Here is a 132,337-nt window from a genome sequence, read left to right on the forward strand (position 1 = left end):
CTCTTTGATGTTCCACTATTTCGGGGTTGGCTCACGGGCACTCAGGGGCAGGACCCAAATGCAGACCACTCTGGCTTTTTGCAGACAAAAAACCTCCCCAAAAATTTAACTATAAACAAAAACCAAACTAAAGGCGTCAATAAAGGTCAAAAATGAACAAAACTAATCAGGAGAATTAAACAGACAAAGACAAGGTTGGCACAAAAGAAAGTCATAACGAGGAAGTAAGAGAACGCATGAACAACAGACAACAGACCTTTCTGCTGTTACCACTGCATGAAAACGAGATCCTTAAACTCGTCGTCTGAGTGATGCAGCTGCCTTCCGAGGGAAGCCAGTTTCTCACATTTCCCTTCCAGGGTTCACCCAGGAGTCAGTCTTCACACAGCGCCTTCCGTGTTTGGTGGCCACTAAGTGCGGAAGAGTTGCAGGGGACCCTGGCAGTGCAGCTGCAGTCAACTCAGCACAGAAGGAAATAGCACATTAAAATTTAACGGTCTGCCAGGGATACTTTGTGCTCGGAGAACCCCTAAAGAGGCGGCCAAACATTTAGCACTCGCAGAGTGCCATGTCGGTAGTAGCGTATACCCTCATGTAATGAATAACACATCAGTTTGTAACATCATTTTGTCACTTAACGAGGCGTGTTTTCTGTGGCACCATTGATAACACTGGGTTACAAAAAAAATATTTTTGGAACGTTGTCTATGTTTTTTCAACTGAACCTGGACCATTTTGCACAGCTGAATCCAAAAATGACATCCATTTTTCTCAGTCAGGTCTGGTTTATATATATGTATATATATATATATATATATATATACATATATATATATATATATATATATATATATATATATATATATATACATATATATATATATATATGTATATGTACATATATATGTATATATATATATATATATATATATATATATATATATATATATATATGTATATATATATATATATATATGTACATATATACATATATATATGTGTACATATATACATATATATATATGTGTACATATATATATATATATATATATATATATATTTATATATATATATATATATATATATATGTATATATATATATATATATATGTATATGTACATATATATATACATATATGTATATATATATACATAAGTACATATATATATGTATATATATACATATATATATATATATATACATATGTACATATATATATATGTATATGTATATATATATATATGTACATATGTACATATATATATGTATATATATATATATATGTACATATATATATACATATGTATACACACATATATATAAAACAATTAGTCATATGTTGGCACATGCAAAATGTTCAGAATTCACTTATTGCAAGAAATATCAAAGAAGTTTGCATCATATGACATGAAAATACCAGCAAATTCAGCAAATCAAAATTATCCTAAATCACTTAAAAAAAAAAACAAAAACAAAAAAACTTAAACAATCAATTTGGTGTTGACCTGTGTAATTTCTGCAGATGTTCCAAGTTGCTGTTGCGGGAATAAAAAGGGAACCACCACAAAAATATACCTGCAAGGTGGCAAAAGTCCTGCTGTGTATTTCACTTTCTTCCCTATAATTTTTATCTTTGCACCTACATTTTTATCAGTGCAGGAGCCACTGTGCAAAAATAATAAAACCCATTTATTATTTCATCCCATTTCATTCTCATTATCCAAGGATTCTGCACAATAGGGTGAAATAATGTCTGTCAGTATCTTTGATCACATTACTTAATTTTGTTTTGAAATGAATTTACAAACCGTGTGACAATAACCTCTGTGGCTACCTGAGGAATAAGTAAAGTTCTGTCAGAATTCTGCCAATCCCGCCATCTAGTGGTGAGATTTTAGATGGCAGTGCGAACGACGGTGGTCTGAGCACACAAACCCATGGATACCTCACCCACCTTCTTCTTCGTTAGTTTATGAGGACGTGAGCGTTCAATCTCAACACAAAATGCACTCAGGCAGCTGGATTGTCCACACCAGGCTTCATTTAAATTATGGCGGTGCAAGATGGCATCTAACTTATGTATGAATAAGAGCCGTTTTAAGGGTGGGAAAACCAAACTACTTCTATTGCACTGCGAGTATACACTTTTATTTCTACATTTATGGGCAGTATATTAAGCTTTTACCAATATAAAAATCGTAAATCAGACCAAGTTTTACACACTGGACCTTTAAATATCATTAGATTGAACAGAATGCTGCTCAAACTATAATCACAAGTGTCACATATCAGTGGAACCCATGCTGAACTATACCACAGACTTTCCGCATCGATCCTTGACACGGGCGTCAAACGGCATCAACATAAAACAGAAGCCATAAAAAGTCATAAAAGAATTTGTTTATCTTTCATAAACCGCTATTGTCTGCTGGCTCGCTTATCTTGCCGAGCTACCGAGGGGATGCGGCAGAGGCGCTTCCACACCTGTGCCACCCCCCCTCAATGATTCCTTCTGAAACAATTCGCGTGGAACCCCAGGGGGTCTTTTTTGCGCCCGCATTCACGTTTTTGTCACAACGAGCCGAAGCTCACAACCTCTCGGAGTTTCTCGCCACGCTCGCGCATTTTCCAGATGTTGGGTGCACGACGCATAAGATCTCTGGCAAATAACTGAAACAGTGGGGTTATAAAAGCTCTGTGTCTCACACAAAAGGTGCATGACCACTTCAGCTGCATAGCCAAACAATCTACCTGAGGCCCGTTGCTGACAGCGCAAATCAAGGCTATTTGTCAAATGACCGGGTTTGTTCTGTCCTCACTGCAAACAAGACACCTTAGGGTTGGAATGGAATCAAGCCGGTACTGCTCGCCATCAGGCAAAAATAATGTATATCCACATCAGGAAAAGAGAAACTTGCAGAATATGGATATGTAAGGAGGCCAAAATGTAACTGGTACTAATCTCGTGACGTCTGAATAAATTTGGTATTGCAATGTTTGGACAAGTGTGTTTACACTGATGTGTGTATACCTTATTTTGGCGGACTTTGTATGTCCAAACATCCTGTTCCTAAATGGGAACCACAGCATCATTTTTAAGCAAATGTACAAAAGGAGGACAGATTCCAAGCTTCCCTTTCAGAAGTCCTCCATACTGCCCTGCAGTGCTGCTATCAGGGCTCTGCCATCACCAAGCTCGCTATTAAGCTATCAAAGTCACACTTTCTGCCGCCCATGCTGCTTCTCGCTTTTCCCCTTTGCCTGCCCTCAGCTCTAGAATTGGCTCGAAGTCTGACAATGAGCGCAAATTTTTGGGCTTACATGCACACACACACACACACACACACACACATAGCCCATGATGTTTTCCAAGGCTAGCTTAAGAAAAGAGCTTCAAGTTTCCAAAGAGCATTGTAAACAAATGCAACTATGAGTTTGCTGGTCTGCTAACTGTTCAAGATTCAGTCGAACAGTCGGATCACGGTGAAACTCATGTGATGGTCTGCTGCCATGCTGAATCAAGATGTGGTCAACTTTGAATAGCTGATGGAGGCATGACCTTGCTCTTCAGGTTCAGCCGTCAGTCCATGGTCCGTGCGGCTTGATCACAGTGGGACAGTGGAGTCGGACACACTGATTTAGAGCACGCAAAACAAACAAACAAAAACGCAAAGAAAATCACATCAGTTATTTTTAACATTATTATGGCCTTGCTGTTTAGGGTTGTACAATTTTTGTTTCATTTATTTTTGTCAATGGAATAAAATCTGACCCCATCTGTGTTCACTTGGTCATGCTATTTTTGGCTAATTTTAGAGTTTGGTGGGCGATCTCAAAAGAAAACTCAAGAAAAAAAAATATGTTTAGCGTGCCATAAAAAAATGCAGTTTCTTTTTTGTTTGTTTTTTTAAATCAAAAATTCCCCTCTTGTGCACTGCTGCTGTACAGACAGACTGTCTTTGCCTTGACTTGTTGGGCTTGTTTTGCGTTAACACCCTCTGGTCTCTTTATCAATGTCAGAAAGAAAATGCTGGTCAGGCAAAAATGATCATTCAATGAGTAAATGTGATTGGATTTGCACCCCGTTAGAAGCTTGAGACTTGGGTCTATTTAAATATCACACTCTTGTATGTCACAATGGAAAATACAAGCATCGATCAACATTGGCTGAACCAAATAAAGAAATGAATACAACTTGATGGCATATTGAAAGGATCTAAATTTGCACGCAAACAGCATCATGGACCATCATGCTTATTATCAGACTATCAGGCTGAACTTTCTCAACCTTTTGTGCTCTATCATACCTCAATCAGTTACACAATGTGCTTGCCAGGAACAGGCAGATGTGAGACGCAACCGGTTTCTTGAGTTCTACATTGGCCCCTATAGACTCGAATGACATGTTGTGGTTTGCCGTCTGCTGCAGCTGTGGTTGCGCCCGCTAAAGGCGGTGTGTTCCTGTGCAGTGTGTGCTTTTTTTCCCTCACGCACGGCACTCTGCGCAACAAAAAGACGCACAAATGCCTGAGCCGCTCGAGCTCGACAGTGGAGACTGTCAGTGGGTAACAGTGGAGACCCTCAGTGGGCAACAGTGGGTAACAGTGGTGACCGTCAGTGGGTAACAGTGGGTAACAGTGGAGACCGTCAGTGGGTAACAGTGGGTAACAGTGGTGACCGTCAGTGGGTAACAGTGGAGACCGTCAGTGGGTAACAGTGGGTAACAGTGGTGACCGTCAGTGGGTAACAGTGGGTAACAGTGGAGACCGTCAGTGGGTAACAGTGGGTAACAGTGGTGACTGTCAGTGGGTAACAGTGGGTAACAGTGGAGACCGTCAGTGGGTAACAGTGGAGACCGTCAGTGGGTAACAGTGGTGACCGTCAATGGGTAACAGTGGGTAACAGTGGAGACCGTCAGTGGGTAACAGTGGGTAACAGTGGTGACCGTCAGTGGGTAACAGTGGGTAACAGTGGAGACCGTCAGTGGGTAACAGTGCGCAACAGTGGAGACCGTCAGTGGGTAACAGTGGGTAACAGTGGTGACTGTCAGTGGGTAACAGTGGGTAACAGTGGAGACCGTCAGTGGGTAACAGTGGTGACCGTCAATGGGTAACAGTGGGTAACAGTGGAGACCGTCAGTGGGTAACAGTGGGTAACAGTGGTGACCGTCAGTGGGTAACAGCGGCGAGAGACGAGAACTTGCTCTCACCCTCTGGCTCAGCTAAAATATGTCAAGTATGCTGCAGAAGAATGCAGGTTATCTCTTGTGCGTGTGTTTGAGTGTGTTTGAGTGTGTGTGAGTGTGTATCCTTGTGACCGCTTTCCACTTCTGTTCAGATTCCACTCTTTTGTACAGCCATGTATAAGCCTAATCTTAAATTCAACAACAATAAGCCTTATTGTAATTTCAAGTTACCTCTACCCAAGGGTTAAAAGTAACAAAGTACAAATACTTTGTCACTGTAAGTAGATTTTTCAGGTATGTGTACTTTACTTGAGTATTTCTTCTTTTGATGACTGTTCACTTTTACTTCCCATATTTGTACACAGATATCTGTACTTTCTACTCCTTACATTGGAAAAACACACTTGTTACTTTTGTCTTTAAAAGTGTTTAAAATATACAAAGTCGGTTCAAAGTAATTCACTCATGATTAGTCTGGTTGCTGCCTGAAGTGGAGCTTTTTTTTAACGATGCTGTTGTGTAGTTAAATATAAAATTTGTTGATTATTTTAGAGTAGTCGGCTTTGGGGTCACACAGAGCAAAATAAAAATGTAGAAAACAACAATGGTTATTATTATTGAACGTGTAAACATATATGCAACAATGAATGTATTTTTTACGTACATTAGTACATTTCAGAACCTGTATTTTCTTACTTTCGCTTGATTAAAGGAGTTAAATCAGTATGTTAACTTTAACGAGAGTATTCTTTTACGCTTTAAGTTTCTGTACTTTTACTTATACAGGTGGTGAATACTTTTGACTTCTATACCTCTACCTACGACTTCACCCTAATCTTTAGGTTGTAAGGAAAACGTCGGGTCGACGGAAGTGACTTGAAAGAAGCACTATGACTGTGACTTCTGGGTAAAACTGTTTTCCATTACTCACAAAGCAAACACAGACATTCACGCCTTCCTCTGCGTGCACAGTGTCATGAGCCCATATACGAGACTATATAAGGGCGAGTGCAGGCATGAACAAACTACCGCCCGGGGTGAGATGTGCAGCCTGTTAAGCTTTTTAATCTGGCCTGCCGAACTTGAAGAAATTATATGAATAGTAAGTAAGTCATAAAATGATTGTATTTCATCCATTTTTTTCAGTGTTTTTAGAGTCACTTCAACAAAGAGCGAAATACCGTGGGGCTTTAAAGACACTGATTTTGTTCTCATGCTTTTGTTCATTGTCAATTGGCATTAAAACCCATGTTTTCTACCTATCCCAAGATACATTTTTCCTCCTATGAGGTGGGTCACCAAAACACTCCATCCATCTGCTGCTGCTCCGGCCCCCTCTGTCAAATTTTAGAACCCATTGTGGCCCCAGCAGTCAAAAAGTTTGCCCACCCCTGGTCTAGTGAAACAGACATTGAAGTAAATGTGCAGCAAAGTTACTGTTAGGAGCCCCCTGGTTGACAAACAGGCATTAACCTATATGTATAAGTGGTTGCGGGTGACAGGTTTTAATTGTTGTATAATAAACACCATCCACTGTTATAGGTACAAACATCCACGCCTCCTGGCCGCCACTCCCGTAAAAATACAAACTGCCTGCCCACTAGCAGTCATCCAGCAAAGAAGTCAACGCAACTGAAGGTAAGGAAATCGACCTGCGAAGAGCAATCTGCGCCATCAGCTGCGACAGGAGTCTTGACGACTTGCGATCAACAGGCACTTAAAGCCTTTAGTAAATACAGCTCTGCAGCTTCAGCAAATAGACGTTCAACAAGGATCAAGGTCAAGTGCAAAGTTATGCAACATTCGCAGCTTGTCTTGAGAGTGACACGGAAATTGAGCAACAACAAAAAAATTAAAATAAAAAATATATATATATATTTCCAGGGCGATCGCCTTCTGTTCCTCAACAGGGCATCAGATTTTTGTTTCATTGTCTCTGACAACATTTTCGTGGAGAATTTTCCAAGCAAATTTTTTGTTTAATTTGAAATGAAAATAAGTGTGTGTTCAGTGTGCATGTTCAGTTTCCTATCTGTTCAAGGATGCAGCTTCGAGCACAAACAGTAGATCAGTAGATAGTGTCCAAGTCCAAGTTTTATTGACACTTTTGCCTATTTGGTGAGCCAGACGGTGGAGTCAATGTGCGGTTCCAGGGAGTGAATGCAAGAAAGAGGCAAGGGGTTGAGATTCTCTTTGAAAGTGAATACAAACTGGATGGATTTTTTTCTGGTAGGCTGACAGTCTGTCTGACAGATGCTAGTTAAAGAGTGAGATTAGGCAAATTATTGCACTTTGCGCACAATACATTTTTTTTTTGTATTTTTAGAATATTAATTTAATCATTAAATACTGTTTTCTTTGGCTTTTTGCTTGTTTTTCATTCAGGACGCTCTCTCCGTAATTTAAATGCTCTGTTGAGTCCCCGCTGTAATAAATCCTTAATTTTAATAATTTAATCCACAGCAGGTTTATGGAACACAGATTTTGAGGCATAATGCTCTCTCTTGGTCTCGGAGTCAGTCAGGGGTTTTCACTCGTCTCTAATCCTTTTGCTGATTTTCGTGGATAGGATTTCACGACACACCCCGGGTTAGAAGTGCGCACGGCTTCGCTCTTGCTGGTAATCTGCTTCTATGGGCCTCATCAGCAGATGACCTTCAGCGTCGGCCCCCAGGATTTTGGAGCGTGTTAAACAAATGTAAGACGCCTGGGGTGAGGATTAGTCAGTTTACTTCTGAGGCCACGGATCTCCTCCGAAAAAATGTGGATCGCTCACTCCGGCTGAGGTGGCGAGGGAGGGCATTGCAGCCTGGAAGCAGAGAAGTCCAATGCTGTGTCTCAATTCAGGGTCTGCATCCTTGACGTACGCATTTTGAAAGGAAGTTGCGTCATAGCGCTGCGCGAGGGCTTGTCCCAATTCCCAAGGGTCCTTAGGACGCTCAAAATGCGTACACAGAATGCGCCCTCGTTTTAGCCGATTCCAAGGATGCACCGCTACTATCCTTTGCGTACTTATGTATCCCATGATGCTTTGCGTGCTGCTGCAAAGCCTCGTGAGATCTTGGGAAGTCAGCCAAAATTAGCGGCATCTAGTGGTAAAGACACGACATATAAATTTAAGCATTGAAATTTCACATAAAATATGCAGTTTTAACATCGGGTTTTTATTTATTTGAATATCGAACGACATTGTTAGATGGCGAACCAATGGTTAGCTTGATGCTATAAAAACATCACTTCCGGGGTTGGCCAGCAGGAGGGAACGGCGGTGACGCCACGAGGAAATACGCCGAAGGCTAGACCGTCTCGTGTGGTTACGGGGAGGCGGGGTTCGGTCCGTCTTTCTAGGCTGGGTCCTCGAAGAACGCTTCCTTCAGACGGAGGACACTCGGTTTGAAGGGTGCAGACCCTGAATTGAGACACAGCACCAAGTATCTTGTGCTGTTGTTCAGTGGCGACGGTTTAGTAGGACAGCAAATGAACACACACTGGTCTGGACTAGTTTGGCCGAGGAGACGGCACATCCTCTCATAGAACAGGAAGTAAGCACCGAGGTAGATTTATAACGAAAGAAATGACTTATCTCATGTGTCCTTGGAATCTGAAGATCCTGTCCCTTAAAAAAGTGGAAAATAAGATCCACGGATTGATGGATTGAGAGAAAAGAAGATGTGCCAAAGAATGCAACACCAGTTAAGCAAGCGGGTGGTGAAAGGCAACAGGTAGGAAGATTTCAAGTGTGACGTCTGCGTTTGGAGGCAAATATTCACGTTAACTGACTCCCCAATTGGGGGTTTAAGGCAAGTCTAGAATATGCAAAGTCAAGGTTGCTGAGCTGTAAACTGGAAAAATATACAGCAGTTTTAATTCAGGTATATTTATTCAGTTAAAACAATAACTGGTAAATATAAGGTAGCATGCACCATAAATGACAAGATGCTGGAAATAAAATTTAGCTATTCAATAACTCTGGTTTACCATGGAATCTTTCATAGATTTTGTACTAGCATTAGCTGTTCATGTTAGCTGAACACATTTATGTATGCATTTATTGGGGCGAGAGGGTAGCATTCCTCACCCCAGTGTGCATCTGAACAGCCACTGTCTTGGACTGTTTGAGTTCGTTGCATTTTGTCTGATGCAGTCACACTATTTGAACCACACAAAAACGATTTTTCTGCCACATCTCACGATCGTGTTTTAGACCGTTTACAATTTAGAAAAAATGTCCCAAAACTTTTCTTTTTTTCCCCCTGCACTAAACTTCTTTAGCATGATTATTATTATTATTATTATTATTATTATTATTATTATTATTATTATTATTATTATTATTATTATTATTATTCGTATGTTTGTTCCTAACACTATAGGCTCGTTCCTGTTAAAACAAAAGAAGAAGAAGAAGAAGAAGAAGAAGAAGAAGAAGAAGAAGATGGGGGTGGGGGGGAGACTTGGGACTTTGCAAAAGGGCGAGGCTTTTTTGTTTTGTTTTGTTTTTTCTTGCTCGGTTCCTGTCTGCGCCTCCACTGACTCTCCGACTCCCCCTCCCCACACTGCGATCACACGGCCCACTCTGAATGTCACTTCTGTTCGTGTGTCGCCTTTCTAAAAGGTCCGACCGCGGCTCAATGTCGGAGTTTATTTCGCGTCCGGAGTCTTGCAACCTCGTAACGCTGCTGCTGCCGCTGCTGCCGCTGCTCGCCCCTGGCACAGTGATCTGATCAGCCCACGGAGCCCGACACACACACACACACACACACACACACACACACACACACACACACACACACACACACACACACACACACACACACACACACACACAAACGCGCGCGCGCGCGCGCGTTGCGTTCGCCTGAATTGCACCCGGGCGGGTCATTTCAGGTTAGATCGCGGTGCTGCGTCCCGGTGTGTGTAGCCCGACGGAGATCGACAACTGGTTCCGCTTGAGGAGGAATGCACAAGCGCCGGGACTCCAAATCACATTAGGACAACCAGCTTCGTCTCGCATATGCGGTATGTTGCCATGTTTGTGTTTGATATTTTGTTTTTGTATTTTATTTCCGAGACACTTTAGCACAATTTACACGACTGCCTCTCCAATAAGAAGGAGGAGGAGGAGGAGGAAAAAACTGTGCCATGACAGTTGTGTTCGGCTGTCAGGTGTCCGTGAACGCCACGCTTGCCGGCGCTTAAACGTCATGTTTAATGCGAACGCGGTTCGGGCACACGAGAAGCGCCGTGTGTTTGTATGTACGTCCCTGCGCGGGAGGGAGTGCACTCCGCCGAATTACTGCTCAAAGATTCCGCAATTCTGCGCCGTTCGCCTGCTCGGCGGAGGAGTCGCACCTGGGCGAACATGACGGAGACGTTTTCAGAATCACACGGCGGTCGCTGGCGATACGTAGCGCGATTTGTTTTTTTGGGGGGGTGGTTTGTACAAGGGCAACTTACACATAAAGTTGATGCTTTTTGCATGCATTAAAAAAAAAAACCGTACCAGTCAACTTATACGCCGACTGTTTCTGCTCTATCACTCCGACAACAATTTCCTCGACATGTTTAAGCACGAACAAGGGTATTATTTAAAAAAAAAATAATAATAATAATACATGCAGCTATATGGGAAAAGTTGAATTCTATGTGACGTTGCGGCTGATTTTTTTTTTTTTTTTTTTTTTTGCTCCCCATGAGCCGCTTTCAATGTCGCCTGGTGGTCGCATTTAAAGGTCATTTATTTTTATTTCATTTTTTATTAGGGAATATTGATAATGAAGTGAGATAGAGAGAGGCTGAGATTAGCACATATTTTTGGGGGGTCTGTTTTGTGTACTTTCGGGGCCCCGGTTCGTTGTTCTTTCCCTCCAGCAGCCAGCAGTTTACGACGACACACTCCTTCGGTTTGGGAGAGGGTTGGGTTTTCCTCTGCGGCCTCAAGTGTGTGTGTGTGTGTGTGTGTGTGTGTGTGTGTGTGTGTGTGTGTGTGTGTAAGAGAGAGAGAGAGAGAGAGAGAGAGAGAGAGAGAGAGAGACACACACACACACACACACACACACACACACACACACACACACACACACACACACACACACACTTTGAGTACACTTTGTCCCCGCGTCATGTTTGCTTTCGGTTTTGGCCACTTCACTCTCACTTTGGCGCCGGGTCAACATCTGGCATGCTGAAAGGTGGGGACGCTTTCTCCCTGATTTGGTGGATGTTTACATTGCATTTTGAACAAGTTAGCAGCACAAATCAGTTTGCCGATGTGGTGAAAAGGTTTTGAAATTGGGAGGGGGGGGGGGGCAGAGAGAAGAAACTGTTTTGGGGGGGAAATGTCGGACGAAAAATGTTCATGTTGTATTAAGTGAAGTTACTTGCACCCCTCCTCAAAAATTCCTCCATTTTTTGCTAAGCAAATCTATATAATACATATAATCGCTAAGCTGTATCGTTTGTCGGAATGTAGTTTGACGTGTGGCAGGTGACATTGATTAAGCGTGAAGCGATGCCTTCAGGGGCGGTAGGGTGAAAGCTGAACTCGCAGACGATGACGGGGGGGGGGGGATTGGGACTGTATGACCACCTGGTTTTATTGTTGACTTTGACATGTGCGTGGGGGAGGTTTGAAAGCAAATATGTCCTCCCATCGCGACCGGGAATTATTGCGCAATTGAAATGTAAAACGCAGCACCCGAGGAAAGCACTGCCAGCTTTATATCGCTGTTAAAACTTATGAGTAGCCGTAATACCCATTTACAGCCCAAAGCACATCATAGATAAGATAATACGGTTATATAATGTAATAATTTTGTAACACATTTTGATTTGATAGTTTATACGTTCTACAAGTCCGCAGTATAGTGCATAACTCTTGTTAATTATTGAAATGGCAAAGTGAAGCATTTTTCCACTGCGAACAATTTTTTACTCCCCTTCTTCCAACACCAGAAATGCTCACAATGCATGACATCATGCAATTGGGTGATTTCCAAGCAGTCACTGAAAGCAGCATCTCTTCTCCAGTTTGTGAGATTTTAGTGAACGTCTGTTCATTTCAAGGGATATCATACATAAAATATTACGAGAATAATGATGTTTTGTTTTTTAAATAACACATTTTAATTAGAATATTAATCCGTTCCACTATTAAAGTTGTTCTTGTGTAGCACAGAAGTAACTATAACAATGAGGGGGAATGGGGGGGGGATAGCAAGAGTTTGTAGATGTATTTGCATGTCCATATCAAAGCTTTTTTTCACCGGAAGGACTCAAATGCATGGCAATTAACTCTGATTACATCATGCAGTTGGGTGGTTTACCAGCAGTCACTGAAGGCAGCATGAGTTCATCGCTGTGTAGGGTTGTTTTTTGCGCCTTTTTTCACTGCACTTTTGAACACCTTCAACTAGCAGCACGGTCTTGTTATTCGGACTGACAACAGACTTTGATTGTTTTTGCGTTTGATGGGACGCGTTCCTAAGGTGGAAACACCTGGAGACGTATCAGGATTGAGCCTTAAGATATGTTTTCTGCAACTTGAGTGGCTTTCAGATCCTTGTTTGATAGTCTCCCAGTTCTTGAGGTGGCAGATGTCTGATTAAAAGCTAATTTTAGTCAGGCGCTGGAGACCAAATGAAAGAGGCATGCGTTTTATGGTTGGTTGCGGGGCTTCATTTCAAAAGCAGTTTTCTCTGTTCATTTGCGGAGACCAGCTTTTGCTTCGTTAACAGTTGAAGACGCATTTGTCAAAACACACACAGGATGTAAATTTTAATTTATTATTTATCTATCACCTATTTTTTTTATGCACCTTTTTTTCTGTCAGACTCGGCTCAGTTTGATAAGAGCTTTTAAATGTACAGTACTACCGTCAATAAATAAAGTTATTTTAATTGTGGCTTGCACATGTAAATGTTGGGCACTTGGCTGGAATAAATCCCTTTTATGATCAGTTTTCCTTTTTTCTCTGAAACTTGCAAAAAAAACAACAAAAAAAAAACAAGCTTTGCCTGTTAGCATCCATGACCAAATGTGCTTACTGCATTTAAATTATTTATCCTTGACTAACCCTGTGATGTATTTGAAAGATAAGATGCAATAGCCCTTATCCTTATAAGGTAATGTGTGTTGCTCGTGGATAGCAACACACATTATAGACACTGTCAAAGGTCATAATGTCAATAGTTGTGTTCTTGTCGATGAGACGAATTGCGTTGCTCCGGCTTCTGCTTTGTTTGTTATGGCCCGTCTGATTGCAGGATATGTGTTGTAACATTTCATTGGCTAAAACATTAAGAATCTGACTAGATAAACACATGAATCGTGGAAATAATAGTGGCTGGTATGATCAGTTAAACAGTTGATGTTTTGACCTGAATCATATGAAACAGAATGCATTAGATGCTGTTGGTGTTGATTTTAAGTGCGTTTTTGAGTGTCTGTGTGACTTTGAGACATTTTTCAGTTGTAACGCAAGCAGCTGTTGAAAGCTCAACTCAGTTCCCCAGTTTGCCCTTTTCTATTTTTAGATAAACAAATTATATCATCATCGTCAGTTATTTCAGTGTTGCTCGCTTTTAAAGCTGGATATTGTAATTGAAACATCTGCGGACAGAAAAAAATGCAATCCGGATTCCAGTTACTCAATTTAAGATAATGCTGTGAAACAGTTAAGCACAATTAATTAACTCAGTGCAAGTAAGCTCACGAAGTGGCTCTACTCTCTTTTCTTTCTTTTTTTTAAGTCAGATAATTGTGTTAACTTTTGTATATTTAAAAAAGGCAACAAATTCCAGGGAAGAAAAATTTCATTAAAGACACAAATATTTCAGATTAAAAATAAATCTTGTATTGACTTTTTGATGAAAGCCGACAGAATTGGTCTGTTTTGGGTGTGAGTCATAAAGGTCATCCAACTCCTTTCCATGCAAATTGACCTCCCCTTTCCATCCACTGTTAACGGGCCGTTGACATGCCCACTAAATTAATTCACTGTGTCCAAGTATTATGTGACTATTGCAGTACAGTACGTTCAAAGTAGTTATTATATAATTGCACACACATTTCAGCCAGTGAAAACCCACACGGTCCTAAATTGTGGCGCTATCAAAAGCAATAAGATTAATTAATCTTTCACTTTGCAGTGTTCAGTAATGGTTGTGTGAGTCAATGTTTCTGTTCGTCCCCAGCAGGACAGCGTGTAAGCAGATTCTTCTCTTCCCACTGCTCAGACAAAAAAGCTTTGAGTGACGAGCAGATTTATTATTCATTTGGAATAAGATTATTGGATTTATTGTTTGAATCAGATCCCGCTGGTTGTCAGTAACTCATAACGCACAAAAGGCTGTCAACACTTATGATGTACTGAACAAAAGCTGTTAATTTGGGAGCAGATGAGGAAGATGCAGACTTGTGTACCAAATCAGGAAAGGAGGCATCAAGAGTTAATCAGCAGCTAAACGAGCCGGCGTGCAGAATGCGTGGTTGTTCGCTCAGACCTCTTAAATAATCGCTCGCTGATTTGATATCTTTTGATTTTAAAGGTCAGACAAAATAGCACTTGGGCTTCAAACACAACAACTGCCAATGTCCCCAGTTGAACCTTTCTAAAGGTCCTTGATGATGCCCGTCTCAGATCACCCGTTAAGGGCACACAGAGGGACACGTAATAGCTCACAGAATGTTTGGGATAGGAAGCTTTCTTGGCTAATCATGTTTTGAATTGCATTTTGACATCACCAGCAGAAGATTAACTTCCAGCGACTTCTATTTGTAGTTCGCCCAAGGGTATTTTAAAATACGGCCACACGGCTCCTCATGTTTTACGACTCCGTATTAACAGTGCATATGAAAGGTGACGGTGAATAATGTCCTTCTTGAAAAGTCGCCGTCGAATTCACCGCAAACGAATATGGCTTTCGTGTCTTTCTTTGAAGACCGACGTTAATGAATGTATTTCTCTTTGCTCAGACGTTGAACACTGAGGCGTGTTAAACAAAGTCACCCTTTGAAGGCGGCTGGGTCCTACTGCGCAGGCTGATTAGTGAGCTCGGGAGTCGTTCCCGGAGTCTCTGGGTTTAAGTTTTGGTCGTGCGCTTGTATGAATATCGGGCTCACGTGGTCGCCAACGACCTGCCTGCATGCGGTGGAAGTGGAAGTGCCAGCACGCTTCATTTACACAAATGGCTGAGACACATATGTATGTATATGTGTATGTATGGAAAACTTGTGCCGCTGATGAGCCTTCATTGCTGGAGGCTTTAGTCACCAACATTCTGATGATGTCAACAGTGTTCGCTGCGGGATTTTCATGTGTATTTTAAGTAGAGACGCATCAGTATCAGGTATCGGTACTGATACCAGGGTTTAGGACTTTTCTCATTCTCGTGAAATACATGTCAATAGCACAATACCGAGCCAGTTGTATATTAGGGCTGCGACTAACGATCATTTTTGTTGTTGACTGATCTATTGATTATTTTTTTCGATTAGTCACAATTATGTTCTTTATTTTCACCACCTATTTTGAACTCCTGTTTAACCTAACTTGCTTAAATCTTCACACCTGGGTTATGCTGTTGTACTATGACGGCATATGATTTTAAACAAATTTATCAAGAATAATAACGCACAAACCATTTGTCTGTGACATAGTTATATTTTTCAACGTAAAATATCATATGTATATTAATTCACAATTTAAAGGTCATATGCAATGTTTATAGTTTACAACTTACAGTTAAATCCTTAAACTTTTTTTTTTTTTACAATTTAAATATCAAATTAATCTTCCCTAAATAACACAGTTGATCAGTGAAAGAGTGTTACAATTTAGTATAAACGCTGGTATTGACAGGGGCTGTAATTCACTCATTACTGCCATAAAGTAGCGTTTGCCGAAGTGAACTATTGGTCGCTAAGCAGCTTGTTGCATGATTTTCCCACGCGGGAAAAATTTGTTTTGTAACATTCTTGAAATGTGTCCCAGCTTGTGTTTCACCATTTATTGGTGTCTGTGTTGAGGTCCCTTTAAGAGGGTGTGTGTGTGTTCCTGGGAAAAGTGTGTGAGCACGGGATTGTGGGAGTTCTTGAAAATGATGAGGACACATGTCTAGTCTGCGGTTCTGGCTGAGGGGGTTGACAGGGAAAAGGCCTGCATTCAAGGTTGTCGGAAGCAATAATATAAAGCCGTATGCATATCGGCGTAGTGCTACCGTAGAATGCTTGGTGAGCTTCACAGATTTTGAAGCTGACGTGTTTCGCTGCTTCATTTAGAAACTTTGGGTCAGAGATTGCAAGCCTTTTAAGAGACGAAGCCGTTCTTCTTCTTTGTTTTTTTGCAGGATGTAAACAACGAGCGACACTGCCACCCTCAGCGCTCGGTACTGCATTGCAGGCACAAATTAGCATGTAGCGGCCGGAGTGTGATTTTATCATTCAGCAATTTACAATAACAGTAACACGATGCGTCAACCCAGACTAATCATTGCAGCCGTATTGTATATATATGTATATTCCAATTTTTGTTAAATTGTTTTTTGTACTGCAGTGTAACTTGTGAAAGTCACCCCAAGTCCTAGAAAATCATGAGGAATGTTGTTCAAATAACAGAACAAAAATCAAAGTAATTCTATGATATATTATGGCCATATTAAGTACTCGGTATCGGTGAGTGCTGAAATGCAAGGACTTGTACTCTACTAAAAAAGTGGTATCGGTACGTCCCTAATTTTAAGAACGCTCAGGAATCGCTCCTGCTCCGGTCTTGATAAGTGTCTTCATTGAAAATGAGGCGCTGGCCCTTTTGATCTGCCATAGATGTGAGGACGAAGCGACGGGTACATGACAGCTCGTCAAACTTCATTGGAAATGTCTACGGCTGTCACAGCTGACTGGCACCTGTCGTAAGCTGGGACCATGGGAAAAGGACTTTTCTACTTTTTTGTTGTGGGTTTCTCTTGTCCCCTTCTCTAAAAGATCTGCAAGAAGAGGGAAGAGGGGCCAAGATGAGGGACAGAGCTGCGAGGAAAACATTGATCCAGCAAAAACCAAAAAATTAAAAAAAAATAAGAGCACAGTGAAGGGAGTTGTCTTCTTAACTCGGGAGGCTGTTGTTATGCAATGGATGCCTGTGGGTTTAAATGTACCTTTGTTCTTTGCTTCACCCTCTCTAATTTAGCTATCGTCTCTTCGAGCAAATCCACTTCCTGAACGCCACTCTCCGTTGCAAGACTGTGACGAGACTGTTTACTAAGTGAAACACAACGGCAAACACGGTCTGAGCGAGTCAACATCTCAGCCAGAAAACATGTCAGTGGCCCACAGTAGCGAGACGCAGCTTCCTAACATTTGCTGCGCTGCTTTCTAAAGAATCTCCCTGACAGCTTTTTCCCCACCCTGAGTCTTGGATCGGACCTAAAAACGCCTCAGGAAATTATATTATCGAGACGTATTATATTAAAATACGTGTGGTCTCGTTGGGTCTCTCCTGATGCACAAAGTGCAAGGACAAATCTTTAGCAGGCTAGGGAATCCTGGAAGGAAGGGGGCGGAATCCTGCTAACAAACCGCGAGTGTGATGATGAAAGAGAGCTCTCGACAAACCGTAGCGGGAGGTGCGAGGCTTAACCGACCGCAGCTGTCAAAGAAAAACAACTGCTCGTGTTTAAGGAATACGAGCGCTGAGTGATATTGTTAGCATTCCAACAAGTGCCCTTGTGCCGATGTGCCGTCGTCAGCCGTGGTGTGAAATGTGAATGGCGCGGTTCGCATAATGCAAACTTGTGAGTAGATGGGAGTTGACCTGGAGTGCACGTTGTGTTGGGATCATTTCACATCAAGGCTGCCGTTAGTGGAAATGTCAGTCAGGCATCACAGAGCATCGGTGTGTGCATTCGGTCCTCATAACATGTTGACTGACAATATATGCAATAGAGCTGTTTTTCTCATTTATTTTCAAATGCGAAACCTGCAGCTCTGTTTATTTTGGGTTTCCACCTCGCGCCGCTGGACACTGCTCGTTGCATCTAGTCTTGGACTTTGGCTCTACCTTGAAATTAAAAAGCTGTGAGGGTTTGCATTTGATAAGCAGCAACTGCAAAAAAAAGATCCAACTTTTAATGAAACTGAGCACACATCAGTGGTCGCAGACAAAATGTTGGCTAAGACGGTCACCAGTCAGCCAGTCAGACAGTCAATTACATAAGTCAGAGCTGCAGTGGAGATGGCTTTTACGGTTGCTCTTGGCAGATGAACAGAAACATCCAACTGAAACCGCTTGATTAGTTTCTAATTTTTGTTTTTCTTTAATTGGACCATAAGCTTATTTGTTGGGAACTATTTTGAACCCTGGCCTTATGTAACCTTATTTCGACACCGTGCTGTCATTTAAAGATTATGTGTGTAATATTTGGACATCTTTAAGAAGAAACGGCGACATCAAGTGGTTACATTTTGGATTGTGGCGCTCTTTCGCTCAGCTGTCCCCCTCCCGAACTTGCCAGTGAGCGACGGTGGCCTGCGCACACAAACCTAGATACCTCGCCCACCTTCATCTTTGTTAGTTTATTTGAGGACGAGAGCGTTCACCCTAAATACATAACCCGCCGTCAGGTGACCTTAGAAATATGGCAGCTAGCTAGAAACAAGATCCTTGCTAAGTATATTTTTATATATTAGAAACCGTTCTGAGGGTTCATAGTTGTATTTATGGGTATTATATTAAGATTTGTATATGTAGACCAGTATAGAAGTCATAAATCAGCAGTTGTACTCAGACCACATAGACCAAACAGCCTGGCCTGCATCCAGTACAATGACTGGCCTTGATATGCACACAGTTCATTTTGGTTAAGAACAGAAACCAACCTCCATCTGTCCTGAATTCTCAGTTGAACCTGATGAAAGGTGGGTGGTTGGAGGTTCTTCTCTCTGAGGTACTTTGATTCATGAAGACTTCTGCAATTCAGCCCAACCACCAGAAGACTTTTATCAACCCTGAGGTTGTTCTGACACTTCCTGTCAGACTGTGACAAAATAAGCTGGGGCGCACAGGAAAGAACAACAGTGCGCAGCAATTACAATCCAGATGTTTTGACCATCAGTGTTGATCCACATGGCCAAATGGTGCAGTAATGTGCTTAAAACCCACGCAGCTGGTGCTATTCGCACAACCTTTGCGGAAAACGTGCCAAATGTATTCATGTCCTTGATGATGTTTCACCTCAGAGCTTCGAAGTTCCTATCCCTGGGATAGTTCCAGGACAATAAACTCAACTTGCTCTCTGTTATGTAGCAGGAAGTCAACTCTTGTGTGTTCAAGCCAGCTGGCCAATCAAATCACTTGGCTTTGAAGAAGCCTCTTTAACACACGAACTCCAGACAATGTCAGGAAATTAGTTCCGAGTAGTGTTCTGAGTGAGCACATTGGTGAGGCGAATGCAGCTGACCTGTGGAAGGGGTCCACGTGTGACCTGATCACCCACCGTACAAACAGTCGCACAACAGAACCCAAAGCTTTCCAGTTGTTGTTCTTTTTAAATATGCATTCTCTTGTTCAATCTTCAGATTCAGTCTCTGTCACGTCCATTATGTTTATTCAATGCAATCCAGCAACACTTTCCATGTGCCACATCGACATTTGCACATATCTTTATCCGAACTCTGATATTCAATTTTTTTATGTGGCATTTGTGAGTCCCGCTGCATGTTCACTTGATTACGACTCTTTAACGACGCAATAAAAAACAGACGACAACGCGTCTTTATCAGTCAGACTTCACCCAATTTCATAACCAGTCTGGCTGATTAAATGATAAGATGCACTAATGGCACTTTTACAAGGAGTGGATTGCATTTGCACAAAACAATGACAAGCAAGCGAAGGCTTTCGTTAATGGGCAGTTTGCTGTTTTTTGGCTGTTCTCCCAACTCATCATTGCAAGAGTGTAGCTACTTGACGCACTGCTTAAAGTGACAGCAAAAATCAAATTGGTCTGGTTAAATGTCCCGGAAGAAAAATATATTTTGAATCTAATAGATTTGGATTATTTATTTTTTTAGGCGTTAATATCTTTGCTCTTCAGCTAAATGGGCTTTTATTTCTTTTGAGTCAAAAAGTAGTCAGAAGCTGCTGTCTTTGCTTGTTGCATCGCTGGAAAAGACCAATGAAATTCAACCCGAATAAATTTTCTGATTACTTCTGTTTTTTCAGGCAGCTTCTTGTTAATTCGGCCACTGTGAAAGGGGACTACTTACAAACATATTTTTTTCTTTTTGGCCAGTAATAAATCTCATCATCTCCAAGAAAAGCAATAAATCATCAGAGCCTCTTTTTTTTTTTTTTTTTAAACTGAAAACACAAAGCGGCCTGTGTTTTCATACGCTTCCCATCAATTCGATCTGATTGTTCGCCCGAGAAGCCGAGGTTTTGGCTGACCTGATGGGGTTTAATGGTTAACCTGTACCATAAGCTCATTCTGCTCCCTCGACAGTTTGTTTCTCGAGTCAAGTCCAATCTCTGTTCGAGGTCACACCAGGACACTGGGAGTTGAAGCAGCTCCAGCAGCTCCTTGGCCGGCTGCCTCGGCCCGCTAACACTCTTCCCCTCTGCGGTCGCATGCGCTCTCCTCCAGGCTTTCTTCCAGGGTTTTTCTTTCCTCCTGACCAATCTCCAAACCAGTACCCATGCTACTCCAAACATTGCAAGAGAAGGTGGGTTTTTTTTCCAGTTGTTCGCAGATGTTGTAGTTCCTTAATTGTCCGATGTGTTACCTAACTGGCGGGGTATTTTTTTTTGTCCTCGTCTCCAAGTTTCCCCAAAGATTATATAGCTTACGGAAGAGTGAGACTTCCAACTATTGAGATGTGGATTGAAAGTTTTTCCATGCCCCGCCCCCAACTCCAAAGAGGTCTTTAACTGAACAGAAAGAGGTTAAAACTGCGCCCAGTGTGGTTTCTTTTCAAGAAATATTTAGAAACATGAAAGGGAAAAGCACTTTTGTATTAGGCCAGTGGAGGGCCAGCAAGGCTGAAAATTAAAAAGATTAAAGTCCATGAAAGTCCAAAATTTACTTTCCCATAGACCACGTTTCATGCGTTTATTTTTGTATTGCAGTCGATGTGCACTGGGGCAGTTTGCAGCCTAGTGTGAAGCAGCTGGGATGAGAATCAGCACCTCCAAGTCCGAGGCCATGATTCTCCACCGGAAAAAAGTGGCTTGCCCTCTCCGGGTCGGTGGAGAGACCCTGTGTTACAACCAGCTTGTGAGGGGAAAAGGAAGTAACATAAAACCAGATGTAACGTGGTTAAACAAAAGTAAATGGTGCATACAAACAAAGGTTGAGTTGGACAAAGAACTTAATGGGTGCTGGTCAAAACAGGTGGAGGAGAAAGAACAAAAAGAGGCTTCTTAGAAGTTTTAAAGTAGCTTACCTAGCTAGTCTAAGAAAAAGGAAACCAAAAACCTAATTGTCTACCCTACCTAACCTAAAAGGAGATACAGAACAAAACAGCACCCATCACTAGTGAGGCTAACAAAAGATCTAAGGTGAGTGAATGAGAAGATGTGCAGTTAATCTAATCTCTTCCTTTTTTGTGCTCAGCCAAAACCAAACTAGTGCCTCAATAAAACTACAAGTTTTAGCATTCAACGCGTCACAAGGTTCAGAGGCACACGAGCTCGGCCGCCTACAGCCAGCTCCCTAATGCAGGTCGGCCAGCATCTTTATTTCCTCCCTCCTTTCCGGCGCCTCGTTGTGATTGGCTGGGAGGATACTTGGGGCAGGTTCAGCCCTCGGCAGCACAGGTGCACGGCATCTGGATAACATACTCACAGGCACACCCACACCCACACTCCCACACCCACACACACACACACAGAGCTAGAGAGAGGCACACACAGTTCCGAGCAAACGGCAGCGGCCGTAACACCCTGCCTCAGGTGGAGGAGTTTGAATATCGCGGGGTCTTGTTCACGAGTGAGGGGAGGATGGAGCGTGAAGACCGACAGGCGGATTGTTGCGGCATCTGCAGTGAGGCGGTCGTTGTACCGGTCATGGTGAAGAAGGAGCTAAGCCGAAAGGCGAAGCTCTCGATTTACCGGTCGATCTACGTTCCCACCCTCACCTACGGTCACGAGCTTTGGGTAGTGACAGAAAGGACAAGATCGCGAATACAAGCCGCCGAAATGAGTTTCCTCCGCAGGGTGGCTGGGCGCACCCTTAGGGACAGGGTGAGGAGCTCAGTCACCCGGGAGGAGCTTTGAGTAGAGCCGCTGCTCCTCCGCATCGAGGGGGGCCAGCTGAGGTGGCTCGGGCATCTGTTTCAGATGTCTCCTGGACGCCTCCCTGGGGACGTGTTCCGGGCATGTGCCACCAGGAGGAGGCCTCGATGAAGACCCAGGACACGCTGGAGGGACTACGTCTCTAGGTTGGCCTGGGAACGCCTTGGGGTCCTGCCGGATGAGCTTGAGGAGGTGACTGGGGCCAGGCCTGGGTGTCTCTGCTGAGGCTGCTGCCCCAGCGACCCGACCCCGGATAATGCGGCAGAAGAAGACGCAGTCAATGGGGAGAAAAAAAAAAAAGAATTCCGTTGATCGCAGTACCTCAAGTGGCCACTAAAAAAACAATTGCAGCACGGCATTATTGGCAGGCTGAGATAAAATACATCAATGTGCTGGACTGTGTCCGCTGTAAGTGACCGAACCACAGTCGGTTGTCAGTCAGATCTCAAGCACCCTTAACTTCACATGTACGGTCCCCGTGATTGGCATGGGACTCGCGAGAGCCTGAAAGACCCGGAAATCCGCCAGCTACCACAATGAAAACATTCCCCTTCAGGACAATTTCATTCTGCTTGTGAAAGGCTGTAATCTCTCTTGTTGGGGCTTAACATTCCTGTTCAGGTGCGTCTCAGCAAAGAAACAGATGCCGACTTTCAAAAGGAATCCTTTCAAATAAAGGGATGAAAAGAAGGACTTTGAATTTAAAAGGGATCGTATGTATGATTTCGTTTTGTGCTGCAGGTGCTCATCCTCAGTGGCCTCCAACCGCGCAGCGAGCACTGAGCGCGTCCATGCCCCCAAATGAAATTAAAAATTGAGGATACTATTAAAAAAAAAAAAAAAAAAAAAAAAGGAACACAACCATCACCATTTTAATTTTTTTATGTGAACGAGCAAGTTCACGAACGAGCTCAATAAACCTGATTTTAAAATCAAAAAACCTGCATAAGAGTGTAGATTCCGTTTAAGCCCATTTTTAAAAAACAAAAAAAAACAAAAAGGAAATATTCAAGATCTCAAGGAGATTTTTGTGTTGTTTTGTGAGCAGTGTCAACAAACCAGCGCGTGCGTGCAATGGATTGCCCCTATGAGAGAACAGTTGTTTCATTTCTCTTTATTTCTGTTCATTTGGCGGGAGGATGTCGTCCCGACCGCTGAGGACAAAGGAAGCAAGTCACGACACCAAAGGGCTCGTTTCATATCAAGGTTGTGTTTGTGCGTGCGGTCGGACGGGGACTGGGGTTCCCTTGCAGTGCGTTGTTTGGGTATTACTTGCAACTACTGCAGTGGGACTAAAGAGTGCGTGCAGTTTGGATGTAACTCTCTCCAGAGTTTTAGCAAAGTCTGTGGTTGAATTAAAGACGGCTGCGTCGCTTTCAGTTTGCCCGTTTCCCCTTTTTCTTCGGGTTTGTGGTGCAATTTTGGTATGAGTTAAACATTCGGTACCGACAACCGCTTGTGTCTGCGTATTTGAATATGTTTTTGTTTTTTTGCATGCCCCGCCCCCCTGTTTTTCCTTGTGGCCCACTGCAACAACCTCCTCTTTGTTGCTGCTGGACCTCCTGATTTGCCAACTGAGTGCCGGCAGGCGACCCCTTCCCGAACAGACAGCCGTCGACATGCTGTTTGTACGCGTCGGGTTTTGTGTTTGCAAAAAAAAAAAAAAGCCAAGTTGTTAGCCAACATGCACGTATAATAAAAGCTGCCCACAGTTTCCGAGTCACACTTCCCTTCTCCTCTCGGCTTATCACAGAGCCAGACACTCGGACAGAAGGAAGTCGAGCAGTTCCACTTGCAGAAAAGAAAGCTGTGGAACTTCTCCGTGCCGGGCCGGCTCGCCGCTTTTAACTGTTATCATGTCACCAATTGTTCCCGTGGCGACACGCGCGTTGCACTTTACTCCTTTTTACTCTGCTTTCTCTTCTCTCTTTTTTTTTCTTCCTTTGTGCTCGTTCTGCCTTCCTGTGCGTCAAGGACTCCTACTACGCTCTTGTGGCTGTCTGCTCACGTTAAAATGATCCGAAGGGCGAAAGGGGGGGGGGGTCTTGTGCAACGCTAAATCCTGACCGAGTTGTTATTTTTGCAGACTCTTGCGATACTTTTGCGGAAGCCGGTGTGGCTGAAAGGCTGCCGCGGGCCTGTTTGTTGTGGCAGCAGCTTTGTGCGAGCAAGTACGCGTATCATTCTGTCATCTGTTTTTCAAAATAAAACCAAAAACAAAATAATGACTCATTTTCTCAATATCCGATTCTACCAAAAGGAAAAAACGGATAGCAAATCGTTTTCATTAGCTGCGATTTTGCGCTCAATTGGCAAAATGGTTAACGGGCGATTGTCCTATTTGGATACTTCGATTTGAGCCAAGTTGTGTGTGACCCGTGTGTGATTTTTTTATTTTTTTTTTTTAACTTTTTTCTTTTCTTTTACCTTCTCTGAAAAACACAAACATGTTTGCATTTTTGTGATGCCTGCTGCCAATTTTACCATTCGCAAGAAAAAAAAAATCCCATGTGGTAAAAATACTTCTTGGTCAAGTATCCAAATTGGACAATCGAAGTAACCAAATTGGACAGTTGGCCTGTTCGTTATGTCCATTTTCTAATTGAACGCAAATTTAAATTATCCGTGTTTACCATTTTGGTTCTTAAAACAGATATGGAAAAAATGAGTCATTATGTCAGGGGTTTTTTTGGATTTGGATTTACTTGAAAAAAATGAAGAAACCAATGACACACGGACTGCGAGCACACATATCCTGCCTTGATTTGAATTCCCACCGTTGTTTGTCTGTCACAGGGTGAAACATGACCGCGCTAGCATGGTGAATAATATTACAAAAAAAACTAAACAAAAGAGTTGTATTTTTAACATTTTCAGTGGGATTTTCGGCAAAGACACATTAGGCTAATTGGATCCTCTGATGTAATCAGATGATTCACCCTGATTTGAAGGGAAATAGGGCTTAGAAGTAAACAAGAGGCTTTGGCGCCACCACTGCGGCCCCTCCAACTGGTCTTAATGCTGGATTGAGACCAAAGCTGATTTCTTTTTCTTTTCTTTTTTTTTTTTTACCTTAAGCATATTGATCACATATGTCAACTAAGGCCCCGCTCTGCTTTTGAAACTGAAAAACCAGAGCCTGAACGAACAATCTGTTGGGTTTGAATTTCAATGTCAGTGTGTCGGCTTTGATCTTGGCTCGTTTTCTCGTTGTTTTCTTTCAGTTTTTCCTTTTTCTTTTAACACACCTGACATCTTATAACTTACTCAATATCCCGGTTTTGCATTTTGGTGCCCGACCTAGTAATTTTTGAAACTGTTTTGACAGCATTGTAATTTCCATTTGAAACTAACTTTTGTTGCGGACCGCCAACTCCTTGCAGGCTCGCCAGCCACAATAATTGCACGCGATTAAACAATTTCATGCGGTGCTTTGTTGCATTTTATCAGAAGTACCCCTGTTTGTGAGCCTGTCTGGCTCCTCTTTGAAAGCTTTCTAATGACATAACTTGCGTAACGCACTTGTGCTCTACGCGCACAATGGAGGGAAAGGAGGTCCGGTAGTTCTCTGAGTCTAACGCTCGTGATGAGGACCGTGCTTGGTGCGAGCGCTCTGCGTTTGTCAGAGGGAGGAATGCATTTTTGGAGCCGTCAGACAAGGAGGGAAGCATGCTAATCCCATCATCCCGGAAAAAAAGGCAGCGTTTGGTCTCAACAGGGGTGGAGAGCGCGCCGCTTTATTCCTTGAGGGTGGCGGGCGAGTCGAGGGGGGGGATGAAAAATGAGTTTGGGTTGGAAATCTCTGCTTGTGTGGTGGCGCCGGTGGTGGTGGTGCGAGTCTGTGTGCGCAACAGCAACAGATGGAACCGCGACTGGACGCGACACTTCACTTGAGATTTGTCGCGTTAGCAGTTTTACAAATTGCTTTACATGATGTTTTGATAAGAAGAAGAGGAAGAAGCTTTTATTAATCCAACATTGGGGACATCTGCATAATTGCAGCAACAATACAGTAGAAAAGAATGGAGATTATATTGATTAAAAAGGAATGAAATGAAATATTTATAGACCAGAAGGAACAAAAAAGATATTCACATTCTATTCAGGGCAACATTTGAATTGCAACACCACTGGGAGTTGCACTTTTCCGAACCTTATTCACCCCGTAACCTTCGGAACCCGTCAAACAGCACATGAGTCGTCATTATTATTTCAAATGAAGTGTACCCATAAAGATTTCCAGGTCACGGTTGTGTGACACAAATGCTAAACAGGCCGAATACCTGAACCCTCCGGTGATGAAGCGTTCACCTCGCTCCCTGTAATCAGGTCTTGCGTATAGCTCATTAATAATGCTGTTCTGGTAGCTGTGCTGTTTGTTAGCCTGGCCGTGTCTGTTGGGTCTTTGAATGCAACAGTAGCTACGTTTTTCGCAAAATTAAAGCGATTTTTCTAAAACATTTCCACAAAGTACAATGCTGTTTTTTGGGGGTTTTCTGAAAGGTGTGAAGCGCATACTGTGAGTCGTAATTCTCGTCAAATCTCGTGAATCACGTTTACTTTTGTTTGTTTACGTTTGTTTGCTGTCCAGAATGGTTGTTATATTTTTCTCTTTGATTACTTTTAAAAATATTTAGTTTCCTCTTCCGTCCAATTATAAGGCCCCATTATCACTTGATGTGAACTGTTCATGTGACCCCATACGTAATAAATGCCAAAAAAGTGTTTCCGTGACACTTTTGCGATAGACCTCTGTATGGATAGGTGTAAAAAAAAAAAACATCTCATGAGAGCGTCAAAACCTCTTAGCCATATTTGAGAGGATTTTCCAAGTTTAGCCGTTTCCATCACCAGTTTTTTATTGCCATATTTAGGTTTTTCGTAGAAACGCAGCTACTGTGTCTTAAAATAGTCCAGTGCTCCGATACAGAAGTGCTAAAACCATGTGATTCTGTTTTCTTCAACTGATTTAGCATGTTTTTTTTGTTTTTTTTACATCTGGCTCCTATAATGGAAAGAAAAAAAAACAATAGAGCCTGAAATCAACACAGAGATTAATAACTTGTGGCTGAACTTGATATGTTCGCTGCCCTCGAGGCTCACTGACTTTAATCACCACTTTGAGGGAAAAAAGCAACCTGGAGCAATCGTGTGTGTGTGTGTGTGTGTGTGTGTGTGTGTGTGTGTGTGTGTGTGTGTGTGTGTGTGTGTGTGTGTGTGTGTGTGTGTGTGTGTGTGTGTGTGTGTGTGTGTGTGTTCTGGCCGAGAAGGAGGGGAAAATAAAAAAGAAATAAAGTTCTTTGACTTTTCCCTAAGACGGACCCCCTGCAGTTTGGAAAAACAGAGTTGTTGATCACAGGGGTTGCAGCGCTGTGCAGATTACAAATTTAAAGTTCAGCCAATTGAGCGAGAGCTGTGCCACACAAACAAGAGACCAACACAAACATGCTCACACACACACACACAGCGCGTCAGTCACAAGTGTTTTTTCTAATGGGGGAAAGCGAGCAGGATGTGGGTGAATTGAGGAGGAAAGCCGGCCCTGTGTTTGTCTTGACCTTTTGTTTTTGTTGCAAAGTCGGTGAGTGACTCTCTTCCTCATAGAACGTGTAGTTCGGTCACTCTACGTGTTAACCAAAGCCTTTTGTTCCAAAGGTCAACTCCTTACCGAGTCCTACCTTCCAAATCTGAAAAATGTCTTGGGCACTCTGGGCAGAAATTTAAATTAGACGCGCGGAGGGGCGGCGTAAACTGTGGCAGAAGTGCTTTATGGGAGTGAAATGTTCCCACTGTGACGTGATGACTGGACATTGATGAGCTTATTTCATTACACATTAAGTAGCTTTGCGCTACTGCTAATCTTCCTTTTGTGGCTTAATCCTCTTCTTGCTCAGTCGCGGGACCACTGTTGGTTTTTAATGTCACACTTTACTCCGCTTAATCCCCACACATTGCATTATCTCTTGGACTTGACAGTGCCAATGATAAAAAAAAATAAAAATCAGGTCAAAGTCATCAATTTTTAGGACATCATGATGAGAAACTACTAGAAAACAATGACAATCCAAACTTAAATCCACTGCCTATATATTCCATATAATAAACCTGTTGCTTGTACTGTGGCATTTGAGTGACTTCAAGGTCCAGTGTGTGAAATTTGGCTTAATTTATGATTTTTACATTGGTAAAAGCTTAACATACGGCCCATAAATAAATAGATTAAAGTGTATAGTCATGGTACAATAAAAGTAATTTGGTTTTCCTACACTTAGAATGGTTCTTATGTGTATATAAGAATATACATAGATCAAGGGTTCCCAATTAGCTGCCATCTTGCACCGCCATATTTCTAAGGAAGCCTGCTGTGGACAATCCAACTGCCCGACAGCGCGTTTCGAATTTAGGGTGAACGCTCTCGTCTTCAAATAAACCCTCGCAGGCCAACGTAGTTCACTGGCAAGCTCGAGAGAGGGAAGGTACAGGGTTCCTAAGCAGACTTAGGTGAAAGAGCAATGCAATCTAAAATGTAACCACTTAATGTCACTGTTTGTTCTTAAAAGTATTACACATTTAACCTTTAACAGCTGCTGGTAAAGAGGAAACTCAGATTAAGCAGAAATATTACAGCTGTGAAATGGCCGTCGGTTGCTGTTTGCCAAACTCTTCACCCTTCTAGAGACACTGTAGAATTGTATGTGGTCTTTAAAACACAGTGCGGGAAACTTGCAGAAACATTCCACATCCGCTTTCTACAAAGCCACACAGAAACCCTACAAGGTTTGGCCTTCAAGCATGTTGGCAGGTTAACCAATCCTGACTGCTGAACTGCTCTGTCTGCACCCAAGTGCAAGTACAAGTACACGTGATCCAGTCAGGAGGTCACGGCCAAATATGCGAATATTTACATTTCCTCCCATAATTTGTTTCATCATGACCTTGGAGAAAAGCAACTCAAACAATGTCACATTGTAATGAGTGTTTTTAGGATTCTGTCTGCAAATAAAGATCTATGGGCCTTGTTCGTGCCAGCAGCTGTTCAACCAACAAGATCCTAATCTGGATATTTGTCAGTGTTTAGCCTAGTTTGCCTTTGAATGTTTGTTTGCTTTTTTCTTTCTTTCAGTATTTTTTTCGTGCAGAAAGAAAACCCCATCGGAATAAATCACGGCGCAGTGTGGAACTACTAAAAACACACCGATGACATTTATGATCCACCTCAGGGGGTTTAGACAAAGTGCTTAGCTTGACCCTGCGCAGCTTTTCTTTATTTCTTTATTTTTCTTTACTGCTCGCGCAGTGTTCCTTTACTACCCCCAGCAACATTTCACCAGGGATATGTCATCCATTCCCCTGTGTGGTTAGCCTTTACCCAGATGCGCAGCATGTTAGAGATGAAATGTGAGCGCCAGACCCGCTCCAACAGGACCAGCGCAGAACATTCAGCAGCACAGCTGCCTACTGTGTACAGCAAAGCAATAGTGGTCTTGACTGATTTGATCTCCTTTCTTCTTCTTCTTCTTCTATGTGACTGGATCGTGATGGCCGACCTCTGATTGCTGCTACAGGTGAGTTCTGGTCATTTTTTTTTTGTTCCGCTCAATGCTTGAACTGTTGGCCGGGTGGTTGCTTGGGATCTCCTGCATTCAGCAGAAGCCCGGTAGTAAGGCGTGCGCATTTTGCTGTTTCCCCTGCAGTCAGTTTATTGTCAGTTTATTGCAAGGACGCATAGAAAGGCATTCAGACGCACCCGAGCGCGACTCAGAGTCTCTGGTTGGCCTTACGTGCATGGTTTTAGTACTGTAGGAAGAAGCCGGAGTAGAACCCAGAAAGGCCCCGCGGGGATCGAACCCACAACCTTTCACTGAGTGCTAACCTCTGCACCACCATGTGGCTCAACTTCTCTCTTCATTTTTTCTTTTAAGAACAAGATTTTCTTTAAATACACAGCTAATTTCTCGAAGAGAAACAACAGTAGCAAACTTCTCTGTTGGTCAGAGGTGGGAAGTACTTTGTTACTGTACATACGTTTCAGGTATTTGTACTTGACTTGAGCATTTCTTTTTCTGACAGCGTTTTACTTTTACACCCTACATTTGTACACGTATATCTGTACTTTCTAATTTTTACATTGGAAAACAGGCTTGCTACCTTTGTGCTTAAAAGATACAAATTCTGTTTAAAGCAATTTGTTGTTGTGGCTTGAAGTGGAGATATTTGAACTATGCTGTTGTCGTATTTCGATATAAAAGTGGATGATATTTCAGAGGCAGATTATTTTAGAGTTCTTCAGCTTTGCGGTCACTCTGTTCACTTCAGTCCACATTGCTGTGTCACAACTTTTTTTTCCTTATCTTGGTTTATTAATGGCAAACAAATATGAAGAAAATTGTTCTTTCTTAATTTAACTTGAGTAAAGGACTTGAATCTGTAGTTTTACGTTTTTACTTGAGTATTTTTTTACACAAGTATCCATACTTTTACTCAAGTATAGAAAGTGAACGCTTTTGCCACCTCTGCTGCTGTTGCAACACTTTTCAAATCACAACCTTTAACTTTTAATGAATACTTTAATCATATATTTTTTTTTAATGTTTAGAGGTAATCCACAGTCGCTGTGACTCAAGCGGAGGGAAAACTATGTACTGAGGCGGCACACGAACGTCCTTGCTGTGACGCCGGCTCCTCTTTAACTTACTCTACTCAAGCTAATTGTTACTGATTCATTCAATATTGCTTTTGGCCAGCGTCCAGGGTGCAGGGCAGCGGAATCTGTGTCACAATCTGCCACAGCGGTTGCAAAATACCCTTTTGTTGAACTCTTTCAACACAGTGAGGGGGCTGAATGATGCGGTCTCCTAGTAGGGGTGATCCGATCGATCAACTGCTGTATGTCATGAGCTAATATTCAGTGATCCAGTCGTGCATTCAGAAAAGGCAGATAACCAGCAGTGCTGATGCAGAAGTTGTCAGTTGAATTTATTATTGAGTGCCCTGACAGACGGCGTCTGTGTCCTCTCGTTCCTGCTGAGGCCTCTGGTGCAGTTTCGCCTTTTCAACAGCAGGCGTTTGCGGCAAGTTCTGGCGCTGCGACAAAAGCTGACAGGAGGGGGCAGTGGGGGTCTAATGTACATAATATAACTTACATAGGGATGTGCAGTGTGACGTGATTCAGGTGGACTGAGGGGGTTCTCATGGAAACCCTGTGTGTTCCACCAGCACAGTGTCACTTAAGCTGTGTGCAGTGATGCCTTTTTTTTTTTTTTTTAATTATTATTCTAACTGGAGATTAAAGTATAGTTTGTTAAAATTAAATCATGTTTTGATTCACATTTTATACATCTTACAAATTTGTCATTATTCACGAAGAACAAAAGCTCCATTTATGTACATGTACATACACTACCAGTCAAAAGTTTGGACACACCTTCTCATGCATTTTTTTTCACTGCAGATAGATACTGATGACATCAAATACATGAGCAAGATATATGTAATTACGATAAAAACATGTCCAATAACTCTAAATATGCTTTCTATGAAAGTTGACTATTTTGAAGAATTTAAATATAAAATTTGTTAAGTTATTTTGCACTTTTATTGTTTCCTCCATAATTCCATGTGTGTTCATGCGTAGTTTTGATGCCTTCAGTGAGAAACTGTAACGTCAATAGTCATGAGACTGAAAGAAAAGACATTCAATTCATGGTGTGTCCATAGCACCTACACTTGTGTGGCCTGGTATGATCCTGTCATAATCGTGCCCGAATTTATGTTTGGTATGAGACGCTTATGAACCCCCTGGCAGTTGGAGTGGAGCTCTGCTGCGTTTTTCATGCTTCAGGGAAAGTTAAAAAAAATGCTCTCAGGCTGGCAAAGCAGCTTGAATTATTCATGGCGATTGAAGGAGAGGAGCTGTAAAAGCCTTCATTTTTACTTTTCTGCCCCCCGGCTGTTTTGCTCCTTGGTTGACACCCAGTGATGGGACGAGTCGGGGGCCTGGAAGGGATGTGACTGTCTGATGGGAATGATGACACCTGGACTGCTGCTGGTCACACCGTCAGGTGAAGCACCTGGACTTCAGGTTGCTGCTGTGTTTGGATCCGTGTCTGCTTTTTGAGGGTTGATGTCGGATCGCCACTTAAAAGCCGGAACCCGGAGAGTCGAACTTTGCGACTTGCTGTGGAGATGTTGCTGGCGATTTCTAGCTTAGAGTTAACAGGAAAAGAAAGAAAGTTGGAGAAAAAAAAATTATAAAAAAACGAAATGATGGACACTCTCTAACTGTGAAACTTCCCTCGTCAAACGCATGGAGAGACGCTGCCGTTCGAAAGTTTGGGGTCACTGACGAGTTTCTGCTTTGATCTCAATTCTAACCAGTTTTATGAAATAATGACCTTGAAAGCTGTGCAACCATTATAAGTGCAAGAAAATCAGTCAAGATGTGCTGAATAAGTACGGGAACATTTTAGTGTCGAATGAAAACCACTTCCAATGTCTAATTAGTAAGTTTAGCAGAGTGTGATTATAATACAGAGCTTGGTTTTCGAAATGTTCACAGTTTTTTACCGATTTTAAAGCATTTCAACTTCTGCAATGACGGCTGCAATATTGCAAACTTGATATTCATTCTCTAAAATCACATTCAAACAGACTTTCGGGGCAACAACTGTCGAAGCCACATAATGTGTTCAGCACATCCTGGCTGATTTTCATTCACAAGTCATATTATCACAGCATTCCAGTAGATTATTTCATGAAGCTGCTTTATAATGGAGTTCAATTCAGAAATGAGTCAGCGACCCAAAACTCAACGGTCGTGTAGATTTGCAAAAGTTTAATTAATTAAGTCCTCTTCTGTTTTTTTGTTTTTTTTTAACTTACAATTAAAAGATCCATAATTTGTCTGTGGATTAATTTTGCATGTTGCCCCGCAGCCTGCCTCCCTCTGGAGGCTCTGGGTTAATACACGTGATTTGCTTGAGTCATAGTAGATGAGTCTTTCCATCTCGACTGGAGTTGCACGCACACAGTGACACACTGGATCTTGAGGTCAAGTTGTATCCAGTGTGTCACCGTGTCGTTGTTGTCATCCGCGATGAGCCTCTGCAAGGCTGCGTTCAACACTGCACAACTACCGCTGTGTTTTGAGCCCCCGTACAGGCATGCGCAAACTACGGCCTGGGGGCCATTTGCGGCCCGTTAAGCTTTTAAATTCGTCTCGCAGAACATGGAGAAATTATATTAATAGTAAGTAAGTCATAAAATAGCTGAATTTCATCTATTTTTTTCAGTGTTTTGAGAGTCATTTCAATAAAGAGCCAAACACCGTGGGACTTCAAAGACACTGATTTGGTCGAAACTTTGCTTTGGTTCATTTTCAATTGTCATTAAAGCAACATGTTTTCTGCATATCCCATGATATATTTTTACCTCCTATGAGGTGGCTCACCAAGACACTCCATCCATCTGCTGCTGCTCCGGCCCCTCTGGCACATTTTACAACCTGCTGTGGCCACACCAGTCGAACAGTTTGCCCACCCCTGGTCTAGTAGCGCCTCTTAAACTCACTCGTTGTGAGTTGCCGTATGTGCACACAAAACACGACACTCGCTTAAAAACAAGTGGAAGGTACAACAATAATATACAACTCTAGTAATTTTTCCAGATTAAAACATCATTTCAGACTCATCATCAAAAAAAACGCAAAAAATAGTTATTAGTTAATAGTTATTTTCTGGTGCAGCCGGATTTGGAGTGAAGGAACGCTGTTGAATTGGACTTTTCAACCCGGTAACTGGAGACCGTAGATTGGTTCACAAGGATTAGTTGGCTCATTTGATCTTGGAAATGTGCTTGATTTCAGTCTAGTCGAGCTTCCTCAATAGGCCCTGAGAAATTATTATCCATAAACTGGTGTTGTTAGTGTCGGACGTAAAGTAAATACAGTACTGTACACATACTGGGAGGATATGAGGAAATTTGCCTGAGTAATGTTCACCATTTACTATTAACTATTTCATTTTATTATTCTAACATTGCGTATCTTTATTTACTCTTTATTTTCTCTCTGCGAGAGACGACGACTAAGTTTCACGGTTTTACCATGAATGACAATGAAGGACTTGTGCTTGAATGTATTAATCAGTGCATGTTTACATAAATACGAGGTGATGTTCAAACAATCACATTAGCTGTGTGTCCGTGACAGTTTTTCACAAAATCAAAGCGATATTTCTAAAATTTCGGCAGAGTGCAATTGCGATTTGCAGGTGTTTTCCATTGAATGGGTCCCGCAAGATTACGTTTGCGTTTGTTAGTTTATGTTTGTTTGCTGTCAAGAATGGTTGTTATATTTTTCTCTTTGATTGCTCGTGAAAAAAATATTCTGTCTCCTTCTTCGTCCAATCATAACGCGCCATTTTCACTTGTCAGTGAACCTGGTCACGTGACCCCGTACGTCACGTCCGCTGATGTGCAAAAAAAGTGTTTCCATGACACTTCTGCGATATACCTCCATATGGATACGTGTGAAAAACCACCTCATGAGAGCGTCAAAACCTTTTAGCCATATTTGAGAGGTTTTTCCAACGTTTTCTATTGCCAGGTTTTTATTGCCATATTTTGGTTTTGCACAATTCCTAGGGTCAAGGAAACACATTATAACCTTCTCCTTCTTTCTCCTTTTTGACTTCCTATTGCAAATTTTCCAACAAAAATAAAACATTTTTGGCACTTTTCTTTTTTTTTTTTCAAGCCTGCATTTGTCCTCGTCCTGCAAGTGCTTCCACCTTGTTGGTTGTGGTTGCAGACCTGTTATGTAACGCTCATCGCAGCGCTGTCCCGCCGAACAACCAGCCCATGGGCTCTCCTCGCCCCACCCCCATCCCCCGCCCCCCCGCCCCCTCGCCCCTCCGCTCCGTCGACAAGGACCCTCTGAACTTTGAAGAGCGTTAACGCCGCGCAGCAGCAGTTTGCCCAAATTTGTTTCGTCCTTCGCTCTCTCTCCCCTTCACGCCGACCATCTGTCACTCCCGCTGATAGCCTCTCTCCTCCTCCTCGCTCGGCCAGCTCCTGTTTTTGCTGACTCACCCCCCACTCTCCCCTCCTCCCCTCCTCCCCTTCCCCCCCTCCCTGGAATTACAATATGAACCAAAATAGCTGACCCTCTCTTCCTCTCTTCCACTCGGTCTTTATTGCGCCATTTTGTTACAATGTCTGTCTGAGCTTCTCCTCTGCGAGTGCCGCTCCACTGCTGAGGCGGCTCTAACAAGCCGTGACTGACAAATATGACTGGGAGGGCGGAGGGTGGGGTTGTGAAATTCCTCCCACTGCAAATTTGATTTTGGTTTCTGTCGAAATACGTCGAGCGGGAAGTCGGCCGTGGTTTATCTTGACCCACGAGTTTGATGTCAATCATAAACACGATAGTACATGAAGGATTTTTTTTTACCTTGCTGTGCGAATTTGATTTTTTTTTCCAAAAGAGCCGGTGGGAGATTTCCGTAGATATTTTGCTCTTTACATAGCAGGAAGCAGTTTATCAGTGTGGTTATCAGGCTCCTCCCGCTCTTCTACGTTTGTATGAATTTTGTGATCTCCAGGGGGTGGAAGACGAATTTCATTTTGGTTTTTGTTGCCCTTTATATTGTGATTTAAGGAATACTCTTTTTAAATCAATTCGGTTAAAGTCCTGATTTATTCTGGACTGTTTATTTCTATTTATTATGACAGCGAGATTCTGTGCTGGTTGTTTGAAAATTATGTTTTTGCTTTGGCTGAATTTATAGAAAAAGGCCTGTAAGGTGTCGTGTTTTGCATCCTATCTGACAAAGCATTTTTGTCCCTGTTTTTATAGGTTGTGTTGTGTTTTACTTTGTTGTGTAGTCATGTGGCTATCTTGGAATGTGGGAATATTATTTGACAAATGTATTGATCAGTGTCCCATGATGGCTGGGCACCAATCGGGATGTTTGACGCATATAGCAAGTGTATCACATAACGTTAGATGTAACATTGAGCGTGTCTAATGGGCAGCCTCTCATTGCCGAGCGCACATCCTGTCTGATCGGGCTCGAAATGAGTCTGTCTTTCCGAACCTGCTGACTAATGCCAAGTGGGTGGATGAACAGGAGCGTCGCACAAAAGGCATGGCGAGAAAGCAGCAGGGCCTCTGCCGGGTGCTCTCACATGGCACGTTGGAGCTTTCCAATCAGGTCAGCGTCCCTCTTCTCAGGGTTCGTCTCCAGTCGTGTCAGGAAAGACTGCGGGAAAGACTTTTCTGTGTGTGTGTGTGTGTGTGTGTGTGTGTGTGTGTGTGTGTGTGTGTGTGTGTGTGTGTGTGTGTGTGTGTGTGTGTGTGTGTGTGTGTTCGCCCATCGCTGCTTGTTTCTCTGAGCCGTGACTGTGAGGAGTAAACAGTCTCTAAGGGCCCTTCGTCTGACGCCTTCTCTCTCCGTCTCCAGCGATAATGGGGTTGCGTTAGCGGCTACGGTTGCGTCGCCGATCCGCGCTGCAGCTTGCCGGTTTGTGAGTTGTTTGTTTGTTCGCCTTTGTTGCTTTTGAGTGTCCTCTTTGACACAGGTGGGTAATGAGCAGAATAAACATGCCACAGCAGACATGAGCAAACGGTTCGCTACTGCTGGTACAGGTGTTCAAAGTGAATGGACTGTGATGAATGTGGGCTGTGAGCACTTTCTTATAAGGTCTCTTGCATCATTGATTATCACTCCAATCATAAGGCATTATAACGCATTCATTCAACTAGGGCTGTACCGATGTGGAATCCTTCGCCGATAACTGATGAAAATATCGCTGTCATGGCTGATGACTGATATTTGCCAACAACGTCATGATCTGCATATAAGGTTCAAAATGTTTCTAAAATCTGATGACCACGAGATTTCAAAAAAAAGTGCGTTAAGTTGAATATGGGCGACAGTCTGAACAAGTACCCATTGAAAATGTTAGCAAACCATAACCTTTGTTGGGAGGGAGAATCATAGCATGGAACTTTGTAGCATGTGAATAACGGCTGCTTTCATTTGTTCGTTCATTCGCTGTGTGTTGAGCGAACAGGGGGGCATTCTTCGTTCAGTAGAGGCTTTTCTATTTTGCACTCCTTTCTGCACAGTTGAATACGCCGCAAGCATTTCCCACTCGACCTCATTTAAAAAATGTAAATATCGGAGGATAGTAAGAAAGTTACATTTGCAGGAAGCGAACATTCGGGGAGGAGCAACACTCCTTAATGTAATGGCAACTTGTTGTCAGTTTCACCAGGTTGGTCTATGTGAGGTGAATATGGCATCTTCCGATGTGTCAGAGCTGTTCTTCTTGTTATTTTATGACATGATAATGACACAAGTCAGCAACTTGGATTGCGTCATAAAGCACTGTCGTCTAATAAATGTGAACGTGATAAATGATACTTGCTTGTTTTTGTGTCTTTGCTTGAAAAAAAAAAACTCACATTGTAGCCAAGTATTCAATTCGCTTTCAGTCAATATTCCAAGGAAAGACACCTGTATTTGAACAGTTCAAATGGGTTATGGCCACACCCACACACCTTGTGAGCCAGCAAAAATTTTTTTTTTTATTGAATAGCACATTTTAATTGAGACATTTTGAGGAGAAAAATAAAGAAACAAAATTAGCATCTGCCAGAAGCAAACTCCTTACGCACACTTAGGATGTAATGTAATGTTTACCACCATGGTAGCTGGTGGGCTACCGTATTTGTTTAGCGTTGTTTCGTACATTTAGATCATAGATTTTTAGTCAAAATGTCTCATGTGGGCAGGATTACCCTGAGCAAGGACTTGTTTGTCTCATAAGCTGTGCAGGATGCGATGGCCTAAGACATGCAGGAATATGTCACTGTGTAATCACTGTCCGGTCCGCTTCAGTCAAAGTGGCTGCGAGCAATTTGGTCGGAGCTATGGCGACTGTTATGTGAGCAGCAGACGCACTCGGCGTAACCCTTAATGACCCGAGTCTGCCTCGATTACAGCTGCACCACAGGGAGCGAAGCCAAGCTCCGCCAGTCGGAATCACAGCAGGAAATTAAACTGTGGGTACAAGCACCACCTCGAGACGAGCTAAAAGTGAAATGATCAGCTGGGGATTCGATCTGGAGTCGAGGCAGAGCGACGATTTAGGGGATGACAACAGTGCGAAGGAAAGAGTAACGATGAAGTGGTTAACGACACGCTAGCTTCAGTAGATCACATCTGTCTTAGTTATGCTGTCGACACTGTTTAGTTTCAGCCGACAATAATTAGAACCAGTATTTAGTCAGCTTGTTTAACCCTGTGGTGGATTCAGAACCTTTCCATGGGGCAACGTATTACTGTTGCCTGTTTGCATTAGGTTTGCACTCAAACCTAAAGACAGTGTGGTTGAAAGTTGGCAGAATGCATCACAAAACATTTCCATGAAACCTTTTATTGTTTATTACCAAGAATGTCGGCAAAATTCAAAACAGATTCCCAGAAACTCAGAAACAGAAGTCTGTTTTGAATGCGGTACACTGCACAAAGCCTTGTTAATTTACATCAGATCGCTGAATGCGAATGTGCAACTGGTGTTAGTTTTTTATTTTCTCAACATTTCATTGATAAGGGCTAACCGTTTTTCCTAAAATGTCACCGTTTTTGATTATATCGATCAACAGTGTTTCCCATCGCAGCTGCAAACATTTTATTTAACGGCAATACACAGGTTCTCAATCCTGTTTTTCTCTAAAACCGCAAGCTTATATCTAAAAAAAAAAAAAAAAAAGAAAAAGTGACTGGGGAATGCTGGTCATCTCAGAGGAATGCAAGTGTCAGCTGCAGCTGACGGCAGACTAAAGATGAAGGATCGATCCCTCGTCAGTTCTCCTACGTGTACGTAGTGCCAACACGTGCTCTGGCTGAGACGAATCGACGCCGTGGGCAGACTCAGTAAGGCAGGAAGGCACTACGCAGTGCCTCGGCGGGTATAGAGGAATGGCCCCCGGCCAATGATGAATCCAAAATGAGAGAATCAGGAGGCCAACAAGGAGAGGAAGTTTGGTCTTGGAAAAGCGGCAGCGGAGACCAGTGTGCTGGGCTTTAAACATCCGACATGCATTTTTTATTTAAACCTTTCCTACACACTGACCACTTTCTGCTCCTCCACGCTGCAGGGCTGCGTCCTTGTACAAAGGGCCTCTTCTGGCTTCACAGCTGTGCAAGACGATTCAGCTGGACTCGCTGGCCTACTTTGGCTGTGCACACACACACACACACACACACACACACACACACACACACACACACTTCAAGTGCAATACTTCCGAGGGCTGAGATTGACATAACGCGTTTTACAAGACCTAACTGGAACCCGACACTTGTAGAACAAATCAATACAACCGCACCCGACCCGCTAGCAAAAATGTCTGAGTAAAAAATACTCTTATTTTTTTTTTATCTTATTTTTTTAATCAGTTCGTTACAGTCAATTGGTCTGATTAATCACGATTAATCACAATTTTCAAAAACTATCCTTCAAGAAGTTTGACAAATTGTCATGTTATTGGTGCAAAAATGATGATTGCGTGAAACCGGTTAGTTCAAACAGATTCTATTCTGTCCACCGCAGAGTACAAACCTCTGAGAGAGTATTTAACTGAGTGTCGACACATTTGGCCCAAACTTATGAAAAACGCTGTCTTTGACAAATGCCGCAGCTTCATCAAAGTGGCAACGTGCGATTTCCGCCTCAAAGAGCCAAAACAGTGGGACGCACGCAAGATAACAGCATATGGTTTTATATGGAGGACTGAAAGTGCCAAAATTAAATAAATAAATACGTAATTAAATAATTATTTATATGTGTCTTTAATTAATTAAAATTTGAATTCAATACAAAAATGTGTTATTAAATGTGTCATTAATTCATTAAAATATCAATCCATTTTATGGAAATATATATATATATATAATTATTTCACAGTTTAATTAATTATTCCATGGTCCTTTGTTGCAGTGCCTCATGAATTTATTGTATCTGTCAAACCCACCCATCAAAATCGGTGGGCGGGGCTAACTCAAATGTAGTCTAATCCACCGCTTTGGTCTGAAGTCTTTGTAAACATGGCGGCTTTGTTGGTGGAGGATCTCCATGAACGTTGGAGGGAGTTGGTGAGAGATATTTTAGAACTTGCAGACAATATGTGGAATCAGGACCTGCTGACCCCGAACATGTAGCGTGTAAAGCAGAGGAATTTAATGAAATTGTCGGAGTTATTTCTGCACTCTCCGACCAATTATACGGAATCGATTTGCCTTGACTTGATGTGCTGGGTAACCAATCAGGTGTTAGGATCCGCCCACCGACTTTGATGGGCGAGTTTGACAGATAAAATAAATATAAATATAAATATATAAATATATATAGATATATATATTTCCATAAAATGAATTGGTATTTTAACGAATTAATTACACATTTAAATAATTATTTTGTGATGTATTTATTTATTTAATTTTGGCACTTTTGGTCCTCCATAGTTTTAGACCCCCATTACAAATGAATAAAAACGACTCCTGTATGTCTGCCTCAGATATCCTAGAACGACTCCTGTGGCTTAAAGTATCCCTTTGTCAATACTGGCTGACTTCGTGGTGTCTGTTGGCGCTTAAAGGTTTTGCAGCGCCACTAACAAGAGGTTGTTGGTTGTTCTTTTTTTTCACGCCAACATTTGGTCCGATAGAAAGAAAAGTCATTCAGCAAATCAAACCTTGTTTATGTGGAACCATTCCGAGAAGACTTCTCGTGAAACCGAATAGGTCCGGAACAAGGTCTGTTTTATTAAGTGCGAACCGTTCATACGCACTCTGTTAAAAAATACCATCCATGACACAACTATTGCAACACAATCATGGGAGTTTCTCCACCAGACTTCAGTTTAAAACTGAAGCCTAGCCAAGGATGCACCTCAATCAGAAACTTGTAGGACATTAATGTTTCATGCTGGTCCGCGGTTTCCATCTTGCAACCACATAGTCATTGTGACACTACACTGGTCACATCATCAAAGTTGTACAACAACGTTTATGTGTTGAGACAAAGTATCTTAAAGCTGTTCCCACAGCTGCCATATTTTTTCTTGTGCGGGGGCGGAGATTGGTATTTCCTGTGTACAACTTTAAAGGATTGAACAATGATGGTGAGCCAGACTCTCTTTTTTTCTCTTATTACATAACTTTTTGGTTTTAATGTGCGCCATCAGAAGACACTGAAACCCCTCCAGGGTTGTATGTGAGTGATGAGGACAGCTGTGTGGTCAGATTGGTTGACCTGTTCCAAAGCAGCATGGATCATGCTTGGAATATGATCGTATAGTAATCGTCCCACTCCTTAGAAAATAAAACAGCTTTACCCAAAACGGCTTTGCAAGAGAACATGTTCAACTTTATTTTTAACTTATGTTTGTCATTCAAAATTAATTTAAGAGGCTGTTGTTGTACAGGGATACTAAGACAGTGTGGGAGTCGCACAGTGCAAGCTTCCAGGACAACAGCAAGCACTGCATAGCTGTAAACAACATTGAAATCAATAAAAACAATGATATAATAATAATAGATATCACATTGTTGGCGATGCAGATGGCATTTCTACTGCTTGTAATCAATGGGTTTTAGTGGAACTTATCAGTTTATCATCACATTCTTGTTTTTTATGTTCATTGAATCATACAGCCTTCAAAAAATAACAACCTACAGAGACTCCATGTGTTATAAGTCACCTTTATTTCCAGAGAGATTACAGAGGACCAAAAACATACCACTGGAGCTCTGCATGTGTTATCTGATGGGATGATATCTTGGGATGCTAATTGAAGAGAGGTCTTATCTAAGAAGAAAACACTGGCAATTCATAACAATGATGGTTGACCTGTGTTGCTTTTTTTTTTTAATCCCCCAAACCCTTGTGTCTAAAACATTTGACCCAAGCACTTGACAAACGCATCATACTACACTTGAGCCACTTTCTTCAGACAGGGCCATCTGACCAAAAGGCTGTGATTATGTTTGACATGTTTGCGCTCAGAGTTAAATACTGTATCTATGTGAACCCTCTTGTTTCATGGGGTGGATGAAGGGTTGCATGCAAAAGCCTCGACGAAACAAAAACAACCAGACATTTGCGAGAAACACCAGAAACATGTGTGTTTCCACTGCCAAACAACCTTGCACAACAGCCACATCAGTGAGATTCTGACTCTGAAATCTGTCTGGTCTTCCTCGCTAAGCCGCGACAGAGAGCCTCTCCAGTCGGCTGTAAAGTTTTAGTGGATTTCATACACGATCCACTGTTCTTCTTGGATAAAGAGGTGGGAGGTATCAAGGAGAAGTGAAGCAGACTCTTGGAACTGCTGTGCCAAACCTGGGAAGAAGACCAGAAAGAGAAGCCACTTTGAGTTATAAACAATGGCTGCTGCTAAGGAGATTAGCGCTAATGCAACTGTAGCTGCTGATTCATCAGAACTGGATTTAACTTTCATTTTTTTTTTTTTTTTTTTTTTTTTTTCACTGAGAGCTTTTATGCTGTAGACAACAATGTTATACTTAACTTCCAACAGGCAAGAGTTCTGCTAAACATGGTGCTAAGTAACTAGCCATTAGCCACAAGCTGCGTTTCCATTACCCCTAGAATGGCAAAAACTGGTGATGGACACAGCTAAACTTTAAAAAACTTCTCAAATATGGCTAAAAGGTTTTGACGCTCTCGTGAGGTGGTTTTTCAGACGTATCCATATAGAGGTCGCAAAAAGTGGGCAAGTTATGATTGGACGGAGGAGGAGACGGAATGTTTTTTTTACAAGCAATCAAAGAGAAAAATATAACAACCATTGTTGACAGCAAACAAACGCAAAAAAAACCCAAAAGCAAACGTAATTCTTGTAAATCTTGCGGGACGAGATTAGACGAGAATTACAGCTTATGCGCTTCACACCATTCAATGGAAACACCTGCAAATCGCAATTGTACTTCGAAATCGAAATTTTAGAAAGATCGCTTTTATTTTGCAGAAAAAAAAACGTAATGGAAACGCAGCTACAGATGCAACATAACTGAAGTTCGTAGTTGGATAGTTGACGTCGTCCTCCAAGTTTGACTTATTCCAAAGTATTTTCTGGAGTTTTCACCAACTTGATACGTGGGACAAATCTAAAGTATTCAGTTCAAGTGTGGTATTCGCATTAGCAGCTGAACCGTTAAATCCAGTGTCTGCGGGACAGAGGAGAAGGACCAAATTGATTTGGCATTAGAGACAATCTTTGTGAGGAAGGCGTGGGAACTGTCACTCCTATCCTCTTAATAGTGTGTCTTCTTTGGCTGCAGCTTGCTCTGCACTTTCTCCACTTGAGTGTAGTGTAATGTGAGTGCACGTGCACAAAAATATGCAACACTCACAAATAGGAAGCAAGCAGAATGTGGGCACAAGATAGAAAGTTAAGATGGAACAATGAAGCCCTCTAACAACGCGTCTTAAACTCCCTGATTTACGCATTTGTCCTTGTCTTTTGGTCGAATGCTTTGAATTCAGAGTTTAATCCGACTCCATCGTTGCAGTCCTCTTCTGCACTATTTAATGCAGTTGTGAACGTGAGGTGATTATTTTTCTCTCTCGTGCATTTTTGCGCAAGTGAAACTGACATCTGCTGAAGGGAATTCCAACGCTGATGCCAATAATGTTTTTTTTTTTTTTTTTTTAGATCAGTGATAGTGACTGCAGTGATTTCATTACACCTCAGAAATCTGCTCCTTGAACACTCTAGTTTCCTATCAATCGTATGCAATACCCCTGTGATAAATCACCTCTGGTTTTGTCAGTTTCAGCTTCGTGTCACTTTTTACCCTTCCGGTTCATTCCCGATTTAATATGAAGACTTGTCTGCAGGCTCATGTCCCAGCAGCTCCTTGACTCAGTTACACATTTCAATAGAGCATTCACTGACTGTAGCTGCGTTTCCATCACCCCTAGAATTGCGCAAAACCTAAATATGACAATAAAAAAAAAAAACATGTCATGGAAACGCAGCTCGTGTCTGCGTCCTCCTTCTCTGTGTTGTTTTGATCGTCCAGTAACCTTAATAATCTGTTGCCAATTATTCCATGTTTCTCATCACTTGCGGTTTTGGAACGGTCGTTGCCCATGGACCTGCGGTCATACAAACATAGGACATAAAACGCATCTCACCATTCCAATCCACATGCTGCTCAGCTTCAGAAAAACATAGTTCTTTTTTTTTTTCTTTTTTTTTTCACAAAGAATGATATTACATGTTTGAAGTATCCCATTCACGTTTCCCATCTTTATTTATTTCTGTGAATGAAGGATCTGAACGACTCCAGCGTGAATAGATTACGTGTGTATGGCTGAAACGGATGTAGGTCAGACTGTATCCGGGCCTATTTCTGCCTCTGCCTCAGGTCAAATACTCTGGAGCCGCACAGATGTTGTAGCCAGATGTGGATCAGGCCGTAACTGCAGCCTCCGGGCTTCACCTTCTCAAAGCTGCGTTGCATGTGTGTCAGGGCGCCCACGGTTGTTGTTGTCATTGTTGTTGTTTTTGTCCACAGTGAAGTGTGTGTCGATCAAGAAATACCATGTCTCTGTAATGCACTGCGTTTCAACAGTTGTTCCACAGTGCTGGTGCCAGATTTTGTGTTTGTGTTTCCCTGTTAAGTTTTTAATTTCTTTCTTAAGTTTTGCATTGTTTGTTTGTCAGTGGGCTCTCATGTTTGGCAAAAGGGGGTAAAAAACATCTTTATCTTTAAACCTTGGTGGTTTATAATACCTTCAGAATGTTCTTCCAGTATTCTTTCCCATCCACATCGAAACAACATTTTTTTAATCAACCGCTGTCTTGACATTCAGCACAGTGTGGTAAACCTTTTCAACCTCTGTTTCAACAAATGGACGCTGCATCGTTGGATGTAGGTTTGGAGGTCTTTGCTGAATATGGGACCAGGCAAACATTTGGACACACCTTCTCATGATTTTTTTTCAATAACTCTAAATATGCTTTTTATGAAAGGTGGCTATTTTGAAGAATTTAAATATAAAAGGTGTTTGAGTTATTTTATACTTTTATTGTTTCCTACATAATTCCATGAGTGTTCATACGTAGTTTTGAGGCCTTCAATAAGAAAGTGCAATGTCTATAGTCAAGAGAATGAAGGAAAAGACATTCAATTCATAGGGTGAGTCCAAACTTTTGACTGCTAGTGAATACTATAAAGGAAGGATATCTCATAACCTTGAGACAGTCCCTTCATTTGGTTGCTTAGCTGCCAGTTTTACAACACGTCCGGTCCTAATTAGAGGCCAGACGTGAAACACCGCTGAAGCTGGCCAACGCCAGTGGTAAAGAAAAACCCAAAAGAGGTTTGACAACATTCCTGGTGTTTGTGTTTGAGGTGCGAGAGGGTGCGTCTGGCAACCCTTCAATCTCACAGCCAAGCGTTTTTCCCTTTTACATCGCACTTCCGTGTTTCTTGGGAAATGTCCACCACTCAGAAACATGCCTGTGTCTGTGTGTGTGTGTGTGTAGCACTGTTATCATAGAGCCCACGAAGGCGTCGCTTCAGTGTCTGAAAGTGAAGACCGGTTGAGGTTCACCCCTGCGTGTCCGCTGTCTGCTTTGCCTTTGATTTAAAGTAAAAACTCTTTGTGCTCTCGGACCTGCCAACGTGATCAAAGTTTTCACAGACACAGTCCTGCTGTCTAATAAACATGAAAAAATAATCACAAAAAAATAAATAAATAATGCAGTGCTGGCAGGGTTGCACAAACACCTCCACAATCAGCACCGGTGTCTATTTTTGTCAGCACAGTGAAAGAGCCAAGCACTCTTCACATTGTTTTCACCGTAAAATAAGTGCTGCTGAATTTTTGCAAGCAGCTTGCATGTATTAATATGTCCTCAAAGTGGTTCATAATTATAACAAATTGTTATATTGATGAGGCGAGAGCTGTACAAAATGTCAGGGGGAAAAACTGATTTTTCTGCATCACCCAGTCAGTCGCTGACATGATACTTGAAACAGATAAGGGAAGCATTCCATTTAGCTTGGCGGGTTCACAGAAACTAAGAGAGCAAAAGATGGATTGTGACACTGCTGACCAGTAAAGTAGAGGTTATCTTTTCTATCCGCCCTCTTGATGGATAACAGAACTATAATGAAATCTTACCCTCAGTCTTTGGAACACTGACAAAAATGGGCAAAAATGGGCAAAAATGGGCAAATTATAAGCAACTTATTATTTTGTCCAGCAGGACAATGAATTCTGAAACCATAATATATTTTTTGAAAAATACTCTCAGAGGAATCTGTGATTCTCAGCCCCACTTTTACAATTGCATTTGTTATTATTATATATATACATATATATATATATGTATATATATATATATATATATATATATATATATATATATATATATATATATATATATATATATGTATATATATATATATATATATATATATATATATGTATATATATATGTATATATATGTATATATATGTATATATATATGTATATATATGTATATATATGTATATATATATGTATATATATGTATATATATGTATATATATATATATATATATATGTATATATATGTATGTATATATATATATATATATATATATATATATATATATATATATATATATATGTATATATATATATATATATATATATATATATATATATATATATATGTATATATATTATTTTTTTTTTACTGGAATTACAAAGAAGAAATAGAAAATCAAGAGCTTTTCTTTGGTATGCATGTTTGGCTTGAGGCAAATCCATTTCCAGACACGAAAAGAGCAACTGCTGAGAGCTTGCGACCGACTGCCGTGAAACCAAAACAATTCTCCAACACTACCTTCTTTACGAGTGTTGTTGTTTTCAGTTCATCCCAACTCCGCACACGGTCACAGAATTCCTGTCGACTCGACTTCCATCTCACCTGAATTTATTTATATTTTTATTCATGCTGCGCTCTACATCAAACAAATAATCTTAAAGTGCTTGAGTGCATAAAAACGTGAGTATTACTACATTTTAAAAAAGAGTGTGTAAACTAAGATAAAATGGAGAACATGTATGACAGCAGAAAGCCACATCAAAAAATCCACAGAACTGAAAAGGCCCAGCTGCTGCTGGAATTGAAGGCACATTCTGAACAAAAAAAGAGGTTAAAAACAGTCGAACTAAAAGCTTGTCCAGTCTCTGAAGGCCAGTCTAGTACAGAGGTGTTTTCATATCAGGCATTTTTTTCTATGTTGTTACATAATAATAATAATAATAAAAAATAAAAAAATAAATAAAAAAAAAAAAGCATTGCTGTACTGATTCCTGAGTATACTGAGCACCAAACACATTTTTCTCGGCAAGCCAGCAGCAACTGACTGAGGTGCCGGTCAGTGCCAGCACAGACTTATCGTGGATTAAGCGAGTCCGCACAGGAAATTTCTTCAATACGTCTTCCATTGTCCGCTATAATGGCTTTCCCCATAGAGGGGAAGTGGCATTAGTTTCTGCCACTGCTTCACAGTTCCAGGGCATTTTAATAAGGTTTAGTGGTCCTTCGTTAGATATCTGCATAAAGTTTGTCCTTAGAACAGCCGTCTGACCGCAACAATATCCTCGTTTCTCATTTCCTCCAAGACCTGAAAGACTGGAAGTATTAAACCAAATAACAAAGCAGCTCAACAGCCATATTGGTCGGAGCCCATGTGGGCATGTTTTTTTCTGTTATATTTTTTTTTTTGTTGGGTTTTTGTTTTTTTGGGGGGTTGAGGGGGGGGTTTTCGCAAAACTGCAAAAACATGATGTTGCCAAAGCACTGACCAGGCCATCTGTGGTCTATTTATTTATTAATTTAGATCTGTTTTGTTTTTAATTAACTTGAAGGGTGTCTTAATCCACTTTCCACCAGCTCGCATGGTCCCGGCTGGCCAGGGCTTCCAAAGGGCTGTGATGCAGACGCACAAGATTTATTGTATTTGTGTGTTGACTTTGCCAATAAAAATCCTATAATATACAAAAATGAAAAATTTGACCATTTACTGCGTCTTTTGCCCCAGTCAGGTTAAACTGCCAGTTTGTCTTGATTCTCCAACGTGTGTTGGCTCTGCAAACACATGTGGCTCTGCAAATAAAGTGGCAAAGTGGGGCTAACAAACACCGCAAAACAGAAAAACAGAAAAAAAAAACAACAGATAAGCAGGAAGCACATAAGATGCACAAGAATGCAGGAGGTAAAGTAATGGAATAATAATGACTAGCGGGACCTGAAGCTACTCCTCCACCTACTGTTTACTCATCAGGCATTATACTGTGCGTGCAGGAAGCCTCGTCTCAGAAGCCCAGCTAATGGCTAACAGCTGCAGCCACAGCGCCCACTTGTGGCCCATTAAAGGAGTCAAGTGGTTCATTTGTGTTGCCGTAGTTTTCGCCGACTTCACCATGCGAGATGATTCACTCCGTACGCTCGTCCTGTCTGTGCATCTCTCTCGAAGTTGCCCTAATGTGTTCTAGATCAGCACTTCCTACATCGTCGTACTTCCAGCTGAGGGAAAATAACTCTTTCCCCAAAGTGAAAATATTGTTTTGATGGACGTATTTTCTGTGTGCGCGACAGTCAAACCATTTTGAATAGGTTTATTCATTCAAATCAAAGATAGATAGATAGATAGATAGAATGTGGAATTCAGTTTGTCAGAGCATCCCAGACTTCTAGTAACATTTTTATTGTGAAACAAACATCTTCTTGTCAGAACAGCCTGTTTGTCAGCTGTCCCGTCGCTGTACTGTAAACTTGTTGGCCCAAAAACATTTGCTCTTCCGTGGAACTTGACTGTGGCAGCGACCGCCAGCATTCACATAACTGGCTTGCTCAGTAAGCTATCAGTTTGGAATTTATTGTGAAGGCTATTTTGGTCCCATTTGCTTCCTATTGGGAACAGCTGTCGTTCTTTGGCTGCCGACTGCCTGGGTTAGGACACTTGGAACTTTGCTGCCAACATGCGGCGTCGTTGACATTGACATAAATCTTATCAGTGCTGATAAAAAAAAAAGACAAAAACAAACTTATACTCAAATGTTTTCAGCAGTGAGCTGAGCGAGGAAAACACGAGTACAATCAGCTCCCTTGGAGGTTATCCGTCTGTCCGTCTGTCTGTCTGTCTGTCTCTCTGTCTGTCTGTCTGTCTGTCTTTTCATTGGTGTGCAGAGTGTGTCAGACCCATGACCTGGGGTGACTGTCCAGTTGCTGACCTGTCCAGTCACCTCTCTGTCCACCCACTTATGTGGTCTGTCTGAGTCCGAGTGTCACATTCTGGAAATATGAAGGTGAGATTCTGTGCTGGTTGTTTGAAAATGATCTTTTCGCTTTGGCTGAATTTGTAGAGAAAGGCCTGCGAGGTGTCGGCAACATGGTGGTTTGCAAACCATTTCTAATTGCATGTGTCCCTATTTTGATAGGTTGTGTTGTGTTTTTGCTTTGTGCTGTAGTCACTATCGTGGATGTAATTGTGGGAATATTATTTGACAAATGTATTGATCAGTGTCTAATAATCCCATGAGGGTTGGTGGGCACCAATCAGGATGTTTGACACTTAAATAAACGCATCTGTCTATCTGTCCATCCGTCTGTCTGTCTATCTACTGTATCTATCTATCTATCTATCTATCTATCTATCTATCTACCTATCTATCTTTTTGGCCACTTGCTCACCTGTCCAGTCACTTCTCTGTCCACCCCCTCATGTTTTCACTGTCTAAGCAGCTCTGCGTTGCGTCAGTCGGAATTCTGTTTGACTTTCTCACCGTGGACGCAGTTCTGTACGTGTACGCCGCTGAAAAGTTTGCAATTATTTCCTGCACTGAACTCCATTATAAGCAGCTTGACGAGATGATGGACCGGAATGCTCTCAGAACATTGCTAGTGCGAGAAAATCAGTGGCTTTGACAGCGTTTGCCTTGAATTTCTAATTCAGGGGTCACCAACACGGCAGGTAACACCCCCCCCAACTTTGGGGTCACTTTACAGTATGTTTTCAGCACAGGAATTCAAATAAATATGTAGAAAATAACATTGGTTGTTGTTATTAAAAGTGCCAACATCTAATAATGGCTCACTAGTCAGAACTATTACTGATTATAGTTTGTTTGTGCTGCAGCTTATTAAAAACAACTATAGTACCGAGAGAGTAGCAAAGCTGTTGATCCAGATGCTCCTGTGAGACCTCTGGTCAGGTCAGTCCAGGTTATTCTGTCACAACTTTTTAAACTTTTAAACTACCGACAAATGTATTGTTTCATTAATGGCAAAAAAAAAAAAAAAAAAAATCCTGTTTACTTTTTGCTTGAGGACATTTCAGAAACTCTACTTTCTTACTTTCAATTTCAATGTATTTATTTTCCAGAGGACAGTACCTGATTGTACCCAATTTCAGCCAGGGGCTGGTTTACATTGGTGGTCCCCCTGCCAGTTGTTATAACTTTAAAAGGTCAACAACAGCCATAAAGAGCAACAGTAAAAAGTAGTTCATACTACAATACAGCACAATGGCAATACACAATCATAGCAATAACGGAAAAGAAAAAATCAAATGAAATAATAAATTAAATAAATAAACTTCAAAACACAAACAAGGTAAAACTAATGAAACCCAGAGAATAAATCCATTAATTAATAGGAACATTTAAAAACAGTCAGTCTGTCAATTAATAACAGATCTAAGACAGTGACATAAGGTGTGTAGGGTCCATTGCACATGACTGATGGTTATGGTTGCAGTATTGGTTACTTAGTAACTTAGCACTTCTTAGATGTATTTTGAAGGTGCCATATGCATTACAATTTCTTATTTAGACTGGTCAGATGTTCCAAATGCAACTGCCTACAACTGACAGCACTGTCTGCCCACACACAGTCCTTCTGAGTGGGACTATGCTGCCCCCTCCTCCCCCCACCCCACCCCACCCCCTTCACTTGAATAACCAAGTTGAATCAGTACTTTTACTTTCATCCGGGTATTTGTTTACACAAACATCTGTACTTTACTCAAGGACAGAAAGTGAATACTTTGTGTGCGTGTGTGTGTGCGCGCCCGCCCGCCAGGGTTCCTGTCAGGACCGTATCCAGGTTTCTGCCCCAGAGACATAAAAAGCCAGAGAGTTTTTGGAAGGAGACCCTGCGGTGGCCATCACTGACCTATTTTCACTCAGCCAGGCTTTGACTCTCTTCTCTAAAACCCCCTCAGCCAGTCACAGCTGAAAAAAACAGAGAGAGAGAGAGAGAGAGAGAGAGAGAGAGAGAGAGAGAGAGAGAGAGAGAGAGGGGTTTTAATTATTATTATTTGGGTTTTTTTTACATTCACATTTGGAATCTTGTTTGTTTTTTATCGCTCTCTCTCTCTCTCTCTCTCTTTCTAATTTAAGTCTTGTATTGCTGGGAACTTTGCGGCAAAACTGTTTCCTGGATTTTTGCCCCCAAAAAAGAGATGAAAAAAAAAAAATAACCCCCCCCCATCATCCTGCTCAACCGCTGCTCCTCTCCTTGTCCAGCGGCCCTGCTCAGCCTCGGCTGCCTGGCTGCCCATTTCACAGCGCTGGCAGTCGAAAAAGTGGGTGGCGCTGCAAGGAAAAACCCACAACTGTGTTTGGCAACTTTTAATGGCTGACTCACTGCAGACCTCCGAGTGTAACACTCAGTCGCTCGCTCCTGTCTTCTTTTTGCTGTGAAACATGAAACACAGGGGTGCTTTACTTCTGAAGCTTCCAGGGTCCCGCCACATTGACAACGTTTTTCATACTGTTTCTCTTATCATCCATCTCAAGGTTGATTTCTCGTGACGCCTTTGTGTGCAACCGTATCATTTAATGTTTCTGTGTGTTTTATTGCCCTTGTTATTGGTAATAAAACGCACACAAAAACAGAAAACGCTTAAAGTTGGGATGAATTTGGATCAAGGCCTCCACAGTTCAAGTCAACACTGCTGACACCGTATACTGGAACGGAAAAATTATTTTTGGGCACCCTTAAAATTTTATTTAAACCCTTTCATTATTATTATTAGTAGTAGTAGTATTGAGACAGTAGTTTTTGAGTTTGGCTGCATCAAAAGCGCACAAACAATCAAACTGTCAATTATTTAGTTGTTTATTGTTAATGAGATGTATGATGAGATGTATTTCATGTATTTCTTGTCCTTCTTGTCCTCTTGTACTCTGGAGGGACGCCGTCTCGCTGAAACATCCAGTTCTGAGCTGGACGGCAACTTGTGCAGCACATGGGTAAATGTTGTCAACAGCTGCACGAAAATAAACTGATTCTCAGTGCAATACAGTACATTGCAAATGCACGAGGTGTCCAAAAACTTTTTTTTTTCCCACCACTGCCTATTGAAAGTAGGGCACCGTGTTCTGAAGGATATCAGGCCCGATATCAGGGTTGCACCGAGAGGTTGGCAGTCCGGCTCCAAAGGTCGATCCCGAGTTCTTGTTGCAGCCACGTTGCCACGTTGCACTTTGTTCCGCTGCAACACAAAAAAAAAAATCAAATTTGGCCTTTCGCTGTGCCACGTCGTGGTGGCCACCATACTCGGTTGCGTCACTCAAGAAAGCGTACAAGCCACGTCGTGTTTACACGCTGCTCTGAATAATAGATGTCGTTAAGCCTCGCTTGTCTGGGATAAGCTGTAAAAACGTGCGGATAAGGAATCCAGTGGCCCTGCGTGCACGCAGCGCACAGCTGAAACCTCAGTGTGAGGAAGAAAGACCTGTCGCTTCCCATGCCATCTCTCATAGTCGTATTTATTAGGCTTCGTCGGCTTAGTGTTGTTGTTGTTTTTTGTCTGTTTGTTTCGCATTATCTGTAATATATGTTCACTTTTAGTTCAAAAGTTTGTGGTCACTGACTCATCTCTGCTTTGATCTCCATTATAACCAATTTTATGAAATAATGGCCTTGAAAGCAATGTGTGCAATCATTACGAGTTCACAAAAATCAGCCAGGATGTGCTCAACAAGTATGGGAACATTTTTAGTCTTGAATGAAAATCATTTCCAATGTCTAATTAAAAGTGATTGAGAGGATTCCATGTGTGCAAAAACTGCGTGAACACACTAAGAGTCGGCAGTTTTAAAGAGCCTGAAATATAAAGCATGGCTGCGTTTCCATGAGAGTTTTTAGCAAAATAAAAGTGATATTTCTAAAACTTTGACAAAGTGCAATTGCGATTTGCAGGTGTTTCCATTGAATGGCGTGAAGCGCATCAGCCATAATTCCCGTAAAATCTCGCAGACGAGATTGACAAGAATTACGTTTGCTTTTGTTTGTTTGTGTTTGTTTGCTGTCAAGAATGTTTTTTCTATTTTTCTCTTTGATGACTTGTAAAAGATATTCTGTCTCCTCCATCCAATCATCACGCGCCATTTTCACTGGTCAGTGAACTGGTCGCGTGAGCCCCTACATCACGTCCGCCGACGAGTAAATGCGAAAAAAAAATGTTTCCATGATACTTTTGCAATATACCTCTATATGGATACATCTGGAAAAACCCCTAATGAGAGCGACAAACCTTTCAGCCTTATTTGAGAGTTTTTTTCCATGTTCCATCACCAGTTTTTTATTGCGATATTTAGGTTTTGCGCAATTCTAGAGGTCATGGAAACACAGCTCATGATTCTTTGTTGACTCCTGCGTCGTTTTACATTTTTAAAAACATTAAGCCTGTGTAATGACAACCGCAAATTGCATATTTGATATTTGTTCTCTTCCTGTTTGCACTTGGTCACTTGCAACTGTTTTTGGGGATCGGATCACGAAGAAGCATCTGTTCGCACTTAGCATTAACATGCGTCTCGGGCGTGCCACTTGTGATCACTTTGCACCCCCCCACGCCCCCACCCGCACCCGGCATTTCCGTTTGAATAGATAAGTGCTAGTTTTTTCTTTAACCACTGGGGGCAGTAAAGCGCAAAACCATGGGTAGTTTTCCCTGAACTTCCTGTCTGCGGACTATATCAAGACGATTCTCACTGTTTCGGGCAACCCAAAAGTGGATCAACATGTATAAGTCACCCATTTTTAATTCTACTGCAGCTCGTCGGAAGTCGTGGATAAAGCCGGTTAATGCTCTTAGAGCGCTGACTAAAGAGAAGAGCAGCATGGTGGAGAAAAAAGAGGGCTGCAGCATTTGTCTCTGCTCTGACAGCCGCGGAAAGATGCGCATGGATCCAAACGAGGAGTAACGACTCGTGGGACGGAGTGGTGATGACTTCATTTTCGGACCAACAGTGGCTGGCAAATTTCCGGATGCAACGTCGCACATTTAATCTCTTGTGTGGGAAACTGCAACCGCTGCTCCGCTGACAAAATAAGCTAATGCGTAATAAAACTTATTAGCATCTTAATAAAAGAGTCCAACAAAAATGATTTGTTTTCACTTCTTGTTTGTAACTTTATAATGACGACGCCAGGAGGTGGGGCACCAACCAAGTACGTACTTCTGCTTACACGGGAGAGGTGAGCAGAGTAGGCGGTCGTTAATGTGGACAAAGATCGCATTCTGTTCACACGTCCGTGAGGAATGCGATGCAAAGTGTCGAAACCCCCTCCCTGAGGTGGTTTGAGTGATCAGATGAAAATACGGATTTGGTTACTTCGTGTGATTTTGGATCGGAACACGAAAAACACTTGAAATGACCAAATGCAACCAGGGCACAAAATCACATTCAATGAGACATTCAAGGCAACAACTGTCAAATCCATCCCATAATGTGTTGAGCACATCTTGACTGAGTTCCCTGCACTAGTAATGTTCTTAAAGCATTCCAGTAGATTATTCCATGAAGCAGAAATGCAGAAATGAGTCAGTGAGCCCAAACTTTTGAATGGTTGTGGGGGAAAATACCAAAATTTGACTCCTTGATCAGAGAACGATCCCAATCATAACTGGCTTGATGTTGCCAGTTTGTGTTTTCAACTGTTTTTTTTTCCTAATTCCGTCACGGCTGACCCAGATTCCAGCCGGGATCTGAACGGGGGCGACCTCCCAGCGGCTGCCTCTGAAGAGACGAGGGTGGACCCTGCGCTATTGGGAATTTTCTTGCTTTTACAGTTTGCTATTTTCACATTTCAAAGACAGAGATCGACTCTGAAGGTCACTCTGTGAGACAAAGATGTTTCCTCGTCACTACCGGCCTTGGTCACCATGGAGGCTGGAGCCACTCACTAACATTCCAGATTCTAAGCTGTTGCTCCCTGACTCAACTGGCAGCAAAAAATACAGAAAAGAAAAACTTTCATACAATTGCTTTCTAAATGCCTCTGCAGGTTCTTTCATATATATTTATATATATATATATATATATATATATATATATATATATATATATATACATATATATGTATATATATATATATATATATATACAGTCTGCCTGGGGTGCCAAGTTGGAGCTGATGAGCATATTTCCAAGTACAAACAGGTGTTCCACAGTTTGACTGTCAGAATATTGTGCTACATCGTCGCAGGGATTCGTCTCTCCGGGTGCAAAAGCCATCGCTCAGCTCGCAGTTCCAGCTCCACAAATTGACTGCAGAGAAAGAGAGGCTCGCAAATTCTGCAGCCGAGTGCCTTTTGGGGTGGGCCGGGGGGGGGGCATGGGTGTTTGTTTGTGGGTCGCAGCGAATGAAACGCCCACAGGATTATATAAAGGCGGTCTGGCTCTGATATGTTGAGGGATGATCGTTCAGAAGTGGTGCAACAGTTGTTGTCCAGCTAAACGACGGCTCAAAGTCTTTCCCAAAGGGCTCGTATGTCTGTTTGTGTTTTCCACACTGACGACCGGATGAGTTTGTTTGTTTTCCTGAAGTCGAGGAGGGAATGTTTCAATCAGCATCTGCATTTTATTTTAATTATAAATTTAATTTAATTTTAAATTAAAACTGTATTCATCATTTTGTGATCTCCAGGTGGTGGAAGATGAATTCCACTTTGTTTTGTACTGTCGTTTGTATTGTCATTTAAGAAATTCTCTTTTCAAATCAACTCAGCTAAAGTAAAACCCTGATTCATTCTGGAAATATGAAGGTTAGATTCTGTGCTGGTTGTTTGTGAATGATGTTGTTTGTGCCTTGACTAAATTTATAAAAAAAAAAAATGGTCTGTAAGGCGTCAGCTGCAACGTATTGTGTTTCCCATCAGACAAATTGTTTTATTTGGACGTGTCCCTTATTTTGATAGGTGTTATGTTTTGCTTTTGTTCTGTAGTCACTATCGTGGATGTAATTGTGGGAACATTATTGACAACTGTATTGATCAGTGTCTAATAAGCTCATGAGGGCTGGTGGGCAGCAATCATGGTGATTGACAGATCAATCAATTAATCCATCAATCAAAGAAGTGGAACTTTTGTGTTGACCTTCTCAGACGCGTTCCGTTCTTCTCAGACTTGGCGTCAAATTTAAAGGGGCAGTCAGCAAAAAAAATCCTAATTGCCACACAATTAGGAATTTATTCATTTATTTATTTAAAGGGGGCCAATCGCTCATCAGCCAGTCAGGTGTTTCCAATTTTACCCTAAAAACAACCAACAACAACAAGAGACTGTTTGCTGCATATTTCTGTTTCAATCAGTCACCAACTATGGTTTTTCCTGCGTTTGTTTGTCTGTCATACTTTAGGGATTTCTTATTCTGACATGCAAACATTAAATGAGAAGAGTTTTCTTCAGTATCAGTGGGACTCCCTGGGGTGCAGTGCGGGGCAACAGCCACCAAAATAAATGTAAATACAGAGACAGAGAGCAGAGCAGATTGTTACCAATAAGTTCAACATCTTTGGCGTTTGTATCCCCACGATTTTTTCTCCTGTTAGGCCTCCTGTAGGCTGGGAGCTGATCACTCAAAGGCACCAATGTTCCATATAACCAACCACACTTATATATGCGCATGAAACAGATTTACCGCCAATAATCTGACCTCTACAGGGATGACAATTAAAAACAACTATTGTGTTAAATTGATATTTATTTCCACTCCATGCCAAAAAACAATTTCTTCAATAATTGTTGATACTGTTTTTCAATACATCACCCAAAACTGCATCCTGAAAACAGGAACCACATCAACGCCTGTCAATCAACAGTTTGTCACAAGCGTGAGATTAACTGATATTAATTCACGATATTAATACTATTTAAATGTGCGCCACATTTGTGAAGTAGAAATGTCTTCAATTGATGATGAGTTTAACTTCAATTTTGTTTTCATATCTGATTCTTACTTTTTTGCGGGGTTTTATGAAAAATGATACCGCATTGCGAGGACCTTGCATCAGTTGCTCCACGGCGAATACAGAAAGAAGGGAAAGTTTTTGCTCAGCAGATTTCTTCGATTCTTGTATTTTTTTTTGGCTTCTTGGAATATTTCCTTGACACACATTGTCTGCAAGCCTGTTTTTGAGTAACTGCAACACTGAGTCTGCTCAGGAAAATACAATCGCCTCCCAGCGATCACTAGTGTCATACCTTGGCAGAATGAACCTGCAGCTGTTCAGTCTAGCATTGGCATATTATTTGGGTTTTTTGTAGTTTTTTACCTTTCGATTTAGTGTTCACTATTATTTCTGACACTTGGTGGCAGTAATTGGAGACAGTATATACAGTTTGTTGGGCGCAGGTGGGAGCACAGAATGGGGGAGAGTGCGCAAGTTTTCACCAGAGCTGAGGCAGGAAGCACAGACAAGAGCTGGGATGGCAGATCATTTTGGACTTTCTTCAATAGATTGATAGGTACATAGACGGATAGATAGATAGATAGATAGATGTACTTTATTGATCCCAAATTTGGAAACTACTCTGTTGCAGCACTAAAAAAACAGTACAAAAAATAGACTATACTGTAGTTCCAGTAGCTACAAAAACATTCAAATCAGTCTATGTACAACAAGCCGCCAAAGCAGATGTGCAAGAGACAGTCAAATTGTGCAGAGGCAGCGATAAGCAAGGTTTTCTAAGCCATTAGTGCATGACTTGCCATTGAGTCCAAGAAAAATGTCCGGAATGCTCTCTGCCACACAACGGGGAAGAGTTCTAGAGGGTACTGATGGCAGGAAGGATCTCCTGCAAATAAAAATGTATCATGGGATATGTAGAAAACATGTTGCTTTAATGTCAATTGAAAATGAACAAAAGCGTTGCAACAAAATATCTCTTTAACGTGACTCTTTGTTGAAGTGACTCTTTAAACACAGAAAATGAAACGCATGAAATACAGCTTTTTTTTTCTCATGCCCAATAGCCCTCAACATTATTACATCCACTTCATCCTTTCTTATTCCAATTTCTAATTCATCTTTACTGATTTTATAGCAACACCAAATGTGAATGTTAAAATGTAGAGAATAAAGCCGTACAAGTCGTCCTGCAGGGGGTGCTCCTCTCGTCTGAGCACCGCCAGCCTCCCTGTCGCGTCTGGTATGAAGCGGCTGCATCTGATTCTCCCCGACATGAAAACATGCGCTGCCCTGCAGTAACGTGCACCGCACCGCAGAGCGAGCGGCTCGCGCCACTGACACACTTCCACCTCCGCAGTGCAAACACACTCCAAGGTCGCACAAGGGTCAGCGACTTTATACCGCCGCACACAGCGCACGAGGACAGCGTCATGAGTGGTGAAGCTGCGCAGTGAGCCTGCGACTTCCTGTCAGACGCATTTGAACAGAGCGAGCGACACTCTGAAGCCAAAGAGACTTATAACCACTAACTAACTAATAATAACTCACTAATAACTAACTAGTGGCTGAAAGTGGCTTTTAAAAGGGGGGCAAGTGAAATTTCTGTTGCGTGATCTTGCTCATGAGCTCCGAGTTGTGACCAGATATGATCGAAATAAATGGTGTCGTGTAGTTTATTGTCGTGTGCATACTCTGAATGCCCCACCACTCGTACACTCTGACTAGGTTTACATGCACGGCGTAATGGAACAGTGTTCGAAATTCAGTCTTCTCAGCTAATCGGACTTCACTCCTTGTCCCAGTTTACACGCAGCTGAGAAAATCAAATCATCGACAGGAACGTGTCCTCCTCAACACTAGGGGGCGATGTGAGCCTTTTCGCCGTGTTAATTTGCCGTTAACCTCTTTCGTTGCACAATAGCAATAAATAAACACGTCTGTCCGGCAGCAGCCACCTCAAAACAACAACTACAACAGAAAGTTTCAGCAATCGAGTGCAGAAATTGGTGCAAACACAGAGGTGGTGCTAACCCGCTCTGAAGCGACACGAAAGCATCGGCCGATTCTCTCAAACAGACCAGAACAGAAAACATCCTTTTAATCACATTTTTAAACGGGGGAAGTGAACGCTGTGTAGAAAAACAAAACAGACTGACAGACTGATGCCTATCTATGTGCTATCTATGTGCATTCTTTAGTGCTTGTACGATAACTCTGAACTGTTTCTAGCGGTTATACGGCGTATAACTGCGTATCACGTCGTAGAGAGACTGGCCCACTGCTTTAAAGTCATGAATTTTCAGCCCCAGTCAAATATGTCAAAATGTCAATGCTCTGTGTATGTTACATATACTGTAGGATTGACGATAAAGCCACCTTCAAATGATCTTTTTTCTTCTCTTGGATACATTAAAACATTTTTATGTGTTCAACTAAAAATCCCTGAGATTTCCTCCCACACTGCGGCGGCTGGAATCGCAAAAATAAAATAAAAAATGAAAATAATCATGCATAAAAAATCCTGCCACCCCCTTGACGCGGCTCGACTGTTTTTCTGTTTATCAGGATGAAATGCCAGAAGAGTGGCCCCACCCTCTGCTCCCCCAACCCCTCCCTCTGTGTCTCTCCGCATCTTTTCCTCTATTTTTTTTTTTTTTTTTTTTTTTTTTTGCTTCTTCTATTTTTTCTTTTTCTTTTTTTCCCTCATTGTGAACGGCTTACTGCAGTGTCCTTAAAGTCCCGGCGCGTGTCCTGAGTTGTCCTCTCTCTCTCCTTACCCAGCGTGCACCGCCGGAGCTTTTTTTTTTTTCACTTTTTTTTTTCCAACCCCGACGTCGTGAGGATGGAGGAGCAGCGCGCAGAGGATGGCCAGACACCGCCATTCTGCTGCTTTTTATGATATATATTGTATATATTTTTTATTTTTAAATTATTATATACGTCTTTCTAGCGTTTCTCCTCAGCGCTCACTTGCTGTCACTGATTGGACGAGGGGTTGTTATTTTATTATTTTATTTGTCTTTTTATTTTTATTTTTTCACAATCCCCTCCCCCACCCTCTGCCCCCCCTCACCTTTCTCTTTGCTTTTGCTTTTGCTTTTTTTTTTTTTTTTTTCTGGTCCTGAGACCGTGTCCGTGAGACGGGCTGAAAAATAAGCAGGGGTAAAAAAAAAAAAAAAGAAAACGCTGTTGCTGCAGAGAGAGAGAGAGAGAGAGAGAGAGAGAGAGAGAGAGAGAGAGAGAGAGAGAGAGAGAGAGAGAGAGAGAGAGAGAGAGAGAGAGAGAGAGAGAGACGGCGCATTGTCCTGATATGACCCAGTCTGCCTCATGCAGGCATAAGCAGCAACTGTCAGACTGAGAGGGAGGTATGTGTGTGCGTGTGTGTGTGCCTGCCTGCCTGCCTGCCTGTCTGTCTGCCTGTCTGTCGGTCTGTCTGTCTGTCTGAGCGTGTGTTGTGTAAGATGTTTGTAGGGCAGGAGATGAGATCCAGAGCTTTCTGCTCCATCTGCAGCGTCTCTGTTTTGTATTTATTGATCTTGTCGCAGGCAACGTTTTTCATTAAACACTCATTATAATCATTATTATTATTATTATTATTATTATTATTATTATTATTATTATTATTACTATTATTATTATTATTCATTGTGAAAAATAGTATATATCTGTTAATATTGTAATGAATAAATACCTTTTTAATGCCTTTTCTTCCTTCAATTGATATGTCGCATGGTTTCAATCTTTTAAGAGCATTTCAATTTGCAGTTTAAACTGATAGTTTCCAGACTGACATATTTGCAGTGGCAGGTTAAAAAAAAACAAAAAAACAGCCTCGTCATGAAGTGCAGCAAAAGCCATAGATGGTGGTGGCTGCTTGGGGGCGACGAGTTCAAAGCGATTTCCTTTTGCACTAAACCCAGTCGGTTCGCCCGTCAGTCGGAGATGATGGAGGCAAAACAACCTCTGATATTCATCTCCCGCCGCAGAGGTCAGTGTCGTTCACACGGAGACGAGTTCAGTGAGTAGCTGAAGTTGTTTTCATCAGATGGTTCCATCTGGACCCTTATGTAAAAAAAAAAAAACAGAGAGAATGTATGTTTAACAAGACAAATAGGACGAAAACAATGTGGGAAATGATGATGTTTTCCCAGGTTGGTGCTCGATATGATGCCGCGTAGCTGCACTCTTGCCACACATGCACGTTTGATTTTATTCATTGGTGACCTTTTCTTTGATTTTGACCTGGCTGTCGGATTTACTGCTAATAATACTTTTGGCGCGTTGCAGGTCATTGCATTGCAAATGTTGCAACTCTAACCACAAGTCACCTCCTGCCTTTAAGAACCATTGAAATTCTAATCGCTGCATTACATGAATGAAAATGATAATAAATTCATCCTGACATAGCATTAGCATTAGCTTTGTTGTGTTAGCCACCGCTAGGCTGGAACATGCAAGTGTGTGTGTTGCTTTAGATGACACTTTTAATTAATCAAACAGCCCTGCAGTTTATTTTAATTGGGATTATGTAAGACGTTGCTCAGCGCAGTGATGCACCTCTGTATTACATGGAATTTGTGCAATGAGTACAAACACCTCGACTTGAGAGTCATCAAAAAGGAGAGGGAGTTCTTTTCCTTCGATGTGAATCAAAAGGAACAAAAGCCATCTGAGCACACTGTTGCACAAAGGACGAGAGTGAACGTTTCTGCCGTTTCTGCGTATTTCTCTCCAGTCAAAGGGTTTCACTTGTCATATTTGCTCCTCAATTCTTACTACGCGCTCCAGACTGCTTTAAGCTACGACAGCCGTAATGAAATTCACTGCTTCTCAAGTTATGTCCGTGCGCTCCAGCTGCTGCTTTGACTTTGAGGGCCATTGATTTTAAACCACCTGGACGTGTGCGGCTCGGGTCCCGGCTCGGCGTCGACTGCGAAATACTTGTGCGAGGTTTAGAAAGAGACGCCGGCGTTTCTGAGCGGCTTTATTCACCGCTGACAAGGTTAAGGACAGGAGATGAAGCCCTGCTGAGCACCGCAGCTTCAGAAATCTGCCTCTAAGTGGATCAATAGCTGATGTTAAGCGGCGCAGACTACATGAGGATACATTGTGCGGGGATTGTGATTCACACCAACTCTTGTTTTCCCCGTCGTTGTGTGCGTGAATCAGCGGGTCTCGCTCTCGCCAAGTCACATGTAGACTGCACATGTCTCTCAGCGGTGTGCCTGTGCAATGAAAAATACCGAAATGTGACCTTGAAACTGTAACGTTAAGGACATTTTTTTTGTCCATCTGTCTTTGTTGTGTCGCTGCCCGAAGTGCACCAATGTCCTCCATCTCAAATATACAACAAAAAAAAATACTTCAAAATACATCAGGACTTGACACATGCACATTGCATGCATAGTCATTAATCTCCCTGTCAGTCACTTTCTGGGCCAGTAAATACAACATGAAAAGTATTTTCTTGCCTGAATTTCACTGAATCCCCTTCAGCTGAACTCAAACACAGACTGCAGATTTTCCCAGTTCTCTGCACCGAGGTTCTATCCGTCCAGCAGAAACATGAAAAACCCTGAAACCGGGGTTACATTTGAAACCGTGGAATCGTGGAAAACAATGGCAAAAAAAAATCTATCCTGCAAAAGGGTTACAAGATCCAACAAAAACAACCTGTTTTTGCAGAATGACGCAAATACAGCATTAAATATACAGATATGTAAAATTACTTATCTGACATCTGTTGACGTGAAACTGCTGCGGTGGAGACCTTTGGGCGGCGATGAAGATGTACAGCGACGCAAATTCCAGCAGCAGAAACAGAGTTGTCTGCGTTTATGAGAGTGAATAACATCTTTTTAAAGCAACAACTTCAACTGTTCACCCTCAAAATGCCGCATTAATTTAGGTTTTTGTTGTCTGAACAGAAGGCGAAGCTCTGCATTAATGCAACAAATTTGTGTTTGGTTTATTTTTTTTCACCATTCCCTGCAAAGCTAACTAAAGCACTTAAGCACAACAACGACTGAAGCAGTATGTTGAAATATTGCTGTAAATAACAGGACGCGGGTCGCTCCTGCAGCAGAAAAGTTCACAGGGCTGATCAGAAGAGAAGGCTCGCCATCACACAAATCACAACAATGAAAAAATATCGAGATGTCTGTGAGCTTTGTGTGTCCAGTGTTGTGCATCGAATACAGCGAAAGAGTTCGGAATATTCCAAACACTGAAGGTCCAGTGTGTAAAATTTTTATATTGGTAAAAGATCAACATGCTGCCCTTAAATATGTTAATAAATGTGTATACTCGCAGTACAATACAAGTCATTTGGTTTTCCAGGCCCTTAAAATGATGTCACTGTCTTTTCTTCAAAATCTCCAAATATTACACACTGTGTGGAAACAGCGGTGGAAGCACTGTTGATCTTGACTAGCATGCCTAGCGGCTAGCGCTAACCTGTCAACCTGGGGCCAAGCACTCACGGTGGTTCCCCAGATGATCCTGTTATTAATTCACTATGTATGTCAGTGCGGCCCAAACTAAATTTCAGTCATAGGGACGGAAATTGCCTGAACCAACCCTTTATATTCAATGCAGTCACGTCAGGTGATTTTCTAATAGTAAGTAGCTGAAGGATGTGAAATAGATCAATTCTGCAGAATTTGCTTTGTTCTATGAGCCCACAAATAGACAGATAATATTTCACACTTTCCATGCTAAACTGAAAAACACACCAACACCCACTAAATTGTTTGTTGAACTGAACAAAGAACAGCTTTTAAATAATTACAGCCAAAAATGAGCCCGAGTTTTCCTCAGTCTTTGACGGCCTTTGACGAGGACTACAATGCTTTTGTTTGTTCACGATTGTTTGCTGTCAAGAATGGTTGTTATATTTTTCTCTTTTATGACTTGTGATAAACATTTCGTCTCCTCCTCCGTCCAGTCATAACGCTCCATTTTCACTTGAAGTGAACTGGTCACGTGACCCCCGTACATCACGTCCGCTGACGAGTAAATGTCAACAAAAATGTTTCCATGACGCTTTTGCGATATACCTCCATATGGATACGTCTGAAAAACCACCTCATTAGAGCGTCAGAACCTTTTAGCCATATTTGAGGGTTCGTTTTTTTTTTTTTTTTTCAAATATTTTAACTTGAGAAATATATATTTTTCAAGTTTAGGTGTTTCCATGACCAGTTTTTTTATTGCGATATTTAGGTTTTGCGCAATTGTAGGGGTCATGGAAACATGGAAATTAGTAATGGACAAATTATAGTTTTTAAAAAGAGACGATGATGATGATGATGATGATGATAAAGCCATTGATCATCACAAACCCAAGAGGACTGGTTTGGTTTCACCAAAGTCCAAACACGTCACTCAGCCCACCTGATGGGAGAAGGTTCCTGCTCCGGCTGCTGCCAGCAGTCGTCACTGGGCCTTGTGTCTCGGCTCTCCGGGGGGGGCCAGAAACGAACCAGTGTGTCACCTGATCTCACTTACTTACTTTGCAGAAACCCTTCTTAGCTCGCTGCGCTGGAAAAGGAGGCGAAGCCGAGCAAGCCTAAGTTGACGGCGTGCGTCACGTTGTCAAATATAACTCACGTCGCCATGGAAACTGAGTAACAGAGCACATCAGCCCGCCTCCAGCAGCACCTCCACCACCACCACCACCACCACCACACCCCCACAGCCCCAGTCTGTCTCCCTCAGATTTGCTCACATTTTTCTATCTCTTGCCTTTTGTTGGGCGACAAATTGCACGCGTTTTTCGACTAAGTGTCACTGTGGAAGTTCTAAATGAAGCACGGAATGGGCCTGATTTTATAAAACACCTCCTATGATGACAGAGTTCAGGGCAGCCCTCGCATGTATTATATGGATCAGGGTTTTGTGATTTACCCATTTCCAATAGTCTCTTTGCTTTGGCATCATGCTTTGAGTGAGCTGGTTGATGATGCAACCTTCTCTACAGTGTTGTTGGGGGAGGGGGGGGGGTTTCTTATTTTATTTTATTAACAATAAACAACAAAATCATTTCCATTTGTTTGTGTGCAGCCAAAGCTTTTGAAAAAAAAAACTCTTGCAAATACTTAATGACAATGATTGAAATTGAGTACATTTTAAAGGTTGTCCGAAAACTTTTGTTCACTACTGTTGAATAGTAGATGAATAAATAGATAAAAAAACAGTGCTAGTTTTAACCTTCCTGGCAGAGTTCTGATTGCATATCTGTCATATCTACGCTCCCACATCCCAGCGCTTCACATCCCAGTACAATATTAAGACATCCCAGTACAATATTAAGTGGCATTGTCAGTGCGGAATTTCCTGTGTTGTATTTTTTTTTGTCATTTGTGACAGTGTGCCAGCCAAAAAGAAAGTCAGTTAAGAGTTTGCTTTCAAATGAAAACAAACAACAACAAAAACAAACTAATTGTGCTTTTGAACTTCACTATGCACTTGTGAGCAAAGCCCAACTTGAGAGAAGGAGAGGTCTATCCTGGACAAGTTAGTTATGTCCAATCAAATGTCTTGCTTAGCCAATTCGCGTTGTTACGATACTTTGACCAGTACCAACCTACATTAAACGTCTAGAGTGTGGAATATTTAAGGGAGTAATGTAACACAATGGCTCTGAGGGACAAAGGAGAGAACAAAGAGAAGCACAGAGTTGCAGAGAAACAACAAGTGACATTCGGGGACAGAAGCGCTTGCGTTAAGCTTTTGTTTGCTGTCAAGTGGTTTTACTGGTGCACCTCTGACATGGTACCGCTGTCTCAATCAGTGACGACAGCATGTTGTGGCTCAGGGCGAAAGTGCGGGTCATCCGGCAGTTTGAGAGGGCTGTGAGTAGACAGCAGCGCAGGAGCACACAAGGATAATGTTGCCCATTACTTTGAGCGTCCTCCATGGCCTCGCTTTGGCTTTTCAGACACATTTGCTGTAATTACCCTCCTATATTTCCTTAATGTACCAGAGTTTGATGTCTTTCTTACGGTGTCTGTCCTCATTTATTTCTGAAATTGCTGAAAATCCGCACCCAGGAGGTTTTGAAAATTTTGTTTTACCTCAAATGCCAAAAAAAGCCCCAAATTGTATAGAATTTGACTGCGTAATTTTAAAAACTGTACGCAAAGCAAATGAATGGTTGTCTTTAAAGGAGTAATCAAGCATTTAGAGGGCAACCTGCCTCACATTCATCCATCCATCTCTGAATTTTCTGCCACCACTGATAGCCCTGGGTGGCACATTATTCATATACTTAAGTAATGGAGTAAGTATGGATACTTGTGTAAAGAAATACTCTGGAAAAAAGGTAAAAGTACCAATTCAACTTCTTTTCTCAAGGAAAAGTAAGATACTGAAGGTTCTGAAGTAAAAAATATATAATTTTTTTTGCCATGACTGAAACAACGCGTTTAAACAACGTTTTTAACAGCTTTGCTTCTCTCAGCACTATATATTTTTTTCCTTTTTCAACTGCAGCACAACCAAAGTGTAATTAGTAATAGTTGTGACCAGTGAGCCATTTTTGGATGCTCACGCTTTTAAGAAGAACAACCAATGTTATTTTCTACATGCTTATTTTTTCTCTGTGCTAAAAACGTACTGACTGTTAACACCAAGGCCGAGGTTCTATAAAATAATCTTCCTCTAAAATATGATCATGAACAGCTCAGTTCAAATGGCTCCACTTCAAGACACGACTGTAATAAATATTAAGTGAATTACTTTGAACAGAATTTGTATCTTTTAAAGACTTTTTCTTTACAAAAAAAAAAAAAGTAAGGGGGAAGAAAAGAAAAGGCCAGGAAATCAGACCCGCAACCAGGTTGTGCGCTCCACTGCCTCCGGCACTTCTGTCTGAATACGAATCATGCCGGTGCGTAATAAATAACTAATACAAAAGAAAAGGCTTTGTTGCGTTATTAGGTAAAGACAAAAGATAATGTTGTTGTCTTCAGATGGGGGCGATGTGATACGGCGGAAATGGTTTTTGTACGTGTTTGTTGCCGCGTGGCAGCGGCCGAGCACGAAGGTCGGGGAAAAAACCCACTCCCATTAGAGGTCTCATTTGCTCTGATTACAAGTGATTACCGTCTGTCGGGTGGAGAGGGCGGACAAGCGGCTCTGTCCTGTCCAGCGGCTCAAATCATCACGTAAACATGAGGCGGTGCTTCTTTTTTTCTCCTCGACCTGAAACTGAGTCGAGTCGACCCGGCGCTGCCGGTCACTCTGACGCCGCTGAGTCATTTCACCGCCCCAGAGAAACGCTTCTTCTTTGCTGCTCTGGGGATCTGCCACTCAGCAAGATAGCAAGAATGAATTGAGATGTTTGAGGAAAGAAATTGATAATGTCTTCATTGTTTCTGTCAGTGGGAGTGGAAGTATTTTTGGTCTTGGCCACTTGTGGAAACCACCTAAGTAGTGCTCAGGGTGTCGGGGGGGAGGGGATGAAAATGTTTTCTATTTATTTATTTCAATGCTTTCTAGTCCCTCTGAAACCCAACTAGATCACTACTGGGTCCTTTAAAGGTCCAGTGTGTAAATTTTGGCTTGATTTGTGATTGTTATGTTGGTAATAGCTTCATATGCTGCCCATCAATATATTAATAAAAGTGTATACTTACAGTACAATAAAAGCAATTTGGTTTTCCTACCCTTCGAACAGGTCTTATATTTGTATTAGACTATACATAGATAAAGGGTCTTGCTCCCAGTTAGCTGCTCTCTTGCACTGCCATATTTTAAGGAAGCCTGGTGTGGACAATCCAGCTGCCTGCCAGCGCCATTCGTATTCAGGGTGACTACTCGTGTCCTCAAATAAACCGACGAAGAAGATGGTGGACGAGGTATCCAGGATGGTGCTCGCAGGCCGCCGTAGTTCACTGGCAAGCTCAGGAGAGGGAGGGTGCGGAGTCGCTAAGAGCGCTGCAATCTAGAATGTAACCACTTGATGTCACTGTTTCTTCTTTATAATCTCCAACTATTACACACTGAACCTTTAAACGTCCTCAACCTCTGTGTGTTCTTGACCTGCCTGCGGTCCTTTTTTAGCGTCTTTGCCGTCGTTTCCTGAGTTCGGTGACACTGCGACCATGTTTGATTCTGATTTTGGCTGTTTGTATTTTTTTCAGGTGTTTCCCTCGGGGAGCTGGGCAGCTCCACGGCACTGACTGGAGTCAGACCTCAACACTTCCTCCGGTGAGACACTCCTGTTGCTCTATTTCAAACAGCCTGCGGAATGCCAATACACTGCGTGTGTGTGCCTGTGTGTGCGTGTGTGTTTGTCTCTGCTGGTCTCTGCTGGACCTCCCTGTGGTTGCCAAGACACACACACACACACACACACACATAGTGAGAATTAGAGACAGAGAGAGGGAGGTAAAAAAAAATCAAACGTCTCCAGGAATTGTTAGCAGAGTCATGCTGAAAATGTAATGAAGCTCTATAATGTTGCTACACTTGTGATTCGGGCTAAATCAGGTCGCGCCAGACTTGTGTTGTGTTTGTGTTGCTGCAGACTGTGACGTGGTGTGTGTGGGTCGGGGGCCTGAGGCCTGGTGCAGAGAGAGAACACAACAACATTTTGTAGTTCAGATAATGTGATGCACAATGCAACATGAACTGTTTTTAAACAAGACTTGTAGCAAAATGTTTTACTTTTATCTATTATTTTTACTTTTTACTCCGTCATTAATGAGTAACTTATTAATCAATATGTGAAATCAGTAAATATGTGATAAGAGACATGTGTGCCGAGTGTTCCGTGCCGTTTTCAAAAGTCTCATTATCACATCAAGGCCTTGCGTCATGATTATCCAAAAAACAAAAGCCGCACATTTAGCCCTCTGTTTATAGCCTCCTTCAAAAACTCACCATGTCGTCCCCCTGCTGAAACTGATGCTGCTTTGGAACTTCCACGTTTGCAATAGGACGTGTACCAAAAGCACCTGTCAGGCGCTAAAAAGGCAGAACGAAAACCTGTCAGGGGATGTTGTCATTTAAATGAGAGAGGTATCAGTGAGCCCTTTGTGACATCACAAAGGGCTAATTTTTAGGTACGTTATGTAAGCTTTTAGCCAACAGACTCTCTTGAACAAAATATCTGGTGAAAGCAAAATAAGTAAAGGATGGACTCTTTCCATTTCTGGGAAGTTCACTAAAAGAAGTATAAGAAGTAAAAGAATATAGAATATAATATTATTTTATAGATTATATTATTTTTTTTGTTGATTTTGATTTTTGGACATTCCTGGTCTCAATTTATTTACTTGATTGAAACAGAGCGATGTAGCCAAGGATTAGGTATCTCCAGACAAAAGGGTCCCAGATTGCAAGTTTTTGTCTTATTTCATATTGACAGCCTTGAAATTCAAATTCCGAAGGCACATGGTGCACGTGGGAGTTTCATTTTAGATAGAAAGAGTCACTGAATTCCGTCTGTTTCCTGCTTAGTTTTCCCTGCCATTGTTTCCAAAGATGTTGAAATAAACGGTTTAAGTAAGAGTACTGAGGTTGGCTTATTATTTTTAAAAAAAAAGTTTTTATAACTTTTTAAACATTTTTGTTCAAGAGAACAAAAAACAACCTTTATTTTTATGTGAAATGGATACATGCAAATCCACAGTCAGTCCAGCAAAGACAAGTTGACCACACTTTGAAAAACAACAAGTTTTATTTACGCAAGAAGCTTTTTCCAGCCTGGTCCCCAAAATCACAAACATGCAACACCACACAGGGAGAAAGTCCCAGGTTCGATTCCCACGCAGTGTTCAAGTCGTGGTGTAAATTTTGCGTTTTCGTCCTGGAAATGTTTGATAAAACACATTTTTTCCGTAGTGTTTTGTGCCTAGAGGACCTAATGCTATGAGCACATTCCCTCTGCAAAATAATTTCTTTGATTCCTCGACTGCCTTGAATTCTTTAATGAAAACACCATCTGCTGTCCTTTTTGCAACGCTCGTTGCCATGATGATGAGCCTGTATCATGTTGCACGCCGTGATGCAGCTTGGAAAATTAGTACGAGCCAGCTCTGACCATAATGGTCATAGTTTATCAAGATTGCCTCTTTATCTAAATGCCATCCTCAGATAAGATGTGTATTGGAGGACCTGTGGCTACATTGGACTGTTGCGTTTTGCTGTGGATTCATAATGCAAGAAGAGGTTGCACAGCAGGATTACCACAAAAAAACATTTGCAGGGCTGACATTTTGATTGGGCTCCGATGCCCTTCAAAGACTTTCCAAAAAGGGGGGCGGGGGGGGGTGTATCATTTCTATTGAAGTGAAGTCAAACATTTCAAGATCATCAGCCTGCAGGCCATCTGTTTTTTTGTTCCAGCAAAGGTCTTCTCCACTGGCCTCGACATATACTCAGACAAGTTTCCTTTTCCCCTTAAATATAATAATCAATTTACTCTCCATAGTCTCGTCATATTATCCACTAGGTTGCACTGCCTCTATTGTTTTATATTACGTTAGAGGTTTTATCCAAACATTTTCAGCTGGCTTGTGTCATCAGGTTCTATGAAATCCGCCCTAGGCCTTCAGATTCCACATTGCAGGCTCCTGTCTGCTATCAGTGAACGCACCACAGTCAATTGCGATAGCCAGTCAGATCTTTCGTCTGCCATGGCAAAGCCAGCTAGCAGCACTTACGGCGAACTGTGATTGGATAGGCACTCATGAGAGCCGAAAAGACTTAACTCACCCCGGTCATCCAATGGTTAAAAGAGGACAAGGTGAATTGCCTAATCCTCTTCAATTTACAATGAAAATAACGTGGCCCATTATTGTTCAATTGATTTGCCATTGCGTATTCTCAAAAACATATTCTTTAACTCTAGTTTCCAACTAACATTGTATATTGTTATTGTCTTGACGAGGTCCTATATGAAACAGCAACAATATACAGTTTATTGAAAAAAAACTTGTTTAAGGACAAATAGTGTAATACTTTTAGTAACATACTTTTGCTGGACTGACTAGTGACTAGTGTCTTAAAATCGCAATTTATTTTTAAGTTTTGGCAGTGATGATGGTGTTTTGAGGTTATTATCATCGGTAGGACTAATTATGACATCACTGAAGGCCTCGGCGTGAAATATACGGCCTGCCACTGCTGTCAGGACGTCATTGGGCCTCAGAGCAAGACCTCAGATCTCAAGCTAAAGTCAACACATGTGAGAAGGGCCATAAAAAAAACAATAAATAAACACACAAATAAAGATTTCTTGGCAGAGACGGTCTCAAAGGAACCTTAGACCAAACATCCTCACAGGAAATGGCCTCAAATGGCCTCTTCTTTTTTGGACATTAATGGTTGAATGTATGACCAGTATAAACACTTTTAAACATGCCAATTAGTCTATTTCTACAAAGCCTTTTCATCAGAATCAGAATTAGATTTACATACTTGGAATTTGCGCATTAGTCAGAACAAATTCTTCGTGGTCGGACATTGGCAAATTTTCTGATTCGGTATTTTCCCTCTGCGAAACGCTCTGTAAAACAAATGATGTTGTTTATGCTACTGTGTGAGCCCAATGTGGGGAAGATATGTGTGCATTCCAAATATTTGTCTCTTTCTCTCATAGCATCAGTCAAACTTTAGTACCGAGTTGAGCGGTTAAAAGCCCATTAATGCATTGTGTCATGTAGCGTTCACCTGAAACTGCAGATCGCACTACCCAAGTGGAGTGTTGCGCTAGAAAAAACTGACACTGTGGAACACCAACTATTGCACATGGTTTCTATCAAGTCAGACAGGACGGTTCCAGGTTCACAGGATTCTCTTAGCGGCGCTTCTACAAAACATCACTGTGGGAAACAGTCCTCCTCCGTTTGGTTTAGTTTAGCGTTCTAGCGGAGGGCGTGTGTTTCCCATCCACTTTTAGTCAGACTCCAGGAATGTGGACTTGTGCGAGTTGAGCATTTGCTGTTTTGTGGCGCTGCCGTCCACCAAGATTTACTGCCTTCCCCTGCATTTCATATTTGAAGACAGCACTTAATTCCAGGCACAACACTAATGGATGGAAACCTTTCGACTCAGACCAACAGATTATTTGTCCAAAGGGGACGATCATATAAACAGCCAGTCTCCAGGTACTGTGGGAAGAAGAAGAAGAGGATTTCAAGAAGATCAGTTTTGGTTTGATTGTGTTCATTATGTCTTCAGTTTTCATAGGTTTGCATCTTTCTTTGGTTCAGACAAGGGTTCTGTTTGTCCTACCTTGACATGTTTCGGCAGAGCGTCCACCTTCCTCAGAAATGTGACTTGGTGGCATGTGACTCGTCTTTATCAGCTGATGTTATGCAGGCGTGACCAATCTATCAGATTTGACAAGTCGGGCAAATAGACAAAGGGGCAAAACAAGCCAAGAGGAAGGAAACCGAATAGGAGAAGAAAAAGGAACCCACAAACCGAATGGAGAACAGGTCTTTCTTTCATCTTCACCTCATTTTCATCTGTGAGTTTGCCATTGGCCATGACGTACAAGTGCTCCTGTGGGTAAGCGCTGACGTCTCTGGAGATGGCATGCAGGCCAATCTTGGCATACTCCAAGATGTTCCGTAGTGGTGACACTACATCAAAGGGGTCACTGAACGCATCCAAAGAACCATGAGGAAATACAACATCAACACACCAATCAAACCAGATACAAAACTACGAAAGTTACCAGTACACCCCAAGGACAAAATAGAACAACAATTAATGCAACGTTATATGTGAAATGCCATGTTGATCACATCGCTTTAACACATGGAGAAAAGAAGATGAAAAAGAATGCGAGAGGGAGATGGAAAAAAGACAAACAAGAGCAACAAAAGAAAAGAAAATCCACAAGGACTGGGACAGGGCCACAGTCATCCACACAGAATAAAATAAACACCAGCATTGCATTAGAGAGACAAGCAAAATAAGGAGATGAACCCGGACATGGGAGCCTACGTGCTCTCTCACACCTGGAGCAACATCCTGGAGAGGCCAACGGACAGCGGGAGGCCTGACCCACCTGTCAAATCTGACACGAGTCACACACGCCACCAAGTGACACTTCTGAGGAAGGCAGAAGCTCTGATGAAACATGTCAAGGTAGGACAAAAGCTGCTTTTCCATGACCCTTAGAATTATGCAAAACCTTCGCTAAACTTCGCAATTAAAGAACTGGTGATGGAAACAACCAAACTTCGAAAAACCTCTCAAATATCGCAAAATGTTGTAACGCTCTCATGAGGTGGTTTTTCAGACATATCCATATAGAGGTATCTCACAAAAATGTCATGGAAACACTTTTTTAGCCCTTATGCGTCAGCGGACGTGACGTACGGGTCACGTGACCAGTTCACTTAAAGTCAAAATGCTGTGTTATGTTTGGACGGAGGAGGAGACTGAATATTTTTTACATGTAATCAAAGAGGAACAACCATTATCAACCATTCTTGAGAGCAAACAACATCAAAATGCAAATTTATACAAGAAATGTTGTACCTCCATCCTCCTCAAAGTGGGGTCTCACGGGACAAGATTTTATGAGAATTTCGGCTTATGCGCTTCACACCATTCAGTGGAAACACCTGCAAATCGCAATTGTACTTTGTCAAAATTTAGTAAATATTGCTTTTATTAAGTGAAAAACTGTCATGGAAACGCAGCTACTCAGGATCCTTGTCTGAACTCAGACACACTGACTGAAAGACACAAACCTAGATCAGTTTATTTGTTCTGCAAAAGCCGCTAATGAGGGAAAGTGCAGCTCACTCGTCATTAGGGGCCAGTCAGTATCTAGCCAACCCCAGGCTGTGTCCTCTTGAGGCTCATCTCACAATGTTATTTTTTCCATCAAGCTGTTTATTGCGGCTAGTGTGGCTAAGCTCGGAGTCCCTGCTGGTTCCCTTTGTTCCTCTTGTCTCGGTGGATAATAAGATGCCATGCAGACACAAAGGGTTTAAAGCAATGAAGGGTTGATTGTGATTTTACTTAATTTGGCCTGCAAAACATTTCATGTTGTGAACTGATGGGGGGGCCAAAATTCTTTTTGTAGGTTGCTGGCTTAAAACAGACTGCTGTGTGTGTGTGTGTGTGTGTGTGTGTGTGTGTGTGTGTGTGTGTGTGTGTGTGTGTGTGTGTGTGTGTGTGTGCGTGTGTGTGTGAATTTTTGCTATTAAAGAATTGTCCGCGTCAAGCCAGGTCTGTTGCATCGTTAAATCAAGATTAACGTTTGTAATGTCATTGCGGTATTTTATAAGACAATAAAAGTGTTCATATCGCTCTCAGCCCCCAGCGACAGACAGGTGATTGGATTAGGCTTTGGCTAGCTGTCATCAGCTCATACAATTAGCCATGAAGGGATTGTAACTTAATGACCAAAGAAATAAATATTCCTGGAGCCGTAATGTTATTGAACCCAAGGCTGAAACGGGCCGGTGCCAGAATTTTTGCAAACTGCTCATCTACTGGGATTTTCACGACATGACAACCGTCGCTTGAGTTTACAGAGAATCTGAATCGTCGGAAAGAGAACATACATCGTGACCAGTGGGTTGTGTGGGTGATGTCAGGGTCAGTCATATGTGTGTGCAATCAACTGACAAAAGAAAAGAAAAGAAAAGAAAAACCTTACATACAAATGAAGGAGAATGAAGACCCTGGCCCCATATGGAGTTTATATGGGATGAATTGCAGGGAGGAGTCGTGCTTCAGACTTAACCCCTCTGGTTGTCCTCTTCTGACCCCACCTTATGATGCGGCCAATAGAAGCAGTTGACACCCTGAGAGTGTGATAGATGAGGAAGAAGGAGGAGCAACTGGCACCTGGACAGGAAAAGGACAAACTCGGAGAGAGTCCCCTGCAAACGGATGTGTTGGAGGAGGAAGAAGAGTCCCCTTCGTTTAACCATTCACTCTTCTCAAACACTCAGCACTCAGAGTGTGCTGTTTGAGTGACCGCTGTCTCTTCCTTAACTTTATTGACCACTGTCTGGATTCATGAGCACTTACCTATTACCTGCAGACACATGTTAATGATCTGCAGCCCTGCAGGGCTGTTGTGCTGCAGGAGTACAACATTAACACGTTAATGTGTTTTGTTTTGTTTTTAATGCATTTTTACCCCAACACTTCTGTATACATAGGAAGACAACCAAATAGTCTGTTGTGTGTTGTGTTGGGCATTATTCTGTCTCTTTTTGCCAGTGTCTGTGACTGATCAGCAACAGGGAGGGTTGTGCGGGGTGAGAGTCTGGAGGAGACGGTCAGTTTATGTAAGAGATGTTGGGTCATGCAAGGCTGACTCACAATGGGATGAAGAGACGATGCAGGGAGTTCGCCTTGAAACAAAATGGCTCAAGGGCTTCTTACTTAACTATCTGCTGTAGTTTTCACTGCAGTTGAAATTGGTGGTGCCAAAACTTGGAGGCTCTTTTCTCTGTTTTGCCGTCCTGTGTCTCCACAAAGTGACCCAGAGATTTGCAGATATCCTCGCACCTGAGGTCTTAGTGGTCCACAGCAGGCCTTGTCTGATGAGGGTTGGACATTGTTCCGATTGCTCAGGCTGATTCCGTTTTGTGTGACAAACAAACAATATAAAAAAACGTTTAAAAAAAAAAAAAAAAAAAAAAAAAACTCTGAACAATCCGCTCCAGATTAGCAGCAGTTATTTCGGCACCGTGACCTCAAAGGTCTTTTACCACACTGGTCGTGCACCCGCCTTTGCACGAGAAATGCCGTTTGTGCGTTGTGCACTGAACAGTCGCATCTTTCGCCACATTTTTGAAAACTGCCGCACACTTTCTACGCCCATGCACACACTTCTTCTTCCGGTCGGTGGGCAAGGCATCAAAATTAGCTAATCATCAAAACACAAAAGATTTGAACAATTCTGGGAGAATCAGAATATTGGTTCCAGTTCCACTCAATGCTCGGTGCCCGACCCTACTGATGAATCCAGGGAAGAGGTGGGTAAACCTTTTGACTGGCGGACCCCAATGGGTTGTAAGATTTGACAGAGGGAGGTAGCGGAGCAGCAGCAGATGGATGACGTGTTTTGGTGAGCCACCTCATAGGAGAGTGAGGTGGAGATCCATGGTTGCCGCCCTATGTTCCCAAGGGGACGAAGAGGAATAAGAAGAAGAGACCTCTATATGGATATGTCTGAAAAACCACCTCATGAGAGCGTCAAAACCTTTTAGCCGTATTTGAGAGGTTTTTCCAAGTTCAGGTGTTTCTATCACCAGTTTTTTCTTGCAATATTTAGGTTTTGTTCAATTCTAGGGGTGAAGGAAATGCAGCTAATGATGTTTCCCTGTGTTAGCGATAAGACGATAACCTTTAACCTGACCTGATTTATTTTTGTTTAGTTTATTTTATAGTATAATGTATAATAATATAATAAATTATCAGAAACTCTGTTTTTGCAGACTTCAGTGACATGAGAACACAGACTGTGCGTGAACTAATCTGGATTCATTCATTCATTCATTCATTCATTCATTCATCCTGGTTGCCTTTACCATGGCAGGACGGCTGTTTCAAGTGTCTACAAAGTGAAGGGAAGAAGATGTGTTGCAGTTGAGCCAACATTCCTCTCTCTCTAAAGCAGACAGTTAATCAAATGGAGCAAACAGTAAAAGCTAATGGGAAACCGTTCGCTTTGCCTCAAAACAGATAATCTATGCCTGCGGTGGTGGAGGTCCATTATTGTCACTCTGTTTATTTGGCACTCTAATGTGGAGAAATGGCAATTAGACTGGCACACAATGCACTTAGACAGCTGGCCCCCACCACATCCAGAATGAAATGGTTCAGTGGACGTCCTGATGTCCTAAAATGCTCCCTATCAACACTCGGTGACGTGCACTGTACAGTTGACTGCCAGACAGGCCGACAGTTCATTGTTAAATTTGTCTTGTTTTGCGTTAATATCAGTTCAAAAAGTTCCAAAAAGATTTATTGTCATATGCACAGTAGAACAGGTTGTTAAACTACACAATGAAGTAATTACTCTGTTCTTCTTTGAACTTTTGAACTACAGCTTCTCCCTTGTTATTCTGAAGGGCTTCTGTCTTTTTCTGTGAAATTGTAAGCAGCACGTTTGACATTTAAGTTGACGATACTAAGCCACCTTAAACTCATTACTATCTGGAGATGTTAGGACCCAGAACATCTGAATGCTATTCATAATTCTATAACTCTGAATACAAACTAAATGACTGTTCACCCAACTTCTGCTAAACTGCTACACTGACCACTGTCATGTCAATGCTCCTCAGGGTAAACACGCCTGCAGTTGAGAGTGGATGCCCTCTCGCTGCAAAGGAACTGAATACAATGACACATTTCACATTTTCTTTCTTAGAAAATACAAGGAGGTATATATATAAACAAAGAGGAAGCACAAAGGGTTGATTCACAGATTTTGTTTAGAGCTTGTTGGGTTTGTTTGTTTTTTTGTTTTGTGTCACAAAAGTTAAAGATAGTTGGATTAGAATTGGAAATCGGCTTCAATAAGAGAACCAATCACATGTTCTCTCAAGTATTACTTGATTAAAACTCTCCATTTTTATTTTAGTGTTACTTGAATAAAACTGGAGAGTACATACAGTACCGTGTTTGACCACAAGGTGCCAGCCTACACAGAAGCAAGCGTTCACTCACTGATCCGCCCGCTGCACGGAGCGAGCTGTGACATTTTGTCGCGTGTAACTAATCAAGAGACGCTCTGTCTTCTGAAATGTCATTACAGTTGTTGAGGTTTGATGATCAGGCTTGACTGACTGACACGTGTGTGTTGCTTGTGTGTGCAGCTTGGTAGATACCCAGATGTCTGAGGAGGCTCTGAGGATGTCTTGGCCTTAAAGCCCACCAGTATGTCAGGTAAGACCTCTGTTGATTGTACTCAAGTGTCTCACACACACACTCACACACACACACACACACACACACACACACACACACACAATGAACAATTAACAAAGTTGTTTTAATGTTTCCTACCAAATAAAGCAGATATTTATTGATGACTCTTAAAACACTGAAAAAATATCAAATACAGCCATTTAATTACTTACTAACTATTAATATCATTTCTTGAAGTTCAGCGGGCCGGGTTAAAAAACTTGACAGGCGGCTTATGGTCCCCAGGCCATGTTTGGCCATGTCTGGTCTATATCTATGTTAACCTGTTAAAGCAAAGTAGACTGATTGTCAATAATGAATTGATAGTTTATAGATTAAATGTTTGTTTTTTTTATCCAACTTATTTATTATATGTTTTTTACAAATTTCACCAGGGCAGTTTTATCCAAATTGTTCTGTATAATTTAATGAAGCAGTCCATGTAATCTGCTTTAAATGATCAATTCTTTAATGAAGACTTAACTCAGTAAAGCAAAGCTGAACTCATGAAGTATGTATTTATTTCATTACTCACATCCAAACCATATTATTATATAGTCTGCCAGAATACCAGCACAGCATTCTGGGATTTGTAGTGTTAGCAGTACATGTGCTGTATAATACCAGTCGGCCAGCTCAAAGAATCATTTAATATTGCCAAAATATAATTACATTGCGGGCCAAATTTGACAACCTGCAGCCGCTGTAATGTAACTGATGACGTCCGTCTCCGAATATTTTCCTCCCCAATGTGTGAGGTGGGGAAAGCGGAGCGGGCGTTGGCTCTGTGTCTCTCACCTGTTTTAAAAAAGTGCCTCTTCCGTCTTATTTTAGAGCCGTCAGAAAAATGCTCCCCCCGCTGGAAAGATGAGGCCATTCAGAATGGTAATATTCACTCCCTTCCCTTTGCGCACAGCTTCACCTCTCTCTCTGTCAGTCTGGCTGAGTGGTGGGGAGCTCTCAACACCAACGCCGGGCCTCTCGCTGAATAAAACCTAAACTGGACCTTCTGCCTGCTGGTTTTTTCTCCTTCAAGCTTGAGTGAATGGCTGTGAATGACTTTTCTGGATGACTTTGCTGACTCTGTTGTCATCTGAAAAGGCAGCGTGTCGCTAAGATTGTGGCTTTTTTGGGAAGAACTTATTTCTCTTTCATGCTTTGTGTCTTTTTCTATATTTCTATAACGCATCACTGAAGACTCTGAACTTCCTATTCTATCCATGCAAAATTGTGACTTTTTTTTTTTTTCTTGATGCCAGCTATGATGTCATGCAGAGGGGAAATTGGAAAATAAGGTTTTAGAAAATCTTGATGCCAGAGTTTGAAGCCAGACAGCAGGACAAAACAAATCACATATAAAAAATCAAAAATGGAGATTGAAATCTGTGGATTTTTTTTAACTGCCATTAGTATTTCATAATGAGGAGCCAGCTAGTTTCAGTGTCCACACAGCACTGTGGTCCACTCATGCTGCTCCATCACCACCTTTTTCTCAATGAATCATGTTCACATTTTCTTGTTCTCCTGTTTGAATTTAAGTTGTTGTGTATTTTTACAAAGAGGAATATATATACAGGTATGCTCAGTATGTGTGTGTGTGTGTGTGTGTGTGTGTGTGTGTGTGTGTGTGTGTATATATATATATATATATATATATATACATACATATGTGTGTGTGTATATATATATACATATATGTATATACTGGGTAAAACACTTGCTCATTTTAAAAAACAAAAACACGTCTCTGAAACTCATCCGAGAAGTTTTCCGTGCAGGGCTCACCTGCACACAACATCCCACATCTCGGCCTTCATCTTTGAAGCAGCTCTGCTTCGCTTTTATCCCGGCTCATAAATTCATTGTGATGGTGTTGCGTCACACTGTGTGGAAATCTGCTGGTCAAATGCTCATAAAAAAGAAGAAAAAAAAATCAGCCAAGTGTTGTTGGATCGGTGGAAACGGTCGATTAATCAACAGCTGTGGAATTTTGGCTGCGGGACTCTTTCACAGTGCTCGTCATCCTGCGTGTCAGCTGGGCCATTGTCACTGCGTGATGACCTCACTGCAGGCTTCACACTCGGCTCGGCACGCAGCTGCCGTTTGTCCATGACCATGCGAGCAGAGATCACGCTTGATCACATTCACACTGTCACGGTCGCCTTTTCTTTCCTCGCTCTCTTCTCATTGATCTTTATATATATGTATATATATATATATATATATATATATATATATATATATATATATATATATATATATATATACATATATATATAATTTTCTTTTTTTCATAGTTTTACTGAGGGGTGACCGCAACAAGGCACAATGCAACAGGCTGGGAGGGACCCATTTGGAGAGCTGAGGCTTAGAGGAAGCAGAGACAACTCAGGGTCACTCAGGGTCAACAGTCTGGACGGATGGAGAGAGTGTGGAAAAAGAGCTGAAGGAATGAGGGAGCCGGAGTTACCGGAGAGCAACCAAACACAAACAGAGAGAACATGTAAAACTCCACACAGAACATCCGCAAGACCAGAAATCAAACCCACAACCTTAAAGGTCCATTGGGTCATATTTTACTTGGTTTGTGATTTCATACTTCATACAAAAACTTCATATACTGCCCATAAATACATTAATAAAAGTGTATGCTCGCAGTACAATAAAAGTCATTTGTTTATTCTACCTTTAGAATGGTTCCCGTGTGTCTACATATATATATATATATATAAATATATATATATATATATATATATATATATATACATATATATATATATATATATATATATATATATATATATATATATATATATATACATATATATATATATGTATATATATATATATATATATATATATATACATATATATATACATATATATATACATATATATATACACACACACACATACACACATACATAAAGCAAGGGCAAACACTTGCACTCAAAATAAACCAGTGAACAAGAAGGTGGATGAGGTATCGGTATCCAGGTTTGGGTGCACAGGCCACCGTAGTTAACTGGCAAGCCTCAGGATGGGGAGGGAGAGTGAAAGACGCTGCAATCCATCCACTTGATGGTCTTCAAAATCTCCAAATATTACACACTCAGCTTTTAATGCTGTTAGGTGACCGTGCTGACCACTGCTGAACAGCACAGTTTTCAATGAGCCAAAGTAGCATTTCCCCCTCGAAATAAGTATTTTTTTCCGGGTCATTTTCAATCCAGTGTGACTGAAAACGATGTTGAATCACACGTATCAAACTGATGCCATGTGTGTCATTCAAGCACAAGATTGCGAGACAGTGAAAAGTTCTCGTTACAAATGTTCCTAAATTGTATTTCTTTCTGTGTTTTTTAGTGTTGCATCTGAGATGACTTGCGACAAGCAGCACATTGTGTCTCGCTGAGAAAGTCCACACACAGCAACATACAGCTGCATTTACATTCTTCTGCACACCCGCATCAACACATTCCTGGGTGGGTGACTAAAATGGAAATTTTGGCCAAAAAATAATAATAATCAGGCCGTTGTCACCGTTTTGCTGCGATGTCGCACACAGGTCTACTGGATTTGCGTTCTGCAGTATTTTCATTCAAATGGCTTTTTGGGTTTGGGGTTGTTTTTTTTTGTAGTTTGGAATTCATGGTCACTGTTGGTGTCCATTGAGTGGAATTCCTTGCATTTGTCCAACTCCAAAACAGCTACATGCATTCTAAAATCTCATGCAATACTGAATGGTCTTGGTTAAATATTTTGTAACAAGTGCTTTGAAATGATGGTTTCACTCAAAGGGTCCAGAACCAGAGTAGTTTGCCACGCCAACAAGGGTTACATAAGCTGACTCCGAGGTGAGGTCATCACCACTGTGATCCAAAAATATGCCTCTGAAGCCTCCAGTTTGCAACAGAATGCGTAACTCTCTCACTGTTCATTGTCCAAAGTCTGGCTTTGCAGCGTGAGTCATTCAGACCGCGGAAAAAATGGGATTCCGAGAGACATTCTTGTCTCGACAAGGCACTTTGTGAGTGTCTCTGACAGGATCCTCAAGCGACGTGTCTTTACTTCAACCAGCTAAATCCCCCTGATGAGTCTGCACTGGTTTTAAGGTACAACGACTTGCTTTGTACTTGGAATGTACATGTTCACCGCACCCAGTGCTGCAAAAGACAAAAAAGCACAGTTGGGAGATTTCAAACAAATAATTCCATGATCTTTAAGAGAAAAGGATCCTTGCGTGGAATAAACCAAAAGAAAATGAAGCTGTATTGAAATGGGTTCCTGAAAGTCCAGAGTGCCAGATAATCCTCTCAAACTTCAACCTTTGCCCATGGGATCTTTCTGTTGTTCCCCAGGGCTTACCCTCAACCTTAAGCAGAAAAGTTCACCAACTAATGTGTCCTCCTCAGGTAACGCAGTGTAGCCGGGGACACCCGGCTCAGGGCGTCATGTCAAAAATTCTTGACCGGCTTTGAACCCCCAAGTCCTAAAGTAATCAATCAAGTGAGGGGAATATATGCGAGGAAAAGTCCTCTGCTGGTCCACTGTGCCGAGGTGCCTTCCACGGGCAAATTATCTTCCTGCCTGAAGGGGAAAGAAAGACTTTAAATAACAAGAAGGACTGAATTTCATTATTTCTTTAGAGAATTGTTTGTTTTGTGGTGTGTGTGTCTGTGTGTCTGTGTGTGTCTGTGTGTCTGTGTGTGTGTGTGTGTGTGTGGGTGAGTGGTTTTTTTTATGTCAGCTACTTAAATCTTTTTCTGGACACAAGTGGTTCTTCCGGACAGACTTCAGGAAATTATATTTTAATATGAAGTCAAGCTTAAAGAGGAAATGAAACTGATAAAAAGGAAACTTTTGGTAAGTAGAAAAATACTCGAGTTGTTCTCATTGTTATGGAAGTGATGTGTGGAAAAACTCTGAAGAGAAAATATTTTTTTATTATTTGGAAGGAAAAAAAAAGTTTGGATGACTTCCAGGATTATTGTTGGATATTTTTCCCCAAAACATGTTATCTTGTTTCAGTATATCAAATAGTGCAGTTGGGTGCTTATCAATATTTGCGTACCTCAGACTGGCTCACTGTGCAAAATATGTGGTGCTGTGGTGTAAACAACAGTTACATGTAAATTAAAACGTCAAACTGCCAACACTGTGCTGGTGTAAAAGAGATAAATTTTATTTTACGACAATTGTTTCTATGTTTCTGCGTCAAACGAGCAATGCGTCGATCGTTCAAAATGAGAACGCGGCCATTTTCAGGTGTGCTTACCGATGACGGATTGTCCGAGTGTTACTGAGCCCATTTCCTAATCGACTTTGCACGCTTGCGGTTTGGTTGCGAGTGTCTCATGCTATTTTGGATTGCCAGCGACCCCGACTGCCACCGATGGTCGCTGCTCACGACACGCTAGCTTGTCACCAACAATCTGCTTACCTTAAGATTGTTTAGGGGCATTTGTTACAACTCGGAACAGTTGCTCCCCTGTTTACGAGTCGCCTTCAGAGAGAACAAAAACTCCTTTAAAAGTTGACATAGATCTTAATTGCTCTCAGAACCGTTATTTATTCATTGTTATTTGCAGTTATTTGTGGAGCACAATGGTACTATTTTTAATAGAAGAATATCTAAGGATTTGTCTTCTTTGTTTCTTTGTCAATTGTTTTTTTGAGGTCTACAGTTTATTCCATTGCTTGGATTAAATAAGACAAAAAGCGCCAGAGGCTTTCAGACAGATGAGGGGAAAAATAAAAGCTTACTTTGTCAGCAGGGCATCAACCCTCAGACAACAGATTGTGGCACTATTGACGGGCGATAAACTCTGTCTAGTTTGTCGAGCGCGTGCTAAGAAACTCCAAACAAGATTAGTCCGTGGCGAGGGCATCACCTCATCCAAAAGTTAAACTGGTATCAAGACTCTTTGAAAAGCAGATTTACCTCAATGGTCCTCCCGCTGACAAGCTGTTGATCACATCTAATTGTCACACACTCACACTTTAGTGCTTTTCACATTAGTTCAGTGTTAAGCCAACAGTAAGCTGCTTCACTGGAACAGATTATATCATTTGGCTGTTATTTGGTGGAAGGTTTCTTTTTTTTATGATGTTGTTTGTTTGTCTAGTAGTTGTTGGATTTTGATAGTAGATGCAACCGTTTGAAATGTTGAGAGTAATGAAGTTCAGGTTGATATCGCACCGTACTTACCGTCTGTTACCGTCAATTACCGTCTTTGTAATTGTAACACTGTAACGTAACAACTATTTGTCAGTTTGGCTTTTAACTATTAATACCCGATATTCAGTCGTAGTTGTATTTTTATTAAATGTTACACACAGTATATTTTCATTGTCGTTGTTTTAGAATCTTTATGTATGTGCAGCCATAACTGAATGACACCATGGATGGATGGATGGATTCATTTCAGTTTCAGATTTTATTGTCACTGTTCTAGAAAAAGAATGACGCAACGTTATATAGTGATACGGAGAATAAATCCAAAAAGAGACGGATGAGTTGGATGGATTTACGCCCCAGTCTGCCCTAGTTGAAAAATGACAGTGAGGGTTCCCAATTTATGAACACATTAATGGGTTTTACCAGAGCTCTATCTATGACCATAATACTAAATTTCTCCATTTATTACTAAGTGGTATCACTTATTCTTTACATCTTCCCTAATAGTCATTGGATAAAGAAACATTCAATTTCGAAGGTGGCTCAGAAGCTAATCAGAGTTGCGCGTGAATCAGTGTTGTGTGAGTGACAGGAACTGGAATGAGACGGGAGACCGAAAATGACATCATCATTACATCTTGTGCTTTATTTCTATACCACCTGTGCCATCTGCATTCACATTCAGGTAAATCTGTTGAAGGTGAATGCTCGTTGAATGTACACATGTGAATACACATTTGTACTGTAGGAGTGGTGACTGTCTGTTTATATAACCTTTAGAAATGGGTTTGTGTATTTTTTAGCATAACTCTATACAAAGGCAGAACAAAGAGTTGAGATGGCATCACCAATCAGACGTACCGTCTTGTCACGGATTAAAAACCAACCACAGAATGCAAAATGTTGGTCCTATTGAGATTTGGTGAACTCAGAGGATTAAGTCTCACCGTCTCAACTCACCTGCATCTGTCAGTCATTGACCTCTGATCAAGTCACCGGAGATATAAATTAACAATGTCAGATTTTAGGCCATTCCTGGAAGTAAGACAGAAGGAAAAAATGAGCTCAGCTCAGAAAAGCTCTAAATGCTATTAGGGTCTGCGTTTCTGAGAAACCAAGGCACGTTAGACAGGATGAGACGTTAAATGACCAAATCAGATAGTGTAAAACAAACCAAATTTGTCTGTAAATATGTTTATGAGTTTCCAGATCTAACAATGTAATCTGAACTCAGGATAAAATGAAAGGATTGGATTTAGATCAGTTGGTTTGACTTTATTTCACTGTATGTCAGTGAGTTGATCCAAATAGAATTCATTACAAATGATCTTGTGAGTTCATTGCACCAATTGTTTTAATCACAGTACATATTTCTTGCATTGTTTGTTTTAAAAATGTACCATTAAAATACTAGAAATATTTTAAAATTATTCAACAACCAAAACAACCAAATAACTGTCTAAGTAAAAGAAATCAACCAAATTCCCTCTTTAAAATTTTGGTCGCGCAGATGTAAAATAGATAGAGCCGCTAGCGTGAGTTAAATAAATGCAGGTGTGGTCGTCAATTGGTGTGATGGGAGAAGAAGCAAATGAAGTCCTTGATCATGTTACGTCACGCAACGTCGTCCTACTGCTGGAAGCCAATCACGTTTTCCCCACGTTTCTACATTGGCGGTGCGCTCGTCTCTTCCTCAATCATCTCACAGAACCTCGCTAAGCACCTTACAGGGACCCTTTCCAGTCCCAGTGCCTGCGTGTGTGTGTGTGGTGGGGGGGTGCATGCGTGCCTTCGCCATCGCGTAAGACACACAAAGACCGATATCTGTCATGCAGATCATCTTCAGCTCCACAACTAATGCGATTAGCCAGCCAGCCGCTTGTCAGATTTGTCAGTTTAACTTGAGCGCGATGATATGTCTAAATCGCTTTTTGAACCAGGTTTAGACATATTCCACTGTCGTGAGAACAAAAGATTAAGATTAGAGCTCAAATGATAAAAGATAATGACTAATTATTGACAAATGCGAAGTTTGAAACCTGAGTAGCACCATTGACATTCATTCCTTTTGTTGTTTCTTCCCTTTATGGAACTGCAGCGATCCAATTGTTTCATAACGCTGGGTTCATGCAAGAAAATCAACAAAATCGTTTTTGTTCGCTTTATCCAGCTCAACGCAGGAAAGACCAAGGAGCTGGTGGTGGATTTCAAAAGACGCAAGCTCCCCCCCTCCCCCACACCGGTAAACATCCAGGGAACGGACATTGAGATTGTGGAATCTTACAAGTACCTGGGTGTCCACTTGAACAATAAACTGGACTGGTCACTCAACTCTACTGCACTCTACAAGAAGGGACAAAGCAGACTCTTTCTGCTCAGGAGACTCGGGTCTTTTGGTGTGGAGGGGGCTCTTCTTAAGTCCTTCTTTGACTCTGTGGTGGCATCAGCCATCTTCTTTGGAGTAGTCTGCTGGGGAAGCAGCATCTCTGCTGCTGACAGGAAGAGACTGAACAAGCTGGTGAAGAAGGCCAGCTCTGTCCTGGGCTGCCCGCTGGACCCTGTGGAGGTGGTGGCTGACAGGAGGATGATAGCTAAGCTATCTTCTCTGATGGACAACAAGTCCCACCCCCTGCAGGGGACCCTAACAACACTGGAAAGCTTGTTCAGTGACAGACTTCTTCACCCGCGGTGTCTCACAGAGAGATACCTACTGCAGGTCCTTTCTTCCTGCAGTGGTCAGACTCTATAATCAACACCAATAACCTCACCAAACCGGACTAAGTGCAATAACCCCTCCATCTATTTATAACGTGCAATAATTACTTCAGCTGTGCATATTTTTCACTGTTTTTCTCTGTATCACTGGTTTTTGTAATTTACCCAAATTTACTTAATTCTGTACATAAGTTTTTGTAAGACATGCTCATTTCACTTAGTATTTCAATTTTTATAGGCTCTTGTTTATTAACTTTTTTACTTTATACTGTTTTGCACTATTTTAGGTTATTTTTATATGCTCTGTTCACTTTACTCTTGTTTGCCCTATCTTCTTTGCTGTTGTAACACCTAAATTTCCCCGTCGTGGGACGAATAAAGGTTTATCTTATCTTATCTTATCTTATTCCTCCCACAGACGTGCACTTTAGGCCAACTCAGAATTGGCCGCAGGTGTGAGCATTTCACTGCGGATGCTCATTTGTCTCGTTGTGGCCTCGTGATAAATTGCAACTTGTTCCGGATGTATACTGTATCCTCGACACCAACACTGCATGGCACCTGAAGGGCAGAATGTGTCTTGGATGGATGGATGGATGGATGGATGGATGGATGGATGGATGGATGGATGGATGGAAGGACAGCCAACCACCAATCGACACCAAGGTGGTGTTTTCTTTGTCTCTAACCCTTGGCCTCTCATTCTGCCACACTGACTTTACTTTTGTCGAAAGTATGTGCCTAAAACACACAGCTCTGGAAAATCTGCCCCTGCATGACGCCACAAAGGGCACTGGTACTGTTGTCCGTCCTTTGAGACCACCTTTGGTCGCTTTGTTTTTGTCCCCCCCCGTCAATCATTTGCGGCAAAGCATTGGTTTTAGTTGAAGGCTAAGCTGTGAGAAACTGTGAAAAAGTGAAGATGGAGCATTGAGTGTTGTATGGATGCTTCTGCATGAAGTGTACAGGAAGTCAGTTGCTCCTACAGCTCACACCTAGGTGTGTTAAAATGAAGCAAAGAAAAAAATATACATAGAAAAAAAACAACCCTGCTTGCATGGAGCTTTTCCTCTCATTGACTGGAACGTCAACAAATATGAACATTTATTCAAAAAATAAGTTTTTACAATATTAACTAATGCTAAACTGGCAACTAGGGATGCACCCATACCACTTAAACTACAGAATGAGTAGCGTACAAGTATGAGTACTTGCATCTCAGTACTTACTAATACCAATACCAAGTACTTCATAAAGCATTACACATTCTGTAGCGTTCTGTTAACATTCCTCAGCACGTCTTTCTTGAACAAGGTGGCTGTCAGAAGTTTCACTGCAGTACAAACACAAATTTAACCAAGTTGTGTATACATACATATACAACTGGTATCCGTGTAGTGATATTGGCACCTATTTTATCAGTACAAATAGGGTACTCAACCCCGGTATTGATTCCAATACTGGTATCGGTGCCGATATAGTATGAATGAATGAGTGAATGAATGAATAATTTATTTTTGAAAAAATGTAGATCATACATTACACAGATCAGTCATGAAGGATATTTGCTACAGTTAACAGATTGTCTGCAAATTAAAAAAAAAAGAAAAATCGGTGCATCCCTACTGATAACCAATGCTCTCTCGTGACTTCCTGCAATACAGTTGTTTCCAGCATCCCTACGTTCACGACCACGAAACAACTGTGTGGGTTCTGTTTAATTAGATGTAGTTTTTCATCATTCAATGAAATGAACACTTCAATGAACTGTTCAGTCGGGAAACCTTTTTCTTCACATACTCGGTGGGTTGAATTCCAATTGCCAATTTGTGCCCCTCAACCCCCCTCAACTGAGCAAAGTTCGATGGAGCCCTTCAGGCTCATCATGCCTGTACGACGCGTCGTCATAATCCTCATATTGATCGGGGGCCTTTGTGATGCGAGTCGTGCGGGCCCAGAGTTCAGACGAGTGCAAGCAGCAGGGATTTCAGAGCCAAAACTGCACGCATCTTTTTTTGTGGCGCAGACGGCGCCATGTGTGCACGCAATCACATGTCGACGCCTTTCTGGCTTACCTCAGTGATCCAGTGACCCACAACCGTCCCATGTTGTACTGTTTCGTAATCTTAAGGAGATCACTGGCGTCTGTGTGATCAAGCTTCAACAATATGTGCATATATATTCTATGACCAAAATTGGCTCTAAACCACAAAGCCAAGCCTGAGACATTTTATCTGAATTTAGGGACCGAAATGGTTTAATAGACTTTTTCCACAGGCAATATTTTTTTTTTCTCACTTATTTTTCATTAAAAAGAAAAACGCTGTAGACTCTGCAAGCAACTTTATTAAATTTATTCTTCAGGTGCTCATGAAACACTAGCCAATTTAAAGACTGGATGACATATTAAGTTATATGCTGATGAGGTTGTAAGATAATTTACTTAATAATAGAAGAATGTCTTAAAATAGTCATTAAAGTGATTGTCAAAGTCTCTACTCCGTTATTGGCCGACATGGGGTGAGGGTGGGGGGGGGTTGGCGGCAAAATTTTGGATTTGGCTCCGACAGGTTGTTTGCCCAAAGTCTGAGTGCAATGCCAGAAGGCTGATCCGATCCTTATTGAACAGAAAAACCTGATCAATATGGCTGAGTGTGTCGCGACTGTACAGGATAATGGGACTATTATCCGAAACAGATCACGCAATGCGTCACTGAGCGTGTGTCACTCGCGTGTCTTGCCTAGTGTTATTGATTTGGCTATAGCGACAGCTCTTCCCATTGTCTGCCGGGAAGAGAAAAACTCAGGCAAAAGTTTCTTTGCAGGTTTGCAGGAAGGTCGAGAATGCTGCAGTTATAAATATAAAGATATCATTTTCTTCATACATTTTTGTGTGTTTTGTGTCTTGTGAATATCAGCCACCTCCTCTTGTTCTTAGATTACGTGCAGGAATCTTCTCAGTGCGGCATCATTCTCTGAATGGATGGCAGGACTATCCAAGTGGCATGAGACCTGAGTGAGCTTTTTATGGGACTTTGTTTGCCATGTTTACCATATCCGTTACAAAGGGATAGTAAACACGTTAACAAGGCCCAAGTCAGAGGTGGGGGGTTTTCGGGTTCAGATGCTGTGCTTAAGAGAATTACCTCACGTTTACTCGGTTGCAGTATTCCCTAGGCTTTTTGAGGCGTAACCCACAAGTGAGCCCATAGCGCGAGACCTGTGGTCTTAACCCTGGGGCACGGCGTCCACTGCCTGTGACACTTGTGAGGATTTGCCGAGTGTAAGATTAGTAGCTCTGCGTCGTCATAAATCTCTGCTACCCAATTCGACCAGGTGGTGGCGGGTGGGGGTGGTGGGGCGGCGGTGCCATGGCTCTGAGGTTGGCGGGATTTGGTGAGCAAAGCGTTAGCGTTTGCCTGGTCCCTCCTCTTTTCTTTTTTTGGCTCCCACCCCCCCCACCCAAGGACCTGGAGACTGCCAACTGTCTCATACTTGCGGCCTCTCTCCTTTCGGCACCGAGTTGTATTTTTGGAGTCGACGTCACTGGACTTGTTCTGAGGACGGATTCGTTTTTCTGGGCTTTTTCTTTCGTTTCTCTTTTGAACTACCGCCATGAACTACTGCATTCCGGACGTGTACGAGATGCCCCACATGGGCATGGGGGGCTACGGCGTGCCGGGCGGTGGGGAGCACTGCATGTACGCGAGCGAGGGCCCCGTCTATGGCCACTGCGAACCCCAGCGGCTGCACCACCCGCCCTGCATGGAGCCCGCCTGGCCGCCCCCACCCAGCCAGCACTACTCCTGCTCGTACTCCGCCGGCCCGCCCGTCTTTAAGAACGAGTACTGCGGCATGGAGATGCCCCTCGGACATTACCACCACCAGCCCGAGTATTTTACCGACATCAAAAGCGACATCTCGCACCTGCAGTGGATGCAGGGGGCGCACAAGAGAGGTACAGGCTCTAGTTCTTCGTCCTCGTTTTTAGATTTAGTTTCGAGCTTCGGTCTGGTCTTGATAAGGTGATGCTGTCTTGATTGAACGCCTGTTGGCTAATTCATTCAGCAGTTCCAGAAACCAATGGTATTTCCACATTAAGTTCCGATAAAGAAGTCCGAGGCATAATGTGATGGTGATGACTGACACACTGGGACCTGTTGTTCCTGCTTCGAGGCAGGGCTTGGGGAGGGTGGAGAAGGGAGGGCTTGGTTATTGATTGATGGTGTGGCGACAGTTGGCTGATGCGTGGCAATTTATTGTTATCTTCATAGAAAAAAAAATCTATTGATCAGTGTGTTTGGGCCCGGAGGAGGAGGAGGAGGACTAGAGTGGGCAGCTCATTAATCCGAATCCCAAAAAATTGGGACAGGTGTTACGTCACCGAGTTAAGTGGAAGCGAACAGCGCTTTCCGCGGCGGCTTATCGGCTAATCAATATTAGGTGTCCACCTAATATTTCATTAGCCTACTTTTAAATCTCCCAAGTGTGAGCACACGATGTTCCGTGACTGGGCCCGTTCTACTTTTGCTCTTTCTTACATCACTGAATTCTGGCTTGTTTTTGTTTGGAATTAAAAAGTCTGTCGGTTCTGTAACGAGTCAACAAAATATATTACATTTTTTTCCGTCTTTTGTTGTTTGTTTGTGTTCCAGGGTACATTCCAAGCTACCTGGATAAGGACGAGCTATGTGTAGTGTGCGGGGACAAAGCCACGGGTTACCACTATCGCTGCATTACGTGCGAAGGTTGCAAGGTAACGCCGTCTGCGGCTCGTCTCGCCTGCGCTTTCACCTCCTTGGGTTTTTTTCTTGAGCATTGCGGCCGTCTGCTCGCAGGGGTTCTTCAGGCGGACCATCCAGAAGAACCTGAACCCCACCTACGCTTGTAAGTACGAGGGGAAATGCATCATCGACCGAGTGACGCGAAACCAGTGCCAGGAATGTCGATTCAAGAAGTGCATTGCGGTGGGAATGGCGACCGACTGTAAGTGGCTGTGTTTTCTCTTGCTTGTTTTTGGTTGTTTTTAAAAAGTAAACCCTCCAGCAGCAGCAGCAGCAGCTCGTAGTGATTTAAAACACTTGTGGAGTCTCGGGACCCACATTTTTTTTTTTTCCTTACAATGACTTCGCGACCCAAATTTATTCCACACCACCCAAATTTATTCCATAAAAATAAAAATGCCACTTTCTATCTATGTCTAGCAAACAAATGATCAAAATTATATAATTGAATTATCTGTCCCCAACATTTTCTCAACAAATATACATATGTATATATATATATATATGTATATATATATATATATATATATATATATATATATATACATATATATATATATATATATATATATATATATATATATACATATATATATATATACATATATATATATATATATATATATATATATATATATATATATATATATATATATATATATATACATATATATATATATACATATATATATATATATTTTTTTTTTATTATTATTTTTTTTTTTTACTAAAAAAAGAAAAGTGTGGGGAGGGAGGGGGTTGAGGACGGCCAATGAAGCCGCAACTGAATCAAAACAGCTCCGCAACCCACTTTTGGGTCTTGACCCACCAGTTGAGAAACCAGATTTAAACCTCTCGGTAATACAGGGTTCGTCCGACCTCAACCGCCATCCAAATTACTTTGAGTTAAGTTTAAGTTAAGAGTAGTTGATACAAACCAAAACACCTGCTACTATTGCCCTTCTTTTAAATTCAAATTCATAAAGTTCAAAATCAGATGTGATCTAGTCTTCATACTTGGGTAGGAAAGCCATTTTGCAAAATCTAAAACGCTTCCAAAATTGGAGGATGGAGAGTAATAATAAGGTTGACGGCTTCCCACTGCTCCGACTGCTGTATACTGGAACTCATAAGTTTTCTCTCCATGGCCGTCAAAGTGCTCAAATGCAATCCAATTAAATGAGCTGTCATCATCGGCAGCAACCCCCTTTGCCCCACCCCCCAGCCCCCACACCCCTTTTCTCCAGCTCAGTGACCCATGCAAAGCCTGTTGCTTCGTTCGTCCCCTGGTGCATTTGTGATGTTCAACTTTTACCCACATACACACCATCCAGAATTCTCAGTTTGTCTTATTGGCTGTATATAACAACATGTTTTTTAAAAATATTTTTATCGAATTTTTTTTTTTTTTTTTTTTTTTTAAAGAAAGAAAAACAGAAATCTAATTCAAAAGATGGCAACAAAAAATGTCAAATGTAAAAAATGCAAAGAATTAACAGAAAACCAGCACGCAAACTAGTATTTCTGCGGCTGTAAATATGCTTTGGGTTTGTTTTTGCTCATCTGGTCCTGTCCTGATTTTAACATACTCAATTAATTACAAATTAATAAATTATTTTTTAAGGTAGTAGAATTATAAACTGAACAGATTTGTGTCTCCAGACCAAACAAATTGGCGAGTGTCACATTCTCCTTCTTCGCTCCTAAGCCTTGTAAACATACAGATTTTTTTTTTTACATCTTTTTTAAAAATTGTAACACATTGCAATAAATTTACATGTACACCTGTGCTCCGCAACCTTCCATTTTCCGTCTCTTTCTCCTCCTCCTCTTCTTCCTCCTCCACGACCCCCTTTCTCTCCCCCTCCCGCTCCCTCCAGTGGTGCTGGACAACAACAAGAGGCTGGCCAAGCGGAAGCTGATCGAGGAGAACCGTGAGCGGCGGCGGCGGGAGGAGCAGCAGAAGACGGCGTGGGAGCGGGTGGAGCCCAGCCAGGAGGAGTGGCAGCTCATCCGCATGGTGACCCAGGCCCACACGGCCACCAACGCACAGGGCAACCACTGGAAGCAGAAGCGCAAGTTCCTGGTGAGCCCGCCGACCCCCTCCCCTCCCCCGATTCCCCCCACCCACCCACCCGCCCCTCTTGATCCGCCCCAACACGCTCATTGTATCGATTACCTCTGTCTTAGCCTTAACTCCCCCCAACCACCAACAAACCCCCCCGCCCCGCGCCTCCGCAACTTTTGCCCCCAACAAACCAACCAACCAACCAACCAACCACGTCTTCTGCTGTGATGTCCATGTGATTATGTTTTTTTGTTGTTGCCTGTGTGTGTGTGTGTGTGTGTGTGTGTGTGTATCTCCTTGTAGAGTGGGGGAGAGTTAGCGGCACAATGGACAAACAGTGTGTGTCCCCCCAGCGCAGCGGCAGCCGTTAGTTTAGAGCCCAACCTTTCCTTTCCTTTCCTTTCCTTTCCTTTCCTTTCCGCTTCCTCGCCCTCCGTCCTCGTCGTTGTCACCTGCCTCTCATTTCTCAGCCTCTCGTTCTTCCGCCCAACTTTCCTCTCTCTCTCTCTCTCTCTCTCTCTCTCTCTCTCTCTCTCTCTGTGTGTCTAGTAACCCTCCAGGGGGTCTCCCCCCCACACACTCACCCGTTTCCCTCTGTGTTTGGATATCATGTTTTTTGGACTAATTTGATTTTTTTTTTTTTGTCCTTTTAAAGTCTTATCTCAACTTCTCTCTGTTCAAATTCAATATTTCTGCCTTGTTGTCGCGATGTCCTGGCTTTCTGTGGTGTGATTGGGACGCTCATAAACGCTCGTTCCCACACAGAAAAATTACGTTTTTATTATTCAAGAAAACATACATATTTGTATGTATTATAAATTAATATAATATATAAATTATATATATAATATATAAATTGGAAAATGTAAAAAAAAATATTTTTTTAATCTAAAAAAATTCCAATCATCTTTATATGTATCTATATATATATATATACATACATATATTTGTGTGTATATAAACATATTGTACATACTGTACATATGTGGAATTCTGACACTTATATATTCCATAATATAGAAATACAAACATGAACATATACATATACTGTATGTACATATATACATATGTGTGATATACGTACATGTATTTGTTTGATTTTAGCTTTGTGTGTGCAAATAAATAAATGAATAAATATGTTGTGAAAGCATATGGTAAGAAACCTGAATATACAACAACAGCCGATCCCACCACAGAAACCCAAGCTGTGATTTTCCGCCCTGGCCTGTGATTTTCTCTCGCTGCACTCTCTCATCTGCCTTCACTTCTAACATTTTGAGCTTCTATTTGATTTTTTTAGTTGACGTGGCACGGCTTCTCCCATTGAAAGTTCACAATTCCTGTTGATTATCCAACAGGTCGAGGAAGCAATGCTTCTTAATGAAATAACATGTAATTTATTCTATACTTCTGACCAGAGTGCAGTGGGGGTGAAAGAAGCTAAGGTAAGATTTTGACTTGTTCACGTTAGACCGTCTGCGCTATTTGCCAAATCGCTGTCGGTGTTTTGTTTTGTTTTGTTTTGTTTTTTTTGCTTTGCCAAAGCAAAAATGTCACAGCTAAAGTAGAAAAAGTCTCTTTTATTTTTATGCCCCCATACCGATTATTTGCTTTTAAAAAAAATATCACGAGAATTATAAGCAGACGTGTTCTAGGGTTTTTTTTTGTTTTGTTTGTTTGCGTGTTTTTCAGCCTCTGCTCTCCCTCCTTGTCGTTGCAGCCCGAGGAAATTGGTCAAGCGTCCATGGTCAGTGCACCTGAAGGAAACAAAGTGGATATAGAAGCCTTCAGTCAGTTTACAAAAATTATCACCCCTGCCATAACCCGAGTGGTGGACTTTGCCAAAAAACTGCCTATGTTTTGTGAGGTATGTGTGTGTGAATCACTGCTTTACTCATTTTTCTTGCAATTCAGATTTGCAACTGCAATGTATATTTTATATATGTATATATAGATATATAGATATATATATATATATATATATATACATATATATATATATATATATATACATACATTTATATATGTATATATTTATATATATATATATATATACATATATATATATATATATATATACATTTATATACATATATATATATACACTTATCTATCTATATATATTATTATTATTTTTATTTTTATTCCATACTTTTCTTTCTCTTTATACTATCTATCTATCTATCTATCTATCTATCTATCTAGATATGTACAAAGTTTTATCACAGCTCATTTTAAATCTGTTACAGTCAGATTTTGCCTTGTTGGGACCACGGTGTTGATATTCAGGATGACAATCCTCACTTGTGTTGGGGTTTTTTTCTGTTTTTGTTTTTTTCTTGCTTTATTTAAACAATTCTGATTTTTTTTCCCCAACCATTAAAAAAAAAAGCACCCGCTTTCCACTTGACTTACCGACTGTGATTGTTCCCTCCGCCTCTCCCCACAACGCAGCTGCCTTGCGAAGATCAGATCATCCTGCTGAAAGGCTGCTGCATGGAGATCATGTCGCTGCGAGCCGCCGTGCGCTACGACCCCGAGAGCGAGACGCTGACGCTGAACGGCGAGATGGCGGTCACGCGGGGGCAGCTGAAGAACGGCGGGCTGGGCGTGGTCTCGGACGCCATCTTTGATCTGGGCGTGTCGCTGTCGTCCTTTGATTTGGATGAATCCGAGGTGGCCCTGCTGCAGGCTGTCATCCTGCTCTCATCCGGTAAGCACCTGCTGTCGAGGTCGCACGCAGACGTGGGCGCGGGCGCCCGGGTTCAGCCCGGGTCTGTTCCTGTGGCGGGGGGGGGGCTTCCGCAGCACACAACAGCGATTTCTGGGGGAGACGTCACCGTTAAAGCTTAACAACACGCGTGCACATTTTGGAATAGTAAGAAATCACGAATTAAGAAAGCGGGTTTGGCTAATCCCTCGGCACAGATTGGCTGAGTAGCAGCATTTCTTTCTGACATGAAATCCATTTTTTTGGGGCGGGGGAGAGAGATCAATCAATTAATAATCAGCCTGCTCATTGTGAGGAGCTTTGTCCACCGATTCTCTGTGCGGTGCTGTGCATCTCATTGGAGATCAATACTGCTGCTGCTGCTGTCTGCCCCACCAACACTGTGGGGAGGAGATGCCCATCTGTCTTTAGCCACAGCAGACACAGAGCTTCAGGACACCAGCACAATATTTCTCATACACATATATATACATATATATACTGTATGTGTATATACATATATATATATATATGTGTGTGTATATATACACACATATATTTATATATAGAAATATATTTATACATATATATGTATGTGTATATATGTATATATATAGAAATACAAATATAAATATAAATATTAATATATATAGAAATATTTAAATATATATATAAATATATATAAATATATATATATATATATATATATAAATATATATGTATATATATATATATATATATATATATATATATATATATATATATATATATATATATATATATATATATATATGTATATGTATTAATATTTTACATCCATCTGTATAGATAGATAATTAACACCTTTAGTGCTGGACAGCTGCATCCCCCAACCCATTGAGAAGTTATTGTTACTACAGTCAAATTGAACATGTAAAATTAAACACCAAGAAAGTGAATCGTAATCTCTCCCTGTCCAGATCGCTCGGGCCTGAGCAGCGTGGAGCGGATCGAGCGCTGCCAAGAGGAGTTCCTGCTGGCCTTCGAACATTACATCAACTACCGCAAACACAAGGTGGCGCACTTCTGGCCCAAGTTGCTCATGAAGGTGACGGACCTGCGCATGATTGGCGCCTGCCACGCCAGCCGCTTCCTCCACATGAAGGTGGAGTGTCCCAACGAGCTGTTCCCCCCCCTCTTCCTGGAGGTCTTCGAGGACTGACCAATGGATTCATTGATTTTTGTTGTTCATGTATACGAGTGAGTGAGTGAGTGAGCGAGTGAGTGTGTGAATGAGTGAGTGAACGTGCACGTACGTGGATGCCTGGGAACCCTGGTGGTCTCGGAGTTGGTGGGGTGAAACCAGCAGGAGGCCCCGCCGCTCACAATGAACTCTGGCATTAGCACTACTGAGTGTCACTTCATTCCACAGTCTGGCAGTAGCTCTGCTCTTGGTTGAGGCGCAACCATTCCTGACAGTGCGGGTACATGTCTCCTTCTTTTCTCTGTCTGTTGTTCTTCTCATTGTCGTGCTTATGACCTCTCACCTCGGATTTTATTGTAGATTTTGTGTTTGTGTGTGTGTGTGTGTGCGTGCGTGTGTGTGTGTGCACGTGCGTGACGATGATTGTACAGTTGGCGACTTTCAGCACTCGTTCATGCGCACGTTTCCGTTCTTTCCCTCCTTTCTGTGTTCAAAAGAAGTCGACAAGACAAAAGAGAAACTGGCTGCTCGACCGCTTGACAAATCAAGACTGTCGGCGACTCGCCTTCGTCCGACCCGTTTCGCCGTCATCCAGTTTGCGAGTCCGCGACTCAGTCTCGCACACTGGGTGTACTGGGTAGACGATCAAGGGTTGCACTGACCCTTGACCTTTGGTTTTAAGGCTGCGTTGCGGCAATGTTGGGAGAAACAGAATGACGGAATTCTTTGCAGTTGTGCGTCGCCCCTGAAGCTGAAGACGGACGTTCACCTGGAAGTAAATGACAGCAAAATATTTTTTCCGTGCACAATTTCGAGATGCACGCGAAACCTCGGAAATGTCGGACCAAATCTTGCAAATATTATCAAATATATTTTATAACATGAAACTGCATGAACGTGGGCCGCTGCGACAAAAAAATACAGCAACTGAAAGACGGAAGTATTTACAAGACAATATTTTTATGCGGCCATAAAGTATTTTTTACGAGGAAATGTATCATCCTCAATAATAACTAAGGACGGAACCACTATTTAGAAACAGCCACGTGGAATCACTATCTTAACTTGAAACTAAAAAATAAGATGAAATGAAGAAATAGGGGGAAAAAATCCCCAAATCAATGAGATAAAACACAGCTTTTATCGTTAAATCCAGAAAATATATATACACTTGCTTTTCCTCAGTTGAACAAACTTCTTCACCGCCCAAGGTTAACATTTAGGTTTTAATATAAAGGGTAATCTTCTTCTTCTTCTTCTTCTTCATACTAAAATAACGTGCACAAAGGGTTGTGATGTCACCCCTCACCTCTCGTCCGACGTTCAGCATTAAAATGAGTCCTTAAAGTAAGCACACGACAACGGCGACGTCAGAAGACAATCTTACATGAACAGTTTTTTTTTTTTTTAAGTGTTTGTGTGTGTGTGTGTGTGTGTGTGTGTGTGTGTGTGTATGAGAGAGAGTGTGTGTGTGAGTGTCGATGCCACGCGCTGTGTGCCAAAACCAACTGAATGAAAAAAACCGACCTCCCCGCCGACTCTTCGCTCCCCCTGGTGGCTTTCGAGAGCTCTGCACGCCGCTCACTTGGCTCGTCTGTCGTCCGTCGCGTTCGCAACCTCTCTGTCAACCCCGGACGAGTTCTGCCAACGCACAAAGTTGTGTACGTGTGTGTGTGTGTGTGTGTGTGTGTGTGGCGATGTCAGCGAGACTGGAATCGGTTACTTTTGGGGAAAAAAAAACTTGCTTCCTAAACTGTTCAGTTCTCTGTTCAGCGCCCCCTCGTGGCAGCATGTGCACAAAAATGAAATGTGCACAAAAAAAAGCGCACAAAAGTGCCCGCGTGCGCACATGCAGGGGGTCCTGAATTAGAAACCGGCCGTCTCTCTTTCACTTTACAGCTGCTACGTCCATTTCGTCCTTTCCTGAGAAGAAAAAAAGAAAGGAAACCTCCTCTCGGAATCAACATCCGCTTTGTACGATCTCGCTTCTTCGGTCGGCCTTCACACTACTCCTCCAAGCAGCGCGCGCGCGTGTGCGTGTGCGTGTGCGTGTGTGTGTGTGTGTGTGTGTGTGTGTGTATCCGTGTGTGTGTGTATCCGTGTGTGTGTGTGCGCGCGTGTCATATTTTTGTTTCGTTTTTATTTTTCGTCTCTCTTTTCTGGTGAAGTGATGCCTTTTTTTGTTTTGTTTTGTTTTGTTGTTTTGTTATCGAAGCAATAGACTTGCTCCAGTGTGTTTTTGAAGCGACCCTCCCGGACCTCATGCCAACCAACCAACCAACCAACCAACCCGCCTCACACCTCACAAACTGTACAGACTTCATGGAGAAATTAAAAATGAAATGCACAGACAATCAGAAGGAGAGAATGAACGGGGCAGCAGGGCAACTCGGTGTTTTCATTGGCCATGTTTGCATGCACCCCGGCCCCACCCAACCGCCACCCCCGCCCCCTCCCGAGTCTTATTGAGGTTAGCACTGTGTCCAATTGTGTTTACAGGAGCCTGTAACTGAGCCTGCCTGGTGCTACGATTGACTGGTCAACACAGATGTAGATGTAGAGAATGTAGTGGTGAAAGTCTGCGAAATGCACAGTCAACTACCGCTCACGAGGACTTTGACGGACATGGAATGCAAAAAAAAAAAAAAGAGCTGGGAATGACGAGGTAAACGGAGGGTATGCATGAATGGCACCAGGAAACTGATTGCACCAATAATAATTGGCTCGAGCGACGACCCGAGAGTGCAAGCAGTACCTTCCTTCCTTCACTTTCAGAACTACTCTACCTCCTCCCAATAAAACTGGACAGCGCTTCACTTCCCTTAAGGAACCAATTGGAATCAAACCCAGTGATGAGCAATGACGACGATTATTTGACGCTGTTTTTCTGTGAAACCGGATTAATCGGGTTAATCCGCTAACCCTGTCAGACAAGAAGAGGAAGAGGGTCCGTTGGTTTCGAGAAGCGGGCTAACCACGCTAGTTGGTCGCGGCTATGCTGCGGCTCAAGCCAAGTTGGTCGGACGTCATTATTGTGTAACACGCCATCCTGTCCTAAGCACAAGCGTCTCGCTATTTTCAGTAGGTTCAGGTTTGTTTGTTTGTTTTAATTTTGCACTGTAGAGTATATTAGGATAGAATAAAAAATACTTTATTCTAAGTATCAGCTCAGGAACTAAATGAGGACCTAAAACTCCCTGTTTGTGATTTTCATGTGTGCTTTTTGCACTCGAGATAATATCAACACGACGAGATCTAAGATAAAGGCATCAAATATTGACGCGAGACATCAATTCCATCCAGTTGTCTTTTCGTAATTTAATGCCGGCACGACTGTTGGACGTCCTGCCTTTACTACTGGACAACACTGAATGCTCTTCCTCTCTCTTACCTCGTTTTAAAACTTCTATTGATTTTTTTTTCCTTTTTTTTTTTTAGACTAGCCTCAGGAGTCTCAGGAGCTTTGATTAATCACGCTAAGTCTCAACCGCATAAAGATGCATGGCGACAAAAGATGAATGATAGGTGTTGGAGCAGAGCATGGGGCTCGTCTTTGACCTACTCAGTACTGTAAATGCGCAATGAAACGAGAGCAAAAGGTTAATACGGACAGGTGGATTAGCAGAAACAAGAGCTACTTCTGCCCTGCTTAGCTGCAATTATAGCGCAACAGTAAACATTAAATTCAACCTATTTTGGAAACAACATGGGGTCAAGGTGGTTAGCTAAGTTACGGAAGGGCATTGCATTTACTGGATAAAAAACATTAGGCACCTTATCTCGTTTTTATGAGATCAGGATCTCATAAATACGAGAAAAGATCTCGTAATTGTGAGATAAGGATCTTGAAATTACGGGAAAAGTTCTCGTATGTATTGCATGAATGTTCATCCATGTCGCACCCCGTGTTGAGTCATTTGGGCTTTTCGCAGGAACAATCCAAACCATTTGAGATGCCTGCGCTGTGTGGACATACCCATATTATTACCATCCTCAGTTTTAAGAAATGCAAGCGTTTCGCAGTGTCTCAAGCCTAGAAGGTCGTAATAGCAGATTAACTGCGATCGTGTCATCATTGCCCACTGATTAGAAAGGATTTACAGCTGTTTCCTCGTTGCTTTTATCTCAGATGTCCTCATAACTACGAGATCCTGATCTCATAATTGCGAGATAAGGTGCCTTATTCTGTTTATATATAGTGAATGCAATGCACTTCCGTACTAAGTTAAGCTAATGTGCGGTTTTTTTTTTTTTTTTTTCGTTTTTTTTTGCAAGAATTTTGCCATCCAAAGTGACGTGCAGCCAGCCCCAGGTTAGCTACGCCCAAAGAAATAAACCACACCGGCAGTACACAGGTTCTCGAGTGCAAGGATTACCACCAACAACAACGTTCTTGTTCAAGTTTAACCAGCTGCTTGTCTGTCGTCGAGAGACTTCACATGGATTGAGTTCAGATCGGAGACGATGAGCTCAAGTCGAAAATAAGCCACCAAAACCTTGTCCCATTGATTAAAAGCTGCATGGAGGCATTTGAACTCACAGTCTGATGACAGAACCTTTGGAACGAGTCGAATATAACCTGCTGCCGGAGGTTGAGCCGGTAAACCCCGCTAGCAGGCTAAAATATTTGCGAGCTATTCACGCACAGCCACGAGAACGTGTCTTTGGTGACGTCTGAGGCTCGGAGCTCGTTAGAGCAAATGTTTTCATGGTAACCAGGAAGCTTTTGTCCGTGCGTTGTTGAGGAAATGCGGAGAGGTTACAAATGATTGACGCACATGAGTCTCCAGCCAATTCAACCCAAACAAAGAAGCTAACCCGAGGCTTAAAAACAAATTAGAATCATTAGCTGCGTTTCCATTACAGGTTTTTTTTTTTTGCAAAATAAAAGCGATATTTCTAAAAATTTGGATAAAGCACAATTGCAATGTGCAGGTGTTTTTCCTTGGAATGGCGTGGATCGCATAAGCCTTAATTCTCCTGAAGTCTCATCCCGCAAGACCCCACTTTGAGGAGGACGGAGGTACAAAATTTCTTGTATAAATCTGCATTTCGATGTTGTTTGCTGTCAAGGAAAACACCTCATGAGAGCAAAAAAAAAAACTTTTAGCAATATTTGGAAGGTTTTTCGAGGTTTAGGTTTTTTCCATGAACAGTGTTTTTTATTGTGATATTTAGGTTTTGCGCAATTCTAGGAGTAATGGAAATGCAGCTCCTGTTCTGGCAAACAACAAAACGCCACTTCCTGTAGTAGTTTAACTGTCCAAACTCTTTGCACACCCTATCCATAATTACTTGAACGTTCCATCCGCAGAGTTCATGGGTGCATGTAAACATAGCCAACTGACCGACCGACTGCTGGTTCAGAAAAATGTTTACTGCTCCTGATGAGGTGCCAGCACGCTGTTTCTCTCTCCTGCGAGTTGTTACTCTTAAGGTCACTCAGCTACAAAAAAAAAAAAACAATAAAACAGGACTTGCACAGAGGAAGATATTTTACAGTACAAAGGATAAAAGGATGTATATTTTCAGACTGCAGATTTTTTTACCGATAAGTACGTGGGATTGTTTTTGTTTTTGTTTTTGTTTTTTGCATGGCGCTACACAACAGTATTGTGTTCTCAAGTCCATTTTGCTCATCTCTTGAAAATGTAACATTGAGTAAAGGTGGAGAGAATCTTAAAAAAAAAAAAAAAAATGAGTTAATTAGATTTAGAATTTTTAAAAAAAAAAAAGAAAAACAACTACAGTCAGACTTCAGAGTTGGTTCAAGGTGACGCGGCTGCACATGAAATCTACAAAGCATATGATAATAACCAGCGTCACGGTCAACACTGTCAACACAGATTCTCTCTCCTTTTTGTGTGTTTTAAGTGTCTTCTTGTTCAGCTCATCCGTTAAGCACATACTGGAAAACAAAACTAAGGCAAAGTGTCACGGAGGGGAGGGCAAACCAATCCAGCGGCAATCTGTGGTAGAGCACAACTTTGGACGAGTCACGTTATCTTCTGTACCTTTTTTTTCTACGCCTTGCTGCGCTGGAAACGTGGTCCGCTGACTCGGCGGACGAGTGCTTTGACTCTGACGAGTGTTGCTCGACGGAGCTCAAGAGGGAAAAAAAAAATAATCATTTTTGATGCTTGTGATTGTCCATGTATGCATCTAATGTGACGTGGCTCTTGAGAATAAAGATGGTTTTAAGATGGTGTGGCTCCTTTGATTGGAGGGCGGGGATTTAAAAAAATAATAATAATAATAATAGACTGTTAACCAAACTTGTGTGCAAAGCGATTCAGGCCAACGCAACATACACATTGCGCATAACTGCAGTGCACAAAGTACACAGTTCTGCAAACACATTCAAAGTAGCGTTCTTGGCTCTGTGTGCAAGAGGAAATGTTCTGATATGCCGAAAGCAGCATAGTTAGCAGTTATTGCAAAAAAAAAATGTAATGGCTGCACAATATTTCTGATAATATGAAAGCATTCAAGTATTTCAAATGTATGTTTGGCACTGTTATCATCAGTAGGAAGATGCAGTAAGAAGTACACTCATAACAGATAGATAGATAGATAGATAGATAGATAGATAGATAGATAGATAGATAGATAGATAGAGAAAAAAAATGATACCCCACTTGCTATCATGTCTAGTAAATAAATTATTGAATTGTGTCCTGTAAAATAAATTCATTTTTCCAACACTTCTCTATAAATATATATTTTTTTTTAAATAAATACAAAGGTTGGAAACTGCCCACGAAGCCGCGACCCAATCCTACTAATTTAGATAGAAAGACAGACAGACAGACAGGCAGGCAGGCAGGCAGGCAGGCAGGCAGATAGACAGACAGACAGACAGACAGATAGACAGACAGACAGATAGATAGACAGATATTCTTAGAATGTTATTTATTTGGCTTACAAATCGATTTACACATTTACAGACAGGGTTCAGTACACAACTGTGGCATTGACCTTGAGCACCAGATGACAGCGATAAACAACTGAGAAACAGTGATGGTGGTGGTGGTGAAAAAATAGCCATGAGAGCAGGAGTTGAGGGAGCCTATAATTGAATTTGCAGGCTGAGGGAACATGAGCGGGCTGCAGATGGTGTTTTTTAGTCCCGGGCTGCAGGGAGTGGCAGCGAGTGGACGGACGGAGAGGAGGAAGCTGCCTGTTGCCATCTGCTGATGGAACGCGTCATTACCGCCGGAGACTCGAGGAGCCGTACGTTCCTCCCACCTCTGAATCTGCACTGGCGATGGGAATTCGGCTCACTATAAGGAACCGGTGCTTTTAGCTCCCAAGAGCCCCCCTTTAGATTTTTATTGTGACCAAGCGACGTGCTAAAATTAATGACTAATGTTCATGATATCAACAATATTAAATTGGAATGATTTATACACTCAACATGGACTCAACAGTGCTGTAAAAAATAACTATAAAATACCAAAACAAACACATACCCGACCTAATGCAACTATGTACAATTGAAAGAACATCAACAAAACATCACAACAAGAGAAAAACAAGTGTGTGTGTGTGTGTGTGTGTGTGTGTGTGTGTGTGTGTGTGTGTGTGTGTGTGTGTGTGTGTGTGTGTGTGGCTCCATTCCATAGATTATAGGTGGGTTTTTTTGTTTGTTTGTTTGTTTGTTTTTAAACGAACGTTAAAATTCAAAATCAATCAAATTGAAATAGTTAATCTAATGATTATAACATGATACATTTTCAGTATTTCATACACTTTGTCAGACACTTTGAGAGGAAAAATTACCAAGCACTTGTTAGCACAAATCACCACGTGGCAGCAACTCCATGCATTTAGGCAAAGTGAGCGTCGGAATGAGGAAGAAGCGTCTTTTTGGACATTGTGAACAGTTTGTGTGGCAAAGTCTCAACACATTTCAACCTGCGTTTCTATTTTCTAGTTCCATATGTAAAAATAAAATAAATAAAAAATGTGACATGGCGTCGTTGTGAAATATAGTAAATATGAATAATATAATGTTTGCTTGAGGACAACATTAGGAGTAGTATTATTATTGTGTGATGAAGCAGACTGAGGCACTGTGTATCTTAGCCAGGGCTGACAAACCTCTGACTCTGTGGTGAAAACCCCATGACCATCATGAGTTCAGCACATCCAAAAATAATCATTGTGATTTGTTTATGATTTGGGCATGGGGGGGGGGGGGTCTCTTCTTTTTTTAAAAAAAAAATAATAATAATAATAATAATAATTTAGTTTGAAATGGATCATATGTAATGATCGGGATCGTTAATCGGGAAGAAATTCAAAAAATTGGGCTAATGGGCTAATGTAGATTTTAGCTTGATACTCCCGGTGTTCGTTATTTTTGACAATACAACGATTGTCCTTGACTAGTTATTCTAATGACTCACTAACTAAATGACTAATTCCAAACGTATCTCCGTCTTTCGTCTTCAGTTTGTAACTGTGTTACGATGACAACACACGGGTCTATTTTTGTTTTGTTTTTTTTTAATATTATTGAAGGGTTAAAATTGTCAGAATTTAATTTGACTTGTGAATGTCAATCAAGTCTTTGCTTAGTTTGTTGAAATGTTGCCACTCCATCAAAGTTTGTTTTGTTTGTTTTTCTTAGCTCAACGCTATTTACTTTTTTTTTCCAATTGAAATTGGTGCTGTGGGAATGACTTGTCTTCTACTTTCTGTCCACCAGGTGTCCATGAAGCTTCCCTTTTGCTTTGTTTTTGCATTGTACCACTTGGTCTCATGTGATGGGACGATCATTTTGCGGCTGATTAAAGTTTTTTTTTTTTTTGTCCCTGAAAAAAGTACACGAGTACGTGTGTACATTTATGTCAATTTGTTGTTGTTTTTTTTTTATTGCCTTCTACTTCTACGTCACATGCTAATCCGTGATAGGACGGTCGTTTTGGTGAGTTTCGGGATGATTAAAATACTTTTTTCTTTTTCTTTTTTATTATTTCGTCCCAGAAAAAAATGACATACTACAGTGTGTCGATTTTTTTCAATTTCCAGACATGTTTTTTGTTTTGTTTTGTTTTATTGTTGTTTTTTTGTCCCCGGAAAAAAAAAACATACTATAGTAAATTACTGAATGTTGAGCTTTTGCCTTCTACTACTCTGGACTCATGCTAAATGGTGATTGGACGGTCATTTTGGTGACTTTTGGGTGGATTAAAATATTTTTTGTGAAAATTGTTTGTCTCAGCATAAAAAAGACCTGACATACTATAGTATGTTGTTTCCCTTAATGTTGAGATTTTGCATTCTACTATTATGTCTCACACTAAACTGGGGTTAGGGTTGAGGTTAGGGTTGGGGGGCTAAAGAACTGAATGGTTTCCCGAAGCAGCAAAAAATAATCCATTTATCAAATGTTTAGAAAGTCATCAATCAAAATATATCTGATATTTTTGCTTTGTGTGGTTGTTTTTTGGCATCATCTTCAGGGAGTTAAAAAGCTAAATAAAAAACACAAGTTGTTGGATGGGAGTCAAACCCACAACATCAAGCACCAGTCAGGCTTCAAGCAGCGTGAGCTAACTGTCCTGATGAGGTGACAGTTAATTTTATTGATCTTCGAACTGGACAATTTAGCATTAATCCAACTCTCCAGTCCTCCCGTTAACCATACTCAAATTCTGTCAATACATCTGTAATATAAACAGTTTAAAATAATTTGAAATAACAGTTTAAATAACAAGAGAATAAATCACGCAAACCAGCTCCAGTGACGTGGACGATTGTAAAAATTGAAAGAGTGAAAATTAAATTCTGAAAAAGGCCATGACGTGCAGCCTCTTACATCGAACACATAAAGCAACGCGTGGAATGTTGTCCACCAGCATGCGCACCAATAACCACCTCACAGCATGAGTTGCATTTATAAAATTTATTTATAGATATATTCATCTTTAAAGTGTATATGACAGTATGTATGTCTTTATATAGAAATCTATGCATACCTTTCACAGAGGAGAACAGAACCACATGTCAGCACTGTCAACACAATGACCGAAGCTCTGGATATTCAAAAGGCCAGACATTCTGAAATTTCACCGACAAAAAGGGAACAAAAAAGATGGCATCGCAAGGATATCTTAACACCAGCTCTCTCAGCTGCCGCCGGGATTTCACGAATGTCCTCTTTTTTTTTTTTTTAAAGTTACAATCACTTCAAGTGAAATTACAATCATGTTTCATATGAAATAGTCCTACCTATTGAGCCGAACGACACTCAGATAAAAGCGCGTGTACATTTCATAGAAACAGAAGTGAAGTTTATTCAAGCAAGCGGAAGCTGCTGGTGGCTTTTCAGACATTTCGGTGTTGTCCGCGGCCCGCTCTGGAACGCTGAGGTTGGGGGGGTGATGCGTCAGAAGCATCGTTGTCCTTGAGGGGGAGAAAGGTGGATCTGCAGGAGGGTGCCTGTTTGTGTCCCTGGTCAAGTGCTTCCCCCCGATTTCCGATGATCCACTGGTAGGGATGAAGGGTGAGGGGGTGGGCGGTAGGGTGACAATGGCTTTTGTCACAATGCCTGACTTGTTCCGTATCATGTCCACGACTGACGACAAACACAGCAATAGTGAGTAAACAAGTGCATTTAAGACTGAAGTATGACTCGTCCCTAGTTTGTCCCTAACTTGACTGACTCTCTAGCAACTAAACCTGGACCGCCGGGACTCCTTGACCACCTCCTAAGTGAGAGTCTGTCTACGTGTGTGTGTGTCGTCTTAAAATTTACAACTCAACCCCACCCCCCAACCGAACCCCCCGGAAAAAACAAACAAAAAGAAAATCATACAAGCACAGCACCGATTCATTTACTACCGTGCATCGCCCCCCCGCCCCGTATTTCTCAGCGCGTCGCTATACAGCTCAAAAAAACAAAAAAAAGCGGTCACATATTGCACTATGAATGCAAAATTACCAGTCTACAATATACAGAAAAGTGTGTCTAACACTTACTTTACAGTTGCGAACGTATAGTTACGCTACACACACAAACACAAAGGAACAATGTACATCAGTGTGTCCGCATTTTATGCATCACTATCGTGCAGGCAGTTGATGCTCTACAGTACAGTACATGAACATTTCACTCCAGGAAATCATAATTATGTCCCACCCCACCAAAACAAAAAAGTTCTCAAACATATTTTGGGATCTAACTTTATCACGCTGGTGCAGTGTAGAAGGTCACAATGAGTCACTGGAAATAAATTACACCTGTGGAATTAAATTAAAGCCATCTAAATCCATAATACTTAGGTATTGCAACGTTAAAAAGAACAAAATTAAAGAAGAACTTCTTCAAAATATGCCCCACCATTTCTTTTTAAACATAATTAGGAGTTTCACATTTATCTCTCTCTGCGAATGAGTCCGTCATTTTTCAATACGCTGCAGTGGATGTGACCCTTTACCCTGTACTAGATGAATAAAATTAGATATCACCTAGGTAGTTCATTAATGTCTGACTTCCATTTTACAGGCATAGCTATTGTTTGTTTTTTGTTGGGTGTGTGTGTGTGTGTGTGGTCCTCGTCCCCATTGAAAAGTCAAGTTTGTTTTTACCAAAGTTCATTTGTGCGGACATAGAGGACCCCTGACCCCTTGACCTCGCGGTTAGAGGCGCACGGGTGCAACGTGCGCTCTGGGCGGGAGGTGGGGCGAGTTTGAGGTCCACATGGCCTTCCTGGTCCCGTCGCGCGTGGGGGAGGGGGGGGGGGCTGTTTTTTTTTTTTTTTTCATAGTTTGTGTCAGAGACTGTTAAGTGCTATGAGGGAGGGGGGGGGGACTTTCAAGAACTTTCAAGAGTGGACCTTGAAGGCCAGCAGCTGCTCAGAGTGCATGTTGTTGAGCGAGCGCAGGTCTGGCAGCTTGAGCAGCAGCTTGGTGAAGACGGCCGAGTCGTTGGGGTGGTACTTGGTGATGAGGCCTCGCAGGGCGCTGATCAGCATCTCCTGCAGGGCCTCCACCGAGTTCACGTTCTCGATGCCTGAGCGATCTGGGAGAGGGCGCAGAGGAAGGACATTTAGGAGTGAGAATTATGAGGCAGAATCCAACAGTTTAGGTGTAAAAGGGTTCAAGTGTCTGTTTTATGCTTGTATGAAAAAAAAAAAGCATGTTTTTTTTGTGTTAACTTTATTTTCATTCACTCAAGATGAAAAGCTAAATGAAGACACCTGTGTATGAAGATTAATCTTTACAATGAGATTTTTGATTTACACAATGACAATTTCTGAACCCACTTGATGGCCTTGCACCTCTTTATATCTATGTCAAGACATTGCTAAATGTTCCCATTAGTGAAATAGTTATTATGTTTAAATTCATGTTTATTTCCAACATGTTTCTTATTCTTGAGCATTAGTTGATTTAAATAAGGCTGGATCAGCTTAGCTCGTAAGCTAAGGCTAGTGAAAGTTTACTATGGTGGATGCAGTTTTGTTTCAACTGCGCCACCGGAATTTCAAGTAAAGCGACACTGGGATGGTGCTGGTTGATCATCGCGTCGAGGAGCCCACCTGCCGACACCAGAACCACGGCGGTGAACAGGTTCATCTCCTCCTCGCTGAGGCCCAGGTTCATGAGCTTCTCGCTGAAGTCAAACATAGAGTTGAGCAGGTCGCCGGCCCCCATGGCCCTCAGCGTGTCCATGCTGTACTTCTTCCCGCCCAGGAACGTAACAGTGCGGTCCTTCACGTCGAACAGCGAGGCGAAACGAACCACCAACATCTGCGGGGGGGGGGACACAGACTTGTTCAGCCGCCTTGGACAGACCCGGGGTGAGGCAGGGGGATCGACGTGCGACCGGGGTGAGCGCTCGTACCTCGAAGGTGCCGGCCTTCAGCAGGCTGACCTGGTCGTGCTGGGACAGGTCTCTGAAGCCGGGGATCTTCTTGGCAAACTCCACCACCTCCTTGACGGCGGGGGTGAAGCTCTGGGAGAACTCCTCCCACACCGCGTGGCCGGACTTCTGGGGGTCCACTTGGGCGGAGGTGTTCATCGGGCAGACCTGGAGGGAGGGACGGAGACATTGGTATGAGATCATCAGCCTAAAAGAAGTGGGTGTTGCAGAAAACTACTGCCGGCCACCGCACGGCACAATTCAATTCCAGTTAAAGGTCCAGTGTGTAAAGTTTGGCCTTGCATATTTCTAAGGAAGCCTGGAGTGGACAATCCAGTTGGTCTGACAGCACATTTCGTATTTAGCGCAAAAAAAATTCCTTTAAATAAACCAACATAGGAGAAGGTAACCAGGTTTATGTGTGAACGCCTACTGTAGTTCACTGGCAAGCTCAGGAGAGGGACAGGTGATCGAAAGAGTACTGCAATCTAAAATGCAACCACTTGATGTCGCTGTTTCTTCCTCTGAAGCTCCTAGTTTCCACTCTACGTTCCCTTCACAACTCTTGTATAGCCCTGAATAAGCTGAAACACGCTGGAGCTCTGTCAGTTACACGCTCACGGTCGTCCGACTGGTCTTACCAGGTACATCCTGTTGCCCTCTCTGTTGGCCCCGGCGTCCACGGTCCCCGTGGCCCTCAGGCCTTTGTGTGCGTAGGCTGGACAGTGGCTGGGAGCAGAAGCCCTGGACATCCTGAAGGGGCAGTGGTTGGTGGCGTTCTCCCCGTGGCCAGCGGGGGGCTCCATGCTGGCCAGGTTGTTGCGGTGGTTCCAAGCGTCCTGCCGCTCGCTGCCGCCGCCGCCGGAGTTCTGGGCCGGGTCTGTGAGCGCGCCCTGCTCCTGGCTGTACATGAAGGTCTCCTGGTGGGCCCGGGCCACCGAGCCGATCACCTCCTCCTCACCGCTGTCCGAGGAGCTGGGCGAGGCCGAGCTGGGGCTGGTGTCCATGGCCACCGAGGGCTCGGGGTCCGAGCCCGAGTCCGACTGGCTCGACGGCGAGCTGGAGGGGGCGCTGCCGCCGCCGTCCTCCGAGGTAGCTTGAGGGGCGCCGGTTGGCAGCGGCAGCTCGTCGACGGGCAGCGTCTGGCTGTTGTTCATCATGTTGTTCATGGCACTCTGCATCTCCAGCAGCAGGCGCTGCTTCTCCCGCTTGGGGATTCGGCCAAAGCGAACGGCTGCACGTTGACACAGAAAACAGGAATCAGTCACCTTTGCCTTGATTGACGCCAGTCGTTTTTCAAAGTCATACAACCAGGATGAAATCTCTGACCTCGTCAAACATTGAGGCATTTGCAGGGTTCCCACTCATTTTCACTCGCTGTGTTTCCACTACAGTTTTTTGCAAAATGAAATAAATATTTCACAAATTCTGCCGTAATTCTCGTCAAATCTCGTCACGCAATGTTTTAGGAGAATTACATTTGCTTTTGTTTGTTCACATTTGTTTGATGTCAAGAATGGTTGTTCGATTTTTCTCTTCACGTCTCCTCCTCCAACCAATCATAACGCGCCATTTTCAAAACATTCATCAATTTTACAAAATTTCATGACTTTTCCAGGCCTGGAAAAATGGCATTTGCAAATTGCTGGGCTTATGGAGGTTTTCAGTGACCGTGGGAACCCTGCATTTGCTAAATATTCGCAGGTTAATAATCTTATTTTGAAACATGAACACTTACAATCTCTGGACATCCCCACCATCAGGCATTTCTTGAAGCGACACTGCTGGCACCGGTTTCTGTTGATCCTCATGATGGAGCAGCTCTCGTTCTTAAGGCACTTCTTGTACTGGATGTTCTGCTGGATGCTCCTTCGGAAGAAGCCCTGTGTGTTGACAAAGACAGAAGGCACAGGCTGTGATGACGACGTGACGACCCACTCTGTGCAACGCGCCGTCGAATTAAGACGGATTAGAGCTTCGCTTCAAAAATTCGAACGATGAATTCTCATTTGCGCATTAGCAAATAAACAGCGACGAGCTCCTGTGTGTGCGTAGGTGTCACACTGTGACGCGTTTGCTCCCCACGGTTAACTAGGCCACAGAGCGACATGAAGTCGGAGGGGCAGCTGATATAAATATGGGGAGGGTGAACTAGTTTCCCGGAGTCTCTGCTGAAACGGCGCAGACGGTTGGCAGTGACCCAGTTCAACTCTGAGCCCAAAGTCACCGCAGGAGCCCGGATACCGCGAGCTAGCGAGCGTTTTTTCCAGAGCGCAGCTCTCACCTTGCAGCCCTCGCACGCATGGACACCGTAGTGGAAGCCCGAAGCCACGTCGCCGCAAACTTTGCACTCCAGCATCAGGCCGCCGATCCCTGCAGGGCAGGAAAAAAAACACGTCTGTTGTCACAACAACAAAAATGCTCCATTGTGTGATTTCTGGCCGAGGAAAAACATTGCATGAGCGCGATGCGCGTTCCAGAATTTATCGCCGACCCGTTTACGGAAATCAGTCCAAACAGCTCAACTAAATTATCCAGTTTTCAAATGGTTTCACTCAAACTGGCAACTCGCACGTTAACAGGGTCATTTCTTCATTGCACACTTCAGAGCTAAGGCAACTTACTCGTGATGCTGCATTTGGAGCGGCTGCTCTTCTGAGGTCCTGGGGTTTTTTTGCCGCTGGCGGCGGCGAGTGCGGGGTCAGCCAGCTGACCCTGCTTGCGGTGGCTGGGCGAGGAGCCGCGGGGTGGCGAGGACGACTGGTAGCTGCCGTTGGAGGAGTCGCTGTGGCACGACTCCGGGCTGGAGCCAGAGCTGGAGGAGCTGATGTACGCTATTACGCCTCCTGGGATGCGAGAGGTAACAGAAACAAAAGATGTTGGCGGAGACTCGGCAGAGAGACGGGGGTTCTGTGAACACGGTTCGGTCAGGTGACGCGGAGGAGACCGCAGGGTAAATAACAACATCCTCCTGACTGGTCGCTGCGTGTCAACAGTTGTTGTGTGCGCGACGGTGCCGTTACAGCCTGAGCTCCTGAAACTCAAAACTGAGCACCACTAATAGTGAGTATTGTCAAATAGAAATACAAAGAAACCCGTTTCAAAGGTGTGCCTTCATAGAAGCAAAGGGCCCAGACAAAACACCTTAAAGTTAATATTCAATGAAATTCACACCTTTACAAAATATTCAAATACCGTTTTTCTATTTTTTAAGGATCTTTCTTTATTTATCAATAAGCAGAAAATGTATTTTAAAAAATCTATCTATCTATCTGTCTATCTGTCTATCTGTGTATGTATGTGTGTAATATTTAAGACCTGGCTCTTTTTTCCATCATGCACCAAATTTTTTCCAAGCCATTATCAACCGATGAAAAAAAAAACTCAAAGCCATACAGTGAGGTCTCAGATTACACCCCTTGCTGACGTCACTCAAGTATCTGTAGGCGGTGCATGCTTCCTGCTCTGTTCTGTAAGCAGGGCCGCCACTGCCGACTCCCTTCCTGCCTCCACAACAACATGTAAGAACCTATCGCCGCTGCAGATGGTTTCGTCTGGCAAAAAGAGGGCAGGCCGTGATACGACAGCAGGCCCGTCGACCAGTGGGAGCCCGGCAGAAGGAATGTGTCCGCCTCCGAGCCAGTTCCCCCCCCACCCACCTCCTCGACATAGGCTGACCTGATTTTATTTGCCTGCTATTCTCAATGATTAGGTAACAGACATTACATAATGTCAGCTTCACAAGGATGTGTGTAGTAGGTGGCCGGGGCCCCACCCAGAAGCCATTCACATACTGTACACTGGGCAGGCTAACGTACACAACTGAGATTACAAAATGTCATCTGGGGCAAGGCGACGCTTTAACTTGAAGAATGTGTGAACAATTTCTATTATCAGCACAAAGGGTATAGGCGTTGTGAGAGTGGCCTTTAGGTGTCTGACCCAATTTAAGGCCTTTCTGATAAAGAGCAAAGAATAATAATAATGATGTCCCACAAAAAAATATTTTTTTAAATGTATTGTTAATAGCTAATTACCTGAAAAATGAGCTTGATATGAATATTTTCGAAGAAGGTTGGCAAAAAAATCAAAGGAAACATACGACCTGATGATCTCACAGAGCCTAAATAAATAAATAATGAGGCCAGGAGTGGCATTCAAAGACAATCCACGACAAACAGTCATTCAATTTTCTAAAATAATGTGATGCGACACGCAAGACTTCCTCAAGTCATCGACGAACACACTTTACAAAACACGGATGTAAATTAACTCAACGGTAGCACCAACTTCCTATATTAAGTTTCCTTCCTGTGGATTCAACATCACTGCAACGCGCTGTGGGGCCCTGAACGCACCGCGCGCCCCCACGTGGAGAGGCTTGAAAGTGGGTCAGCGCGAACCGCCGCGAGACGCCTCTCACGTGTATCCGCGGCGAGAGCCGGCTCCGACTCCACGGGAGGAATTATGTAATGAGTACGTCACGGGGCCGCCGGCCAATCAGCGGCACCGCGCGGTGGCAGCGTAAACACAGGTGCACATGGCTAGGCTCGCGGTCCATGTGAGACAGCGCGAGAGCGAGACTCACCGCCGCTGCTGCAGTGGCCGCGAAACCGAGCTCGACTCGACCCAGTTCGTGTAACAACAACAGCAACTACTGCAAACACAGTTCACCTCCACGCACATTTTCACATCTAGCAGCACAAACTAGTTCTGTGGAATAATGATAATATAATGAGGTCGTTTCAGCGCAATAAGTTGGCGCTATTTAGCTTTAGCGTGTGCTACTTTTCTTCGCCGATCCCAGCGCAGAGAAATGGCCTTGCAGCGCTTTAGCAGCAAACGTTTTGAGCAACTGTTCAAAGTGGAAGCCAGAGGTGCACTTACCGGCTTTGGTTGACTCCATTTTTGTTTTTGTAAAGTTGTTGTCGGGGGGTTTTCCTCCTCCTGGTGCTACCTCGGTGTCGAAGCCGTCTTTCTTGTTTGGGTGCTCAGCAACTGGAAAGTCGCTGAATTTCGATTCGGGAAAGCGAGCTGTTGCGACGCCTACAGCAGTCGAACGAAAGCACCTGGAAACATGGTGTTTTCCGAAAAATATATGTCATCAAGGATTTACGAAAGCGTGAATTAGACGAGGAGGTCAAATGACATGTCGAGCCCAAGTTTGCTTTCTCCTCCTCGACCAACTCCGATTAATCCTCTTCTGGCGATCGAAAAAAAAGAGAGAGAGAGAGAGAGAGAGATAAATCCTCAGTCGAATAGAGCTGAGACTGGTAGGAAGAAGCCGCGGTCCATTCAGAGCCGCTTTACAGGAAGAAGGACGCCGATATCAATATGGAGGCGACGCAGCGAGCGACTCTGGTGGGGCGACTGGTCTGGTTTGGTTGCAGCGAATGTTTCGAGTACAGCGAGCACGGTGCGAGCAGTGTGCAACCATGTGACCTACTTCGTCGCCTCCTCCCCTTTGCAGCGCTGCAGCCACTGCTGGCGTCAATGTAACCCACTGACATACTTTCACCAATCAAAGTGAACGAAAACAGCTCGCCAAACCAACTCCCCGTCCTCGGAATAAGAAAGAAAGCTGAAAACTGTTGCTATCGGCATCGTGTTGGATCAGTAGCGGTTCTGCCGTGGCAGATGGGAGTTTATCTGTCTGGTGTCTCTGCACACAAGGGAAAGTTTTTTTGTTTTTTTTCTTACTTTGTTGACTCGTCTCGTTCTTTTGGTGTTAAAATCTGTTGAGGAAAAAGCGGGCTGGTACTTTAGATCATTACAAATACAGCGTCTTTTGGTTGATGCCACCGGTAAACCTTTGCTGTGTCCGGCAATTGAAAGTGAAGGTTTTCATTTGTTCTCATCGTTGATCATCCGAGATGGCAAAATAATTCACATTTTGTACTTAAGTTAGAGAAAGGATACTTGCGTAAAAATAATAAAATAAATAAATTAATAATAATAATAATAATAATAATAATAATAATAATAATAATAATAATAACAATAATAATAATAATAATAATAATAATAATAATAATAAAAGTAAGAAAGTACAAGTTCTGTAATGTATTTTAGGACAAAAAAGGGGGGGCTTATAATTTTTGTCGATCGTTTTGCAAAAATGAAGAGTGTGACAGAATAACCTGGACTGGATCATTTTTTAACAGCTATAGTTATAGTATACCATAGGGTTTTTTTTCTGTTCAAACTGCAGCACAACCAAACTCTTATCAATAATAGTCACAACCAGTCCGCCATTATTGGTTATTTTGATAACAATAACCAATGTTATTTTCTACATTTTTATTTTTCTCAGCACTGAAAATGCACTGGCCAGTGACGCCGGAGCCACGGTACTCAAAAGTGATCTCCCTGTAAAATATGATCCACTTTTACATTAAAGAGTGTTGTTCAAATAGCACCACTTCAAGCAACAACAACTGTAACAATAACAATAGTTAATAAGTTAATTACTTAAACAGAATTTGTCTTTCAAACAGTAAGTAAATAAATGATCAGAAAAATAAATACCCAATAAAGTGCACATACTTAAAATAAATAAATAAATAAAAAATCTCATAAAGTGCAGTAACAAAGTACTTCGCACTTTGTTACTTCCAACATGTTGATAATCATAAACAATGTATGAGCCTAAAGGACACACAGGGCAACGAATGATAACCAGGGAAATTGAAAATGATTAAAATGTCTTTTTGTTCTTGTGTGTATGACAGTTAGTGTGCCAATCTGAACCTGTTTAAATCCTGATGGGGAAAAACTAACAAACTATTTAAAGTAAATACATCAATTATACTTTGAGATTTACCATACTATGCTTTCACTTAATCAGCTTTTCCCACCGACAATGTCTCCCAAGGAATGAGAACAGTCCATCCTTTGCATCTTTTTCTCGCCTCGCTCCCCATAAAGTGTTAAAAGAGAGACGTGTGCAAATCAGCTGCCCGTGGTATCACAGACGTCACTAATAACTCACTGATTAGTCCCCTGGGTGAGACAACACCTTCATGCAGCTAGTTAACAGGTGAAGAGTCAAACACCGTGGGTTTTCAAAGACACTCATTTCTTGTGACTTTGCTTTTGTTCATTTTCAATAGACATTACATATCCCATTATATATTTTTCCCTCCTATGAGGTGGGTCACCAAAACACTCCATCCATCTGCTGCTGCTCCGGCCCCTCGGTCACATTTTAGAACCCCCAGCAGTCCAAGAGTTTTTCCACCCCTGTACTCGACTATCAGAATTATTTTTCTCAGCCTCTGGAGTCGTGCTGTCCGTCCCACACTACATACTTGGGGAGGTTAACATGACATGGAGAAGTTTCCTTCCTCCCAGTTTGACAACAGCATTCTGGAGAGCATCCAAAGTTACACACACACACACACACGCACGCACGAACACACACACGCACACACACACACACACACACACACACAAAATTGGCACTAGGCGTTTCCTGAGCTGCTCTCAATGCCAGATAATATTTCCCTATTTACTAACAATGGCACCATTTCTTTTTTTGAAGGAGTAAGTTATCCCACGCTGCTCCGTCCTGTCCTCCGCTTTCTATTTGGGGAGACTTGTATGCGCACGGGGTCAAAGGTCACTCTTGCCCACAGTCTAATGCAGGGAGTGACAATGGAGAGGCAGCAACGTGAGACACGACCCTGGTTTCTCTGCCTCCGCCCTTCCATGTTCTCATTCGACCCCTTCGCTCTGTGGGTCAGGGAATCGCTATTTCAGCAACGGATGGCAATATATTCTCACTGGGATCCAGTTGATTGAGTCGGAAGTCGTCTTCATGTGGGGAAACGTTTAGAACACTCGGGGGGGAAAGGAAACTCTCACTGAAAATAGAATAGAACTAAAGTGAAACAATTATTGTGTGTATTCTCAGCACCAGATCAGAGAACACTAGAATAATAATACATTTTATTTACAGGTGCCTTTCTGACACTTCACAGCATAAGACAATGCGATAAAGCAACGGTTAAAAGCTACACACAGAAAAAGAGTAAGTGATAAATAATTCAGTTTAATTCAATTAAAACAAATATAAAATGGAACAACACAGATGGACAGAGTAGCATAGTTTAAACAGACGGGTCTTGGGTCTGGATTTGAATATAGGAAGAGAGTTAATCAATACTTATCAGTATACCTGAAGACATATATCACACTGTTTTGCACCTAAATCCAGTCAAAATTCCGTATAAATGTGACACGAGACACAGACTCGAGCGAGGTGAACATCACTCAGCCACAAAACTGAAACCTCTGTCACAGGAAGTAGAGGAAGACCCCTGTTCTTGGTATTCATGGGGATATTATTTTACCCATGAGGGCGATTAAAATACTTTCTGTGTCACGGTGAACTGCCCTCGTGCCAATAGCACTCTCACATGGCGTCACTTGTTAAAATTGAAATTCTGCTCTTGACCATCGCCAGGCAGCATGGAGGCAAAGTGTCTCGCTGGCAGGATTCAGGGTTTTTTCTACAGACCTTTTCTACCTTGAAGATTGATAAAACATTATGATTACCATTTTTTTTATCATATCATTTGTTTGACAGGGTAAATTAAATAGCACCAAACTGAATGTTCCGCATGTTAATGTGATGTTGTGATCTTATCTTAATATCTTAATAAGCTTTTGAAGAAATGCCACCGGCCAGTGGTGTCATGATCCCTCTATCTGCACTTCCTTGGATTTTTTTGATGGTACTGGTTTGATGGTACTTGTCTTTCTCTTGTGTAGTCTCCAGGTTTTCTTGCTGTCTCAGTTTTCCAGCTTTTTGTGATTGTGTGTGATTGTCACCTGCATCTTATTGTCAACCCTGCTTTCTTTTGTGTGTCGTCATAAATGTTCCCTGCAAACTGCTCATGGGTTTTCATGTCAGATACCTTATGAATATGAAGATTATCTTTTTTACACATCTTTAATTACTGTAAACATTCATTATTTGAAATCAAAATTCCAATTATTTAATCTACTGACTACCCAGTTATGCCCCACATGCTGACTCAACCCATTAATATTAGTTGATTCAAGCTTTTAAAATCCCCTCATCTGTATTGATGTTCTTTCTTCAAAATTGAAAACACCTTGGCAAAGATTATTGCAACTCGCAACAAAATAACATGTTTGTAGCAGGGGACATAAATCTTAGGAATATTTTATTCTATTATATTCTTTTGTTTTTTATAAATAATATTTTAAGGCCCATTATTTACATTTTTCGATCCATCTACTGGTAAAAGAACAAAACAAAAAAACATACGTCGAACAATGTTTTCAAATGTCCCATTAGATTTTAACATCTTTTGCATCGCGAGTGTGAATCACAAAACTCATAACAAAGTGTCTGAAACTTACAATTGTTCTGTAACCAGTGAGCCCACTATTATATCACATTTCTCTCCTTTTTTCCCCAGTTCTTCCCATGCTCTGTGTGTTGTACTCCTCCGTCAGATTTTGCCAGAGAACATGTGTTTTCCATGGTCGTGACAGGTCAAAACCATGCAACTAATAAAATGAAAATGTTTCAACTTTTGATTGCAGTTTTTTCGAGCAAAATAACTGCTAATAGAATCACTTCACAGAGGAAAAATGTGCAGCCACAGGTGCAAAATAACGCCCCCTTCTGGATGGACCTCCCATCGCTTTCCTGGATGACGTGAAGAACTGCAAAAACAAGAATATAGTGAGTTTTGCAGCATTTTATTATTGCATTTTGGGAAGACATACATGTGCCCGAAAGTTGATTTCAGACAGAAAGACAGCAGATGTCACTTGTACAGACTTGAGCTCGATACATGTTTAACCCACACTCTACGTGCAGTGATCAGCTGAAATCGATAAGCAGGCCATTGAAGGGCGTTTGGAAGAGCTTGAGAGCTTCATATTCTGGTCTTTAAACGCCTCTTGGGTTACGTCTTTCCCACACTTCTCCCCTGAGCCTAAATCTCTCTTCTCCTGCAGCAGGTCGACTGCAGTCGCACACATTCAGCCACGACAACCAGTGTGAGAAGACAGAGTGTTGGTTAACACCGTGCTGCATTTGAGTTAATGTTTACAAACAGCTGCCCAGGTTGGCTGTTCGCATCCTATAATAGCACGTCTGGAAGCAGGTCAGTATTTAAAGAAAACAGAAAAGGCTCCAGATTAGGTTTCCCCTCTTGTCGTTGTTTTTTTTGTTTGTTTGTTTTTTTGGGGTAGAGGGGAGGGGGTGAAGTCACAGCTTGTAACAGAGGAATCAGTTTAGTTGACAAAAATGGTTTCAAATCTCATCCCCAGAGATTTTTTTAGGGATCTTTAGTGCCCTTTTTTGAGGACTGCGGTAACTTTATCCCAAAACACCAAGACGCTTTTGAAGAATTCTGCACGTTTCAACTGAACAAACCTGTCTAGTATTGTGTCAAAACACAATGCGCATCGCTGTGTAACTCATCCATAGAGGTTCAGTTGCAGGTCACTGGCTGTTCAACGTCCTAATATCACCTGTGTGTGGACACATCTGTAGACAAGCTGTCATTACATATGTTTGTATACGTCTGTTGTATTCCGCTATATTTCATAAGTATTTACATCGTTGCAGATGGAGGCGTGAACTAACGCATAAAAAACACATCTTAAACACAACAATTTCAATACAGGTGCAACTAAACACTATTTAGATGTGTGACTAATTTGTACATATAATGTATTTCTTTATTTCTTTTTATGTCACTCTTTGCACTGTATATGCTGCTCTAACAATGCAAGTTTGCCCAATATGGATTAAATGACGGCACTCTTATTCTTAGCAACACCGAGACCTCAGGTTTCAGGTATTTCTTGGCCGTCATGTCAAGTTCCAATCTCACGGTGGTAGAAAACCCAGACCATAATAATAATTAGAGCTTTAATCACGGGCTCGACTTGTCGGCGCACGTTCAGTTCATTTTGCCTTTGAAAGTCACACAACCAATTGTTCGCACCGCAGCCACTGTCTTTGAGGCTCAACACTAAGAGTGAACTGTAGTGGACTCTGACGGACGCTTACGCCACTGGTGTTTATGTGAATCCCTGCTGCTGAGTGAGGTCATGATAAAAGTCACCAACCAGCCCTGATCAATGTGTAAAAAAATATATATATATTTCGTCTCCTCCTCCGTCCAATCATAATGCACCATTTTCACTGGTCACTTGACACCATATGTCACGTCCACTGATGTGTTAATGTGAAAAAAGTGTTTCCATGACACTTTTGCGATACTCCTCTGCACGGATACGTCTGAAAAACCACCTCATGAGAGCATCAAAACCTTTAAGCCATACTTGAGAAATTTTTCCTAAGTTTAGGTGCTTCCATGAACAGTTTTTATTGTGATATTTAGGTTTTGAGCAATTCTAGGGGTCGTGGAAACGCAGCTATTGAACTCAATGAGTCCAGATGACAAAGTTCCTAGGAACTGCAGGTACTTTGCGAAAGCTCTTAAGAAAAATTATTTTTTTCCTCACCAATCTACAAATGTAATCAATCTGGATGTTCCAAGATTATTTTCTCAAGTGAAAAAAAGGAGGCAGTCGAGTGTGTCACCATAAAAAGGATGTTTATTTTTTGAATGTACAGATCTCTAGCGCCCTCTAACGATAGCGGTGCAGCTGCAGGGTGTTGCGCCTCTTCCAGGCAGCACGGCGGGAGCCTCCGATGGTCAGGTGGAACTTGTGGCCCTTGCCCAGGCCGCGGCTCTTCTTTCCTGCAGAGGTCAGGCCGCGCATCTCCCGGTGCTTGTGCACCGCCTTTGTGATCCATTGGGTGTCGGGGTTGCGTCTGACGGCCTTGTGGAAGGGGTCGATCAGGATCACCTCGAAGAACTTGTAGGTGGAGTCCTCGCCCACCCAGTAGGAGTTGAGCACTCGGAGGCCTCCGCAGTGACGCCCAGCACGCTCCTGCAAACACAAGGAGCGCGGCGACCGATTAGCATCCAGTGGGTTTACCATCAAACTGGACCCGACCTGGTGGTGAGCTGGTTGACTGCAGTGCTGATAGAAGCACCGAGCTGCAAACTGAGGTTCCATGAAAGTGTAAAACCAGAGTGCTGTTGCAATTTATGTCCAACGTGACGAGCTGAAGATGCAGGTGCCAACTTCAGATGTTAGCAAAAGTTGCTTCGATATAACAAAACACAGTTTAATTAAACAATTATGGACAGAACTGCACCAGCATCGGATTCAAAGATGCAAGAAACTGATTGAAAAGAAAATAATCTGTCCTGTCTCATCTTTCTGATCACGCAATGACTTAAACAAACATGGATTTAGAATAAAAACAGTCTATGATCATCTTATTGCTGGGTCTCATAAATGTCATCCAGTGTTGTACGGATGACATAAGAAAGACATTAACTTTGATTTTTCCACCCGTCAGTCTTTCAATGAGGAAATTTCACATGATAATTATATCAATTTCAAAAAAGGGTTTTTGGAAATGGAGTCCATAGTAATATTAAAAGTAAGGATTAGCGGCTTTTTGTCGTTCGTCCACACATTGTCACATTATGGACTGTTGACTGTGGTTTTGGAAAATTGACTGAGAATGTTCTGTTTGAACGAAATAAGTCGGCATTAAGTAAACATAATGCGCAGAGTAGTTTGACAACAACATAAATGTTCCCTCTCCAAGTAGAGAATCACCAAGGAGGAGGAGACATAGATCTGTACTGATCTTCGACATTATATGTGTGTGTGTGTGTTTGTGAAGGTAAAGTCATAGCATCACAAAATTGAGGATTCTATAACCAACGACAATTCTATTAACACAATGAGAAAAATATGTGAGAACAGTTCATCTGAAGGCTGATCAAAGTCCAGCGAGTTTTGTTTCATCAATCACAAAGAGTGCACACGGTTATTTCATTCTCTGCCAAGCACGACCATGACAATATTGTCACTTGTAACAAACACTACACACTGACCCAACAGCATAAATTTTAGCAGCTCTGAAAAAAAGAGAAATGTTACAACAACCCTCCAGAGATGCAACCAGCTACTACTTGTTTAACAGCAGCAATGCTGATCATGAAGCTGTAATGACAGCCGTCCATACCTCAGCAGTGGACTGCAAGCTGCGGGCAAACTTGATCTGGTTGACGCCATGGTGCACTGGCTTGCCATAGGTGGCGCCCTTGGGCACGGGGCGCTTGCGGCCACCACGGCGCACACGGATGCGGTAGATAACGTAACCTGTCAGGAGGAAAAACCCACAGTGAGATTGACGGTGCGGGGGGGGCAGGTTTCTGTGCGAGATCCCGGTTCTGTTTCCTCTCACTCACCCTGCTTGGCCTTGTATCCCAGCCGGCGAGCCTTGTCGGGTCTGGTGGGTCGCGGAGCGCGGTGGAGGCTGGACAGCTGGCGGTACTGCCAGCAGCGTACACGCAGCAGGAAGCGCATCACGTCGGACTGCTTCTTGCGCCATAACTCCTGCATATACTTATATGCTCCCATGTTGATTTATCTGCAGAGAAGAAGCGACATCAGGTTAAGCATCTTGGGGAAACCACCTGCTTGTGGACCAGACATTTCACTGAACATAATCTATTCAAAACCAAGTCTATGATGGTCCCTTAAAATACAGAATTGTCCCGTATTCGACAATGAAGTGGTGCGGCCCGAAAAGTTTTGAACCGATATGGGACGGAGTTTGTCCCATATTTCTGAGTTGTCTTGAACGTAAATTTATTTTCGCTGCAAACTCATGTTTGTTTCCATAGAGTTTGCATTCAAAACCGTAATCTCATCACTGCAGGCAATACCATTACACAACAACTGTGTACTGGCTGCGTAGCGCGTGTAGGGCCAGGATTGCTTTTTTTTCCAGCTTTATCCAATTCCATTGTAAATCCATCCTGAATTTTATTAATTGTAAAAATATGTTCATTTAAAAGATTTTGATACAATTTAAACATTATTTCTACTGTCTACTGGTAACAAAGCAGTTCAAACTGTGTGAAACGTATACTTTTTTAGAAACCCTATTTTAAGTGATGAGTTACCATGACTGGCGAGCCACTGGCCAGTGATGGTCAGGACCCCGGCCATCACCTTTATTTTTGTGAAAGTTGGTAACACTAAATGAGCAAATCTTTTTTTTACAGGTCAGTTTCAACAACTCTAGTTTCAACACTGGAGGCGCTACTACCAGTCATTCAAGTTGGAGCCTTTCGTTCTATCAGTGCTGGACAAATGGCATTAAGGGCGAAATAGCTCAATAGCCAGTGTTTTAACTACTAACCGGCGGCGTGATTTTTTCGGGTGTCTTTACACCGCTTGCAGTAGTGACAGTTACACGTGCGAGCTCCGTAAATATGACTAGATGTTTGGACTAGCATTCTAGCATTAGCAACATTAGCCAACGACTCGGAACAACCAGAAAACTGTACGACTGCAGCAACGGAAGGCGCAGCAGCCACCGTTGTGCGATTTATTCGCCAAACGTACACATAAATGTGACAACTCTTTTCATTCCACACGAATAGCAGCCCGACACGGTGCTAACGTGTTAGCCCGGTAGGTTCTGTGGCTAATGTGTCGGTACATCTTAGCACTGGAAAGAGAGGGACTATTGAACGTTTGCTACAATCCCGGATTAAAAATAATCATGCCATGAAAGTTGTAGACGAGTTTTCTATCTGTGGGACACGACTACTGGTCAGATGTAACGCTCTTGTATGAAGATTTTAATGGATTGCTCAGAGTGTAAAAGCATAGAAATTGTCGCTTACATGATGGCGTACCAGCCGGAAAGAGAGAGGCAAAGTACCCAGCATGCCTTATGAAAACGGCTGTGACGTATTTCCTGTGTTCGTCTCGCGGGGAATGTAGTCTTTATTCGCCTGTTATACATTTTGACTTAGCTGTTGTTTGAATTTTTGCGCTATGGCCAAATCAATTACATTTCTGTCAGTTTTTAAAAAGAAAGAGCTTCTTTTTCTTCTTGACGTTTTTCGATACATGGTGCTATAAAAATGTATGATTTTAAATGAAATTTAAAATCAGATATTCCAAAAGGCTAATTCAGAATCAGAATTGACTCCGGTTTTTTCTCTATTCTACTACTTAGGTTAAAACAAACAAACAAAACAAACTACAGAAAAAGTAAAAAGTAAAAAGTAAGGGTAAACAAGTAAACAATGTGCAACCAGAAGTATAAATAAACTATAAACAGTGTGCAACTTGGTGGAGTAAAATGAGGATCTATATACAAGTCTTCTTCTTCTTCTACCGCTTCATCCGTGGGTCGGGTCGCGGTCTACACAAGTCTACACAGTATATATAAATAAAATATATATAGATAGAGGGATATATGTATGCAAGTATATGTGCACATATACCTAAAAAAAAAAATAATATAAAAAATATATACAAGTCTGTCTAATATTCCTAATATAAAATATACACAAGTCTACATATGTATACCCTGTGACAGTAAAATAAAATAAAAAGAAACAAAAAGAAAGTCGAGTGGAAATGTTCAGTGTAGTGCAATAATGTAATGTAAACACCAATGTTAACAGCTAAACAGTAGTGCAGTATGAGCAATGTAAACAGGTAAACAGGTGTAAACAGGTGAAGTGGAAGGACAGTTATTGCACAGTAACTGCTCCGAGTCTCTAATGAGCTGGTGTCTGCTGGTTTTTGCGTACAGTGCTCTGTGCCGCCGACCAGAGGGGAGGAGTTTGAAAAGTCTGTGTCCTGGGTGTGAGGGGTCCAAACCAGACAGTGATGGAGGTGCAGAGGACAGACTGGATGATGGCAGTGTAGAAGGTGATCAGCAGCTCCTGAGGCAGGTTAAACAAATGATGTAGTCATTGATGGAATCATTTATTGATCATCTGTGTGGTTCTATCTTTGTGACAAGACTTTATTTCCTAAGCACCTTGGTTTTTTTCTTCTTCTTGTGTTCCAGTGGAAAAAAATGTAATGGTTTAAAAAAAACAAAAAAAACTTCTTCCAATAATAATAATAATAATAATAATAATAATAATAATAATAATAATAATAATAATAATAATAACTTATTTAACAAAAGTGTTTTACATTTGGGCTTTTGGCAAGACTTTTTTCGAAATCGAAACGAAATCGAAACAAAATCACAACGCGAATCCTAACTGTAAAAATAAGGTTGACGAGAAAAAAACACAGGAGAGCACGCTCAAGTATACTTAGCAAGACGATAATACATCAATGAAGTGATGGAAACCATTAAAAGCGAAACAAGGCATTCAGCATCATAAACCGAGGTAATAAACGGGTACAAAAGGGCAATGCGCATGCTCAGTGACGGGAACATTGGCTTGTCATGGATTCTCCGGTTTGGACGCAGCATTTGACGTGACTCCTGCGCTCCTCCGTCAAGTAAGCAACTTTTGTACAATTCCGCCGGTTCTCCACGACTGTGTGTCCACAGCTGCAGCCGGCTTCACGCCGCCCGCTCCACCAGGAAGTGGTAGGCGCTCGCAAACTAGCCACCGGAAGCTATCCATGCTAATGTTGTTGTAGCATCCCCGTGACAGATGATGGAAGTCGAGTGTCGCTCTCCTCGCTGTGCTGCTGCAGGCTCGACATGGGGAAAGGCTGCAAGGTGGTGGTGTGCGGCCAGGCGGCGGTGGGGAAAACCGCGATACTGGAGCAGCTGCTGTACGGGAACCACACCGTCGGTACGATGTCAGCCAATCAACAACCTGCGTTTTAAAATTTATTCTCCGTGTCTGTACTAGTAGTAGCCCAATCTTTCTCTCTCTCTTTCTTTCTTTCTTTCCTCCTCTCCTACGTCCTTCCTTCTTCGTTCCTTCCATCCTCCTTCCTTCCTTCTTCGTTCCTTCCTTCATCCTCCTTCCATCTGTCCTTCCTCTTTCCTTCTCCCTTCCTTCCTTCTTTCCTTCCTTTCTTCCGTCCTTCTTCCTTCCTCCTCTCCTACGTCCTTCCTTCTTCGTTCCTTCCATCCTCATTCCTTCCTCCTTCCTTCTCACTTTCTACCTTCTCCCTTCCTTCCTTCCTTCCTTCCTTCTTCCTTCCTGCCTTCCTTCTTGCTTCTTTCATTCCTTCCTATTTCCCTCCTTCCTTCCTTCCTTCCTTCCTTCCTCCATCCTTCCTCCTCTATCGTCCAGGTTCTGAGTCCAGTGAGACCCAGGAGGACGTGTACGTGGCCTGGGTGGAGACGGAGCGCGGTGTGCGGGAGCAGTTGCGGCTCTACGACACCAGGGGGCTTCACGACGGCCAGGAGCTGCCCAGGCATTACTACTCGGTGGCCGACGGCTTCGTCCTGGTCTACAGCGTGGACAGCCTGGAGTCCTTCAGGAAGGTGGACGCCCTGAAGAAGGAGATCGACAAGTCCAGGGACAAGAAGGAGGTGCGGCTCTCACTGTCTACCCTGCAGCCAGACTGGGTGATTGTTGTGACTTCAGCGCTAGCTTGTTGGCGAGAACAGGAAGATGGTGGAAAGTAGAAGTTTAACGTGTACACTACCGTTCAAAAGTTTGGGCTCACTGACTCATTATAACTAGTTTCGTGAAATAATGATCAGTCAAAATGTGCTTAACACGTATGGGAACATTTAATTTTCTTTTTGACTGGTGGACCACGATGGGTTCTATAAATATGTATGCGGAATAGGTGTCGAAAACATCATGTAGCTTTAATGTCAATTGAAGCTACAAATGGAACAGAAGCAAAGTTACAACAACATATGTGTCATGGAAGCCCCACGGTATCTAGCTCTTTATTGAAACGACTCTTAAAACACTGGGAGAATGGTAGTTAGCTAGTTTATGACTTACTGACTATTAATACCATTTGTTCAAGTTTGGCGGGCCGCATTCAAAAGATTGAGGGGCCGCATATGGCCCCCGGGCCGTAGTTTGCCCATGCCTGGCCTAAATAACCACGATGCTTTGTTGACTCTTTTAAGGTTCAGCACACGCGACTAAGTGTGATTATCATACAGAGCTTTCTTTCAGAAATGTCTTTCAACAGTTGTAAAGCATTCAACTTCTATAATGACGGCTGCGTATTGCAAACCTGATATTCATTCTCTACAGTCACATTCAATGAGACGTTCAAGGCAACAATTCTCAAAGCCATCCCATAATGTGTTCAGCGCATCCTGGCCGATTTCCCTGCACCAGTAATGTTCTTGCAGCATTCCAGTAGATTATTCCATGAAGCTGCTTACAATGGAGTTCAATGCAGAAATGAATCCAACTCAAAATCCAATTCATTCTCACCGACCACCCCGACTGTGTTGTTGGAGGTTGGTTTTTTTTTAACGTCCAAGCCTTGGTTATGTAATGTGATGACGCTGCACAGAGTCACTCTGTTCCATCATAAAACAATTTAACAGAGGTCGTGTCCATAAAAAGCAGCGACCTTTGTAACTTGTAGCAGGTGATTAGCAGGTGCTCGACGCCTTTGACTCTCCAGTGATTCACGTACAAGCAAAACAAAAAGATGTGAGGAATAAAAGTGAGTCGGAATTGATTTGATTGTCACCCCCCCAGGTGACAGTCATCGTCCTGGGCAACAAGTCGGACCTGTGTGAGCGCCGGCAGGTGCAGGTGGAGGAGGCGCAGCAGTGGGCTCGGGTGGAGAAGGTGAAGCTGTGGGAGGTGAGCGTGGCCGAGCGCTCCTCCCTCATGGAGCCCTTCACGCAGCTCACCAGCCGCCTCACGCAGCCGCAGAGCAAGTCGTCCTTCCCGCTGCCGGGCCGCAAGAGCAAAGGCACCTCGTCCAGTGACATGTGAAGACCCCCCCCCCCAACCCCTCCCCCGACCTTTTCATCCATCCATCCATCCATCCGCCCTACAGGTGTGTCCAGATACTGTGAAAGTTTGGGAAATCTTCTAATATGAATATAAGTACATGTTAGGAGAACTCCTCCAGCAGAGGCAGCCAGCCGGTGTCTTCACTAGACAACCACTGATGCTCCTTTTCCATTTGAACCACAGATTGAATGAAATGTATTTAAATACAGCCCCCCCACCCCCGTATTTCACACACTGGATAGTTGCCCACCTGGTCAGGTAGGCCAGTTATTGTGGAAGCCCGCAGTCGGTTGCCTCGATTCTCAGCAGCAAACGACAAACAAAGCACCGACCAAATGTCCGACCTGTGAAACGCTGCATTTAACTGTTGGCCCTTTGTTATCTTTCCATCAAATGAAAAGCACTTTACTACCAAAGATGAGGCAAAACAGACTTCCCTATTTACGCTTATGAACTGCACTTGAGATAAAAAAAAAAAGAAAAAGAAAGAAAAGTGTTTACTATTCTTTTCAGTTTGGAAAAGAAAATGTCTTCCAATCTATCGATGCATGTTTACTCCCCTGTGTTGATTTTGAGGAGATTTGATGCGACTTTACTTCCTGTGCGACTGAAGAGATTCAAGTGTAGCTGATTTGACTTCCAGCACCAGGCTGTCTGTTATTCTTTGATTTAAAGGAATTATATTTGTATGTATGTATGTGTGTGTATGTATTATACATACATATATATACGTATGTGTATATATAGTTTTTCAGTTTTTATTGAAAAGCTACACCCATAATGAAACAGCACTCCTCCTCCTCCTCCTCTGTTGAAACATTGACCGACACTTGTGACTTTCTTGTGGAGCCACTTCATTCACACGTCACCGCTGCCTCTCCCCCTATTGGTGAGCTGCAGCAACGGCAACCTGAACACCATGAGCGTGCGCGAGTCTTTGCAAAGTGAGCAGGGCCTGTTCGTGTTATTTCCTACCCGATGTGAATGCAGCACGCCTGCGTCCCCCGGCGCTTCTCATTAAATGGAGCCTGGCAGCAATAATATTCACCGCGCACTCCCGCCTGCAGCACATAGCACTTGATCCAATAGGGCTCCGAGCTTTAGACATGCACAAGCTTTGCGAATCGAAAATAATTCAATGTTTAGGATAAATATTTATTTTCTAACTAATTTATTTTTGTCACTTTAACGAGCCACGTTCTTCAGGTTTTCTTTTGGAAGTGACTGTTCTGTACTGTTTCAAAGTGTTCACAATAAGGCCTTGCTTGCCCTCATGTATGTGGGTTTGTTTTTTCATCACAGCTCCTTTTGCACTTCACTCTGGTCCACAGGCAGACACGTGTAGCTCAGAAACTGAAACCTTTTCGGAAAACTGCTTCCAAACCCTGTATTTTCTTTGATGGTGCTTCCAGGAAAAGCAGACGTTTGTCCCTGTGACATGTTTTTAATGTGACTGTCCTCTCAGCAACAGGAAATAAATGGCAGATGTCACCAAAAATCAGCGCTGGTTTGCTCGCGGGACTGAATACTCGCATGCAGATAATTGCACCTGTTCTCCATCTAGGAGGACAAATCACATTTCCACACTTTTGTTAACTTTACATTCCGGGTTCAGTTTCAAGTGGTGCACTCCACACTCTGCATATAAAATTTGGAACGTGTGCAAGGTGACTGACCATTGACGTGCCCAGGGATTAATTTCTCCCTTTTAAAAACCAGAGTAAAAAAGACTCACGTACGCATGCTGACAAGGCCTTAATGTGCTGCTCGCCGATTGGGTGGTCAGATTGACATCCTGAGCCCAGCGCTGAATGACTTCCTGCTCTGTGATCGCGTGTTAGAAAGCACCAATAAAAGTGTAGCCTTTACAGAACCCCGTCTGTCTGTGCGTTTTTATTATTCATTTATTATTTTTGGTTTCCTGAAAGTGACACGACAAGTTCGGCTTTCAGTTGGTCACCTTTAATTCTTCGGGGGGGGGGGAATCACAAAAGCTTTTTTATTCCAATCTTTTTTGAAACTAATACAGAACACAAATCACAGACATTTCGCAAACAATTGTCAACACAGGGAAAAAGGAATCTGGAAGGAGGGCAGGCGGCGCCGGCTGGATCAGGACGTCAGAATTCATCAGGTGTGGGAGTGTTGCTGTGACACTTCATTCACGGCTGCACTGTTAGTGTCTCCACAAACACAAGTTAAAGGTTTCCATTTGACAGATTCTGTACAGTCGGGCTGCGGAGAACTCGCAAAAATAATATTGTGAACAACAAACATAAGAAGTTAAGACTTGAAGTCTAAGATAAGATTA

General features: G+C 42.2%; 5 protein-coding genes across 14 annotated transcripts in view; 2 read left to right on the plus strand and 3 right to left on the minus strand.

Annotated features, from left to right (window-relative positions):
• Nucleotides 1–10,017: 10,017 nt before the first annotated feature.
• thrb (thyroid hormone receptor beta) lies at nt 10,018–103,761 on the plus strand. Of its 8 annotated transcripts, none has more exons than XM_076051544.1 (13): nt 10,018–10,205; nt 68,928–68,994; nt 78,600–78,669; nt 79,525–79,575; nt 92,242–92,342; nt 92,425–92,572; nt 94,251–94,456; nt 94,742–94,804; nt 95,797–95,883; nt 96,159–96,305; nt 96,893–97,151; nt 98,108–99,748; nt 99,792–103,761. In XM_076051544.1, the coding sequence occupies exons 3-12, from the start codon at nt 78,663–78,665 to the stop codon at nt 98,347–98,349; spliced, it is 1,311 nt and encodes a 436-aa protein (XP_075907659.1). In that variant the 5' UTR covers nt 10,018–10,205; nt 68,928–68,994; nt 78,600–78,662; the 3' UTR covers nt 98,350–99,748; nt 99,792–103,761. The 8 variants fall into 8 exon arrangements, with proteins under 8 accessions (XP_075907659.1, XP_075907663.1, XP_075907664.1 ...); XM_076051546.1 differs by lacking the exon at nt 10,018–10,205 and adding an exon at nt 11,332–11,377; XM_076051545.1 differs by lacking the exon at nt 10,018–10,205 and adding an exon at nt 29,074–30,038.
• Nucleotides 103,762–108,229: 4,468 nt separating this feature from the next.
• On the minus strand, nt 108,230–116,662 carry nr1d2b (nuclear receptor subfamily 1, group D, member 2b). 2 transcript variants are annotated; one of them, XM_076051540.1, is made up of 8 exons: nt 116,093–116,662; nt 113,830–114,051; nt 113,490–113,578; nt 112,944–113,088; nt 111,847–112,439; nt 111,188–111,373; nt 110,883–111,093; nt 108,230–110,362 (listed from the first exon to the last, which is right to left on the minus strand). In XM_076051540.1, exons 1-8 carry the CDS (start codon nt 116,109–116,111, stop codon nt 110,166–110,168), a joined length of 1,662 nt encoding a protein of 553 aa, XP_075907655.1. In that variant the 5' UTR covers nt 116,112–116,662; the 3' UTR covers nt 108,230–110,165. The 2 variants fall into 2 exon arrangements, with proteins under 2 accessions (XP_075907655.1, XP_075907654.1); XM_076051539.1 differs by lacking the exon at nt 116,093–116,662 and adding an exon at nt 115,243–115,433.
• A 6,138-nt stretch (nt 116,663–122,800) lies between these two features.
• rpl15 (ribosomal protein L15) lies at nt 122,801–126,052 on the minus strand. The gene is made up of 4 exons (XM_076051566.1): nt 125,989–126,052; nt 124,540–124,721; nt 124,314–124,450; nt 122,801–123,157 (listed from the first exon to the last, which is right to left on the minus strand). Exons 2-4 carry the CDS (start codon nt 124,709–124,711, stop codon nt 122,852–122,854), a joined length of 615 nt encoding a protein of 204 aa, XP_075907681.1. The 5' UTR covers nt 124,712–124,721; nt 125,989–126,052; the 3' UTR covers nt 122,801–122,851.
• Nucleotides 126,053–127,346: 1,294 nt separating this feature from the next.
• nkiras1 (NFKB inhibitor interacting Ras-like 1) lies at nt 127,347–130,230 on the plus strand. Its single transcript, XM_076051571.1, has 4 exons — nt 127,347–127,621; nt 127,823–127,923; nt 128,374–128,615; nt 129,763–130,230. The coding sequence occupies exons 2-4, from the start codon at nt 127,830–127,832 to the stop codon at nt 130,003–130,005; spliced, it is 579 nt and encodes a 192-aa protein (XP_075907686.1). The 5' UTR covers nt 127,347–127,621; nt 127,823–127,829; the 3' UTR covers nt 130,006–130,230.
• Nucleotides 130,231–131,966: 1,736 nt separating this feature from the next.
• Nucleotides 131,967–132,337, minus strand: part of LOC142905071 (ubiquitin-conjugating enzyme E2 E1-like) — a 27,386-nt gene continuing 27,015 nt past the window's right edge. For both annotated transcript variants that reach the window (XM_076051567.1, XM_076051568.1), the window contains exon 6: nt 131,967–132,337. This exon is cut by the window's right edge and continues 194 nt beyond it. The gene's annotated coding sequence lies outside the window, so the exon portion shown is untranslated.

The sequence above is a fragment of the Nelusetta ayraudi genome, unplaced genomic scaffold, assembly GCF_046127955.1.
Source record: "Nelusetta ayraudi isolate G7.1 ecotype Tasmania unplaced genomic scaffold, CSIRO-AGI_Nayr_v1 ptg000135l, whole genome shotgun sequence".
Lineage (NCBI taxonomy): Eukaryota > Metazoa > Chordata > Actinopteri > Tetraodontiformes > Monacanthidae > Nelusetta > Nelusetta ayraudi.

Bases quoted from the DNA above. Each gene is read 5' to 3' on its own strand.
- nr1d2b (XM_076051539.1), bottom strand. From the start codon at position 115,390: ATGACTGTTTGTCGTGGATTGTCTTTGAATGCCACTCCTGGCCTCATT. The intron at 113,579-113,829 runs GTAAGTTGCCTT...CCTGCCCTGCAG, and splicing joins CTCCAAATGCAGCATCACGA to GGATCGGCGGCCTGATGCTG. The intron at 112,440-112,943 runs GTAAGTGTTCAT...GTCAACGTGCAG, and splicing joins GGTGGGGATGTCCAGAGATT to CCGTTCGCTTTGGCCGAATC.
- thrb (XM_076051541.1), top strand. From the start codon at position 91,202: ATGAACTACTGCATTCCGGACGTGTACGAGATGCCCCACATGGGCATG. The intron at 91,545-92,241 runs GTACAGGCTCTA...TTTGTGTTCCAG, and splicing joins GCAGGGGGCGCACAAGAGAG to GGTACATTCCAAGCTACCTG. The intron at 95,884-96,158 runs GTAAGATTTTGA...TTGTCGTTGCAG, and splicing joins TGGGGGTGAAAGAAGCTAAG to CCCGAGGAAATTGGTCAAGC.
- rpl15 (XM_076051566.1), bottom strand. From the start codon at position 124,711: ATGGGAGCATATAAGTATATGCAGGAGTTATGGCGCAAGAAGCAGTCC. The intron at 124,451-124,539 runs GTGAGTGAGAGG...TCCTCCTGACAG, and splicing joins GGGATACAAGGCCAAGCAGG to GTTACGTTATCTACCGCATC. The intron at 123,158-124,313 runs GTATGGACGGCT...TTGTGTTTGCAG, and splicing joins GCTTGCAGTCCACTGCTGAG to GAGCGTGCTGGGCGTCACTG.
- nkiras1 (XM_076051571.1), top strand. From the start codon at position 127,830: ATGGGGAAAGGCTGCAAGGTGGTGGTGTGCGGCCAGGCGGCGGTGGGG. The intron at 127,924-128,373 runs GTACGATGTCAG...TCTATCGTCCAG, and splicing joins GTACGGGAACCACACCGTCG to GTTCTGAGTCCAGTGAGACC. The intron at 128,616-129,762 runs GTGCGGCTCTCA...TCACCCCCCCAG, and splicing joins AGTCCAGGGACAAGAAGGAG to GTGACAGTCATCGTCCTGGG.